The sequence below is a fragment of the Somniosus microcephalus genome, unplaced genomic scaffold (genome assembly GCF_052327205.1).
Source record: "Somniosus microcephalus isolate GS21.2 unplaced genomic scaffold, FLI_Smic_1.0 unresolved_chr7, whole genome shotgun sequence".
Taxonomy (NCBI): Eukaryota; Metazoa; Chordata; class Chondrichthyes; order Squaliformes; family Somniosidae; genus Somniosus; species Somniosus microcephalus.
This window is the reverse complement of record NW_028225185.1, coordinates 19,888,929-20,033,107: the sequence shown is the minus strand read 5'-3', so window position 1 is coordinate 20,033,107 and position 144,179 is coordinate 19,888,929. Positions and strand designations below refer to the sequence as shown.

The window sequence follows — 144,179 nt, the reverse complement described above, 5'->3', positions numbered from 1 at the left end:
GAGGGGCGGTACTGAGGGAGCGCCGCACTGTCGGAGGGGCGGTACTGAGAGAGTGCCGCACTGTCGGAGGCGCAGTACTGAGGGAGCGCCGCACTGTCGGCGGGGCAGTACTGAGGGAGCGCTGCACTGTCGGAGGGGCAGTACTGAGGGAGCGCCGCACTGTCGGAGGGGCAGTACTGAGGGAGCGCCGCACTGTCGGAGGGGCGGTACTGAAGGAGCGCCGCACTGTCGGAGGGGCGGTACTGAGGGAGCGCCGCACTGTCGGAGGGGCGGTACTGAGGGAGCGCCGCACTGTCGGAGGGGCAGTACTGAGGGAGCGCCGCACTGTCGGAGGGGCGGTACTGAGGGAGCGCCGCACTGTCGGAGGGGCAGTACTGAGGGAGCGCCGCACTGTCGGAGGGGCAGTACTGAGGGAGCGCCGTACTGTCGGAGGTGCCGTTTTTCAGATGAGACGTTAAACTGAGGCCCCGTCTGCCCTCTCAGGTGGATGTAAAAGATCGCTCGGCCACTATTGGAAGAAGAGCAGGGGGAGTTCTCCCCGGTGTCCTGGGGCCAATATTTATCCCTCAACCAACATCACTAAAAACAGATGATCTGGTCATTATCACATTGCTGTTTGTGGGAGCTTGCTGTGCGCAAATTGGCTGCCGCGTTTCCTACATTACAACAGTGACCACACTTCAAAAAGTACTTCATTGGCTGTAAAGCGCTTTGGGATGTCCTGAGGTGGTGAAAGGCGCTGGAGAAATGGGAGTTTGTTCTTTCTATCCTACTTCTTTCTATTTCCATTAGCCCACTCACCCTCTCCCCTCCTTTGGGCTAGTACCAGCGGGTTCCTTTGCTAGCACGCTCCAGGCCGACACTCCCATGGGATAGGAGATAAAGATTTTTTTTTAAAGACTTGCATTTCACAGCCAGTGAAGTACTTTTTGAAGTGGTAGCCACTGTTATAATGTAGGAAACACACAGCAAGCTCTCACAAACGGTAGACGGTGGGAGGGAGCAACATATATACTGAGGACGGGAGCAGGGGCTCTGCTGGGACGGGAGCAGGGGCTTCTGCTGGGGAGGAGGCAGGGGCTCTGCTGGGAGGGGAGCAGGGGCTCTGCTGGGAGGGGAGCACGGGCTTCTGCTGGGGAGGGGAGCAGGGGCTCTGCTGGGGAGGAGGCTGGGGCTCTGCTGGGAGGGGAGCCGGGGCTCTGCTGGGAGGGGAGCCGGGGCTTCTGGGAGGGGAGCAGGGGCTTCTGCTGGGAGGGGAGCAGGGGCTTCTGGTGGGAGGGGAGCGGGGGCTCTGCTGGGGAGGGGGGGCGCTGCTGGGAGGTGAGCGGGGGCTCTGCTGGGGAGGGGGGGCGCTGCTGGGAGGTGAGCGGGGGCTCTGCTGGGAGGGGAGCGGGGGCTCTGCTGGGAGGTGGCGGGGGCTGTGCTGGGAGGGGAGCAGGGGCTGTGCTGGGAAGGGAGCAGGGGCTCTGCTGGGAGGGGGGGCGGGGGCTCTGCTGGGAGGGGGGCGGGGGCTCTGCTGGGAGGGGAGCAGCAGAAATTCTGTGTTCTCCCCGCTTCCCGGCACAATTCTCACGTTCGAACCTTTTTTCCGTCTTGACTCCTCTGCAGACATCGAGCAGACGCAGAACATTCCCGAAGTTTCCAGTTCCGGTCAGCCCGACCCAGCAGGGGACAACCCGGCCCCCCATCCCCCGACGACCCAGCAGCCCGAAGAGGATGAGGACGACATGTATTACTGAACTCTGAACCCTCCCCTCCCACCTCCACACACACGCACACACTCGCGACGCTCCATTTAAAGGGACCCCGCCCGCTCAGTGTGAACCGTGTGTGTGTACGCGCGCGAGGGGCTTTGCTCGCCCCCACCCCACCCGTATCAGTGCGATATCCTTCGATCGCCGATCAGAATATCGCTTTATTTAAGTGTTTTCACAAGAAATGTTTTTCACACTGGATTTTAAAGCGCTGGCTAGCCTCCGATTGGAAACTGCGTTGTAATTTTGCATAAGGGCGATATTTATGAGACTGAATCATGTTATGTTTTTTTAAGTTCCCTGCAGTGCAGGGCCATGTTCTGCTGACCGTCCGTAGATGGGTGGGACGCCCATTCGATTCGGACCCCCGCTTCTTCCCCCCCCCGCCCCCCGGCTGTGTTTAGCGTAGCCACCGCTGGACGCTAGCGGAGATTCCGGGGCTTGGGCGGTCGGACGAGCCGACTCGCGCGCAGAGGGCGAATGGGGGCTGTCCCAGAGTGAGACGAGCTCCTCAAAATCCCACCCTGGGAGGGGCACAATCACAGGGTGGTGGGGGGGGGGGTTATACCCGGTGCTGGTGCGTGTACCTCACGGGTCAGGGAATCACGTCAGGAATTTTCCAGCTTTGTCTATTTTGCTGCGTGGCATTGGGATCAGGAACAAGTGGATGTTTCGGGGGGGTGGGGGGAGAGTTAGAGGACGGGGAGGGGGGGAGATAATTGATCCCAGGCACACGGATTTATTCCACTCCCCCATTCAAAATCAAACATTCTGTCCTTGTACTGTATAAATTCCCATGTCCCTATTTATAATGGGAATTCCGTATGTAAACCCGTCACGCTGCAATGCCACCCTCCCGCCACTGCAGCGCCACCACTGGCGGGAGGGCGGAATTACAGCGTGACGCGTTTACATAGCGAGCTCCCTATATAAATGTGGACGCAGAGGTTAGCGATGGGGATACGTCAGATTTTTTAATGCATTGCAGATTATTCATATTTCTTTTTAATGCCAAAGATGGGAAATGAAAGGCGGTGATGAGGGCGTCTAAGGGCGGGAATTCATGTAAACTAAAGCAATCGATTATAAGCTCTGGGGATGTCTGGAAACAGACCCCAACAAGTGGGAGAGAGGGGGAGCGATGCCCGCTTCCCGAGCGCAACTTGTTTTGCCCACGATGCCAAGCCGCGCACTGCCTCCTCGCTTGTCCGCTGCCCTCAGTAGTTGGGGGGGGGGGGCACTGGGGTTGGGGCGCGGTCGAGATGAAGGCTGAAGGAGAAACACGGCCTCAAACAAACACAACTGGTTTTTTGTACGTTTAAAATTGATTTTTTTTAAGCAGATGGAACTTTATTGAAACTGGGTTTTTTTTGATTGTCAAACAAAAATTGAATAAATTGCTGTAAGATTTGGAAAATGGAAAAACAATTTAATTTTTTTTTAAAACACGTTGGCCTAGGTGAGCCTTGTGGGTTCAATATTGCAAACCGCTCACTCCCCCCACTCTGCTCCTCAAGCCCATCTGATCCCCGTTCTCCCCTCTATAGCTTCCATTCATGGAATCGTGGCAGTTTACCGCACAGAGGAGGCCATTCAGCCCATCGTATCCATACCAGCTCTATAGTAGAACAACCCACTGCCCCGCTCTCTCTCCTTGCCCTGTATCAATCCCCAAACTAATCCCACTGCCCCGCTCTCTCCCCATAGCCCTGTATCAATCCCCAAACTAATCCCACTGCCCCGCTCTCTCCCCATAGCCCTGTATCAATCCTCAAACTAATCCCACTGCCCCGCTCTCTCCCCATAGCCCTGTATCAATCCCCAAACTAATCCCACTGCCCCGCTCTCTCCCCATAGCCCTGTATCAATCCTCAAACTAATCCCACTGCCCCGCTCTCTCCCCATAGCCCTGTATCAATCCCAAACTAATCCCACTGCCCCGCTCTCTCCACATAGCCCTGTATCAATCCCCAATCTAATCCCACTGCCCCGCTCTCTCCCCATAGCCCTGTATCAATCCCAAACTAATCCCACTGCCCCGCTCTCTCCACATAGCCCTGTATCAATCCCCAAACTAATCCCACTGCCCCGCTCTCTCCACATAGCCCTGTATCAATCCAAAACTAATCCCACTGCCCCGCTCTCTCCCCATAGCCCTGTATCAATCCCCAAACTTATCCCACTGCCCCGCTCTCTCCACATAGCCCTGTATCAATCCCCAAACTAATACCACTGCCCTGCTCTCTCCCCATAGCCCTGAATCAATCCAAAACTAATCCCACTGCCCCGCTCTCTCCCCATAGCCCTGCATCAATCCCAAACTAATCCCACTGCCCCACTCTCTCCACATAGCCCTGTATCAATCCCAAAGTAATCCCACTGTCCCATTCTCTCCCCATAGCCCTGTATCAATCACAAACTAATCCCACTGCCCCGCTCTCCCCCCATAGCCCTGTATCAATCCCCAAACTAATTCCACTGCCCTGCTCTCTCCACATAGCCCTGTATCAATCCCAAACTAATCCCACTGCCCTGCGCTCTCCCCATAGCCCTGTATCAATCCCCAAACTAATCCCACTGCCCCGCTCTCTCCCCATAGCCCTGTATCAATCCCCAAACTAATCCCACTGCCCTGCTCTCTCCCCATAGCCCTGTATCAATCCCCAAACTAATCCCACTGCCCCGCTCTCTCCACATAGCCCTGTATCAATCCCCAAACTAATCCCACTGCCCCGCTCTCTCCACATAGCCCTGTATCAATCCCCAAACTAATCCCACTGCCCCGCTCTCTCCCCACAGCTCTGTATGAATCCCAAACTAATCCCACTGCCCCACTTTCTCCCCACAGCCCTGTATCAATCCCAAACTAATTCCACTGCCCGCAGTGGCCTGAATGAAACTGGAAGCTGAACTAGCCCTCCCCCCAGCCCACTGGGCCTCCATTCTGGGCAGAGGCTGGGGTCAGGAGCGAAAGATTGGTTGATGCCCGGCACTCAGTCTTGTGCCAGCTCCTGACAGAGGGCACGGCTACCACCCTGCCAGTCGGTAAAATAAATCTCGCCGCCCGGCGTCCAGTGAGGGGTTCGGGCGTGAATGGTTGGTGAGCTTCCCCCCCTCGTGCGCCAACCACCGTCACCGTCCCAAACCCCCGCCTGGCCTTGGATGTGGCGCGGTCCTGCCACGGGATGCAGTGGTTTCAGCTGCGCGGTGTCCTCTGGCTCACGAGGCTGCCATGTGAGTGAACAGGAAGAGGAACAGGTTTAAATCCGGGAGGTTGGGGAGGGTTTGCAGTCCGGATAGGGCCAGCCTGCAGTCTCACCCTGGTTGTCTTTGGAATAAGGAACAGGCAAATTTTAGAGAATCCACCAGCCTGTCATTCCAGACAGTCCCAGGCACCAACACTCAGTGACACGCTCCCTGCTATAGAGAAGGTTAAGGGGTGATTTGAGCGAGGTTTTTAGGATTTCAAAAGATGTTGATGGGGCCGATAGAGTGAAACTATCTCCTCTGGTGGGGGGAGTCCAGAGCAAAGGGGCGTCACCTTAAAATTAGAGCCAGGCCGTTCACAAGTTAAGAAACATTTCTTCAGGCAAAGGTTGGTAGACGTGTGGAACTCCCACAAACAGCAGTAGATGCGCGCTCAATTGATCATTTTAAATTTGACCGGTAGATCAGAAGGTTGTGGGTTCAAGTCCCACTCGAGAGACTTGAGCACAAAAATCCAGGCTGGCACTCCCAGTGCCAGTACTGAGGGAGCGCCGCACTGTCGGAGGGGCAGTACTGAGGGAGCGCCGCACTGTCGGAGGGGCAGTACTGAGGGAGCACTACACTGTCGGACGGGCGGTACTGAGGGAGCGCCGCACTGTCGGAGGGGCAGTACTGAGGGAGCGCCGCACTGTCGGAGGGGCGGAACTGAGGGAGTGCCGCACTGTCGGAGGGGCGGTACTGAGGGAGCGCCGCACTGTCGGAGGGGCAGTACTGAGGGAGCGCCGCACTGTCGGAGGGGCAGTACTGAGGGAGCACTACACTGTCGGACGGGCGGTACTGAGGGAGCGCCGCACTGTCGGAGGGGCAGTACTGAGGGAGCGCCGCACTGTCGGAGGGGCGGAACTGAGGGAGTGCCGCACTGTCGGAGGGGCGGTACTGAGGGAGCGCCGCACTGTCGGAGGGGCAGTACTGAGGGAGCGCCGCACTGTCGGAGGGGCAGTACTGAGGGAGCGCTACACTGTCGGACGGGCGGTACTGAGGGAGCGCCGCACTGTCGGAGGGGCAGTACTGAGGGAGCGCCGCACTGTCGGAGGGTCGGTACTGAGGGAGCGCCGCACTGTCGGAGGGGCGGTACTGAGGGAGTGCCGCACTGTCGGAGGGGCGGTACTGAGGGAGCGCCACACTGTCGGAGGGGCAGTACTGAGGGAGCGCCGCACTGTCGGAGGCTCAGTACTGAGGGAGCGCCGCACTGTCGGAGGGGCAGTACTGAGGGAGCGCCGCACTGTCGGAGGCGCAGTACTGAGGGAGCGCCGCACTGTCGGAGGGGCAGTACTGAGGGAGCGCTGCACTGTCGGAGGGGCAGTACTGAGGGAGCGCCGCACTGTCGGAGGGGCAGTACTGAGGGAGCACTCCACTGTCGGACGGGCGGTACTGAGGGAGCGCCGCACTGTCAGAGGGGCAGTACTGAGGGAGCGCCGCACTGTCGGAGGGTCGGTACTGAGGGAGCGCTGCACTGTCGGAGGGGCGGTACTGAGGAAGAGCCGCACTGTCGGAGGGGCAGTACTGAGGGAGCGCCGCACTGTCGGAGGGGCAGTACTGAGGGAGCGCCGCACTGTCGGAGGGGCGGTACTGAGGGAGTGCCGCACTGTCGGAGGGGCGGTACTGAGGGAGCGCCACACTGTCGGGGAGGCAGTACTGAGGGAGCGCCGCACTGTCGGAGGCGCAGTACTGAGGGAGCGCCGCACTGTCGGAGGGGCAGTACGGAGGGAGCACCGCACTGTCAGAGGAGCAGTACTGAGGGAGAGCCGCACTGTCGGAGGGGCAGTACTGAGGGAGCGCCGCACTGTCGGAGGGGCAGTACTGAGGGAGCACCACACTGTCGGACGGGGGGTACTGAGAGAGCGCCGCACTGTTGGAGGGGCAGTACTGAGGGAGCGCCGCACTGTCGGAGGGTCGGTACTGAGGGAGCGCCGCACTGTCGGAGGGGCGGTACTGAGGGAGTGCCGCACTGTCGGAGGGGCAGTACTGAGGGAGCGCCGCAATGTCGGAGGGGCAGTACTGAGGGAGCGCCGCACTGTCGGAGGGGCAGTACTGAGGGAGCGCCGCACTGTGGGAGGGACAGTACTGAGGGAGCGCCGCACTGTCGGAGGCGCAGTACTGAGGGAGCGCCGCACTGTCGGAGGGGCAATACTGAGGGAGCCCCGCACTGTCGGAGGGGCAGTACTGAGGGAGCGCCGCACTGTCGGAGGGGCAGTACTGAGGGAGCACTGCACTGTCGGATGGGCGGTACTGAGGGAGCGCCGCACTGTCGGAGGGGCGGTACTGACGGAGCGCCGCACTGTCGGAGGGGCAGTACTGACGGAGCGCCGCACTGTCGGAGGGGCGGTGCTGAGGGAGCGCCGCACTGTCGGAGGGGCGGTACTGAAGGAGTGCCGCACTGTCGGAGGGGCAGTACTGAGGGAGCACCGCAATGTCGGAGGGGCAGTACTGAGGGAGCGCCGCACTGTCGGAGGGGCAGTACTGAGGGAGCACTACACTGTCGGACGGGCGGTACTGAGGGAGCGCCGCACTGTCGGAGGGGCGGTACTGAGGGAGTGCCGCACTGTTGGAGGGGCAGTACTGAGGGAGCACCGCAATGTCGGAGGGGCGGTACTGAGGGAGCGCCGCACTGTCGGAGGGGCAGTACTGAGGGAGCACCACTCTGTCGGAGGGACAGTACTGAGGGAGCGCCGCACTGTCGGAGGCGCAGTACTGAGGGAGCGCCGCACTGTCGGAGGGGCAGTACTGAGGGAGCGCCGCACTGTTGGAGGCGCAGTACTGAGGGAGCGTCGCACTGTCGGAGGGGCAGTACTGAGGGAGCGCCGCACTGTCGGAGTGGCAGTACTGAGGGAGCGCCGCACTGTCGGAGGGGCAGTACTGAGGGAGCGCAGTATTGAGGGAGCACCGCACTGTCGGAGGGGCAGTACTGAGGGAGCGCCGCACTGTCGGAGGGGCAGTACTGAGGGAGCACCGCACTGTCGGAGGGGCGGTACTGAGGGAGTGCCGCACTGTCGGAGGGGCAGTACTGAGGGAGCACCGCAATGTCGGAGGGGCAGTACTGAGGGAGCGCCGCACTGTCGGAGGGGCAGTACTGAGGGAGCACTACACTGTCGGACGGGCGGTACTGAGGGAGCGCCGCACTGTCGGAGGGGCAGTACTGAGGGAGCGCCGCACTGTCGGAGGGTCGGTACTGAGGGAGCGCCGCACTGTCGGAGGGGCGGCACTGAGGGAGTGCCGCACTGTTGGAGTGGCAGTACTGAGGGAGCACCGCAATGTCGGAGAGGCAGTACTGAGGGAGCGCCGCACTGTCGGAGGGGCAGTACTGAGGGAGCGCCGCACTGTCGGAGGGACAGTACTGAGGGAGCGCCGCACTGTTGGAGGCGCAGTACTGAGGGAGCGCAGTATTGAGGGAGCACCGCACTGTCGGAGGGGCAGTACTGAGGGAGCCCCGCACTGTCGGAGGGGCAGTACTGAGGGAGCGCCGCACTGTCGGAGGGGCAGTACTGAGGGAGCGCAGTATTGAGGGAGCACCGCACTGTCGGAGGGGCAGTACTGAGGGAGCGCCGCACTGTCGGAGAGTCGGTACTGAGGGAGCGCCGCATTGTCGGAGGGGCAGTACTGAGGGAACGCCGCACTGTCGGAGGGGCAGTACTGAGGGAGCGCCGCACTGTCGGAGGGGCAGCACTGAGGGAGCACTACACTGTCGGACGGGCGGTACTAAGGGAGCGCCGCACTCTCAGAGGGGCAGTACTGAGGGAGCGCCGCACTGTCGGAGGGTCGGTACTGAGGGAGCGCCGCACTGTCGGAGGGGCGGTACTGAGGGAGAGCCGCACTGTCGGAGGGGCGGTACTGAGGGAGCGCCGCACTGTCGGAGGGGCGGTACTGAGGGAGCGCCGCACTGTCGGAGGGGCGGTACTGAGGGAGCGCCGCACTGTCGGAGGGACAGTACTGAGGGAGCGCCGCACTGTCGGAGGCGCAGTACTGAGGGAGCGCCGCACTGTCGGAGGGGCGGTACTGAGGGAGCGCCGCACTGTCGGAGGGGCACTACTGAGGGAGAGCCGCACTGTCGGAGGGGCAGTACTGAGGGAGCGCCGCACTGTCGGAGGGACAGTACTGAGGGAGCGCCGCACTGTTGGAGGCGCAGTACTGAGGGAGCGCCGCACTGTCGGAGGGGCAGTACTGAGGGAGACCCGCACTGTCGGAGGGGCAGTACTGAGGGAGCGCCGCACTGTCGGAGGGGCAGTACTGAGGGAGCGCAGTATTGAGGGAGCACCGCACTGTCGGAGGGGCAGTACTGAGGGAGTGCCGCACTGTCGGAGGGGCAGTACTGAGGGAGCGCCGCACTGTCGGAGAGTCGGTACTGAGGGAGCGCCGCATTGTCGGAGGGGCAGTACTGAGGGAACGCCGCACTGTCGGAGGGGCAGTACTGAGGGAGCGCCGCACTGTCGGAGGGGCAGCACTGAGGGAGCACTACACTGTCGGACGGGCGGTACTGAGGGAGCGCCGCACTCTCAGAGGGGCAGTACTGAGGGAGCGCCGCACTGTCGGAGGGTCGGTACTGAGGGAGCGCCGCACTGTCGGAGGGGCGGTACTGAGGGAGAGCCGCACTGTTGGAGGGGCAGTACTGAGGGAGCGCCGCACTGTCAGAGGGGCAGTACTGAGGGAGCGCCGCACTGTCGGAGGGGCAGTACTGAGGGAGCGCCGCACTGTCGGAGGGACAGTACTGAGGGAGCGCTGCACTGTCGGAGGCGCAGTACTGAGGGAGCGCCGCACTGTCGGAGGAGCGGTACTGAGGGAGCGCCGCACTGTCGGAGGGGCAGTACTGAGGGAGAGCCGCACTGTCGGAGGGGCAGTACTGAGGGAGCGCCGCACTGTCGGGGCAGTACTGAGGGAGCACTACACTGTCGGACGGGCGGTACTGAGGGAGCGCCGCACTGTCGGATGGGCAGTACTGAGGGAGTGCCGCACTGCCGGAGGGGCGGTATTGAGGGTGTGCCGCACTGTCGGTGGGGCGGTACTGAGGGAGCGCCGCACTGTCGGAGGGGCAATACTGAGGGAGCGCCGCACTGTCGGAGGGGCAGTACTGACGGAGCGCCGCACCGTCGGAGAGGCAGTACTGAGGGAGCGCCGCACCGTCGGAGGGGCAGTACTGAAGGAGGGCTGCACTGTTGGAGGGGCGGTACTGAGGGAGCGCTGCACTGTCGGATGGGCGGTACTGAGGGAGCGCCGCACCGTCGGAGGGACGGCACTGAGGGAGCGCCGCACTGTCGGAGGTGCCGTCTTTCGGATGAGACGTTAAACCGAGGCCCTGTCTGCTCTCTCAGGTGGACGTAAAAGATCCCACGGCCACTATTGGAAGAAGAGCAGGGGGAGTTCTCCCCGGTGTCCTGGGGCCAATATTTATCCCTCAACCAACATCACTACAACAGATGATTTGGTCATTATCACATTGCTGTTTGTGGGAGCTTGCTGTGTGCAAATTGGCTACCTCGTTTCGTACATTTCAACAGTAACCACACTTGATTGGCTGTAAAACGCTTTGGGACATCCGGTGGTCGTGAAAGGCGCTATAGAAATGCAAGCCTTTTATTTTATTATTGCGAGCCAAGGGTAGAAAAGGATATGGAACCAAGGCGGGTCGATGGAGCTAAGATACAGATCAGCCATGATCTCATTGAATGGCAGAACAGGCTTGAGGGGCTGAATGGCCTCCTCCTGTTCCTGTGAAACCTTGTTTCAGTCGGTCATTGCACACTGCCCTTGCCCAGTCTGGGGTGGCACAGAGCGAGTCGAGACTGATCAGGTCCTCACACATTGGCCACACACTCCCGGGGGAGGGGGCGGTCAGCGGGCAAGGAGCAAGGACTTTGTGATCCCTTCTCTCCCTGAGGCCAAGGGGCACTGGGTGTGGCCCCCTCCCCCCCACCACCTCCGACTGCCCCTACCCTCTCCTCTACACCCTAACCCCCTCCTGATTAAAGGGGAAGAGGAGGGAGGGCGATTGTTTATTAAAAACATAAAAGGCAGGAGTAGGCCATTCGGCCCCTCGAGCCTGCTCCGCCATTTAATGAGATCATGGCTGATCGTCCAAATTCAGTACCCTGTCCCTGCTTTCTCCCCATATCCCTTGATCCCTTTAGCCTTAAGAAATATATCTAACTCCTTCTTGAATATATTTAATGAATTGGCCTCAACTGCCTTCTGTGGTAGAGAATTCCACAGGTTCACCACTCTCTGGGTGAAGAAATTCCTCCTCATCTCAGTCCTAAATGGCTTACCCCTTATCCTTAGACTGTGACCCCTGGTTCTGGACTCCCCCGCCATCGGGAACATCCTTCCTGCATCCAGTCTGTCTAGTCCTGTTAGAATTTAATAAGTTTCAATGAGATCCCCTCTCATTCTTCTAAACTCCAGCGAGTATAAACCCAATCGACCCAATCTCTCCTCATACGTCATTCCTGCCATCCCAGGTATCAGCCTGGTGAATCTTTGCTGCACTCCCTCCATGGCAAGAACATCCTTCCTCAGATAAGGCGACCAAAACTGCACACAATACTCAAGGTGTGGTCTCACCAAGGCCCTGTACAACTGCAGCAAGACTTCCTTGTTCCTGTACTCGAATCCTGTCGCTATGAAGGCCAAAGTACATCCCCTCTCAGTGAGACCAAATGATAGCAAAATTCTGCGGATGCTGGAAATCTGAAATAACAACAGAAAATGCTGGAAAAACTCAGCAGGCCAGGCAACATCCGTGGAGAGAGAAATAGTGTCAACGTTTCGAGTCAAACTCCACCATCTACAAGGCACCAGTCAGGAGTGTGATGGAATACTCTCCACTTGCCTGGGACTAGGGACAGGGTCACTGGTCAAGGCTTTGGAAGCTAAGCAGAGCCAGGCCTGGTTAGTACTTGGAGTGGGTGACCATCAGGGAAGACCAGGTGCAGAACGTCACGGAAGGAGCCCTGAGGAGGGGCGGTTGGTGAGAAGGTCACGGGAGGGGCGGCTGGTGAGCAGGCCCGGGCGTTGGGCTGAAGATTGTCGGACAGGAGGAATGGTGGAAATGGAATGGCGGCGCGCACAGACGCAGCGGCTTTGCTTCTCCCAGGACGGTGCTATTTACGTTTAATGTTAATGTTATTTGTACGGGACTCATGGGAGCTTGCAAGATCACATTTCGTTGTTCATGTACTTGTGCATTGTACAATGACAATAAAAGTTGAATTATTATTATTAAAGCTCCAACAACACTCAAGAAGCTCAACACCATCCAGGACAAAGCAGCCCGCTTGATCGGCAACCCCATCCACCACCTTAAACATTCACTCCCTCCACCACCGGCGCACCGTGGCTGCAGTGTGTACCATCTACAAGATGCACTGCAGCAACTCGCCAAGGCTTTTTCGGCAGCACCTCCCAAACCCGCGACCTCTTCCACCTGGAAGGACAAGGGCAGCAGGCGCATGGGAACACCACCACCTCCAAGTTCCCCTCCAAGTCACACACCATCCTGACTTGGAAATATATCGGCCGTTCCTTCATCGTCGCTGGGTCAAAATCCTGGAACTCCCTCCCTAACAGCACTGTGGGAGCACCTTCACCACACGGACTGCAGCGGTTCAAGAAGGCGGCTCACCACCACCTTCTCAAGGGGCAACTAGGGATGGGCAATAAATGCCGGCCTTGCCAGCGACACCCACATCCCGAGAATGATCTTTTGAAAAACGGAGTGTCTTTTGACATCACTGTGCCAGCCAATGAGTTGGAGGTGTTTGACAGCAAAATCAATGTAATGAGAGTCTCGACCAACTGCTAGAAGCGATTTACTTGTACTTCTCGCAATCTAGTATACTGTATTCGCTGCTCACGATGCGGTCTCCTCTACATTGGGGAGACCAAACGCAGATTGGGTGACCGCTTTGCGGAACACCTCCGTTCAGTCTGTAAGGGTGACCCCGAGCTTCCGGTCGCCTGTCACTTTAATTCACCGCTTCACTCCCACTCGGACCTCACCGTCCTTGGCCTCGTGCATTGTTCCACTGAAGCTGAACGTAAACTCGAGGAACAGCACCTCATCTTCCGATTAGGCACTTTACAGCCTTCCGGACTCAATATCGAGTTCAACAATTTCACATCATAACCTCGGCCCCTATTACATTTTTACTTATATTTATTCCACCCCTTTGTTTTGGGTTTTCCCTACCCCCCCTTTCCTTTTTTTTCTCTCTCCCACACGGCAACTGTCTCCCATCCTGCCAGTACACTTCACACCTAATCTTGCCGTCTTTTGTCTCCACTGTCCTATTACCATCTCGTCTGGTTTCAATACCTTTTAATGTCTCTTTAACTTCTTTTGTTCTATCCCAGCCCTGCCTTCGATCTATTTTATTTCCTTTCCAGCTTTGAAAAAGGGTTTCGACCCGAAACGTCGACTTTAATTTCTCTCCACGGATGCTGCCTGGCCTGCTGGGTTTTTCCAGCATTTTCTGTTGTTATTTCGGATTTCCAGCATCCGCAGTATTTTGCTGTCGTGCTAGAAACAGAGCTCATGTGAGTCCCGGTCCTGCCTCCCAGTGGCGCTGTGTACCAGCGAACACTGCCTGCTGCATTTCCCCAATACAACACCAGCTCGGACAGCAAGCTGTGAGGACGACGAGAAGAGCCTGCAAAGGGATATAGATAGACTAAGTGAGTGGGCAAGAAGGGGTCAGATGGAGTATAACGCGAGGAAGTGTGATGGAATCAGCTTCCATAGGAAATTTCAGAAGACAATTGGACATGAAGAGGACTGACCTGCAGGGTTACGGGGCAGGAGCTGGGGCGTGGGACTAGATTGGCCAGCTCTGTCGAAGAAAGACTTGCATTTCTCCAGCGCCTTTCACAACCTCAGGACGTCCCAAAGCGCTTTACAGCCAACGAAGTACTTTTTTTGAAGTGTAGTCACTGTTGTAATGTGAGAAACGCGGCAGCCTATTTGCGCACAGCAAGCTCCCGCAACCAGCAATGTGATAATGATGAGATCATCGTTTTTTTAGTGATGTTTCAGAGGTGGCAGTTGTGGCTCAGTAGGTAGCACACTCGCCTCTGAGTCAAAAGGTTGTGGGTTCAAGTCCCACTCCAGAGACTTGAACACATAAAGCTAGGCTGACACTCCCAGTGCAGTGCTGAGGGAGCGCCGCACTGTCAGAGGGGCGGTACTGAGGGAGCGCCGCACTGAGGGAGGGGCAGTACTGTGGGAGTGCCGCACTGTCAGAGGGGCGGTACTGAGGGAGCGCCGCACTGTCGGAGGGGCAGTACTGAGGGAGTGCCGCACTGTCGGAGGGGCGGTACTGAGGGAGCACCGCACTGTCAGAGGGGCGGTACTGAGGGAGCGCCGCACTGTCAGAGGGGCAGTACTGAGGGAGCGCCGCACTGTCAGAGGGGCAGTACTGAGGGAGCGCCGCACTGTCGGAGGGGCAGTACTGAGGGAGCGCCGCACTGTCGGAGGGGCGGTACTGAGGGAGAGCCGCACTGTCGGAGGGGCAGTACTGAGGGAGCGCCGCACTGTCGGAGGGGCGGTACTGAGGGAGAGCCGCACTGTCGGAGGGGCGGTACTGAGGGAGCGCCGCACTGTCGGAGGGGCGGTACTGAGGGAGCGCCTCACCGTCAGAGGGGTGTTACTGAGGGAGTGCCACACTGTCGGAGGGTCAGTACTGAGGATGCGCCGCACTGTCGGAGGTGCCGTCTTTCGGATGAAACATTAAACCGAGGCCCCATCTGCTCTCTCGGGTGGATGTGAAAGATCCCACGGCCACTATTGGAAGAAGAGCAGGGGGAGTTCTCCCCGGTGTCCTGGGGCCAATATTTATCCCTCAACCAACATCACTAAAGACAGATGATCTGGTCATTATCACATTGCTGTTTGTGGGAGCTTGCTGTGCGCAAATTGTCTGCCACGTTTCCTACATTACAACAGTGACCACACTTCAAAAAATGTACTTTATTGGCTGTAAAGCGCTTTGAGATGTCCGGTGGCCGTGAAAGGTGCTGGAGAAATGCAAGTCTTATTATTTATGCCGGTGTGTTGGGAGATTCTAACACTAAAGCGCCATCATGTGACAGCGTCGGGGAACTACAGCACAGCACTTCCCTACCAGTGCTTCCGACATGTCTTCCTTTTTCCTCAATCGAGGATTCCCGTCTACCATGGTGGACACGGCCTTCGACTGTGTCCATTCCATTCCCCTTCCCCTCCCTCCCGGAACCACGATAGGGTTCCCCTTGTCCTCACCTTTCACCCCACCAGCCTTCACATTCGACGGATCATCCTCCGCCATTTCCGCCACCTCCAACGTGATCCAACCACCAAACACATCTTCCCCTCATCTCCCCTTTCAACATTCCGTAGGGACCACTCCCTCCACGACACCCTGGTCCACTCCTCAATCACCCCCAACAGCCCTGCTCCTTCACCTGGCACCTTCCCGTGCAAACGCAGGAGATGCAACACCCGCCCTTTCACCTCCTCCCTTCCCACTGTCCAGGGCCCCAAACACCCCTTCCAGGTGAAACAGCGATTTACTTGCACTTCTTGCAATCTAGTATACTGTATTCGCTGCTCACGATGTGGTCTCCTCTACATTGGGGAGACCAAACGCAGACTGGGCGACCGCTTTGCGGAACACCTCCGTTCAGTCTGTAAGGGGGACCCCGAGCTTCCGGTGGCCTGTCACTTTAATTCTCCGCCCCACTCCCACTCGGACCTCACCGTCCTTGGCCTCTTGCATTGTTCCAACGAAGCTCAATGTAAGCTCGAGGAACAGCACCTCATCTTTCGATTAGGCACTTTACAGTCTGCCGGACTCAAAATCGAGTTCAACAATTTCAGACCATAACCTCGGCCCTTATTTTGTCAGATGGCAGCTGTTGATGATTCTGCCGTCACCATTTACACCTCCTCTAGACCCATCTTTTGATCCTTTACTTCTCCCATTACCATCTCCTTTCCCCTCGCACCATCACCCCTTTTGTCACTTAATCTCTCCTGCCCTCCACCCTATCACCGACCTTCCCTTTTGTTCTTTCCTCTCCTCCCCCCTTCCCTGCCCCCTACACTTGCTTAAACATCTGTTACATCTCCAACTTATTCCAGTTCTGACGAAGGGTCATCGACCTGAAACGTGAACTCTCTAGTTTCCCTCTAGTGACTCGTTCTACCGGTTTTCAGCTTTGCTGGTCGCGGGCCTGTGGTTTTACTTTTCCTCCACCGCTTTGATCCACGGTGATCTCCAACTTGCGTCAATTTTGCCATCATCTCTCTGCACCGCTACCGACGCTCATTCCTATGGCAACAACCTCCATCCTCGAACCCTCTCCCCTTCAAACAGCTTCTGGACTTCACTCGCCTGCTTTGGACAGCGGTTCATCGATGCTCCGTACCGGCCCCATCGTGCTCACCTCGGCTTTGTCCCTCCACGGGACCTCTGACTTTGACCCTGGTCTCCCGACTATTGTCTCCAACCGGTTCCCTGCCACCAGGAAATATGTATTCCATTAATTATTACATTTAAACAGTAGCACTATTTCAAAGCAGAGCAGGGGGAGTTCTCCCCGGAGTCCTGGGGCCAATATTTATCCCTCAACCAACATCACTAAAAACAGATGATCCGGTCATTATCACATTGCTGTTTTTGGGAGCTTGCTGTGCGAAAATTGGTTGCCGTGTTTCCTACATTACAACAGTGACCACACTTCAAAAAGTACTTCATTGGCTGTAAAGCGCTTTGGGACGTCCTGTGGTCGTGAAAGGCGCTATAGAAATGCAAGTCTTTCTTTCACTCCACGGATGCTGCCTGACCTTCTGAGAGGGATTGACAGGGTATAGAAACATAGAAGATAGGAGCAGGAGTAGGCCATTCGGCCCCTCGAGCCTGCTCCGCCATTCAATGAGATCATGGCTAATCATCCAAATTCGGTACCCGGTCCCTGCTTTCTCCCCATATCCCTTGATCCCTTTAGCCTTAAGAAATATATCCAACTCCTTCTTGAATATATTTAATGAATTGACCTTCACTGCCTTCTGTGGTAGAGAATTCCACAGGTTCACCACTCTCTGGGTGAAGAAATTCCTCCTCATCTCTGTCCTAAATGGCTTACCCCTTATCCTTAGATTGTGACCCCTGGTTCTGGACTCCCCCACCATCGGGAACATCCTTCCTGCATCTAGTCTGTCTAGTCCTGTTAGAATTTTAAAAGTTTCAATGAGATCCCCTCTCATTCTTCTAAACTCCAGCGAGTATAAGCCCAATCGACCCAATCTCTCCTCATACGTCATTCCTGCCATCCCAGGTATCAGTCTGGTGAATCTTCGCTGCACTCCCTCCATGGCAAGAACATCCTTCCACAGATAAGGCGACCAAAACTGCACACAATACTCAAGATGTGGTCTCACCTGTTAAGTATGTGTATTGTATTGAACAATTAACACAAAGACTTAAACGTATAACTCAAACAGGTCTTTACTGGTTGGAGGTAGGGACTATACGTAGGTCTTTACTTCATGCCCACAGGCGGGAACTGAGGGGAGATCAGTACCCACAGTACTATTTATACCCCTATGGCCAGGAGTGGTACTGCGTATCACTACGCCCTACAAGTAGTGCAGTCCTGTCCATAGGTTCAAAGTAGCACACATATTACATACACAACATTCCTCCCTTCTTAGCTTTACAGTCATCTCCCCATTTAACATAACGTAATAACATATATACATATATAACTTCAGGTTTACATAACAGAATAACATAGATACATAGATAACTTCATGTCAAAACAGATCACAGATTCAGTCTCTGCGGAAAACAGTTCACAGATTCAATCTCTGTGGTGTAGTCGGTTCACGTTGCTGGAGTGACTCATTCAATAGTCCTTCCATGGATTTAACAGTTTGAACTTCCGAACTGAATTGGCTCCGTTCGGAGGGACCACGTGTGTGATCTGGTAGAGGTGATAATGGTTCAGATGGGTCATCTTCTGTTTCGACTTTTCCTTTTCTGCTTCTTGGAGACTCTCTGGGCTCCACTGTCAGCTGCCAGCTGCATGCGCAGTTCCTCCTTCTCTTCCTCCTTTTTCCGTAGTAGAGCCACCTTCTCCCGATGTTCCGTAGAATTTCGGTGCTCCTCCATGATTTCTGTATGGTGGGAGTCGAAGTTACAAGTTGGGCAGGACAGGACATAGTAATATTCGGTGTCGTCCTGATCTAGGCCAGCGAGAGGGTCTTCTATTTCCTCCATACCCAGCTGGGCGTTAGCCAGCTTTTGTTCCAAGTCCAGACATCTTTCCTGAAGAGACTTCTTCATGCGTACCTCTTCATCCAGCTTTTTCTGGGCTTTCAGCAAGTCGTTTACTAATGACCTCATTTGAGATTTTACTACTTCAACTTCTTTTGGAGATTGATTGATCGGACTATTCAATCCCTCTACCGGAGCAGCTGTTTCAGCGGTCTGTTGTTCTACGTTGACGTGAGTCAGCGTACTTTTGGCATCCAAGGGCTGCTCTGTTGCAGTCATCTCAGTCTGTGTTGCCACCTCAGCTCTTCCAATAACCTTTGAGAGCTCCGAACCCCTTTCGTTTGAATATTGAAGTTCGTGTTCAAGTTTTTCCCATTTCAGAGTCCTGTCCTTCAGCATATGCAGGAGTTGGCTGACCGTTAACTCCTCTGACATCAGACGTTTTGTGTGCTCCTGCTCCATTTTCTCCATCAGCTGCTTCTGTTGTCTTTCCAGATTCTCCAACTCTATATCAAAGAACTCTTTCGTTGCATTCAACTCTTGCTCAAAACGGCGAAGCATTTGTTCTAATTGCTGTTGTAGTTTGAAATGGAGTTGAGTTCGAGCCCGGTGTCCCTCAGAAATGGGCACATCAGTAGACTTGCCAGACTCAGAATCCACAGTTAAACTATGTTGTTGTTGCTCAGTGGAATTCTGTGCTGAAACTTTGTCTTTTGCACCTGAGTTGGGCTTACCATCATCCGTTCCAGAGTCTGGGCCGACTATCTTCACCGAGTTCTCACTCGTTATTGTTTGTAGGAAATGCCAGTCCATATTCATTTTCCTAATCCACTCCCGTCCTAGTAGTGGAGAACCTCCTTCAGATATCACATATAAGTCCATTATTTGACTGTCTTCGCCCTTGTGGACCACTGCAACCTCTATTTTCTCGATGGGGTACACTCTTTGCCCCGTGTATGTTTTCAATATAATCCCCGTATCCTGTAGGGGAATATGTTGGAATAACTTTCCGTAATCTTTCTTATTTATGACCGTCAATGCCGATCCAGTGTCCAATTCCAGTTTTACTTGGACTCCTTCTATCTGAAGAGTGACCCAAATTGTCTGGAGGTCTGCACCCTTACCAGCGTTGAGTACTCTTAAGCTAGCCAGTTCATTACAGCTTAAGCTAGCCAGTTCATTACTGCTAGCGTCTGAATCGGACTCCTGTTCGGTCACCTTGTGTACCTTTGCGTATTTTCCTTGCGGTGACTTCTTGTTGCTGGTCTTCTTCCCTGACCTGCATGCTCTAGCTATATGTCCAAGCCTACCACAAGTTCTACATTCTTGGTTTTTAAACCAACACTGGTTCTGATCATGCGTTGTCTTTCCACAACGATAACATTTGCCAGAACTCACACCCAATTTGTGTGCACTGAGCTCCGGTGACCGTAGCTGCATTACTGCCGTGCCTCTCGCTGCGGCTTCGTGTGCTGCTGCCATAGTGACCGCCTTCTCAAGCGTCAGCTCATTCTCCTCGAGCAGTCGCTTTTGTGTATCCTGCTTAAATAAACCACACACAAATTTGTCTCGTAGTGCATCTGTCAGTCCCGTTCCAAACTGGCAATATTTCGCTAATTTACGCAATTCCAGCAAATATTCAGCATTGCTTTGATGCTGTAGCTGCCTTCTGTCGTAAAATTTAAATCGTTCCGCTAGCATCAGCGGCGTGGGGTTTAGATGATCTTTCAGGACAGTAACAATCTCATCGAACGTCTTATCCGCCGGTTCATCTGGTGATAACAGGTGTTTCAATTGCCCGTATGTCTTCGCACCCATTAAATTTAATAATGTTAGAGCTTTATCTTGGTCACGAATTTTATTGGCCTTACAATAATTTTTTACTCTTTCAACATATATGGCCCAATCTTCGAGGTCACTATCAAAGGTGCTAATATTCCCGTGTTTAGGCATTGTAGATTTGCAATTTCTCAGATTTTATTTTCTTTACTTGTTATCAAAGATGGCGGCTTCCCGCTCTTGCCGTCGTCCTCCGCCCACAAAATGGCGGTTTTCCCGCGCTTGGCGGTCTTCACCCGTCCCCCGACGCCGTCTCCCTTCAGCCCCCGAGTGCGGCCCTTATCTTCGCCGCGATCGCCCGAGTGCGGCCCTTATCAGCGGATGCGATCGCTGGATCGCGAAGTGGCTCCCGACCGAAGCGGCTCTTGCTCGCTCCCTCCCGGGCTCTGGCTTACCCGCTCGCGCGTTTCACCGCGGTTCTTATCAGGGATTGCGATCGCCCTTATCTTCTCCAACTTCCCCAGCCCTGTCTTTGCAGCCAACGCTGCACGGCTTACCCCACCACCTAGGTTGAACAAGGAAACTGCAGAAAGACTTCTGTCAGTCGCTGGAAGCTGTCAGGATGGCTGCTGCACTCCAGTGCTCAGTCGCTGATGGGGGCTTCAGAGTCCTAAAGCCTGTCGCTTCTAGTGGGGTGGTGATGTTTGAAACCTCTCTTCAACTGCCGCAGGGTAAGAACCTGACTCGTCGCCAGTGTTAAGCATGTGTATTGTATTGAACAATTAACACAAAGACTTAAACGTATAACTCAAACAGGTCTTTACTGGTTGGAGGTAGGGACTATACGTAGGTCTTTACTTCATGCCCACAGGCGGGAACTGAGGGGAGATCAGTACCCACAGTACTATTTATACCCCTATGGCCAGGAGTGGTACTGCGTATCACTACGCCCTACAAGTAGTGCAGTCCTGTCCATAGGTTCAAAGTAGCACACATATTACATACACAACATCACCGAGGCCCTGTACAACTGCAGCAAGACATCCTTGTTCCTGTACTCGAACCCTCTCGCTACGAAGACCAACATACCATGATGTTGAGAGGCTGTTTCCCCCTGGCTGGAGAGTCTAGAACCAGGGGTCACAGTCTCAGGATAAGGGGTCGGCCATTTAGGACTGAGATGAGGAGGAATTTCTTCACTCAGAGGGCGGTGAATCTTTGGAATTCTCTGCCCCAGAGGGCTGTGGAGGCTCAGTCGTTGAGTATATTCAAGGCTGAGATCGATAGATTTTTGGACTCTAGGGGAATCGAGGGATATGGGGATCGGGCGGGAAAGTGGAGTTGAGGTCGATGATCAGCCATGATCTTATTGAATGGCGGAGCGGGCTCGAGGGGCCGAATGGCCGACTCCTGCTCTTAATTCTTATGTTCTATTATAGCACAGCGCCACCGTGTGACAGGGCAGAAACCAGCTCCGGCTCCTCCAGACCCCACCAAGTTACGAACTGGGTCCCCACCTATGAGAACCTTCTCACCACCTCCTCAGGGCCACGAGGGGTGGGCAGTGAAGGTGACCTTGCCAGCCTCGCCCACCTCCTGAGAATGAATATTAATAGCAATCCCGTGACCTGCACATTCTTCAGAGCACAGCTGGAGTGACTGCCTGCATGGCCCTGAGCCCCAGTAAAGACCAGGAGGGCAAAAATTGGATCCTTTTAGCACAGTTTCTCTCTCCACTTTTAGCGCCCCGAAAAATTTAGCGCCCCCCCCCCCGCGCCCGAAATTCACTGGTAGCGCCCCGAGAGGGAGGCAGGGCGTTACTGGAAGCGCTCCCCCTCCCTCTTGGGGAAGCTCCCAGGGAATATCGCGGTGGTACGTGAAGGGGAGGGGCCTGGCGCAGCGCGACCCGGGGCCCAGCTGGGCCACCGGGGAGCGGGGTTCTGGCCAAAGAGCCCGGCACTCGAGAGGGGAGAGGGGGCAGGTGCTGGCAGGCGGCCGAAAAATAAAAACCCTCCCCTTTAAATATCTCCGCCCCGGCCGCAGCTACGCCCCCGCCCCCCCTGACCCGAGTCATAGAGTCCAGAGAGTCATACAGCACAGAAAGAGGCCCTTCGGCCCATTGTGTCTGCGCCGGCCATCAAGCCCTGTCTATTCTAATCCCATTTTCCAGCACTTGGTCCGTAGCCTTGTATGCTATGGCATTTCAAGTGCTCATCTAAATGCTTCTTGAATGTTGTGAGGTTTCCTGCCTCTACCACCCTTTCAGGCAGTGAGTTCCAGATTCCAACCACCCTCTGAGTGAAAAAGTTTTTCCTCAAATCCCCTCTAAACCTCCTGCCCCTTACCCTGAAACTATGCCCCCTGGTTATTGACCCCTCTACTAAGGGGAAAAGTTCCTTTCTATCTACCCTATCTATGCCCCTCATAATTTTGTACACCTCAATTAGGTCCCCCCTCAGCCTTCTCTGCTCTAAGGAAAACAACCCCAGCCTGTCCAGTCTTTCTTCACAGCTGAAACGCTCCAGCCCAGGTAACATCCTGGTGAATCTCCTCTGCACCCTCTCCAATGCAATCACATCCTTCCTATAGTGTGGCGACCAGAACTGCACACAGTATTCCAGCTGTGGCCTAACTCGCGTTTTGTACAGCTCCACCATAACCTCCCTGCTCTTATATTCATAGCTATAGACATGGCGTCTGGCTGTACGTCAGGGGGCGCGACCGAGGTATGCGGCCGGGGCACTGAATTTCGCGGGCGGCGTTAGCGCTAACGGGGCGCAAAGCAAGCGAATGTTGCCCCTAGGGCGTTACTTGGTGTCACCGAGCCCATTGTGCGTCAGAGGCCCGTGGAGACAGCCCTGGCGTAAGTTCATAGCAACCCTTCTCTGAAAAGGTATTAGCTGCCCGGAAACCGGTAGAGAAGAGGAAGGAGAGGGCCAGGAGCAGAGAGCATCGAGAGAACACTTAAAGGGATAGTTCAGGGCAAGTCCTCATTCTGAAGTTCCACAACCTGGAAAGACTGATTTAAGGTGTGTGCCAGTACGATGAGGACCAGCCTGGCATTGCAGTTCATTGACTGATGCACGAACCATTGAAACGTATAAAATTCTGACAGGGCTAGACAGACTGGATGCAGGGAGGATGTTTCCCCTGGCTGGGGTGGGGTCTAGAACGAGGGTTCACAGTCTCAGGATACGGGGTCGGCCATTTAGGACTGAGACGAGGAGAAATTTCTTCACTCAGAGGGTGGTGAACCTGTGGAATTCTCTACCACAGAAGGCTGTGGAGGACAAGTCATTGAATTGCCCAGAAATTCGGGTCGAGGGCCTCCCGCGGGTGTAAGCCTCCGACCTGCACTTACCTAGCGCGCCGGCCATTGTGCTGTGGGCCCGCGTGGGATTCCGATCCTGGGCCTCCTCCAACTGCTGGAGCGCAGTGCTTGCGTATCCCAGGGGCGCAGTTCGTTCGAAGCGTCCCACACAGGGTAGCTGCACCTCGTACACCCCGGCCCCGTCCTCTGTGCCACCTGTCCCAGCAACCTCTGCCGTGACTCCCTGGCCTTGTGAGGTGAAAGTTTCCCCGGACATTCACCGCGCCGTTACCTTTTGTTGTGTCTGAACATAAGACAGTAGGAGCAGGAGTCGGCCACTCGGCCCCTCGAGCCTGCTCCGCCATTCAATATGATCATGGCTGATCTGATCTTGGCCTCAACTCCACTCCCCTGCCCGCTCCCCATAACCCTTGACTCCCTTATCGTTCAAAAATCTGTCTCTCCACCTTGAATATATTCAATGACCCAGCCTCCACAGCTCTCTGGAAGAGAATTCCAAAGATTCACGACCCTCTGAGAGAAGAAATTCCTCCTCAGCTCAGTTCTAAAAGGGCGACCCTACTAATGCGAGGTTATCCACTTTGGTGTCAAAAACAGGAAGGCAGATTATTATCTGAACGGCAATAGATTGGGAGAAGGGGAAGTGCAACGAGACCTGGGTGCCCTTGTGCACCAGTCGCTGAAGGTAAGCATGCAGGTGCAGCAGGCGGTTAAGAAGGCAAATGGTATGTTGGCCTTCGTAGCGAGAGGGTTCGAGTACAGGAACAAGGATGTCTTGCTGCAGTTGTACAGGGCCTTGGCGAGACCACACCTTGAGTATTGTGTGCAGTTTTGGTCGCCTTATCTGAGGAAGGATGTTCTTGCCATGGAGGGAGTGCAGTGAAGATTCACCAGGCTGATACCTGGGATGGCAGGAATGACGTATGAGGAGAGATTGGGTCGATTGGGCTTATACTCGCTGGAGTTTAGAAGAATGAGAGGGGATCTCATTGAAACCTATAAAATTCTAACAGGACTAGACAGACTAGATGCAGGAAGGATGTTCCCAATGGCGGGGGAGTCCAGAACCAGGGGTCACAGTCTAAGGATAAGGGGTAAGCCATTTAGGACAGAGATGAGGAGGAATTTCTTCACCCAGAGAGTGGTGAACCTGTGGAATTCTCTACCACAGAAGGCAGTTGAGGCCAATTCATTAAATATATTCAAGAAGGAGTTAGATATATTTCTTAAGGCTAAAGGGATCAAGGGATATGGGGAGAAGGCAGGGACAGGGTACTGAATTTGGATGATCAGCCATGATCTCATTGAATGGCGGAGCAGGCTCGAGGGGCCGAATGGCCTACTCCTGCTCCTATCTTCTATGTTTCTATGTTACCCTGTCAAGCCCCCTCAGAATCTTATGTTTCAATAAGATCCCCTCTCATTCTTCTAAACTCCAATGAGTATAGGCCCAACCTGCTCAACCTTTCCTCATAAGTCAACCCCCTTCATCTCAAGAATCAACCGAGTGAAGCTTCTCTGAACTGCCTCCAATGCAAGTATATCCTTCCTTAAATTAGGAGACTAAAACTGTACGCAGTACTCCAGGTGCGGTCTCACCAATACCCTGTACAGTTGTAGCAGGACTTCCCTACTTTTATACTCCAACACCTTTGCAATAAAAGTCTGCAACTACCTTGTGAAGGCAATATGGCAGCATTGAACGCCAAGATATTGACGGAGCAATTGACACAAAGGCGCGGCCAAAAGCGGTGCCCACCGGAAGTGCGGTTTGTGGACAGGAACAGCACTCGCTGAACAATAGCTTTAATAATATATAGATAATGGTCTTGTCCTGTCTGATGGCAGATACCCCATTCTGCCCTCCCCCAATACTCAGCATATCTCCTATCAACGCATCTCTTTGCCTGACCCATTCTTTCCCTGAAACGCACACTTTTTATCTCCCTCAGTCTTCCTTCCACCCCCCGCCCCCCCATAATCTATTTTTACCTCCAGACTCCGACTATTCCGACGCTCTCCAGGCCCGGCCTCCCATCTCCCACCCTCCGCAAACTCCAGCTCATCCCAAACTCTGCCGCCCCGTGTCCTAACTCACACCGAGTCCCGTTCACCCATCACCCTCTGTGCTCGCTGACCTCCATTGGCTCCCGGTCCGGCAACGCCTCGATTTTAAAATTCTCGTCCTCGTGTTCAAATCCCTCCATCGCCTCGCCCCCTCCCTATCTCTGTAACCTCCTCCAGCCCCACAAACCCCCCGAGATCTCTGCGCTCCTCCAATTCCGGCCTCTTGCGCATCCCCCGATTTCCATCGCTCCACCATTGGCGGCCGTGCCTTCAGCCGCCTGGGCCCCGAGCTCTGGAATTCCCTCCCTAAACCTCTCCGCCTCTCTCTCCTCCTTTAAGACGCTCCTTAAAACCGAACTCTTTGACCAAGCTTTTGGTCACCTGTCCTAATATCTCCTCATGTGGCTCGGTGTCAAATTTTGTCTGATAATCGCTCCTGTGAAGCGCCTTGGGACGTTTTACTACATTAAAGGCGCTATATAAATGCCAGTTGCTGTTTCAAAGCCCATCACTGAAACACCGCCTCCTAATTGGCCGCCTCTCTTCCACCCGGCTCGCCAGTGCGGAGCAGCCCCTGCGTTCTCTGAGCGCACGTTCCCACCTGGAGACCTTCCCGCCGAGGCGCCCGGAGAGGGGGGAGGGGCGCGCCCATGTGGAGGGGCGGGTGGAACGCCCTGGGGCAGGAACGTGGTGAAACCCTCTGCCCGCCGCGAGGATGGGCCGGCTGGTCGGATTGCTTGGCTTGAAGCCTTTCCCGCAGTTTGAAGGACCCGTCTTTCGAGGGACGCGCGGCGCCCGCTGAGGCCGCTGCCATTGCTGAAGTTCCTGCCGCCCAACCTGGGAGCTCGGGAACTCCATCCCAGCCGGACCCTTTGGAGCGCTTCCCGTCTCGCGGCCGCTCAGCTGACGGCAGGATCTCGAGTATGGTTGCTGTGCGTCCTCCACTGGCATGATCTGCTTCACCTAGAACAGTGAGATCACTGTTACTGATGCTCGCTCACTCGCAACGCCCCATCGTGCCTGTGCCGGCTCTTTGAAAGAGCTCCCTGACATGAATCAGTCATTCATGAAAGAAAGACTTATGTAATAATACTGAGCGGCCTGCGGGTGGCGCTGTCCAGGGAGAGTATAAATACTCGGGCATGGGCCCAGCTTGCGCAGGACATTCTTAACAGGAACTAGTGAAGGGCACAACTAGACCTCCATGTTGTAAAACAGTTGATTAAAGCTTTGTTTAACGCTTAGACCAAGTGCCTATTGTTTTCTTACGTCACTCTCCAATTAGTCCCACTCCCCCCTGCTCTTTCCCCACAGCCCTGCAAATTTATCCCCTTCAAGTCTTTATCCAATTCCCTTTTGAAAGTCACTATTGAATCTGCTTCCACCGCCCTTTCAGGCAGCGCATTCCAGATCATCATAACTCGCTGCGTAAAAAAATAATTCTCCACGTCTCGCCTTGTTAACCCCCTTTCTACCCATGTCTCCTAGCACAAGGAGGCGGGCTTTAGAGGCTGTGGGGGGGAGGTTCCTAGGGTTCAGCAGTACAGCAGGTTGCACTGGGAAGGGGTAGTCCTCGGATTGATGGACGGCGCAGACACGATGGGCCGAAGGGCCTCTTTCTGTGCTGTAAAACTCTATGACTCTATGACTCTATGACTTTGGCAGCACGGGTCCTTACGGTGATCCGGCACTGAAGCCGTGGTCCCCGGTGTTTGCCATATAGCAGTGGGGGGGTGTTCGGTTTTGGCAGCTTTCGTAGAATCCTAGAAATTAATGGCACAGGAGACCGACAAAGAGCTAGCCAGCCCAAGCCCACTTTCCAGCTCTCGGTCCGTAGCCCTGGAGGTTACGGCACTTCAAGTGCACATCCGAGTACTTTTTAAATGTGATGAGGGTTTCTGCCTCTCCCACCCTTTCAGGCAGTGAGTTCCAGACCCCCACCACCCTCTGGGTGAAGAAAGTTCTCCTCAACTCCCCTCTAATCCTTCCACCAATTACTTTCAATCTCTGCCCCCTGGTTATTGACCCCTCTGCTAAGGGAAATAGATCCTTCCTGTCCACTCTATCCAGGCCCCTCATAATTTTATACACCTCAATTAAATCTCCCCTCAGCCGCCTCTGTTCCAAAGAAAACAACCCCAGCCTCTCCAATCTTTCCTCATCGCTAAAATTCTCCAGTCCCGGCAACATCCTGGTAAATCTCCTCTGTCCCCTCTCTAGTGCAATCACATAGAGTCATAACAGCACAGATGGAGGCCATTCGGCCCATCGAGTCCGTGACAGGAACTGTATGTTTTCGAGATGGTCCTCAGCATCTCCAGCAATGCCTTCTTCTCCAGTACCATTCCTCTGGAGTCCTCCAAGGCTCTGTCTACCTCTCTTCCTCATCTACACGCTGCCTTTTGGTCACACTATCCGTAGACATGGGGTCAGCTTCCACACGTACGCTGACGACACCCCAGCTCCACCTCTCCACCACCTCTCTCCACCCCTCCGCTGCCTCGGTGGGGGTCAGGCTGCTTGCCCGACATCCAGTCCTGGATGAGCGGCAGTTTCCTCCAGTTAATCATCGGGCAGACCAAACCTCGGTTGTCCCTTCCATCCCCCTACCCAGCCACTGTCTCAGGCCGAACCAGGCTGTTCAGCCCCATCCATTAGATGCTGAGAGGCTGTTTCCTCTGGCTGGTCTAGAACTAGGGGGCATAGTCACAGGATAAGGAGTCGGCCATTTACGACTGAGATGAGGAGAAATTTCTTCACCCAGAGGGCTGTGGATGCTGAGTCATTGAGTAGCTGAGGAAGGATGTTCTTGCCATGGAGGGAGTGCAGCGAAGGTTCACCAGACTGATACCTGGGATGGCAGGAATGACATATGAGGAGAGATTGGGTCGATTGGGCTTATACTCGCTGGAGTTTAGAAGAATGAGAGGGGATCTCATTGAAACTTATAAAATTCTAACAGGACTGGACAGACTAGATGCAGGAAGGATGTTCCCGATGGCGGGGGAGTCCAGAACCAGGGGTCACAGTCTAAGGATAAGGGGTAAGCCATTTAGGACAGAGATGAGGAGGAATTTCTTCACCCAGAGAGTGGTGAACCTGTGGAATTCTCTACCACAGAAGGCAGTTGAGGCCAATTCATTAAATATATTCAAGAAGGAGTTAGATATATTTCTTAAGGCTAAAGGGATCAAGGGATATGGGGAGAAAGCAGGGACCGGGCACTGAATTTGGATGATCAGCCATGATCTCACTAAATGGCGGAGCAGGCTCGAGGGGCCGAATGGCCTACTCCTGCTCCTATCTTCTATGTTTCTATGTATATCGATCCGCTCCGTCATCAAGACTGCCTAATTCCACCTCCATAACATCGCTCGGCTCGGACCCTGCCTCTGCTGAAACCCTCATTCACACCTCTGTCACCTCCAGACTCTGACTATTCCAACGCTCTCCTGGCCCAGCCTCCCATCTCCCACCCTCCGTAAACTTCAGCTCATCCCAAACTCTGCTGCCCCGTGTCCTAACTCGCACCGAGTCCCGTTCACCCATCACCCCCTGTGCTCACTGCCCCGTGTCCTAACTCACACCCAGTCCCGTTCACCCATCACCCCCTGTGCTCACTGCCCCGTGTCCTAACTCACACCCAGTCCCGTTCACCCATCACCCACTGTGCTCACTGCCCCGTGTCCTAACTCACACCCAGTCCCGTTCACCCATCACCCCCTGTGCTCACTGCCCCGTGTCCTAACTCACACCCAGTCCCGTTCACCCATCACCCCCTGTGCTCACTGCCCCGTGTCCTAACTCACACCCAGTCCCGTTCACCCATCACCCCCTGTGCTCACTGCCCCGTGCCCTAACTCACACCCAGTCCCGTTCACCCATCGCCCCCTGTGCTCACTGCCCCGTGTCCTAACTCACACCCAGTCCCGTTCACCCATCACACCCTGTGCTCACTGCCCCGTGTCCTAACTCACACCGAGTCCCGTTCACCCATCACCCCCTGTGCTCACTGCCCCGTGTCCTAACTTGCACCGAGTCCCGTTCACCCATCACCCCCTGTGCTCACTGGCCCGTGTCCTAACTCACACCGAGTCCCGTTCACCCATCACCCCCTGTGCTCACTGCCCCGTGCCCTAACTCGCACCGAGTCCCGTTCACCCATCACCCCCTGTGCTCACTGCCCCGTGTCCTAACTCACACCCAGTCCCGTTCACCCATCACCCCTGTGCTCACTGCCCCGTGTCCTAACTCGCACCGAGTCCCGTTCACCCATCACCCACTGTGCTCACTGCCCCGTGTCCTAACTCGCACCGAGTCCCATTCACCCATCACCCCCTGTGCTCACTGCCCCGTGCCCTAACTCGCACCGAGTCCCGTTCACCCATCACCCCCTGTGCTCACTGCCCCGTGTCCTAACTCGCACCGAGTCCCGTTCACCCATCACCCCCTGTGCTCACTGCCCCATGCCCTAACTCGCACCGAGTCCCGTTCACCCATCACCCCCTGTGCTCACTGCCCCGTGCCCTAACTCGCACCGAGTCCCGTTCACCCATCACCCCCTGTGCTCACTGCCCCGTGTCCTAACTCACACCCAGTCCCGTTCACCCATCACCCCTGTGCTCACTGCCCCGTGTCCTAACTCGCACCGAGTCCCGTTCACCCATCACCCCCTGTGCTCACTGCCCCGTGTCCTAACTCACACCCAGTCCCGTTCACCCATCACCCACTGTGCTCACTGCCCCGTGTCCTAACTCACACCAAGTCCCGTTCACCCATCACCCCCTGTGCTCACTGCCCTGTGTCCTAACTCGCACCGAGTCCCGTTCACCCATCACCCCCTGTGCTCACTGCCCTGTGTCCTAACTCGCACCGAGTCCCGTTCACCCATCACCCCCTGTGCTCGCTGACCTACATTGGCTCCCGGTCCGGCAACGCCTCGATTTAAAAATTCTCATCCTTGTCTTCAAATCCCTCCACGGCCTCGTCCCCCCCCCTCCCTATCTCTGTAATCTCCTCCAGCCCCACAACCCTCCAAGATCTCTGGGCTCCTTCAATTCCGGCCTCTTGAGCATCCCCCGATTTCCATCGCTCCACCATTGGCGGCCGTGCCTTCAGCCGCCTGGGCCCTAAGCTCTGGAATTCCCTTCCTAAACCTCTCCACCTCTCTCTCCTCCTTTAAGACGCTCCTTAAAACCGACCTCTTTGACCAAGCTTTTGGTCACCTGCCCTGATATCTCCTTACGTGGCTCGGTGTCAAATTTTTGTTTGATAATCGCTCCTGTGAAGCACCTTGGGACGTTTTACTACGTTAAAGGCGCTAGATAAATGGAAGTTGTTGTTGTGAAGACTGAGTTCGATAGGTGTTCGGGCAATAAGGGACACGGGGATCGGGGTGGGGGCAGAGTGGAGTTGTGGTCGGTGATCAGCCCAGCCACGATCGTTATTGAACGGCGGGGCAGGCTCGAGGGGGCCCTACGGCGAGCAGCCCGACAGGACGGTGGCCCGGTAGGGGTGGGGGTGGAAACGGAGCCGGCGGCGAGGGGGGCAAGGCAAGGGATGAAAGCGGCGAATTTTGGGGTCTTTCCCGCCGGGGATGAGGGCTGTACGAGACGGGAGCAGGAGCAGGGTTCCTCCCCTGCGAGCTGCTTAGCCTGGAGCTCTCTCGCTCTTTCTCTCTCTCTCTGCCCTCCCCACCCATGCTGGCCCCTGTGTTGGCCATTGACCAACAGGTGCTGCAGGTTTGGGGGGGCCATTGTGGGGAATAGGGGACTGGCAGCCGCGCTGGGAATTGTGGGTAAGGGCAGCCGCCATTAAGAGCCGCCTTGACACACTCCTCCCATTGGTTAAACATAAAACTCGGCTTTTAAGACGCTGGGAGAGGCCAGATTTCTTTTCCGCGGGTGGGTAACGATGGGAGGGAGGGGTGGCACTGCAGCGGGCGTGCTTTTTGTGCAGTAAAATCGGTGCGCGGGGTCTTATTTTGGCCTTTTGGCCGCCTGCTGCGTCTGCGCAGGCGCCGGTGCCGGCAGGGCCGGCCGCCGTTAGCAGCGCATGCGTGTGGCGCGGCGGACGTGACGTAAGTGCGGGGCAATCCCCGGCCCGCCCGCGGCCGGGTCGGTACCCCGCAGGAAGTCCCGCCCCCGCCGGCCGCCAGCTCCGGGGCGCTGATTGGCCGCGGCTCCGGCCGGCCAGCCGGGGTGGCGGCTGATTGGAGCGGCGCGGCTGTCAGTCAGCGGCCGGAGGCGGCTGGAGTGGGCGAGCGCCAGGTGAGCACCGGGGACAGAGGGAGAGAAGGAGGGAAAGAAGGGAAGGTTTCAGCAGCTTCGGGGCGGGATGGAGGGAAGCTTCGACAATGGCGGGCCCGCCTGGCGCCTTTTTTACTCTTTCTGTTTACCCCCATCTTGTCCTCGGCTGTCTGGCAGGCCGCAGGCCTCGCCTGTCTCCCACAGCAGGGCAGAGGGTGTGTGCACAGTAAGATCCCACACCAGGGTGGTCCATTCATTGTGTGTGTGCACAGTAAGATCCCACAGCAGGGTGGCCCATTCTTTGTGTGTGTGCACAGTAAGATCCCACAGCAGGGTGGTCCATTCATTGTGTGTGTGCACAGTAAGATCCCACAGCAGGGTGGCCCATTCTTTGTGTGTGTGCACAGTAAGATCCCACAGCAGGGTGGCCCATTCTTTGTGTGTGTGCACAGTAAGATCCCACAGCAGGGTGGCCCATTCTTTGTGTGTGTGCACAGTAAGATCCCACAGCAGGGTGACCCATTCTTTGTGTGTGTGCACAGTAAGATCCCACAGCAGGATGGCCCATTCTTCTGTGGGTGCACAGTAAGATCCCTCAGCAGGCTGGCCCATTCTTTGTGTGTGTGCAGAGTAAGATCCCACAGCAGGGTGGCCCATTCCTTTTGTGTGTGTGTGCACAGTAAGATCCCACAGCAGGGTGGCCCATTCTTTGTGTGTGTGCACAGTAAGATCCCACAGCAGGGTGGTCCATTCATTGTGTGTGTGCACAGTAAGATCCCACTGCAGGGTGGCCCATTCTTTGTGTGTGTGCACAGTAAGATCCCACAGCAGGGTGACCCATTCTTTGTGTGTGTGCACAGTAAGATCCCACAGCAGGATGGCCCATTCTTCTGTGGGTGCACAGTAAGATCCCTCAGCAGGCTGGCCCATTCTTTGTGTGTGTGCACAGTAAGATCCCACAGCAGGATGGCCCATTCTTCTGTGGGTGCACAGTAAGATCCCACAGCAGGGTGGCCATTCTTTGTGTGTGTGCACAGTAAGATCCCACAGCAGGGTGGCCCATTCCTTTTGCGTGTGTGCACAGTAAGATCCCACAGCAGGTTGGCCCATTATTTTGTGTGTGTATCTGTGCACAGTAAGATCCCACAACAGGATGGCCATTCTTCTGTGGGTGCACAGTAAGATCCCACAGCAGGATGGCCATTCTTTGTGTGTGCACAGCAAGATCCTGCAGCAGCTCTGCCCCTACCAACTACCGCGATAAACGACCAGATCATCGGTTTATTTTAATGAACTCCCCCCCCCCCCCCCCCCGGCTCTTCTTCCAGTAGCGGCCGTGGGATCTTTTATGCCCACCCAAGAGAGCAGACGGGGGCCTCGGTTTAAGTCCCTCAGTGCTGCACTGGGAGTGTCGGCCTGGATGATGGGCGTGGGGCTCGAATCCACGACCTTCTGACTCGGGCTGTTAATCGACAATCTGATGCCAATGCAAAGGCCAGGCGTGCGGTTATCTAGGTAGCTGTTTCTAGCCCTCTGCCGAGGGTGTAGGCTGTGTTGTGGAGTTAGCTTCCTCCCCTCAGTGCAGGGTGTAAGGACATTTTTTTTTAAAGAGTTTTATTTAAAGGTGTTACTATCATTTTGTCTAGACCTTGATGTCATTACAGTTTTATTTTAAATTGGCGGTTCTGTGGTCTGGTCCTGCACCAGTTCTGTTGCTGATGTGGAATCTCCCTACTTGGGGGCTAACATAGAAACATAGAAGATAGGAGCAGGAGTGGGCCATTCGGCCCCTCGAACCTGCTCCGCCATTCAATGAGATCATGGCTGATCATCCAAATTCAGTACCCTGTCCCTGCTTTCTCCCCACATCCCTTGATCCCTTTAGCCTTAAGAAATATATCTAACTCCTTCTTGAATATATTTAATGAATTGGCCTCCACTGCCTTCTGTGGTAGAGAATTCCACAGGTTCACCATTCTCTGGGTGAAGAAATTCCTCCTCATCTCTGTCCTAAATGGCTTATCCCTTATCCTTAGACTGTGACCCCTGGTTCTGGACTCCCCGGCCATCAGGAACATCCTTCCTGCATCTAGTCTGTCTAGTCCTGTTAGAATTTTATAAGTTTCAATGAGATCCCCTCTCATTCTTCTAAACTCCAGCAAGTACAAGCCCAATCGACCCAATCTCTCCTCATACGTCATTCCTGCCATCCCAGGTATCAGTCTGGTGAATCTTCGCTGCACTCCCTCCATGGCAAGAACATCCTTCCTCAGATAAGGCGACCAAAACTGCACACAATACTCAAGGTATGGTCTCACCAAGGCCCTGTACAACTGCAGCAAGACATCCTTGTTCCTGTACTCGAATCCTCTCGCTACGAAGGCCAACATTCCATTTGCCTTCTTAACCGCCTGCTGCACCTGCATGCTTACCTTCTAGGGTGATGCTAGTTACCAGGGAGTATCCGCATGTGGCAGCGGACCATATAAAGCTCTGGTCAGACCCCATCTGGAGTAACTGGGTTCAGTTCTGGGCCCCGCCCCTCAGGAAGGAGATCTTGTCCTCGGAGGGGAAGCAGCACAGATTCACCAGAATGATACCCGGGGGGCTAAAAGGGTTAAACTCCGAGGACAGGTTGCACAGACTGGGCTTGTATTCCCTCGAGTTTAGAAGATTCAGGGGCGATCTAATCGAGGTGTTGAAGATGATGTAAGGAGTTGATCGGGTCGAGAGAGAGAGAAACTATTTCCTCTGGTGGGGGGAGTCCAGAACAAGGGGGGGCGTCACCTTAAAATTAGAGCCAGGCCGTTCAGGGGTGATGTCAGGAAGCACTTCTTCACACAAAGCGGGGTGGAAATCTGGAACTCTCCCCACCAAAAAGCTGTTGAGGCTGGGGGTCAATTGAAAAATTGAAAACCGAGATCAATCGATCTTTGTTGGGCAAGGGTATCGAGGGATATGGAACCGAGGCGGGTCAATGGAGCTGAGATACAGATCGGCCATGATCTGATTGAATGGCGGGACAGGCTCGAGGGGCTGAATGGCCTCCTCCTGCTCCTATGATTTTGTGATGGGCTTGTCTCCCTCAGTGCGCCCTGTTTATTTTTGCCTGTAGTTTAGGGGTGGGTGTCTGTGAGGTTCCTGGGAGGTGTCTCCTTAGTGGAGAGAGAGAGATGGACACCTTCTCTCAAATACTGACACAGCGCGGTCTTCACTGTTTCAATGGCACTTTTTAATGTTTGCATTTGGTCGGAGCTGCGAGGCTGAGGCACGGCGGTTAAAAACCCAACCGGCTCACGCATGTCCCTTCTGGGGAAGGAAATCTGCCGTCCTTGCCCGGTCCAGGCCTGCACGTGACTCCCGTCCCGCACCCAACGTGGTGGTTGACTTAAATAAAAACAGAAAATTGCTGGAGATACTCAGCAGGTCAGGCAGCATCTGTGGAGAGAGAAACAGAGTTAACGTTTCAGGTCGACGACCTTTCGTCAGAACTGGAAACAAGCAGGAAATGGAACAGATTTGTAAGCAAGTTTAGGGCCTGGGAAATGGGGGAGGGTATGAAAGAACAAAGGAGGAAGGTCTGTGATGGGATAGAAGGCGAGACATTGAGAGACATTAAGAGATATTCAAGGCAAAAGGAGACGGTAATGGGACAGGTTAAGGAACAAAGGGGGGAAATTCAGTTGTTTGCGCCTCCTGTTAGCGCCTTACGAGGGCGCAAAGCCACTAGCGCCCGGGCACGGTGATGTTTGCGCCGCTCGCGAAATTAACTAGACATTTTGCGGCGGCGCTAAACACCACCGCCACGATCTCCTGCGCCGGCAGATCGTGACGTCAGTCGAGCGCGTAGCGCCCCGGACCGGATATTGAGTGTCGCCCCCTGCCTTACCGCCTGCCGCTAGCAACGACAGGTTGAGGGGAGCGTTTTGTGGTCGGGAAGGGACTGGGGGAGCGCTATTTAAAGACGACCGCTTCCTGACCTTTTTTTGTCGGTGACCTTTTTGCACCACGCATTCTGAGAGAGAGAGAGAGAGACTTCTGGAGAGATTCAACGCTGTGTGAAGGAGTTTTGGGGACTGAGCAGCACTTTGCAGGTTGGTTTTGATTTGCCCTTGCATCGATTTAGAAGAGACTGTGGGGGCTGCACTCTGAGCTCTTTCCCTGGGCCTCTCCCTTGTTCTTTCCAGCAGATTTGATGTACAGGTCTCTCCAGGCCGAGATTCAAGGCTGCAATGAGCAGGGTGTGGATGGAGAGCAAGATCGACCTGACCCTCTAAGAACTGGCTGGCGCCAGTGTGTCTGTGTTCCATCGCTGACTGACATCACATGAGCTTCGCCAGCGCTCTGAGGTAGCGCCTCGCTCCTCGGCATTAGCGCCTTAAGACAGGTGTGCAGCGCCTGATTTAACGCTTCAATCACCTCCAGGGGCGATAGAAGCCAAGTTTGCCGTCGGAGGCGATAATTAGCGGCAGGCGCTAAACTTTGCGCACGGCCGATAATGGCGCCCCAAATGGGGCGATAACGAATTTCTCCCCCAAAGGATGGCTCTAGATGAAGTGTAAATTGCGCTGGCAGAATGAAAGACAGCTGCCATGTGGGAGAGAGGAACAAAAAGTGTGGATAAAAAATATATATATAATAGGGGCCAGGTTATAGTCTGAAATTGTTGAACTCGATGTTGAGTCCGGAAGGCAGTAAAGTTCCTAATCGAAACATGAGGTGCTGTTCCTCGAGCTTGACTTAACTGCCCTCGGAAGTGGGCTTAGCGAGTTACAAACCGTTACTGTTACCAACTGGTGACGGTCAATAAATGCCAGCCTTGCTGGCAATGCCCACATCCCGAAAAATCCTGCTCCGCCGGCCTGGTATTCCAAGAAGAGACTGAACGGAAACGGTTCGGGCTGAGGAAGGAGGCAAGGCAAACTCGGGACTGGAAAGGGAGCGGCAGCTGTACGAATTTTTTAATTTTTTTTTAAACCTTGCAATTCTCGCGAACGGAAAGTCCTGCAGCAGAATGCAGTGGGATGGGAGCTATTGCAGATGAGAGGAATGAAGGAGAGGGGCGAAAAATCAGAGAATTTACCCCTGATTTTTCATCTAGTAAATTTGGACCAGCATCGCCACCATCTGTCTCTCGGCCCTGGATTCTCTTTCTCGCCTCTGATCCGACAACAGCTTTGGCCTTTTTCCCTTGAACCCCTCTTTCTTCAGTTATTTGGCTGGCTAGATATTGTGAGGCCCATTTCTTAATCGCTGTTACCTCCTCTTGAACGCTCTGATGTTGCTGACCAAGGCTTGTTAACTTCCGTGATCACTGCGTTCCTCCTGTTCCTAACTTCCCTCAGTAATCGTGGTCACCTGCTTGATTTGGGATACTTCAATTTGCTCTCGCACTGGGATTATATTCTAATTTGGTATTCTCATCCTTGTTTTCAAATCCGCTCCGTGGCCTCAGTACTGAGGGAGAGTCGCACTGTCGGAGGGGCAGTACTGAGGGAGCGCCGCACTGTCGGAGGGGCAGTACTGAGGGAGCGCCGCACTGTCGGAGGGGCGGTACTGAGGGAGCGTCGCACTGTCGGAGGGGCGGTACTGAGGGAGCGCCGCATTGTCGGAGGGGCGGTACTGAGGGAGCGCCGCCCTGTCGGAGGGGCAGTACTGAGGGAGCGCCGCACCGTCGGAGGGGCGGTACTGAGGGAGCGCCGCCCTGTCGGAGGGGCAGTACTGAGGGAGCGCTGCACTGTCGGAGGGGCAGTACTGAGGGAGCGCCGCACTGTCGGAGGGGCAGTACTGAGGGAGCGCCGCACCGTCGGAGGGGCAGTACTGAGGGAGCGCCGCACCGTCGGAGGGGCAGTACTGAGGGAGCGCCGCACTGTCGGAGGGGCAGTACTGAGGGAGCGCCGCACTGTCGGAGGGGCGGTACTGAGGGAACGCCGCACTGTCAGAGGGGCAGTACTGAGGGAGCGCCGCACTGTCGGAGGGGCGGTACTGAGGGAGCACCGCACTGTCGGAGGGGCAGTACTGAGGGAGCGCCGCACTGTCGGACGGGCAGTACTGAGGGAGCGCCGCACTGTCGGAGGGGCAGTACTGAGGGAGCGCCGCACTGTAGGAGGGGCGGTACTGAGGGAGCGCCGCACTGTCGGAGGGGCGGTACTGAGGGAGCGCCGCACTGTCGGAGGGGCGGTACTGAGGGAGCGCCGCACTGTCGGAGGGGCGGTACTGAGGGAGCGCCGCACTGTCGGAGGGGCGGTACTGAGGGAGCGCCGCACTGTCGGAGGGGCAGTACTGAGGGAGCGCCGCACTGTCGGAGGGGCGGTACTGAGGGAGCGCCGCACTGTCGGAGGGGCGGTACTGAGGGAACGCCGCATTGTCGGAGAGGCAGTACTGAGGGAGCGCCGCACTGTCGGAAGGGCAGTACTGAGGGAGCGCCGCATTGTCAGTTGGGCAGTACTGAGTGAGCGCTGCACTGTCGGAGGGGCAGTACTGAGGGAGGGCCGCACTGTCAGAGGGGCAGTACTGAGGGAGGACCGTACTGTCGGAGGGGCAGTACTGAGGGAGCGCCGCACTGTCGGACGGGCAGTACTGAGGGAGCGCCGCACTGTCGGACGGGCAGTACTGAGGGAGCGCCGCACTGTCGGAGGGGCAGTACTGAGGGAGCGCCGCACTGTCGGAGGGGCAGTACTGAGGGAGTGCCGCACTGTTGGAGGGGCAGTACTGAGGGAACGCCGCACTGTCGGAGGGGCAGTACTGAGGGAACGCCGCACTGTCGGAGGGGCGGTACTGAGGGAACGCCGCACTGTCGGAGGGGCGGTACTGAGGGAGCGCCGCACTGTCGGAGGGGCGGTACTGAGGGAGCGCCGCACTGTCGGAGGGGCAGTACTGAGGGAGCGCCGCACTGTCGGACGGGCAGTACTGAGGGAGCGCCGCACTGTGGAGGGGCAGTACTGAGGGAGCGCCGCACTGTCGGAGGGACAGTACTGAGGGAGCGCCGCACTGTCGGAGGGGCAGTACTCAGGGAGCGCCGCACTGTTGGAGGGGCAGTTCTGAGGGAGCACCGCACTGTCGGAGGGGCGGTACTGAGGGAGCACCGCACTGTCGGAGGGGCAGTACTGAGGGAGCGCCGCACTGTCAGACGGGCAGTACTGAGGGAGCGCCGCGCTGTGGAGGGGCAGTACTGAGGGAGCACCGCACTGTCAGAGGGACAGTACTGAGGGAGCGCCGCACTGTCGGAGGGGCGGTACTGAGGGAGCGCCGCACTGTCGGAGGGGCGGTACTGAGGGAGCGCCGCACTGTCGGAGGGGCAGTACTGAGGGAGCGCCGCACTGTCGGAGGGGCAGTATTGAGGGAGCGCCGCACTGTCGGAGGGGCAGTACTGAGGGAGCGCCGCACTGTCGGAGGGGCAGTACTCAGGGAGCGCCGCACTGTTGGAGGGGCAGTTCTGAGGGAGCACCGCACTGTCGGAGGGGCGGTACTGAGGGAGCACCGCACTGTCGGAGGGGCAGTACTGAGGGAGCGCCGCACTGTCAGACGGGCAGTACTGAGGGAGCGCCGCGCTGTGGAGGGGCAGTACTGAGGGAGCACCGCACTGTCAGAGGGACAGTACTGAGGGAGCGCCGCACTGTCGGAGGGGCGGTACTGAGGGAGCGCCGCACTGTCGGAGGGGCGGTACTGAGGGAGCGCCGCACTGTCGGAGGGGCAGTACTGAGGGAGCGCCGCACTGTCGGAGGGGCAGTATTGAGGGAGCGCCGCACTGTCGGAGGGGCAGTACTGAGGGAGCGCCGCACTGTCGGAGGGGCCGTCTTTCGGATGAGACGTTAAACCGAGGCCCCGTCTGCCCTCTCGGGTGGATGTAAAAGATCCCACGGCCACTATTGGAAGAAGAGCAGGGGGAGTTCTCCCCGGTGTCCTGGGGCCAATATTTATCCCTCAACCAACATCACTAAAACAGATGATCCGGTCATTATCACATTACTGTTTGTGGGAGCTTGCTGTGCGTAAATTGGCTGCTGCGTTTTCCACATGACAGCTTTCAAAGAAAGACTTGCATTTTCATCGCTACTTTCATGACCACAGAACGTCCCAAAGCGTTTTCAAAACTATTTCATCATCTGTGAAGCACTTTGGGAATCCTGAGATCGTAAAATAGGAGCAGACGAAGAAAGACTACGAAAAATTCAAAGATGGGTTTAGAATGCATGTACGTAAACGCACAAAGTGTGACGAATAAGGTTGGTGAGCGACAAGCACAATTAGCCGTGTGGCAATAACGGAAACATGGCTTAAAAACTGTGAGGACTGGGCACATAATATTCAAGGGTACAAGGTGTTCAGAAAAGATGGGGAAGGGAATAAGGGAGGTGGGGTGGCAGTGCTGATTAAGGAAGACATTGTAGTGTTGGAAAGGGAGGATGTCCTTGAGGGGACAAGCACAGAATCCATTTGGTTAGAGTTGAGGAGCTAAAAGGGTCTGATCACACTATTGGGGGTATTCTATAGGCCTCCAAATAGTGAGAGGGAGGGAGAGGAGCAAATCTGCAGGGAAATCGCAGAGATATGCAAGAGCTATAGAGTGGTGATATTGGGAGACTTTAATTACCCAAATATCGATTGGGATAATGCTAGGGTAAAGGGAAAGGAGGGGGAGGAATTTCTGAAATGTGTGCAGGAGAATTTCCTTGACCAATATGTTCTTGGCCCAACTAGGAAGGAGGCATTGCTGGATCTGGCGCTGGGGCATGAGGTGGGCCAGGTCGACCGAGTGTCTGTGGGAGAACACTTGGGTATGAGTGATCATCGTACCATAAGATTTAGATTAGCAATGGAGAGGAGCGAGGAACAATCTAGAGTGGAACTTCTAAACTGGAATAGGGCTAACTTCAATGGGATGTGACAGGATCCAGCACATCACGCTGTGGTACTGCAGGCCTCACTCCCCTGGGCCACCAGGGATCAGAGTGCCAGCAAAAGAGCCGGGCACTCAAGAGAAGTGCCGGGCTCACGGAAGGCAGCCGGCACCCCGCGGAGGGGGGGGGCTTCACAGGAGGCCGGGGACAGCAACGATTGGGAAATGACGAGCGCACTGCCTGCGATTGTCTGACCCACACTCACCCGTTACCGTGTCACGGACGAGCACACCGGGGGCGGTTGTTGGCCGGCGGCCAGCAACAAAAATGGCCGCCCGGCACCTCCCCTTTAATTTGCATCGCCCCGGCCGCACCTACTTCCCCCCCGACCCTGTCGGACATTGCGTCCGGCGGTAAGTCAGGGGTGTGACTGAAGATCACGCTGCGCATGGCGATGACGTCATGGTCGGAGGCGCAGCGCCGCGGGACGCTAACGGTTACTGCCACCGCTAACTGCCCGCTGAATTATTATCTGAATGGCAATAGATTGGGAGAAGGGGAAGTGCAACGAGACCTGGGTGTCCTTGTGCACCAGTCGCTGAAGGTAAGCATGCAGGTGCAGCAGGCGGTTAAGAAGGCAAATGGTATGTTGGCCTTCGTAGCGAGAGGATTCGAGTACAGGAACAAGGATGTCTTGCTGCAGTTGTACAGGGCCTTGGTGAGACCACACCTTGAGTATTGTGTGCAGTTTTGGTCGCCTTATCTGAGGAAAGATGTTCTTGCCATGGAGGGAGTGCAGCGAAGATTCACCAGACTGATACCTGGGATGGCAGGAATGACGTATGAGGAGAGATTGGGTCGATTGGGCTTATACTCGCTGGAGTTTAGAAGAATGAGAGGGGATCTCATTGAAACTTATAAAATTCTGACAGGACTGGACAGACTGGATGCAGGAAGGATGTTCCCGACGGTCGGGGAGTCCAGAACCAGGGGTCACAGTCTAAGGATAAGGGGTAAGCCATTTAGGACTGAGATGAGGAGGAATTTCTTCACCCAGAGAGTGGTGAACCTGTGGAATTCTCTACCACAGAAGGCAGTAGAGGCCAATTCATTAAATATGTTCAAGAGTTGGATATATTTCTTGAGGCTAAAGGGATCAAGGGATATGGGGAGAAAGCAGGGACCGGGTACTGAATGTGGATGATCAGCCATGATCGCATTGAATGGCGGAGCAGGCTCGAGGGGCCGAATGATCTACTCCTGCTCCTATCTTCTATGTTGCTATGAATTTCGCGGGAGGTGGTAGCAGCACTAACGGGAGGCACAAATCAACCGAATTCCACCCCCCCCCCCCCCATGACTATGAAAGGAGCTGTGGAAATGTAAGTTCTTTTGTTTTAGTAAGGGGTGTGGGAGGGAGGTGTAACTGCAGTCTTAACGTCTCTCTCTCTCTCTGTTCTAGGACTCGCTGCGGCCCCGATGGAAGATGAGCGTCAGCCGGGCTCTGCCCCTCAGCCGAAGGCGACGCTCCCGGGCGACGTCAAGCGCCCGGAGAGTCGGCCGAGCTCCGAAGACTGGGGCGACTGCTTCATCTGCTCCGAGTGCGGGAAGAGCTTCAGCCAGTACCCCCACCTGGAGCAGCACCTGCTGCTGCACACGGGGCGGCGGCCGTTCACATGCCCCGTCTGCGGGAAAGAGTTCGCCCAGCCGGCCCGCCTGGTGACCCACCAGCGCACGCACGCCGGGGAGCGCCCCTACCCGTGCCCGACCTGCCCGCAGAGGTTCAGCTGCCCCTCCCGCCTGGTGCGCCACCTGCGGGTCCACACTGGCGAGAGGCCCTACAAGTGCCCGGACTGCGAGCGCGAGTTCAGCCAGCCCTCCTCGCTGCTCAAGCACCAGCACGTCCACATGGCGGACTGGCCCCTGCAGTGCGGCGTGTGCGGCCGGGAGTTCAAGCAGAGGTCGGCGCTGGGCATCCACAAGCTCTTCCACCTGGCCGAGAAGAGGCGGAGAGAGAATGAGGTGAGTCGGGTTCGGGCGACAGGCCCCGGTTGGGTTTTAAGGAAGGATATACTTGCCTTGGAGGCGGTGCAACGAAGGTTCACTAGATTGATTCCTGGGATGAGAGGGTTGTTCTATGAGGAGAGATTGAGTAGAATGGGCCGATACTCTCTGGAGTTTAGAAGAATGAGAGGTGATCTCATTAAAACATTCTTAGAGCGATTGACAGGGTAGATGCTGAGAGGTTGTTTCCCCCTGGCTGGAGAGTCTAGAACCAGGGGTCACAGTCTCGAACCAGGGGTCACAGTCTCAGGATAAGGGGTCGGCCATTTAGGACTGAGATGAGGAGGAATTTCTTCACTCAGAGGGCGGTGAATCTTTGGAATTCTCTGCCCCAGAGGGCTGTGGAGGCTCAGTCCTTGAGTATATTCAAGACTGAGATCGATAGATTTTGGGACTACATAAGAACATAAGAAATAGGAGCAGGAGTAGGCCAATCGGCCCCTCGAGCCTGCTCCGCCATTCAATAAGATCATGGCTGATCTGATCCTAACCGCCAATCCACTATCACAGAACCATCTCCTGAATCTAACAGAATTAGACACACGAAACAGGAGCAGGATCAGGCTACACGGTCCCTGGGCCCGCTCCGCTACCCACAGGGCCATGACCGATCCGAACCTAGACTCATGTCCAAATTCCTGCCCGCTCCCCGTAACTCTTAATTCCCTTTACTTCTAGGAAACTGTCTATTTCTGTTTTAAATTTATGTAATGACTAGGGGAATCGAGGGATATGGGGATCGGGCGGGAAAGTGGAGTTGAGGTCAATGATCAGCCATGATCTTATTGAATGGCGGAGCAGGCTCGAGGGGCCGTATGGCCCACTCCTGTTTTGCCTTGGAGAGAGGGCAGCGTAGGTTTACCAGAACATTACCCGGACTCCAAGGGTTAAGTTACGAGGAGAGATTACACAAACTAGGGTTGTATTCCCTGGAATTTAGAAGGTTAAGGGGCGATCTGACAGAACTCTCCATATTAAGGGAACAGATAGGGTAGAGAGAGAGAAACTATTTCCGCTGGTTGGGGAGTCTAGGACTAGGGGGCAGAGTCTAAAAATTAGAGCCAGACCTTTCAGGAGTGAAGTTAGGAAACACTTCTACACACAAAGGGTGGTAGAAGTTTGGAACTCTCTTCCGCAAACGGCAATTGGTGCTGGGGATCAATTGTTAATTTTAAATCTGAGGTGGTTAGATATTTGTTAACCAAAGGTATTAAGGGAGATGGGCCAAAGGCGGGTAGATGGAGTTAGGTCACAGATCAACCATGATCTCATTGAATGACGGAACAGGCTCGAGGGGCTGAATGGCCTCCTCCTGCTCCTGTGTTCCCTGTTGATTGTGGGAGAAGTTCCAGAAGCTGAGCCATTCAAGGCGGAGATGGACAGATATTTGAGCTACAGGAGAGTCAAGGGTTATGGGGAGCGGGCAGGGAAGTGGAGTTGAGGCCAAGATCGGATCAGCCATGATCTCATTGAATGGCGGAGCAGGCTCGAGGGACCGAATGGCCTCCTCCTGCTCCTGTTTCTTATGTTCCTATGTTCTTTCCACACTTTTGAGGTCCAGAGGAAAGAATAGGAGCTGGAGCCATGAGTCTCTAACTTAACGGTGGGGATGTAGGGAGGCGGGAGAGTTTATAGGATGCAGTATTTCAAGCTTAGAAGGAACAAGATCTCTGGAGTACGGTGTATCGTTCTGGGCGCCGTACCCTAGAAAGGATATATTGGCTTTGGAAGGAATACAGCGCAGATTCACCAGAATGACACCAGGGCTCCAAGGGTTAGATTATGAGGAGAGATTACATAAACTGGGCTTGTATTCCCTGGAATATAGAAGGTTAACAGGCGATTTGATTGAGGTCTTTAGGATTTTGATAGGATAGATAGAGAGCAAGTTCTTCCGCTGGTGAAGGGAGTCTAGGACAAGGGGACATTACCTTAAAATCAGAGCCAGGCCATTGAGGAGAGAAGTTAGGAAACCTTTCTTCACACAAAGGCTGGTAGAAGTGTGGAACTCTCTCCCACAGCAAGCAGCAGATGCCCGCTCAGTTATTAATTTTAAAAATCTGAGATCGATAAAGCTTTGCCGGCCAACGGTATTGAGGGATATGGAGCCAAGGCAGGTGGATGGAGTTAGGCCACAGATCAGCCATGATCTCATCGAATGGCGGAACAGGCCCGAGGGGGGCTGAGTGGCCTCCTCCTGTTCCTATGTTGTGGGGCGAGACCGGAACTAGGGGCCATAAATCTAAGATAGTCACTAATAAATCCAATAAGGAATTGAGGAGAAACTCCTGTGCAGCGCCCTGGGACGTTTTACTATGTTAAAGGCACTATATAAATACAAGTTGTTGTTGTAATGTTTAATATACATACATATACAGGAAACTTTGTGCTATCCGGCACCCACGGGACCGAGCTGCTGCCGTTGCCTCAAAACTGCCGTACTCTCCAGAGTTAATGTTGAGAGATACGGAGATTCTTATCTCCGTATTTGACAACAAACACTGTTGCTTAGCAACAGCTTCTAAACACTCGGGTGTGGCCCTAAAGCTGTTGCTATAGCTACAGACCTTGCACAGCTTGACTGTTCAAACAAAGCAAAAAAAACAAACAAAAAGAATAAAAAACGGCTGCTGATTTTTGCCGGTGGCTCCAGATTGCCGGATAGCTCACCTCCGGATAGCACAAAGTTTCCTGTATATGTAGACTGCTCCTATTTGATGTACCTACTTCCATATTACTGTATATACAGAAAGGCATGAATATAAGAGAGTCACTAATAAATCCAATCGGGAATTCAGGAGAAACTTCTTTACCCAGAGAGTGGTGAGAATGTGGAACTCGCTACCACAGGGAGTGGTTGAGGCGAAGAGCAGAGATGCATTTAAGGGGAAGCTGGATAAACACATGAGGGAGAAAGGAATAGAAGGATAGGGTGATGGGGTGAGATGAAGAGGGGTGGGAGGAGGCTGGTGTGGAGCATAAACACCGGCACGGAGCAGTTGGGCCGAATGGCCTGTTTCTGTGCTGTACATTCGATGTAATTACAGTATCCAGTACACAAGGGAGTTTTCATTGATGGAAGCCCCATGCTGTCATGTGTCTAGCTATTGAGTTGTAAGGGTAAACTCCTGATCGTAAGGGACGTGGGGTCTGCTTATGGGAGAGAACAGTAATGCTAAACCTGAGACTATCTCGTGCAAAACTGAAACTTGGAACAGGGTACACCGTCGAGGCCCCATCTACAAGGGGAAGGCTCCTTAATGAGAGTAAAACTCTGGTTTTGAGGACTTTTGCAGTGTTCAGCCTGTACTCATGATGGGAGAGCTATGATTGGAGAATTACCCGAGGGGGGAGAGGGTGGGCACTCTGGCGCTGGGTGAGTTGGGCGAGAATGTACCACGGGCATCTTAAATTGCAATCAGACAGAAGAAAAGGTTAAGTAAAGTAAGCAAAAAAGACTTGCATTTCTGCAGTGCCTTTCACGACCACCGGCGTCCCAAAGCGCTTTACAGCCAATGAAGTACTTTTTGAAGTGTAGTCACTGTTGTAATGTAGGAAACGCGGCAGGCAATTTGGGCACAGCAAGCTCCCACAAACAGCAATGTGTTAATGACCAGATAATCTGTTTTAATTATGTTGATTGAGGGATAAATATTGGCCCCAGGACACCGGGGAGAACTCCCCCTGCTCTTCTTCCAATAGTGGCCGTGGGATCTTTTACATCCACCCGAGAGGGCAGACGGGGCCTCGGTTTAACATCTCATCCGAAAGACGGCACCTCCGACAGTGCGGCGCTCCCTCAGTACTGCCCCTCCGACAGTGCGGCACTCCCTCAGTACTGCCCCTCCGACAGTGCGGCGCTCCCTCAGTACTGCCCCTCCGACAGTGCGGCGCTCCCTCAGTACCGCCGCTCCCAAAGTGTGGCGCTCCCTCAGTACTGCCCCTCCGACAGTGCGGCGCTCCCTCAGTACTGCCCCTCCGACAGTGCGGCGCTCCCTCAGTACTGCCCCTCCGACAGTGCTGCGCTCCCTCAGTACTGCCCCTCCGACAGTGCTGCGCTCCCTCAGTACTGCCCCTCCGACAGTGCGGCGCTCCCTCAGTACTGCCCCTCCGACAGTGCGGCGCTCCCTCAGTACTGCCCCTCCGACAGTGCGGCACTCCCTCAGCACTGCCCCTCCGACAGTGAGGCGCTCCCTCAGCACTGCCCCTCCGACAGTGCGACACTCCCTCTGTACTGCCCCTCCAACAGTGTGGCGCTCCCTCAGTACTGCCCCTCCGACAGTGTGGCGCTCCCTCAGTACTGCCCCTCCGACAGTTCGGCGCTCCCTCAGTACTGCCCCTCCGGCAGTGCAGCGCTCCCTCAGTACTACCCCTCCGACAGTCCGACGCTCCCTCAGTATCGCCCCTCCAACAGTGCGGCACTCCCTCAGTACTGCCCCTCCGACAGTGCGGCGCTCCCTCAGTACCGCCCCTCCGACAGTGCGGCGCTCCCTCAGTACTGCCCCTCCGACAGTGCGGCGCTCCCTCAGTACCGCCCCTCCGACAGTGCGGCACTCCCTCAGTACCGCCCCTCCGACAGTGCGGCGCTCCCTCAGTACTACCCCTCCGACAGTGCGGCGCTCCCTCAGTACCGCCTCTCCGACGCTCCCTCAGTACCGCCCCTCCAACAGTGCGGCACTCCCTCAGTGCTGCCCCTCCGACAGTGCGGCGCTCCCTCAGTACTGCCCCTCCGACAGTGCGGCGCTCCCTCAGTACTGCCCCTCCGACAGTGCGGCGCTCCCTCAGTCCTGCACTGGGAGTGTCGGCCTGGATTTTTGTACTCAAGTCACTGGAGTGGGACTCGAACCTTCTGACTCAGAGGCGAGGTAAGAGAAAGAGCATCACTGTAAACTAACACTGTAATTTGTGATCTCTCCATTCTAGAGGTCAGCAGCCACCCCGATGCAGAATTTACAGCAACCGGACTCTCTCTTCCGATCAGCGGGGACGCCGCAGGACGGGGTCGCTTCCAAGGGGTCGGGATATTGCCAGGAGTTCCCAGATGGCCAGAAACGCTTCACCTGCTCAGAGTGCGGCAAGAGCTTTGACCGCCAGTCCCACCTCAAGCTGCACCTGCTCACCCACTCCGGCGAGAAGCCCCTGAAATGCCCGGTCTGCGGGAGGGGCTTCGTCGACCCCTCCAACTTCCGCAAGCACGAGCGCACCCACACCGGCGAGAAGCCCTTCGGGTGCCCGGCCTGCGGCAAGGGCTTCAGCCAGTCCTCGGCCCTGGCCATGCACCAGCTGACCCACACGGGGGAGAAGCCCTTCCCCTGCCCGGCCTGCGGCAAGCGCTTCAACAAGCAGTGCAACCTGCGCCGGCACGAGCGCACGCACGCCGGGGAGCGGCCCTTCGGCCTCCGCCGCCAGGCCTCGGGCGACCCGAGCGGCCTCCGCCAGCAGGCCCGGACCAACGCGCTCGAGAAGGCCCGACAGTGCAGCCTGCGTGGGAAGGACCTGGATCCGGAATCCGTCTTGCAGACACAGCGGCCGTTGCCAGCGGAGAACGGGAGCGATGAGGTAAATGGGTCGCTGCTTGTCTCAGAGCTTTAAGAGTGAGCCGGTGGAAACTCATACAAACATACGACTTAGGAGCAGGAGTAGGCCACTCGGCCCTTCGAGCCTGCTCCGCCATTCAATGCGATCAAGGCTGATCATCCAACTTCAGTACCCGGTCCCTGCCTTCTCTCCATATCCCTTGATCCCTTTAGCTTTAAGAAATATATCCAACTCCTTCTTGAATATATTTAATGAATTGGCCTCAACTGCCTTCTGTGGTAGAGAATTCCACAGGTTCACCACTCTCTGGGTGAAGAAATTCCTCTTCATCTCTGTCCTAGATGGCTTACCCCTTATCCTTAGACTGTGACCCCTGTTTCTGGACTCCCCCGCCATCGGGAACATCCTTCCTGCATCTAGTCTGTCTAGTCCTGTTAGAATTTTATACGTTTCAATTAGATCCCCTCTCATTCTTCTAAACTCCAGCGAGTATAAGCCCAATCGACCCAATCTCTCCTCATACGTCATTCCTGCCATCCCAGGTATCAGTCTGGTGAATCTTCGCTGCACTCCCTCCATGGCAAGAACATCCTTCCTCAGATAAGGCGACCAAAACTGCACACAATACTCAAGGTGTGGTCTCACCAAGGCCCTGTACAACTGCAGCAAGACATCCTTGTTCCTGTACTCGAACCCTCTCGCTACGAAGGCCAACATACCATTTGACTTCTTAACCGCCTGCTGCACCTGCATGCATACCTTCAGCGACTGGTGCACAAGGACACCCAGGTCTCGGTGCACTTCCCCTTTTCCCAATCTATTACCGTTCAGATAATAATCACCCCCTTGCTTACCAAGAATCGATCTACCTCTGCCTTAAAAATATTCAAAGACTCTGCTTCCACTGCCCTCTGAGGAAGAGAGTTCCAAAGACTCACGACCTTCTGTGAGAAAAAATTTCTCCTCATCTCTGTCTTAAATGGGCGACCCCTTATTTTTAAACTAGTTCTAGATTCTCCCGCAAGAGGAAACATCCTCCCCACATCCACCCTGTCCCGACCCCTCAGGATCTCCTATGTCCCTGTTAACTTGCCCACCAAAAATCCAGGCCCAGCTCCCCAGCAATGGTGGTGCCCATTACCCAGACTGCACGGCATGGCTGAAACCACCCTGGTCTCCTTAATGGCAGTGGCACCGGGTGGGCCTAGACGTGATGGAGCCAAGTAAAGATGGTACCTGGCGTGGGAAGCTGCCACTCGTGGTTACAGTTCCACCCACAAGAGCACCAGAGATGGAGAGAGAGAGGGGTTGGCTTTGGCGGGGGGGGGGATAGTCAGTACTGAGGAGGACTGCAACAAATTACAGGAGGACATTAATAAACTTGCAGAATGGGCATATAATTGGCAAATGAAGTTCAACACAGATAAATGTGAGGTATTACATTATGGTAGGAAGAATAGGGAGGTCACTTATCTCTTGGAGGGTGCGAGTCTGGGTGGGGTAGAGGAACAAAGGGATCTCGGAGTACAAATACACAAATCACTGAAAGCTGCGACACAGTTTAGCAAGGCCATAAAAAGCAAACCAAGCACTAGGGTTTATTTCGAGAGGGATAGAATTGAAAAGTAGGGAAGTTATGCTAAACCTGTATCGAACCTTGGTTAGACCACACTTGGAGCACTGTGTACAGTCCTGGTCGCCATATTATAAAAAGGATATAGAGGCACTGGAGAGGGTGCAGAGAAGATTTACAAGGATGATACCAGAAATGCGAGGGTATACATATCAGGAAAGGATGAACAGGCTTGTAAGGGGGGCATCTTTTAACTGATTTATGGTAATTTACCTGGCCAGCAGCCTTTGCTGCTGCACTCTAAACCAATTTACAAACAGCGGTTTCGACTCGCTACCCCTCCTTCAGTTCTGAATGGAGGAACTTATAATTAATGATATTAAAACGGACAAGTGGTTTGGATGAGAGAAAAATCAAGTTTATTACCTAAATAAACTACAATCAAAAGAATAAACTATACCACGCGAACACAGTAAATGCAGTAAAAGTGTATAACAAGGGGGTACAGACGGCAAAAACGAGGGATACAATGACTACAATGTTATTTAAACAATCTTAGCAATTCCCTTAAATCACCACCCCAAACTCCTTGCTAGGTTGTCTTGTTGAGGAGTCAGAACACCCTGCTCACCTGTGGTCCAGCGAAGTAAAAAGAGAGTGAAAGCTTCTCAGCAGCTATCTTTATACCTGGTGAGGCCCCTGCCGTTCTGCCTTGCAAGGGCTGTGTGCACAATTCCCCGCCCAAAGGGTCCAATACACAAGAGAAAGCTGTGATTGGCTAACTCAGAGTGGTTGGACTGGGTTAATGTGTCTTCCGGAGCTCCCTGGGCTGAAATAAAAGGGAAATACAACTCTATTGTCCAGAATGCTAGGTGATATAGACCCATTCAGTTCTTAAACGGATCCCATTCAAGATACAAAAGTCTCTTCTGCAGTTTAGATGTATCCACTCGATATACAAACAAATGCTAATAGCATTCAATTGCTTTGTAAACAAAGCATTGTCCTGTGGTAACGTTTTGTCTCCATTGAACCTTACTTCCAGACACAGAAAGCTGCTTTCCAAGCCCCTTTGTCTTCGGCCATGTGGTGACAGCCATTTTTATCCCTGGAAATTTAAAAGCACAACGCCCAGGGATTCTTTAATCAAAAAAATTAATCTTCAGAACTGTAAATTATTGCGAATTCTTACAGGCTGGGTCTCTTTTCTCTTGAAAAAAGAAGGCTGAGGGGTGACCTAATAGAGGTCTTTAAAATTATGAAAGGTTTTGATAGATTGGATACAGAGAGAGTGTTTCCACTTGTGGGGAAGAGCATAACTAGAGGCCATCAATATAAGAGAGTCACTAATAAATCCAATGGGGAATTCAGGAGAAACTTCTTTACCCAGAGAGTGGTGAGAATGTGGAACTCGCTACCACAGGGAGTGGTTGAGGCGAATAGTATCGATGCATTTAAGAGGAGGCTGGATAAACACATGAGGGAGAAGGGAATAGAGGGTTACGCTGATAGAGTTAGATGAGGAAAGACGGGAGGAGGCTCGAGTGGAGCATAAACGCCGGCATGGACTGGTTGGGCCGAATGGCCAGTTTCTGTGCCATATATCCGATGTAATAAAGGGTGAAGAGTGTGTGGGAAGGGGGGGGCAAACTCACTCCTTGAAATATCTTTTATTCTTCTGACCCCCCACAGTGCCAGGCTGAGGTGATGTCTGGGTGCCAAGCATGCTCCATAGCCGATCCTGGCACCCATAACCATCGGGGGAGGTGGTGCCACCTTTGGTGCCAAGTCCAGATCCGGAGTGAGGGCTGGGGGGTGGATGTGAAGGACTGTGGGCTGAGAGTTGGTCATGAATCATTAACCCCAGGAGCTGGTGTCTGCAGAATGAGACTCTGCGAAGCATCAGACCGTTGGGTACCTCTCGCGCTCCCACTCAAATCAGATGCGAGGCAACCTCGCCATCTTCTTGTGCAAGCCCAAGGACCCCGGGGGAGGGGGGAGGGGTGTGTGTCTTGTGTCTGGCCTGCTGTCTCCATGGCAAAAGTGCCAAGACGAGGAAGAGGAAGACCTGCTCCCTGGTACACAACTGCCAACGGGAAGGGGTGAAAGTATCTTAAAATGAGAGGTGGGGAGAACGCTGAGGAAAGCAGTGAGCTTGCGAGCTGGCCTTCTCTGTCAGTCTCCCCCTCTCCATAAATTCTTCCTCCACACATGCCTGGCCAACCCTCCATCTCATTAATAACATGCTATCGGGAACAGGCCAGCCTCCAGTCACTTCGTCTTCCACCCTTTCTGTCCCCATTTCAAATTAAAAAAACATAAACCCAACCCCCTCAAACTCCGAACATTCTCGTCCCTGGCCTCGCGCTCGGCCTTTAGTATTCTTCACCTGCTCAATTACTGCCTTTCCTTTCCTCTCCTGAAATGCCCCAATCCCCAGCACATCCCAATCACCGCTGGACTCCAGTACGTGGACTGTAGACTGGAGCATGTGATGCAAAACTGGCCTGGCTCTCCACTAGTTTGATTGAAACATACAGGAAACTTTTTTTTATCCGGCACGGACGGGACCGACGTGGTGCCGGTTCATCAAAAATTCCGGATAACCGAACGCTATAGTAAAAGATACGGAGCTCAGAGCTCCGTATAAAGCAACAAACCCTGTTGCAGCTTCAGAACAATGGGCACAAGTTCCAAGCGTCTCTGTAGCTTAGCAACAGCTGCAGCCACACCCTTGCACAGCAACAAATGGAGGAAGGCAAGTACAATATGAAGTAAAACTTACCTCAATCTACTCCTGAATTTTGCCGGTTAACCGAGATTTCCGGTTATTTAGGTGCCGGTAAATCGAAAGTTTCCTGTAGAAGATAGGAGCAGGAGTAGGCCATTCGGCCCCTCGAGCCCGCTCCGCCATTCAATGAGATCATGGCTGATCATCCAAATTCAGTACCCTGTCCCTGCTCAAGCAGTACTTCTCCGCAGCCATGACCTGTTGCTTTGGAGTACAGGGGAGTTGTCGATCCTCCCCTGTAACATTATATTCCTTCTCCAACCTCCCTTCCTGCACCATTCAACCGTGGCTCTCGAGCCTGCTCCGCCATTTAATGAGATCATGGCTGCATTTCCAAATTCAGTACCCTGTCCCTGCCTTCTCCCCATATCCCTTGATCCCTTTAGCCTTAAGAAATATATCTAACTCCTTCTTGAATATATTTAATGAATTGGCCTCAACTGCCTTCTGTGGTAGAGAATTCCACAGGTTCACCACTCTCTGGGTGAAGAAATTCCTCCTCATCTCTGTCCTAAATGGCTTACCCCTTATCCTTAGACTGTGACCCCTGGTTCTGGACTCCCCGGCCATCGGGAACATCCTGTCTAGTCCTGTTAGAAGAGCAGAGGGAGTTCTCCCCGGTGTCCTGGGGCCAATATTTATCCCTCAATCAACATCACTAAAAACAGATTATCTGGCCAGTATCACGTTGCTGTTTGTGGGAGCTTGCCATGCGCAAATTGGCTGCCGTGTTTCCTACATTACCACACTTCAAAAAAGTACAGGAAACTTTTGATTTACCGGCACCTAAATAACCGGAAATCGCGGTTAACCAGCAAAATTCAGGAGTAGGTTCAGGTAACTTTTATTACTTGCCTTCCTCCATTTGTTGCTGTGCAAGGGTGTGGCTGCAGCTGTTGCTAAGCTACAGAGATGCTTGCATATTGTGGCCATTGTTCTGAAGCTGTTGCTAAGCAACAGGGTTTGTTGCTTTATACGGAGCTCTCAGCTCTCCCTATCTTTTACTATTGCTTTCGGTTATCCGGAATTTTTGATGAACCGGCGTCGGTCCCGTCGGTGCCGGATAAAAAAAAGTTTCCTGTACTTAATTGGCTGTAAAGTGCTTTGGGACGTCCTGCGGTCATGAAAGGCGCCATAGAAATGCAAGTCTTTCCTTTGTCCCCGTGGATGTTTGTTGTGAGGAACTTGGGTCTCTTGTTGCCAAAATTGAGGCCACCAGCTCCGTTGCTTCTCCTCTGTGGCACCTTTCCCGTTTCAATCGAGTCACTGCCTCTCCTTCAATAGCTGCTAGATGGCCGTCCTCGGTGTCCCCACAGCTCATCTCCTCGTGTGTTCGTCTACATGCCACCCCGTGGCGACGTCATCCATAGAATCATAGAAAGTTCCAGCACGGAAGGAGGCCATTTCGGCCCATCGTGTCCACTCCGGCCAACAAAGAGCTCTCCAGCCTAATCCCACTTCCCAGCTCCTGGTCCGTAGCCCTGCAGGTTACAGCATCCCAAGTGCACATCCAAGTACTTTTTAAATGTGGTTAGGGTTCCTGCCTCTCCCACCCTTTCAGGCAGTGAGTTCCAGACCCCCACAACCCTCTGGGTGAAGAAATTTCCCCTCAAATCCCCTCTAAACCTTCCACCAATTACTTTAAATCTGTGCCCCCTGGTTTTTGACCCCTCTGCTAAGGGAAATAGGTCCTTTCTATCCACTTTATCTAGGCCCCTCATAATTTTATACACCTCAATAAGGTCTCCCCTCAGCCTCCTCTGTTCCAAGGAAAACAGACCCAGCCTATCCAGTCTTTCCTCACAGCTAAGATTCTCTACTCCCAGCAACATCATTGTAAATCTCCTCTGTACCCTCTCTAGTGCAGTCACATCTTTCCTGTAATCACAGAATCACAGAAACCCCACAGTGCAGATAGAGGCCATTTCGGCCCATCGAGCCTGCACCGACACATATCCCACCCGATCCCCGTAACCCCACGTATTTAATCCCCCCTAACACTAAGGGTCAATTTATCATAGCCAATCAACCTAACCCGCACATCTTTGGACTGTGGGAGGAAACCGGAGCACCCGGAGAAAACCCACGCAAACACGGGGAGAATGTGCAAACTCCACACAGACAGTCACCCGAGGCCGGATTCGAACCCGGGTCCCTGGCGCTGTGAGGCAACAGTGCTAACCCCGCAACTAGACCCCTCTACCGCCAGCATTGGTTGCTCCAGTATCTGAGTCTTGTCGGTATGGCATTCAAGCCTGGGTGAAGCCAAATTTCCTCCAGCACAATTGTGTCCACAAGAACATAAGAAAATAGGAGGAGTTGGCCATTCGGCCCCTCGAGCCTGCTCCGCCATTCAGTGAGATCATGGCTGATCTTCTGCCTCAACTCCATTCACCGGCCCTATCGCCATCTCCCTTGATGCCCTTACTAGTCAGAAATCTATCGACTTCGGTTTTGAATATACCCAATGACTGAGCCTCCACAGCCCTCTGGGGTAGAGAATTCCAAAGATTCACCACCCTCTGTGTGAAGACATTTCTTCTCATCTCAGTCCTGAATGGCCTACCCTTTATCCTGAGGCTGTGGCCCCTGGTTCTCGACTCCCCAGCCAAGGGAAACATTCTCCCAGCATCCACCCTATCAAGCCCTGTAATAATTTTGTATGCTTCAATGAGATCCCCTCTCATTCTTCTGAATTCAAGAGAATACAGGCCTAGTTTACTCAATCTCTTCTCATACGACAGTCCCGCCATCCCAGGAATCAATCTCATGAACCTTCGTTGCACTCCTTCTATGGCAAGTATATCCTTTCTTAGGTAAGGAGACCAAACTTGTACACAGTACTCCAAGTGTGGTCTCACCAAGGCCCTATATAATTGGAGTAAGACTTCTTTACTCCTGTACACAAATCCTCTTGTAATGAAGGCCAGCATACCATTTGCCTTCCTAATGGCTTGCTGCACCTCCACATTCACTTTCAGTGACTCGTGTACAAGGACACCCAGACTGAAAGCCACTTGTGTGTGCCTCTGGCTGCCTGCTTGGGCTGTATCTGTTGGTCTCCAACCGCAGTGTGTTTCTCTTTTGCACTATTTTATAGGCAGACTTGCATTTCTATAGCGCCTTTCACGACCTCAGGACGTCCCAAAGCGCTTCACAGCCAATTAAGTACTTTTTGAAGTGTAGTCACTGTTGAAATGTGGGAAACGCGGCAGCCAATTTGCGCACAGCCAGCTCCCAGAAACAGCAATGTGATAATGACCAGATCATCTGTTGTTCATGCTGATTGAGGGATAAATATTGGCCCAGAACACCGGGGAGAACTCCCCCTGCTCTTCTTCGAAAATAGTGGCCGTGGGATCTTTTCCGTCCACCTGAGAGGGCAGACGGGGCCTCGGTTTAACGTCTCATCCGAAAGACGGCACCTCCGACAGTGCGGTGCTCCCTCAGTACCGCCCCTCCGACAGTGCGGCGCTCCCTCAGTACTGTCCCTCCGACAGTGCGGCGCTCCCTCAGTACCGCCCCTCCGACAGTGCGACGCTCCCTCAGTACCGCCCCTCCGACAGTGCGGCACTCCCTCAGTACCGCCCCTCCGACAGTGCGGCACTCCCTCAGTACCGCCCCTCCGACAGTGCGGCACTCCCTCAGTACCGTCCCTCCGACAGTGCGGCGCTCCCTCAGTACCGCCCCTCCGACAGTGCGGCGCTCCCTCAGTACCGCCCCTCCGACAGTGCGGTGCTCCCTCAGTACTGCCCCTCCAACAGTGCGGCCCTCCCTCAGTACCGCCCCTCCGACAGTGCGGCCCTCCCTCAGTACCGCCCCTCCGACAGTGCGGCGTTCCCTCAATACCGCCCCTCCGACAGTGCGGCGCTCCCTCAGTACCGCCCCTCCGACAGTGCGGCGCTCCCTCAGTACCGCCCCTCCGACAGTGCGGCACTCCCTCGGTACTGCCCCTCCGACAGTGCGGCGCTCCCTCAGTACCGCCCCTCCGACAGTGCGGCACTCCCTCAGTACCGCCCCTCCGACAGTGCGGTGCTCCCTCAGTACTGACCCTCCGACAGTGCGGCGCTCCCTCAGTACCGCCCCTCCGACAGTGCGGCGCTCCCTCAGTACCGCCCCTCCGACAGTGCGGCGCTCCCTCAGTACCGCCCCTCCGACAGTGTGGCGCTCCCTCAGTACCGCCTCTCCGACAGTGCGCCGTTCCCTCAGTACCGCACCGGGAGCGTCAGCCGAGATTTTGTGCTCAAGTCTCCGGAGTGGGACTCAAACCTTCTGACTCGGAGGCGAGAGAGAGACAGCTGCCCACTGAGCCCCGGCTGACACCTAAACAAAGCTCTGCTCTGTCACCAAGTCCACTGCTAGCTTTTCCTTCCAGAACATCGGTTTCTTGTGCTGGTCAGCACCTACTGAGGACGTGAAAAGTGTTTGTATAAATGCAAGCTCGCTCGCACCCCGCCAGCCACTGGTGAATGTATCTGTGCCCTCCTCACCTCAAAGTTTAACTTAATCTTTTTCTCCCCCTACCTCTTCATGAGCTGTGGCTGATATAAAGCTCTTCAACTCTGTCCCTCTCCCTCCCGCCCATCACCTCCCCACTAAATCCATGTCCCAGTGAATTGACTTTAAGGTCCTCACAATTTTGGGGGTTTTTAATTCCCTCACTGCACCCCACCACGGAATTCTACTCCAGCCCGACATCCCAATCTGTGCGCTGTGTCCCTCTCAGCTTCCCCTCTACTCATTTCATCTCCCATGGATGTAAGAAAACTACTAGGCACTCGGTCTAAGCGTTAAACAAAGCTTTAATCAACTGTTTTACAACATGGAGGTCTAGTTGTGTCCTTCACTAGTTCCTGTTAAGAATGTCCCTGCGCAAGCTGGGCCCGTGCCCGAGTATTTATACTCTCCCTGGACAGCACCACCCGCAGGCCGCCCAGTATTAGTTCATAAGTCTTTCTTTCATGAATGACTGATTCATGTCCTGTGCTCTCTCCTCCCTTTTAAGACGTTGCTTAAAAACCTAACTCTTCGACCAAGCTTTCGATCACCTGTCCTAACATCTCCTCACGTGGCTCGGGGCCAAATAGTGTCTGATAATCGCTCCTGTGAAGCGCCTTGGGACGTTTTACTATGTTTAAGGCGCCGTGTCAATGCAGGTTGTTGTTGGAGGTTGAATAGGTCGAAACCCCCTGATATAAAAAGACTACTGAGGGAGTCTAAAACAAGGCTTTAATCAACTGTTTCACAACCATGAGATTCTAGTTGCATCACTAGTTCCTGGTTAGAGAAACGCCCTGAGCAAGCTGGGCCCACGCCCGAGTATTTATACTCCTTGGACGGCGCCACCAGCTGGCCGCCCAGTGTTATTTCATGAGTCATTTCTTCATGAATGATGAGATTCATGACACCCCCTTCTCCATTGGGCTTTGGAACTCTTTGAAAGCCCATTTTGTTTTTCTGCTTCTCGCTGCCCTCCGGAAGAGACCAACTCCTGTTTCTCCCACCCCCCTGAATACCTCCATACCTGCTCTAACTCTCTCTCCCTCTCGTCAGTCTGGTGTGTGTTGGAAGAGTTAAGTGTTGACCTTTCTGCTCCCAACAGGTGCTGCCGCCCCCAGCGACAGTCGTGTGCCCGCCGGACTCGGCCCGGCAGCCCGCCCAGCCGTCGCTCGGTGCCGCCGGCGACCCGCGGAGGCCGGAGCCTCGCCCAGACGCCCTGAAGCGCTTCGTCTGCCCCCAGTGCGGGAAGGGCTTCAACCGGAACTCCCGCCTGAAGATGCACCTGCTGGTCCACACGGGGGAGAAGCCACTGAAGTGCGCGGACTGCGGGAGGGGCTTCATCGACCCGTCCAACCTGCGCCAGCACGAGCGCACCCACACCGGGGAGAAGCCCTTCAAGTGCCGCGCCTGCGGCCGGGAGTTCAGCCAGTCGTCCACCCTGCTGGTCCACCAGCTGACCCACACGGGCGAGAAGCCCTACGGCTGCCCGGTCTGCGGGCGCAACTTCAACAAACAGTCCAACCTGCGGCGCCACGAGCGCACCCACCTGGGCGAGCGGCCCTGCAAGTGCCCCTCCTGCGGCAAGGGCTTCATCGACCCGCCCAGCCTCCGCCAGCACCAGCGCAAGCACGCCGCGCCCGGCCCGCCCTGGCGCCGCCCTGCCGCCGGCGGCGGCGAAGGCTTCCCGCGGGAAACGCACCCTCTGCCCCGCACGGGAGCGGCGAAAGAGGTAAACCGTGGCGGCGGGCGGGGAAAGGCGAGGTGCGTCGAGCGCGGGGGTTCAACAGCGCGGGAAAGGAGGAGTTAGGTCGGTCGGAGATGGCGCGTTCAACGCAGGGAGAACATTCGGACAGCTTTAGAGGAGTTTATAAAATAGAGAGGGGCGAGACTGGTTTCTCAAGGTGAATGTTGAAAGGGTTAAATTCCGAGGACAGGTTGCACAGACTGGGCTTGTATTCCCTCGAGTTTAGAAGATTAAGGGGTGATCTAATCGAGGTGTTGAAGATGATTAAAGGAGTTGATCGGGTCGAGAGAGAGAAACTATTTCCTCTGGTGGGGGGAGTCCAGAACAAGGAGGGGGCGTCACCTTAAAATTAGAGCCAGGCCGTTCAGGGGTGATGTCAGGAAGCACTTCTTCACACAAAGGGGGGTGGAAATCTGGAACTCTCTCCCCCAAAAAGCTGTGGAAGCTGGGGGTCAATTGGAAATTTCAAAACTGAGATTGATAGATTTTTGTTGGGTACGGTTACCAAGGGGTACGGAGCAAACCCGGCTAGCTGGAGCTGAGATACAGATCAGCCATGATCTCACTGAATGGCAGAACAGACTCGAGGGGCCGAGTTCCTAATGACTCAAGTCCAGTTCACAAGACTGACTGGAGCTTCATGCCCAATCCCAGGAGGTGGGGTTGGGGCGGGGTAAGGGAATAAAGGTGGCGGAGAGAGGGTGCCACAATGCTGCAGTAGATCCCGAGGCCTCAGCAGGTACAAGTGTTGCTCGGTGTAGTGGTCGGTGCAGGTAAGTTCCGCAGCTGCTCTGCGCCAAGTCAGTTGGCCTTGGCCAGGGACCTAGAGAGAGAGAGAGAGTAGGTGGACTGGTGAGGGCAAGATTGGGCTTGGCTGTGGTACCTCCCGTGATGAAATGGCCCATCAGCATTGTGCAGGGAGGAAGAACTGACCGATTGAGTGGGGTACCAAATGGCTTTCTCTGCCCGTGGGGCCATGCCCCATCAAACAACCACCTGCCTCTGAGCCACGTGGACTAGCAGTGACCTGGATTTGATTCCTGGTCTCTTGTTCGTCACTGGGGCTGGGCTCGGTTCCATACAGTTGGCTGCAGGGACACAGTTAGAAACATAGAAGATAGGAGCAGGAGTCGGCCATTCGGCCCCTCGAGCCTGCTCCGCCATTCAACGCGATCATGGCTGATCATCCACATTCAGTACCCTGTCCCTGCCTTCTCCCCATATCCCTTGATCCCTTTAGCCTTAAGAAATATATCGAACTCCTTCTTGAATATATTTAATGAATTGGCCTCAACTGCCTTTTGTGGTAGAGAATTCCACAGGTTCACCACTCTCTGGGTGAAGAAATTCCTCCTCATCTCTGTCCTAAATGGCTTACCCCTTATCTCTAGACTGTGACCCCTGGTTCTGGACTCCCCCGCCATCGGGAACATCTTTCCTGCATCTAGTCTGTCTTGTCCTGTCAGAATTTTATAAGTTTCAATGAGATCCCCTCTCATTCTTCTAACTCCATAAGCCCAATCGACCCAATCTCTCCTCATACGTCATTCCTGCCATCCCAGGTATCAGTCTGGTGAATCTTCGCTGCACTCCCTCCATGGCAAGAACATCCTTCCTCAGATAAGGTGACCAAATCTGTACACAATACTCAAGATGTGGTCTCACCAAGGCCCTGTACAACTGCAGCAAGACATCCTTGTTCTTGTACTCGAATCCTCTCGCTATGAAGGCCAACATACCATTTGCCTTCTTAACTGCCTGCTGCACCTGCATGCTTACCTTCAGCGACTGGTGCACAAGGACACCCAGGTCTCGTTGCACTTCCCCTTCTCCCAATCTATTGCCGTTCAGATAAGCTGCCTTCCTGTTTTTGCCACCAAAGTGGATAACCTCGCATTTATCCACATTATACTGCATCTGCCATGCTGCCCAATCACCCAACCTGTCCAAATCATACTGGAGTTTCTCGGCATCCTCCTCACAGCACACACGCCCACCCAGCTTTGTGTCGTCTGCAATCTTGGAAATATTACATCTAGTTCCCTCGTCTAGATCATTAATATATATTGTGAATAGCTGGAGTCCTAGGACCGATCCCTGCGGTACCCCACGAGTCACAGCCTGCCACTCAGAAAAAGACCCGTTTATTCCAACTCTTTGCTTCCTGTCTGCCAACCAGTTCTCTATCCAAGTCAGTACCTTGTCCCCAATCCCATGTGCTTTAACTTTACATGCTAATCTCTTATGCGGGACCTTATCGAAAGCCTTCTGAAAGTCCAAATACACCACATCCACTGGTTCTCCCTTATCTATTTTACCAGTTACATCCTCAAAAAAATTCCAGTAGATTAGTCAACCACGATTTACCTTTTGTAAATCCATGTTGACTTTGTCCGATCCTGTCACTGTTTTCCAAGTGCTCTGCTATTATTACATCTTTTATAATGGACTCTAGCATTTTCCCCACTACCGATGTCAGGCTTACCGGTCTGTAATTCCCCGTTTAGCGAGCGGGTAATTAGCTTTGGTGCCCACAGGCACTGAGCTCGGGATTGGCTTGCCTGGAGTATTGTGTCCAATTCTGGGCACCGCACTTCAGGAAAGACGTGAAGGGCTTTTGGAGAGGGTACAGAAGAGATCTACTAGAATGGTTCCAGGGATGAGGGATTACAGTTAAGTGGCTGAACTGGAGAAGCTGGGGTTGTTCTCCTTGGAGCAGAGACGGTTAAGAGGAGATTTGATAGAGGTGTTCAAAATCATGAAGGGTTTAGACAGAGTAAATAAAGAGAAACTGTTTCCAATGGCGGAAGGGTCGAGAACCAGAGGACACAGACTGAAGGCGATTGGCAAAAGAACCAGAGGCGACGTGAGGAAAAACTTTTTTACGCAGCGAGTGGTCAGGATTTGGAACGCGCTGCCTGATAGGGCGGAGGACACAGATTCAATAGTAACCTTCAAAAGGGAATTGGAAAATAGTCGAAGGAGAAAAAGTGTCAGGGATATGGGGAAAGAGCGGGGGAGTGGGACTAACGGGATTGCTCTTCGAAAGAGCCGGCCCAGACAGGATGGGCCGAATGGCCTCCTTCTGTGATGGACTGTTCTATGACTCGATGATTGTTGGACATCTTCCCCCAACGCTCATGTGGGATAATCGAAACAATCGGCACCGGAGGGTGCATGCTGCAAGTGGATTCTTCACCCCGTGAGGGAAGGGAGGAGAGAAACTCATGAAGGGCCAAGGTAGATGTCCCTGGATTGGTCAGTGTGCCGGCCTCACAGTCTTGGCCATCCGCTGACTATGGGTCCGTGCTTAGCCTTGCTCGGCTCCGGGAAGAGAATTTGAGCGAGGGCGAGCTGAAATAGCTCGATGCTGGACAAGAACCAGGGGGGGGGGGGGGTGAGTGGGAATGTAGAGTTAGAATATTAAGTGGTTATGACACGAGTTGTTAAAAATATTAAATGGCCATTCTGCGAAGTACTCACTAAGAAGGGTAACAGGAGCTCGAGGTTCAATGTTTAAAGTACAGGAATCCCGCCCCAACCCCGGTTTTGCCATACGCGGATTTCACGTATACACGGATTCCACTCTGACAATTTTTGCCAACCGCGGCAGTGAAATTCGCATGTCCGCGGTTTTTAATTTAGGAATAAGATAAATAACATGATTTTGATATTTTTGATTGTGTTTATACACATTTATACTGAATTTACTAACCACGGGGGTTTTCAGGGACGTATCCCCCGTGGTTCAGGAGGGATCCCTGTACATGCAGTGTCCTAGAGGATTCCAATCTCCCAGTGTCAGTAGTTATTTGATAAATTAGAGGTTTAAGGCCAGCGATCCCTGGCATATGTTCATGGGGGCCATGGGGGACAGGCCACAAACACATTACGGGAGACAGGCCACAGACACATTACGGGAGACAGGTCACAGACACATTACGGGAGACAGGCCACAAACACATTACGGGAGACAGGTCACAGACACATTACGGGAGACAGGTCACAGACACATTACGGGAGACAGGTCACAGACACACGGGAGACAGGCCACAAACACATTACGGGAGACAGGCCACAGACACATTACGGGAGACAGGCCACAGACACATTACGGGAGACAGGTCACAGACACATTACCGGAGACAGGTCACAGACACATTACGGGAGACAGGTCACAGACACATTACGGGAGACAGGTCACAGACACATTACGGGAGACAGGTCACAGACACATTACGGGAGACAGGCCACAGACACATTACGGGGGACAGGCCACAAACACATTACGGGAGACAGGCCACAGACACATTACGGGAGACAGGCCACAGACACATTACGGGAGACAGGCCACAGACACATTACGGGGGACAGGCCACAAACACATTACGGGAGACAGGTCACAGACACATTACGGGAGACAGGTCACAGACACATTACGGGAGACAGGCCACAAACACATTACGGGAGACAGGTCACAGACACATTACGGGAGACAGGCCACAGACACATTACGGGAGACAGGTCACAGACACATTACGGGAGACAGGTCACAGACACATTACGGGAGACAGGTCACAGACACACGGGAGACAGGCCACAAACACATTACGGGAGACAGGCCACAGACACATTACGGGAGACAGGCCACAGACACATTACGGGAGACAGGTCACAGACACATTACCGGAGACAGGCCACAGACACATTACGGGAGACAGGCCACAGACACATTACGGGAGACAGGCCACAGACACATTATGGGGGACAGGCCACAAACACATTACGGGAGACAGGTCACAGACACATTACGGGAGACAGGCCACAGACACATTATGGGGGACAGGCCACAAACACATTACCGGAGACAGGTCACAGACACATTACGGGAGACAGGCCACAGACACATTACGGGAGACAGGCCACAGACACATTACGGGAGACAGGTCACAGACACATTACGGGAGACAGGTCACAGACACGTTACGGGAGACAGGCCACAGACACATTACGGGAGACAGGCCACAGACACATTACGGGAGACAGGTCACAGACACATTACGGGAGACAGGTCACAGACACGTTACAGGAGACAGGTCACAGACACGTTACGGGAGACTGGTCACAGACACATTGCGGGAGCCATGTCACAGACACATTACGGGAGACAGGTCACAGACACATTACGGGAGACAGGTCACAGACACACGGGAGACAGGTCACAGACACATTACGGGAGACAGGTCACAGACACATTATGGGAGACAGGTCACAGACACACGGGAGACAGGTCACAGACACATTACAGGAGACAGGTCACAGACACATTACGGGAGACAGGCCACAGACACGTTACGGGAGACAGGTCACAGACACATTACGGGAGACAGGCCACAGACACATTACGGGAGACAGTCACAGACACATTACGGGAGACAGGTCACAGACACATTACGGGAGACAGGCCACAGACACATTACGGGAGACAGGCCACAGACACATTACGGGAGACAGGCCACAGACACATTACGGGAGACAGGCCACAGACACATTACGGGAGACAGGCCACAGACACATTACGGGAGACAGGTCACAGACACATTACAGGAGACAGGTCACAGACACATTACGGGAGACAGGCCACAGACACATTACAGGAGACAGGTCACAGACACATTACGGGAGACAGGTCACAGACACATTACGGGAGACAGGTCACAGACACATTACGGGAGACAGGTCACAGACACATTACGGGAGACAGGTCACAGACACATTACGGGAGACAGGTCACAGACACATTACGGGAGACAGGTCACAGACACGTTACGGGAGACAGGCCACAGACACATTACGGGAGACAGGCCACAGACACATTACGGGAGACAGGTCACAGACACATTACGGGAGACAGGTCACAGACACGTTACAGGAGACAGGTCACAGACACGTTACGGGAGACTGGTCACAGACACATTGCGGGAGCCATGTCACAGACACATTACGGGAGACAGGTCACAGACACATTACGGGAGACAGGTCACAGACACACGGGAGACAGGTCACAGACACATTACGGGAGACAGGTCACAGACACATTATGGGAGACAGGTCACAGACACACGGGAGACAGGTCACAGACACATTACAGGAGACAGGTCACAGACACATTACGGGAGACAGGCCACAGACACGTTACGGGAGACAGGTCACAGACACATTACGGGAGACAGGCCACAGACACATTACGGGAGACAGTCACAGACACATTACGGGAGACAGGTCACAGACACATTACGGGAGACAGGCCACAGACACATTACGGGAGACAGGCCACAGACACATTACGGGAGACAGGCCACAGACACATTACGGGAGACAGGCCACAGACACATTACGGGAGACAGGCCACAGACACATTACGGGAGACAGGTCACAGACACATTACGGGAGACAGGCCACAGACACATTACAGGAGACAGGTCACAGACACATTACGGGAGACAGGCCACAGACACATTACAGGAGACAGGTCACAGACACATTACGGGAGACAGGTCACAGACACATTACGGGAGACAGGTCACAGACACATTACGGGAGACAGGTCACAGACACATTACGGGAGACAGGTCACAGACACATTACGGGAGACAGGTCACAGACACATTACGGGAGACAGGTCACAGACACATTACGGGAGACAGGTCACAGACACATTACGGGAGACAGGTCACAGACACATTACGGGAGACAGGTCACAGACACATTACGGGAGACAGGTCACAGACACATTACGGGAGACAGGTCACAGACACATTACGGGAGACAGGTCACAGACACACGGGAGACAGGTCACAGACACATTACGGGAAACAGGCCACAGACACATTACGGGAAACAGGCCACAGACACATTACGGGAGACAGGTCACAGATACATTACGGGAGACAGGTCACAGACACATGGGAGACAGGCCACAGACACATTACGGGAGACAGGTCACAGATACATTCCGGGAGACAGGTCACAGACACACGGGAGACAGGTCACAGGCACATTACGGGAGACAGGTCACAGACACATTACAGGAGACAGGTCACAGACACATTACGGGAGACAGGTCACAGACACATTACAGGAGACAGGCCACAGACACATTACGGGAGACAGGTCACAGACACATTACGGGAGACAGGCCACAGACACATTACGGGAGACAGGCCACAGACACATTACGGGAGACAGGCCACAGACACATTACAGGAGACAGGTCACAGACACATTACGGGAGACAGGTCACAGACACATTACAGGAGACAGGTCACAGACTCATTACGGGAGACAGGTCACAGACACATTACGGGAGACAGGTCACAGACACATTACGGGAGACAGGTCACAGACACATTACGGGAGACTGGTCACAGACACATTACGGGAGACAGGTCACAGACACATTACGGGAGACAGGTCACAGACACATTACGGGAGACAGGTCACAGACACATTACGGGAGACAGGCCACAGACACATTACGGGAGACAGGCCACAGACACATTACGGGAGACAGGCCACAGACACATTACGGGAGACAGGTCACAGACTCATTACTGGAGACAGGTCACAGACACATTACGGGAGACAGGTCACAGACACATTACGGGAGACAGGTCACAGACACGTTACTGGAGACAGGTCACAGACACACGGGAGACAGGTCACAGACACATTACGGGAGACAGGTCACAGACACATTACGGGAGACAGGTCACAGACACGTTACTGGAGACAGGTCACAGACACACGGGAGACAGGTCACAGACACATTACGGGAGACAGGTCACAGACACATTACGGGAGACAGGTCACAGACACGTTACTGGAGACAGGCCACAGACACGTTACTGGAGACAGGTCACAGACACATTACGGGAGACAGGCCACAGACACATTACGGGAGACTGGTCACAGACAAATTACAGGAGACAGGCCACAGACACATTACTGGAGACAGGAGACAGGCCACAGACACATTACTGGAGACAGGTCACAGACACATTACGGGAGACAGGCCACAGACACATTACGGGAGACAGGCCATAGACACATTACGGGAGACAGGTCACAGACACATTACGGGAGACAGGTCACAGACATATTACAGGAGACAGGTCACAGACACATTACGGGAGACAGGTCACAGACACATTACGGGAGACAGGTCACAGACACATTACGGGAGACAGGCCACAGACACATTACGGGAGACAGGCCACAGACACATTACGGGAGACAGGTCACAGACACATTACAGGAGACAGGTCACAGACACATTACGGGAGACAGGCCACAGACACATTACGGGAGACAGGCCACAGACACATTACGGGAGACAGGTCACAGACAAATTACGGGAGACAGGTCACAGACACATTACGGGAGACAGGTCACAGACACATTACGGGAGACAGGTCACAGACACATTACGGGAGACAGGTCACAGACACATTACGGGAGACAGGTCACAGACACACGGGAGACAGACCACAGACACATTACGGGAGACAGGTCACAGACACATTACGGGACACAGGTCACAGACACATTACGGGAGACAGGCCACAGACACATTACGGGAGACAGGTCACAGACACATTACGGGAGACAGGTCACAGACACATTACGGGAGACAGGCCACAGACACATTACGGGAGACAGGCCACAGACACATTACGGGAGACAGGTCACAGACACATTACGGGAGACAGGTCACAGACACATTACGGGAGACAGGTCACAGACACATTACGGGAGACAGGTCACAGACACATTACGGGAGACAGGCCACAGACACATTACGGGAGACAGGCCACAGACACATTACGGGAGACAGGTCACAGACACATTACAGGAGACAGGTCACAGACACATTACGGGAGACAGGCCACAGACACATTACGGGAGACAGGCCACAGACACATTACGGGAGACTGGTCACAGACAAATTACAGGAGACAGGCCACAGACACATTACTGGAGACAGGAGACAGGCCACAGACACATTACTGGAGACAGGTCACAGACACATTACGGGAGACAGGCCACAGACACATTACGGGAGACAGGCCATAGACACATTACGGGAGACAGGTCACAGACACATTACGGGAGACAGGTCACAGACATATTACAGGAGACAGGTCACAGACACATTACGGGAGACAGGTCACAGACACATTACGGGAGACAGGTCACAGACACATTACGGGAGACAGGCCACAGACACATTACGGGAGACAGGCCACAGACACATTACGGGAGACAGGTCACAGACACATTACAGGAGACAGGTCACAGACACATTACGGGAGACAGGCCACAGACACATTACGGGAGACAGGCCACAGACACATTACGGGAGACAGGTCACAGACAAATTACGGGAGACAGGTCACAGACACATTACGGGAGACAGGTCACAGACACATTACGGGAGACAGGTCACAGACACATTACGGGAGACAGGTCACAGACACATTACGGGAGACAGGTCACAGACACACGGGAGACAGACCACAGACACATTACGGGAGACAGGTCACAGACACATTACGGGACACAGGTCACAGACACATTACGGGAGACAGGCCACAGACACATTACGGGAGACAGGTCACAGACACATTACGGGAGACAGGTCACAGACACATTACGGGAGACAGGCCACAGACACATTACGGGAGACAGGCCACAGACACATTACGGGAGACAGGTCACAGACACATTACGGGAGACAGGTCACAGACACATTACGGGAGACAGGTCACAGACACATTACGGGAGACAGGTCACAGACACATTACGGGAGACAGGTCACAGACACATTGTGGGAGACAGGTCACAGACACATTACGGGAGACAGGCCACAGACACATTATGGGAGACAGGTCACAGACAAATTACGGGAGACAGGTCACAGACACATTACGGGAGACAGGCCACAGACACATTACGGGAGACAGGCCACAGACACATTACGGGAGACAGGTCACAGACACATTACAGGAGACAGGTCACAGACACATTACGGGAGACAGGCCACAGACACATTACGGGAGACAGGCCACAGACACATTACGGGAGACAGGTCACAGACAAATTACGGGAGACAGGTCACAGACACATTACGGGAGACAGGTCACAGACACATTATGGGAGACAGGTCACAGACACATTACGGGAGACAGGTCACAGACACATTACGGGAGACAGGTCACAGACACACGGGAGACAGACCACAGACACATTACGGGAGACAGGTCACAGACACATTACGGGAGACAGGCCACAGACACATTACGGGAGACAGGTCACAGACACATTACGGGAGACAGGTCACAGACACATTACGGGAGACAGGTCACAGACACATTACGGGAGACAGGTCACAGACACATTGTGGGAGACAGGTCACAGACACATTACGGGAGACAGGTCACAGACACATTACGGGAGACAGGTCACAGACACATTACGGGAGACAGGTCACAGACACATTACGGGAGACAGGTCACAGACACATTACGGGAGACAGGTCACAGACACATTGTGGGAGACAGGTCACAGACACATTACGGGAGACAGGTCACAGACACATTACGGGAGACAGGCCACAGACACATTACGGGAGACAGGTCACAGACACATTACGGGAGACAGGTCACAGACACATTACGGGAGACAGGTCACAGACACATTACGGGAGACAGGTCACAGACACATTGTGGGAGACAGGTCACAGACACATTACGGGAGACAGGTCACAGACACATTACGGGAGACAGGTCACAGACACATTACGGGAGACAGGCCACAGACACATTACTGGAGACAGGTCACAGACACATTACGGGAGACAGGTCACAGACACACGGGAGACAGACCACAGACACATTACGGGAGACAGGCCACAGACACATTACGGGAGACAGGTCACAGACACATTACGGGAGACAGGTCACAGACACACGGGAGACAGACCACAGACACATTACGGGAGACAGGCCACAGACACATTACGGGAGACAGGTCACAGACACATTACGGGAGACAGGTCACAGACACATTACGGGAGACAGGCCACAGACACATTACGGGAGACAGGTCACAGACACATTACGGGAGACAGGTCACAGACACATTACGGGAGACAGGTCACAGACACACGGGAGACAGGTCACAGATACATTACGGGAGACAGGTCACAGACACATTACAGGAGACAGGTCACAGACACATTACTGGAGACAGGTCACAGACACATTACGGGAGACAGGTCACAGACACATTACGGGAGACAGGTCCCGACACACGGGAGACAGGTCACAGACACATTACGGGAGACAGGTCACAGACACATTACGGGAGACAGGCCACAGACACATTACGGGAGACAGGTCACAGACACATTACGGGAGACAGGTCACAGACACATTACGGGAGACAGGCCACAGACACATTACGGGAGACAGGTCACAGACACATTACTGGAGACAGGCCACAGACACATTACTGGAGACAGGCCACAGACACATTACGGGAGACAGGTCACAGACACATTACGGGAGACAGGTCACAGACACATTACGGGAGACAGGTCACAGACACATTACGGGAGACAGGTCACAGACACATTGTGGGAGACAGGTCACAGACACATTACGGGAGACAGGTCACAGACACATTACGGGAGACAGGCCACAGACACATTACTGGAGACAGGTCACAGACACATTACGGGAGACAGGTCACAGACACACGGGAGACAGACCACAGACACATTACGGGAGACAGGCCACAGACACATTACGGGAGACAGGTCACAGACACATTACGGGAGACAGGTCACGGACACACGGGAGACAGACCACAGACACATTACGGGAGACAGGCCACAGACACATTACGGGAGACAGGTCACAGACACATTACGGGAGACAGGTCACAGACACTTTATGGGAGACAGGTCACAGACACATTACGGGAGACAGGTCACAGACACATTACGGGAGACAGGTCACAGACACATTACTGGAGGCAGGTCACAGACACTTTACGGGAGACAGATCACAGACACTTTACGGGAGACAGGTCACAGACACATTGTGGGAGACAGGCCACAGACACATTACGGGAGACAGGTCACAGACACATTACGGGAGACAGGCCACAGACACACGGGAGACAGGCCACAAACACACGGGAGACAGGTCACAGACACATTGTGGGAGACAGGTCACAGACACATTGTGGGAGACAGGTCACAGACACATTGTGGGAGACAGGTCACAGACACATTACGGGAGAGAGGCCACAGACACATTACGGGAGACAGGCCACAGACACATTGTGGGAGACAGGCCACAGACACATTACGGGAGACAGGTCACAGACACATTACGGGAGACAGGTCACAGACACGTTACTGGAGACAGGCCACAGACACATTACGGGAGACAGGCCACAGACACATTGTGGGAGACAGGCCACAGACACATTACGGGAGACAGGTCACAGACACATTGTGGGAGACAGGTCACAGACACGTTACTGGAGACAGGCCACAGACACATTACGGGAGACAGGCCACAGACACACGGGAGACAGGCCACAGACACATTACGGGAGACAGGTCACAGACACATTGTGGGAGACAGGTCACAGACACATTGTGGGAGACAGGTCACAGACACATTGTGGGAGACAGGTCACAGACACACGGGAGACAGGCCACAGACACATTGTGGGAGACAGGTCACAGACACATTACGGGAGACAGGTCACAGACACATTACGGGAGACAGGCCACAAACACACGGGAGACAGGCCACAGACACTTTACGGGAGACAGGTCACAGACACATTACAGGAGACAGGTCACAGACACATTGTGGGAGACAGGCCGCAGATACATTACGGGAGACAGGTCACAGACACATTGTGGGAGACAGGTCACAGACACATTGTGGGAGACAGGTCACAGACACATTACAGGAGACAGGCCACAGACACATTGTGGGAGACAGGCCACAAACACACGGGAGACAGGTCACAGACACATTGTGGGAGACAGGTCACAGACACATTACAGGAGACAGGTCACAGACACATTACAGGAGACAGGCCACAGACACATTGTGGGAGACAGGTCACAGACACACGGGAGACAGGTCACAGACACATTACGGGAGACAGGTCACAGACACATTGTGGGAGACAGGTCACAGACACATTACGGGAGACAGGTCACAGACACATTGTGGGAGACAGGTCACAGACACATTACAGGAGACAGGTCACAGACACATTGTGGGAGACAGGCCACAGACACATTACAGGAGACAGGTCACAGACACATTACAGGAGACAGGCCACAGACACATTGTGGGAGACAGGTCACAGACACACGGGAGACAGGTCACAGACACATTACGGAAGACAGGTCACAGACACATTGTGGGAGACAGGCCACAGACACATTGTGGGAGACAGGCCACAGACACATTACGGGAGACAGGTCACAGACACATTGTGGGAGACAGGCCACAGACACATGGGAGACAGGTCACAGACACATTGTGGGAGACAGGTCACAGACACATTACGGGAGACAGGTCACAGACACATTACTGGAGACAGGTCACAGACACATTACGGGAGACAGGTCACAGACACATTGTGGGAGACAGGCCACAGACACATTGTGGGAGACAGGCCACAGACACATTGTGGGAGACAGGTCACAGACACATTGTGGGAGACAGGTCACAGACACATTACAGGAGACAGGTCACAGACACATTACGGGAGACAGGCCACAGACACATTGTGGGAGACAGGTCACAGACACATTGCAGGAGACAGGTCACAGACACATTACAGGAGACAGGTCACAGACACATTACGGGAGACAGGCCACAGACACATTGTGGGAGACAGGCCACAGACACATTACGGGAGACAGGCCACAGACACATTGTGGGAGACAGGCCACAGACACACGGGAGACAGACCACAGACACATTACAGGAGACAGGCCACAGACACATTGTGGGAGACAGGCCACAAACACACGGGAGACAGGCCACAGACACATTGCGGGAGACAGGCCACAGACACGTTACGGGAGACAGGCCACAGACACATTGTGGGAGACAGGCCACAGACACACGGGAGACAGGCCACAGACACATTACAGGAGACAGGCCACAGACACATTGTGGGAGACAGGCCACAGACACATTGCGGGAGACAGGTCACAGACACATTGTGGGAGACAGGTCACAGACACATTGTGGGAGACAGGTCACAGACACATTACGGGAGACAGGTCACAGACACATTACGGGAGACAGGTCACAGACACACGGGAGACAGGTCACAGACACACGGGAGACAGGCCACAGACACATTACGGGAGACAGGTCACAGACACATTACGGGAGACAGGTCACAGACACATTGTGGGAGACAGGTCACAGACACATTGTGGGAGACAGGCCACAGACACATTGTGGGAGACAGGTCACAGACACATTACGGGAGACAGGTCACAGACACATTACGGGAGACAGGTCACAGACACATTACGGGAGACAGGTCACAGACACATTGTGGGAGACAGGTCACAGACACATTGTGGGAGACAGGTCACAGACACATTACGGGAGACAGACCACAGACACATTACGGGAGACAGGTCACAGACACATTACGGGAGACAGGCCACAGACACATTACGGGAGACAGGTCACAGAACATTACGGGGGACAGGCCACAGACACATTACGGGAGACAGGTCACAGACACATTACGGGAGACAGGTCACAGACACATTACTGGAGACAGGCCACAGACACATTACGGGAGACAGGTCACAGACACATTACTGGAGACAGGTCACAGACACATTACGGGAGACAGGCCACAGACACATTACGGGAGACAGGTCACAGACACATTACGGGAGACAGACCACAGACACATTACGGGAGACAGGCCACAGACACATTACGGGAGACAGGTCACAGACACATTACAGGAGACAGGCCACAGACACATTACGGGAGACAGGTCACAGACACATTACTGGAGACAGGCCACAGACACATTACGGGAGACAGGTCACAGACACATTACGGGAGACAGGTCACAGACACACGGGAGACAGACCACAGACACATTACGGGAGACAGGTCACAGACACACGGGAGACAGGTCACAGACACATTGTGGGAGACAGACCACAGACACACGGGAGACAGACCACAGACACATTACGGGAGACAGGCCACAGACACATTACGGGAGACAGGTCACAGACACATTACGGGAGACAGACCACAGACACATTACGGGAGACAGGCCACAGACACATTACGGGAGACAGGTCCCAGACACATTACAGGAGACAGGCCACAGACACATTACGGGAGACAGGTCACAGACGCATTACTGGAGACAGGCCACAGACACATTACGGGAGACAGGTCACAGACACATTACGGGAGACAGGTCACAGACACACGGGAGACAGACCACAGACACATTACGGGAGACAGGTCACAGACACATTACGGAAGGTGTGGTTCCACAGGGCTGGAAATGACCAAACCGTCAGAAGCCCATCAGTCCAACCTCAATAATGGGGAGATGAAGGAAGCTGCTCCCGTGGGCCGTGCCCGTGCAGAAGCAGTCAAGCAGAATGCGATTAGGATTCACTCCCTTCCACCGTGCGACATTAATACGCGCCGCTGGTTTTCCCGGGCGCGCGTGGCTAATCGGAATCCTTTTCCAAATATCCAGCAGTGCCCTCTGCCTGTGCTCCATCGCACCAATACTTCCACCGCCTGACCGCCCTCCCTGGCCCCTCCTCTCTGAGGACGGTGCAGGCACCAGAACGCGGGGCGGACAGTCAGGAGGGGCTGCACGCCGCCCGACTGTGGGCACGCTTCTGGCCAGTGGAGCGGGGCTGAATCCGTTCGAATGGTGCAGTAGTGAGCGAGCCTTGAGCCTTTAGTCTGATCAAACTCCCTCATCTCGGCTGAGCTGAGCTCTGTTTTTTGCGCCAGTGCTGATTTCTGTGCACATTTCCTTCCAGTGTGTTAAAAGTGGGGAATTTCCAGCCTGCAGACCCGAGCCAGACGTCGGTTCCCGACTAGATAGAGCTGCGATTATTGGACCCTGAATACCAGCCAGCAGCGAACCTCTCTCTCTCTCTCTCCTTCAGAACACTGTCGAGACTAGGCAAGTACTAAGCAGTACTCACAGGAGAGAGGCGCCCCACTGCACGGACTGTGGGAAGAGATTCCCGGGACGTCCTCCCAACCTACGGTGCAGACACGCTCGCTGAGAAAGGAGGGGTTTAGTCAGCAGTCACAGCTGGGGCAACATCAACGCATCCAAAACAGACACCACTCGGTAATCCGGAGAACGCGAGTTGAAATCCCACCTGAGAATTTTAAAATTTATTTAACCAAAATCGGGAAATAAAAAGCTGGTCTCAGTAAAAGTGAGGCTGTCGGATTGCCGTAAAAACCCAACCGGTTCACGAATGTCCCGCTAGGGAAGGAAACCTGCCGTCCTTACCCGGTCTGGGCGTATAGGTGACTCCAGTCCCGCACCGACGTGGTTGACTCCTCACTGCCCTCCAAAGTGGGCCGAGTTTGAAACCCGCTCGCAAGGATAAAAGCAGGCCGACCACCCGACTCCCCTCCACGCGGACTGCAGCGGCTCAAGGAGACAGCCCGTCGCCACCTCGGGACGGCGAGAGGTGGCCAATTAGTTGCCAGCGATGCCCCGCACATCCCGAGAATGAATAAAGAGTCGTCGCTGTCGGAGGAGTTTTAACGAGCCGGGCTACCTGTTCCAGCCGTCACTCTTCGCGACTGAGAGCCTGTTTAAATTGGGGGGGGGAGTGGCTTCGTCGAGCCCTCTCGGCTAGTGAAGCGTTTCTGCCTTGGCACAAGAAGGGGTGTGCAAAGGACTTGGCCACACCTCCCCCACTCCTTATAGATACATTACAACATTCGCATCAGGAGAGACCGAACGTGTTCACTCCTCCTTTTCACCGACCGTCTGGCCCAGCAACGGACGGGTTCCTCACACCGGGGGGAACAACCGTCTTTAAGTATACCGGCTGGAAGGGTCGCGATGGCTCCAGCCCAGCTGGAGGTCGATCGGGCCTTCCACACCTGGGAGCTCCAGTTGAACACAGCAGCTCCCCAGCAGAGCAGCGTCATCATTCATCCAGTGCGGGAACCTCCCCCCCCCCACTCGACGCCGCTGCTGGTGTTTCTGTGTGGTTCCCTGGTCGGGCCAGCGCGCCGTGCCTGCCGCAAGATGGCTCCGAAACGTTTGAACAACTGGCAATAAAATGCAGCACCGAATGCGAGCATCAGAACTGGTTCAAGACTGAGCGAAATATTGTGGACACTTTTACAGATAGCAAAATACTGCAGATGCTGGAAATCCGAAATAACAACAGAAAATGCTTCCACACCAGTACTTCCGACATGTCTTCCTTTTTCCTCAACCGAGGATTCCCCTCTACCGTGGTTGACACGGCCCTCGACCGTGTCCATTCTATCTCCCGCACTTCTGCCCTCACCCCTGACCCTCCCTCTTAGAACCCCTTGGCCCCATCTTTCAACCCACCAGCCTCCACATTCAACGGATCATCCTCCGCCATTTCCGCCACCTCCAACGTGATCCCACCACCAAACGCATCTTCCCCTCCCCTCCCCTTTCAGCATTCTGTAGGGACCGCTCCCTCCGCGACACCCTGGTCCACTCCTCTATCACCCCTAGCACCCCATCCCCTTCGCCCGGCACCTTCCCGTGCAAGCGCAGGAGATGCAACACCTGCCCTTTTACCTCCTCCCTTCCCACTGTCCAGGGCCCCAAACACCCCTTCCAGGTGAAACAGCGATTTACTTGTACTTCTTGCAATCTAGTATACTGCATTCGCTGCTCACGATGCGGTCTCCTCTACATTGGGTGACCGCTTTGCGGAACACCTCCGTTCAGTCTGTAAGGGGGACCCCGAGCTTCCGGTCGCCTGTCACTTTAATTCACCGCCCCACTCCCACTCGGACCTCACCATCCTCGGCCTCTTGCATTGTTCCACGGAAGCTCAGCGTAAGCTCGAGGAACAGCACCTCATCTTCCGATTAGGCACTTTACAGCCTTCCGGACTCAACATAGAGTTCAACAATTTCAGATCATAACCTCGGCCCCCGTTACATTTACATTTTTACATATATTTTTTTATCCACCCCTTTGTTTTGGCCCCCCCCCCTTTTATTCTCTCCCACATGGCAGCTGTCTCCCATTCTGCCAGCGCATTTCACACCTAATCTAGAGCCGTCTTTTGTCTCCACTAGTCCGACCACCATCTCGTCTGGTTTTGAATACCTCTTAATGTCTCTTCACTTCTCTTTTGTTCTCTCCCAGCCTCTAAACTGACCTTTTAATCTGTTTCATGTCCTGTGCTTTTTCAGTCCTGACGAAGGGTTTCGACCCGAAACGTTAACTCTATTTCTCTCTCCACGGATGTTGCCTGGCCTGCTGAGTTTTTCCAGCATTTTCTGTTGTTACTGTGGACACTTTGCTGTGTAGAAGGATTTAACCTGTATTTAGTGATTAAAGAAACTGTGTAACCCTGGTCGGTGTGTTTGTTAATGTTTCCGCTCCTCGATTTGACAGTGCCATTCTAAGCTCTGCTGTCCCCGTGTCCTAACTCGCACCGAGTCCCGTTCGCCCTGTGCCCGCTGACCTACATTGGCTCCCGGTCCGGCAACGCCTCGATTTTAAAACCCTCACCCTTGTGTTCAGATCCTTCCATGGCCCTCGTCTCCCCCTCCCTATCTCTGTAAGCTTCCCCAGCCCCACAAACCCCTGCCCCCGAGGTCTCTGGCCTCTTGCTCGTCCCTGTGCTGGGACCACTGATACGCAACATATTCAGGAATGATTTGGATTCAGGAATTTCAGGTGTAGGGTTGAAATTTGCAGATGATACCAAATTGAGAGGTGTGGTTAATAATGTGGAGGACTGCACCAAGTTCCAGGGAGACTTAAACAGGCTTGCAGAGTGCGCGGATTAAAGGCAAATTAAATTTCATGTAACTAAGTGTGTGGAGGTTCATTTTGAAAAAGGAAACAAAGACTCATTTCTACAGCGCCTTTCACAATCACCGGACGTCCCAAAGCGCTTCACAGCCAATAAAGTACTTTTTTTGAAGTGTAGTCACTGTTGTAATGTAGGAAACGCGGCAGCCAATTTGCACACAGCAAGCTCCCACAAACAGCAATGTGATAATGACCAGATCATCTGCTTTTTAGTGATGTTAGTTGAGGGATAAATATTGGCCCAGGACACCAGGGAAAACATCCCTGTTCTTTGAAGTAGTGCCGTGGGATCTTGTACGTCCACCCAAGAGGGCAGACGGGGCTTCGGTTTAACGTCTCACCTGAAAGACAGCACCTGCGACAGTGCAGCGTTCCCTCAGTACTTCCTCTCCGACAGTGCGGCGCTCCCTCAGTACTTCCTCTCCGACAGCGCGGCGCTCCCTCAGTACTGCCTCTCCGACAGTGTGGCGCTCCCTCAGTGCTGCCCCTCCAACAGTGCAGCGCTCCCTCAGTACTGCCCCTCCGACAGTGCGGCGCTCCCTCAGTACTGCCTCTCCGACAGTGAGGCGCTCCCTCAGTACTGCCCCTCCGACAGTGCAGCACTCCCTCAGTACTGCCCCTCTGACAGTGCAGCGCTCCCTCAGTACTGCCCCAATGACAGTGCGGCGCTCCCTTAGTACTGCCCCTCCGACAGTGCGGCGCTCCCTCAGTACTGCCCCTCAGACAGTGCGGCGCTCCCTCAGTACTGCCACTCAGACAGTGCGGCGCTCCCTCAGTACTGCCCCTCAGACAGTGCGGCACTCCCTCAGTACTGCCCCTCAGACAGTGCGGCACTCCTTCAGTACTGCCCCTCCGACAGTGCGGCACTCCCTCAGTACTGCCCCTCCGACAGTGCGGCGCTCCCTCAGTACCGCCCCTCCGACAGTGCGGCGCTCCCTCAGTACCGCCCCTCCGACTGCGGCGCTCCCTCAGTACCGCCCCTCCAACAGTGCGGCGCTCCCTCAGTACTGCCCCTCCGACAGTGCGGCGCTCCCTCAGTACTGCCCCTCCGACAGTGCGGCGCTCCCTCAGTACCGCCCCTCCGACAGTGCGGCGCTCCCTCAGTACCACCCCTCAGACAGTGCGGCACTCCCTCAGTACTGCCCCTCCGACAGTGCGGCACTCCCTCAGTACTGCCCCTCCGACAGTGCGGCGCTCCCTCAATACCGCCCCTCCGACAGTGCGGCGCTCCCTCAGTACCGCCCCTCCGACTGCGGCGCTCCCTCAGTGGGCAGCACGGTGGCATAATGGTTAGCACTGTTGCCTCACAGCGCCAGGGACCCGGGTTCGAATCCGGCCTCGGGTGACTGTCTGTGTGGAGTTTGCACATTCTCCCCGTGTTTGCGTGGGTTTCCTCCGGGTGCTCCGGTTTCCTCCCACAGTCCAAAGATGAGCGGGTTAGGATGATTGGCTATGATAAAATTGACCCTTATTGTTAGGGGGATTAAATATGTGGGGTTACGGGGATAGGGTGGGATATGTGTCGGTGCAGGCTCGATGGGCCGAAATGGCCTCTATCTGCACTGTGGGGTTTCTGTGATTTCTGTGATACCGCCCCTCCAACAGTGCGGCGCTCCCTCAGTACCGCCCCTCCGACAGTGCGGCGCTCCCTCAGTACCGCCCCTCCGACAGTGCGGCGCTCCCTCAGTACCGCCCCTCCGACAGTGCGGCGCTCCCTCAGTACCGGCACTGGGAGTGTCAGCCTGGATTATGGGCTCAAGTCTCTGGAGTGGAACTCGAACCCACAACCACCTGACACAAAGGCGAGCGTGCTACCCTGCGACCCACTGAACCACAGTTTGGCAGGAGGAATAAGGAAGCCACTTAATCCTTAGAAGATAGGAAGCTAAATGGGGTAGAGCAGCAACAAGATCTGGGAATAGAGAAACATAAATTGTTAAAAGTAGCAATACAAGTTAACAAGGCCATAAAGAGTGCAAACAAAGCACTGGGTTTCATTTCTAGAGGAATAGAATTGAAAAGCAGGGAGGCAGTGTTAAATTTCTATAAAACCGTGGTCAGACTGCACTGTGTACAGTTTTGGCCTCTATTACAAATAGGATAGTGGAGAAAGTGCAGAAATATTTACAAGGATGTTACCAGAATGGAGGGGGTATAACTATCAGGGCCTTGAACAGGTTGGGGCTCTTTCCTCTGGAAAAGGGAAGACCTAAGAGGTGACCTGATAGATTAGAGAAGTGTGAGGTAACGCATTTGGGGAGAGCTAATAAGGCCAGGGAATACACAATGGCCCAGAAATTCGGGTCGGGGGCTTCCCGCGGGTGTAAGCCCCTGATCTGCACTTACCTAGCGTGCGCCGGCCGTTGAGCTGTGGGCTCCCGTGGAATTCCGATCCGGGGCCTGGTACAGCTCCCGGCGCGCAGTGCTTGCGTATCCCAGGGGCGCAGTTAGTTTGAAGCGTCCCCTGGGATCACGTGGGCCATGGGCAGCCAATCCGAGCAGGGAATGCTTCATTCATAAGTCTTGACAGGAAGTGCTGTCAAGACTTATAAATACTACGGCCCCAAAACATCACTAAATCTTCAAATACATTTTTTTTTAAATAAACTATAAATTACATGAAATAACTATTTTAAACAATTTAAATTTTTGAAAAAAATAATTTTATTTTCTAACGGGGCTAAAAATAAACTTACCTTGCTTTAAAGTATTTAAAAATAATAAACCTGTGGAAAAAATGTTTTAATTTTAATTAATTCACCACTTACCTTGTAAAAAGCAGGCCTTGCGACTGGTTTTTACATGTCTAACTTCTGGAGACTTACCCTCCCGGGAAAACCTGTAAAAAAAAACGAAGTTCGATGCGCACGCGCAGCCTCTCCCGCGCAAACATTCAACCTCTGAACCCCTGCTTTCAGGGGAATGGAAGTGCCGGTTTCCCGCGCATGCGCAGTGCATGCAGGAAACCGGCACTTCCATTGGGCCTACGGGTGAGTACCCAGCGCGTACTCGCCCGGGGAGACCCGAATTTCTGGGCCAATAAATGGTAGGACACTGAGAAGTGCAGAGGATCAGAGGGACCTTGGAGTGCAGGTCCACAGATCCCTGAAGGTAGCAGGACAGGTAGATAAGGTGGTTAAGAAGGCCTACGGGATACTTGCCTTTATTAGCCGAGGCATAGAATATAAGAGCAGGGGAGGTTATGCTTGAACTGAACTAGTCAGGCCGCAGCTAGAGTACTGCGTGCAGTTCTGGTCACCACATTACAGGAAGGATGTGATTGCACTAGAGAGGGTGCAGAGGAGATTTACCAGGATGTTGCCTGGGCTGGGGAATTTTAGCGATGAGGAAAGATTGGAGAGGCTGGGGTTGTTTTCTCTGGAACAGAGGAGGCCGAGGGGAGATCTAATTGAGGTGTATAAAATTATGAGGGGCCTGGATAGAGTGGATAGGAAGGACCGATTTCCCTTAGCAGAAGGGTCAATAACCAGGGGGCAGAGATTTAAAGTAATTGTTTGGAGGTTGAGAGGGGATTTGAGGAGAATTTTTTTCACCCAGAGGGTGGTGGGGGTCTGGAACTCACTGCCTGAAAGGGTGGGAGAGGCAGAGACCCTCATCACATTTAAAAAGTGCTTGGATATGCGCTTCAAGTGCCGTAACCTCCAGGGCTACGGACCGAGAGCTGGAAAGTGGGATTAGGCTGGAGAGCTCTTTGTCGGCCGGCACGGACACGATGGGCCGAATGGCCTTCTTCTGTGCTGTAAATGTCTCTGATTCTATGATTATGATTGGGTAAACGCAGCGAGAATATTTCCATTTGTGGGGGAGATCAAAACCAGGGGCCATAAATATAAGTCACTAACCGATCAAATAAAGAATTCAGAAGGAGTTTCTTTGCACGGAGAGAGGTGAGAATGTGGAACTCGCTGCCACAGCAGAGAGCATTGATCAGGGGTGGCTTAATGCACACATGAGGGAGAAGGGAATAGAGGGATACTTGAAGCAGGGTGGGAAGAGGCCATCAGAGTGGGAGGAGGCTTGTGTGGTATAGAGAAATAGGAGCAGGAGTAGGCCATTCGGCCCTTCGAGCCTGCTCCGCCATTCTATATGATCATGGCTGATCCTCTATCTCAATACCATATTCCCGCTCTCTCCCCATACCCCTTGATGCCTTTTGAGTCTAGAAATCTATCTATCTCCTTCTTAAATATATTCAGTGGCTTGGCCTCCACAGCCTTCTGTGGTAGAGAATTCCACAGGTTCACCACCCTCAGTGAAGAAATTCCTCCTCATCTCAGTCCCAAATGTCCTACCCCGTATCCTGAGACTGTGACCCCTTCGTTCTAGACCCACCCCCCCAGCCAGGGGAAACATCCTCCCTGTATCCAGTCTGTCTAGCCCTGCCAGAATTTTACACATTTCAATGCGATCCCCTCTCATTCTTCTAAACTCCAGTGAATACAGGCCTAGTCGGCCCAATCTCTGCTCATACGACAGTCCTGCCATCCCAGGAATCAGTCTGGTGAACCTTCGCTGCACTCCCTCTATGGCAAGTATGTCCTTCCTTAGGTAAGGAGACCAAAGCTGCACACAGTACTCCAGGTGTGGTCTCACCAAGGCCCTGTATAACTGTAGTAAGACATCCTTGCTCCTGTACTCAAATCCTCTTGCAATGAAGGCCAACATACCATTTGCCTTCCTAACTGCTTGCTGCACCTGCATGTTTGCTTTCAGTGACTGGTGTACAAAGACACCCAGGTCCCTCTGTACATCAACATTTCCCAATCTATCACCATTTAAATAATACTCTGCCTTTCTGTTTTTCCTACCTGAAATAAAGAATAGATTTGCCTTTCTAATCTAGGCTTTATTAACTTAAAAATCCTGTAGCACATCTTCAACACCCAGTCCCAACTAAAGGCTGGAAAGAACTGAATTTAAGATGGCCACCACTTATCACATGACATCAACTACCAATGAGATTACAGCATATATCCCAAGGCAGGAAACAAACAACCAATCACAATACTTCTTACTAAACATAAAGAATAATCACCACATTCACCCCTCCTTTTAAAATATACTCCAACCTAAATAACCTTTACAATTTATAATTAATTATTTACAACTAAAACTATGCACAGACAAAATAAAACTATTCAACATGACACAATACTAAGTGAGCAACAACAAATAGTAACATTGCACATAAGTATTAAGTATCTCTCAACTAAAACAATATAATATAATATTTCAACAATTTTAAAACATTACTATCAATTTAAAAGTCCATTTTCAATCGGTCGACCGGATATCTTGTTCGTGTCGACCTTCTTAACCTTGGTGAAATTCCTTGCCCTCCCACACCAGGAGACACAGAAGTATCTTCTGCAGGAAGGCTATCCATATCCCGATTTTCAACGGTTTCCGGATTAGAAATCCCATCAGGAGGTAAACTGGGACGGTCATGAACATCCATCGAGGGCTGACTAATAGAAATATAATTATCTGCAGTCGGATTGGAAATATTCGTAGTATCGGTAACAGCATCCACATTATCTGAATCATGACTATTGTTAATATCCTCAGAAGAGGGCTGGCCACCACAAGGAGCCAAGTCTTTAATTGAAACGGTACTTTCTTTCCCATCTTGGAATCGAATATGAGCATATTGGGAATTTGCCTCCAACAGCTCCACCTCCTCCACTAAAGGATCATATTTTGACAATCTAGCATGGCGTCGAAGCAGCACAGGTCCCTGCATAGTAAGCCATGAAGGTACCGAATATCCTGTAGTAGATCTCCGTGGATAGTTAAAGAGCCTTTCATGGGGGGTCACATTAGTAGCCATTGAAAGCAATGATCTAATGGAATGCAGGGCATCAGGCAGTACCATTTCCCACTGTGTATTCTTAAGGTTCCGGGATGTCAAAGCCAACATAACTGCCTTCCAGATCACCCCATTGTATCGTTCGCACTGCCCATTACCCTGGGGATTATACGGGGTAGTTCTACTAGTAGAAATTCCCCGACTCTGAAGGTATTCCTTCAACTGGGAAGACATAAAAGAACTTCCCTGATCCGATTGGATATACGCAGGCATCCCAAAGATGACAAAAAGTTGAGTCAGACATTTGATAACTGTAGCAGCTGATACATCTGCGCAAGGAAAAGCAAAAGGGAACCTTGAAAACTCATCCACAACAGTAAATATATATCGGTTTTGAGTAGTTGAAGGAAGAGGCCCCTTGAAATCGATGCTCAAACGTTCAAAAGGAGAAGTAGCCTTTATAAGATGAGCTCGTTGAGGCTTAAAGAAATTCGGTTTACACCGAGCACAGATAGAACATGATGAAGTCATCCGCTTGACGTCTTCAACTGAAAAGGGCAAATTCTTACTGTGTACGAAGTGTATCATCCTCGTAACCCCAGGATGGCATAAGGCATTGTGAAGATTAATAAGCGTATCTCCGTGAATCACAGAACAATAAGCCCTCGACAGCGCATCAGCAGCAACATTATCCTTCCCCGGACGATAAACTATATCAAAATGGTAACATGCCAACTCAATCCTCCACCTCATTATTTTATCATTCTTAATCTTTCCAAAATGTTTGACATCAAACATAAAGGACACAGACTTTTGATCAGCTACCAACGTAAAATGTCGCCCCGATAAATAATGTCTCCATTTACGCAGTGCTTCTACTATTGCATACGCCTCTTTATTGAAGAATGCCTTTTTTCACTATTGTTCAAGGTACGTGAGAAAAAGGCCACAGGTCTTCCATTTTGGTTCAGAGTAGCCCCAATTGCAAAATCAGAAGCGTCCGTCTCAATCACAAAAGGAACCTGCTCATCAATAGAATGCACAACTGCTCCCAGAATATCCTTTTTAAAATTATCAAAACACGTCCTGGCCTCCCATGATAGAGGATATGCCGTAACCCGAATAAGAGGCTGGATCTTCTGTGAAAAATTTGCAATCCAATTAGAATAGTAAGAAAACAGTCCAACAACTCGTTGCAAAGCCTTAGAATTAGTAGGACAAGGTAAATCAATCAATGGTCGCAGACGTTCTGGGTCTGGTTTAATCTTGTTTCCCGAGATAATGTACCCCAGTAGATTTACCTCAGTGGTCGAAAAGGTACACTTCTCTTTATTGAAAGTTAAACCAACTTTTTCCGCAGCTTGAAGGAATCTTTCTAAATTAGAATCATGCTCCACCCTTGATTTGCCACACACCGTGATGTCATCTAAGTATGAAAAGGTGTCAGAGAGAGAGTTATCACTTATAAAAGCATCCATTGCCCGTTGAAAACAAGCAACACCATTAGTAACACCAAATGGTATTCGGCAAAACTGATACAGCTTTCCACCAGCCTCAAAGGCCGTATATGGTTGATCCTTCTTAACAATAGGAATCTGATGATAAGCACTCTTTAGGTCAATAGTGCTAAAAACTTTATACTGAGATACTTTATTGATAAGCTCATCAATCTTAGGCAAAGGGTACACATCTAATTGAGTATACCTATTAATAGTTTGGGAATAGTCTATCACCATTCATTTCTTATGTCTCTCGTTAGTCGTGACAACTACCTGTGCCCGCCAAGGCGAACAACTAGGTTCAATGATTCCTTCCAATAAGAGACGTTGAACTTCAGAATTAATAAATTCTCTATCCTGACTGCTATACCTTCTTGACTTGGTAGCAATTGGCTTACAATCCGGCATCAAATTGGAAAAAAGTGATAATGGAGACATGGATAAAGAGGTTAATCCACAAATAGATAAAGGTGGCTTAGTCCCTTCAAATGAAAGACTGAGAGACTCGTGTAACTGAAGCACATCATGACGAATCAAAATATCCGCACAGAGATTAGGCAAAACAGATAGGCGTATATCAGTATACGTATTACCTAGAAGAATCAATTTCACAAGGCAACAACCAGCTACTTGTGAAGTGAGAGTCGTCTGAGCCATACACACCTGATAGGAAACAGGCGAAATTTTCAAATGCTTCTCCTTTGCAAACTGAAGACTTATAAAACTCTTGGTACTGCCCGTATCTATAAGGGCCTTCACTTCCAACCCATTAACTTGGGCCGTAACTATAGCTTTGTTTAGGCCATGAGCAAATGCAGCAGAAATTGATGCAATAAACGCCCTATCTAAAGGCTGAATAGTCAGAGAGGAGGTAATTGAACCTGATGATTTACACACACGTGCGTAATGACCTCTCTTGCCGCATTTACTACACACAGCCTCCCGAGCAGGACACTTCAGACGAGGGTGCCAGACGTTCCCACAAAAATAACACTTCTGAATCCTAGAGGCAACAGCCGCTGAAGTAGAAACTGTTTCAGAATCTAGTAAACCACTCCTATTAAGTCCACATAATTCCTTTTCATCCGGAACTGCCGAAACCACAGTCACAGGCCAATTAAAAAGAGCATAAGAATCCGAACTTCTCTGAGCCACATCCAATGTAGAAGCTTGCTCAAAAGCACTCTTAAGATCCAAAGTCTTATTTTCTAACAACCGCTGACGAATTGATCTAGACAGTAATCCATTAATAAAAGCATCCTGTACTGATTCTTCCTTATATTCTTCAGCCGTCACGGCCTTATAATTACAGTTAACACTAAGGCACCGAAGTGCTTGTAAATAAGTATCCAAAGATTCTCCCACCTGCTGCCTACGGGCAGATAGAAGGTGACGTGCAAATACCTCATTCTTTGGTTTAACAAAAATCTTTTCCAATGTAGAAATAGCCACTTCGTAAGTTTTACAGTCCAAAATATACTTATACACATCCGGAGCAATGTAGTTGATCAGCATATTCAGCTTATTTAGAGACTCTTGATCCAACACGCCGAAAAAGTTTTTAAATGTACAATACCAATGTTTCCATTTATCATCCACTCCTGCAGAATTAGGGTCAGCATTAAATCGTTCTGGTTGAAGATATCGCTCCATTCTGACATAAAGTTAATAAATTGAAATAAAGAATAGATTTGCCTTTCTAATCTAGGCTTTATTAACTTAAAAATCCTGTAGCACATCTTCAACACCCAGTCCCAACTAAAGGCTGGAAAGAACTGAATTTAAGATGGCCACCACAAATCACATGACATCAACTACCAATGAGATTACAGCATATATCCCAAGGCAGGAAACAAACAACCAATCACAATACTTCTTACTAAACATAAAGAATAATCACCACACTACCAAAGTGGATAACTTCACATTTATCCACGTTATACTGCATCTGCCATGTATTTGCCCACTCACTCAACTTGTCTAAATCGCCTTGAAGCCTCTTTGCATCCTCCTCACAACTCACAATCCCACACCGGCATAGACCGGTTAGGTCAAATGGCTGGTTTCTGTGCTGTAGATTCGATTTAATTTCCCAGCCTCTCGCACTCTGCCACCTCTGCACTCGACACTCTGAGAGTTTCTTGCTCATTCACTTCAGTGGGTTGCAAGTGGAAAATGTGCAGACCCTGGCCTCGGTTCCCTGCTTTTGAGCAACTTCACATCCGATTCCATCTTGTACCCTGGATCCCTGCGGAGTTACACAGCTGACATTGGTCCAGAAATTCGGGTCGTTGGCTTCCCACGGGTGCAAGCCCCCGACCTGCACTTACCTAGCGCGCCGGCCGTTGAGCTGTGGGCCCGCGTGGGATTCTGATCCTGGGCCTCCTCCAACTGCCGGCGCGCAGTGCTTGTGTATCCCAGGGGCGCAGTTAGTTCGAAGCGTCCCCTGGGATCACGTGGGCCACGGAGAGCCAATCGGGGCAGGGAATGCTCCATTCATAAGTTTGACAGGAAGAGCTGTCAAAACTTATAAATACTATAAGCCCCAAAACATCACTAAAACTTCAAATAAATTTTTAAAAAACATCACATTTTTTAAATAAACTATAAATTACATGAAATAACTTTTAAACAATTTAAATTTTTGAAAAAAAACAATTTTATTTTCTAACAGGGCTAAAAATAAACTTACCTTTCTTTAAAGTATTTAAAAATAATAAACCTGTGGGTTTTAATTTTAATTAATTCACCACTTACCTTGTAAAAAGCAGGCTTTGCGCCTGCTTTTTAAATGTGTAACTTCTGCAGACTTACCCTCCCGGGAAAACCTGCAAAACAAACTAAGTTCGATGCGCACGCACTGCCTCTCCTGCGCACGCGTTCGACCTGTGAACCCCTGCTTTCAGGGGAACGGAAGTGCTGGTTTCCCGCGCATTCGCAGTGCGTGCAGGAAACCGGCACTTCCATTGGGCTTACGGGCGAGTACCCAGCGCGTACTCACCCGGGGAGAGCCGAATTTCTGGGCCATTATTTGTAACTTTGTCAAAGGTTCATCAGGGATAATTATACACTCCTCAATCCTCACTGGCTGTTTCTCTTTACCCAACGAGAGGCAGCATAAATTAAATGGTACACTTTTAAAGTGGGCGCAGGAACGGAGAGACCTGGCTGGTGTACGTGCATAAGTCTTTGAACGTAGCAAGACTGCTGTTAAAAAAAACATATGGGATTCTGGGCTTCATAAATTCAAACACGTAAGAAAGTTTTGCGAAAGTTTTATAAATCACCAGTTAGGCCTCAGCTGGAGTATTGTGTCCAATGAAGGTCACCACACTTTAGGAAGGACATCCGGGCTTTGGAGAGGGTGCAGAGGAGATTTACCAGAATGGTTCCAGGGATGAGAGACTTCAGATACGTGGCAAGACCGCAGAAGCTGGGATTGTTCTCCTTAGAGCGGAGAAGCTTCAGGGGAAATTTATGCAGGGTTCTGATAGAGTAAATAAGGAAAACTGTTTCCAGTGGCAGGAGGGTCGGTAACCAGAGGACACAGATTGAAGATAATTGGCAAAAGAACCAGAGGGGGAGATGAGGAGAATGTTTTTTATGCAGCGAGTTGTGATCTGGAACGCGCTGCTTGAAAGGGCGGTGGAAGCAGATTCAATAGTGACTTTCAAAAGGGAATTGGAAAAATACTTGAAGCGGAAAAGTGTGCAGGGCTATGGGGAAAGAGCAGAGGGGAGTGGGATTAATTGGAGAGCTCTTTCAAAGAGCCGGCACAGGCATGATGGGCCGAATGGCCTCCTCCTGTGCAGTATGGTGCTGCACGAGGCTCAGGTGCCACTCCTGGGCACAGGTGAGACTCTCTCTGGGAGGAGGAGCTGATTCTGGGCCCAGGTGAGACTCTCTCTCTCTGGGAGGACAAATGTAAGAAGTCACACAACACCAGGTTATAGTCCAACAGCTTCATTTGAAATCACAAGCTTTCGGAGCGCTGCTCCTTCGTCAGGTGAAGTGGAGAGATGCATACAGGCACAGCATATATAGTCAGAGAATACGCCAGATGATTACAGGTAATCTTTCTAACTGCCCTTTATCACACCTCGGCAGAGAGATAATCACAGCAATCAAAGGTGTGAATGGTGTCCAAACAGGTCAGTCAGGAAACATTACATCAAAGAACAATGAGGTGGGGTCACAAGGGGTCAAATGTTGCAGATGCTGGGGTCTGTATGACTGACCTGTTTGGACACCATTCACACCTTTGATTATCTCTCTGCCGAGGTGTGATAAAGGGCAGTTAGAAAGATTACCTGTAATCATCTGGCAGTATTCTCTGACTATATTTGCTGTGCCTGTATACATCTCTCCGCTTCACCTGACGAAGGAGCAGCGCTCCGAAAGCTTGTGATTTCAAATAAAGCTGTTGGACTATAACCTGGTGTTGTGTGACTTCTTACATTTGTCCACCCCAGTCCAACACCGGCATCTCCACATCTCTGGGAGGAGGAGCTGATTCTGGGCCCAGGTGAGACTCTCTCTCTCTGGAAGGAGGAGCTGATTCTGGGGCCCAGGTGAGACTCTCTCTCTGGGAGGAGGAGCTGATTCTGGGGCCCAGGTGAGACTCTCTCTCCCTGGGAGGAGGAGCTGATTCTGGGCCCCAGGTGAGACTCTCTCTCTCTCTCTGGGAGGAGGAGCTGATTCTGGGGCCCAGGTGAGACTCTCTCTCTCTGGGAGGAGGAGCTGATTCTGGGGCCCAGGTGAAACATAGAAACATAGAAGATAGGAGCAGGATTAGGCCATTCGGCCCCTCGAGCCTGCTCCGCCATTCAATGAGATCATGGCTGATCGTCCAAATTCAGTACCCTGTCCCTGCCTTCTCCCCATATCCCTTGATCCCTTTAGCCTTAAGAAATATATCCAACTCCTTCTTGAATATATTTAATGAATTGGCCTCAACTGCCTTGTGTGGTAGGGAATTCCACAGGTTCTCTGGGTGAAGAAATTCCTCCTCATCTCTGTCCTAAATGGCTTACCCCTTATCCTTAGACTGTGACCCCTGGTTCTGGACTCCCCGACCATCGGGAACATCCTTCCTGCATCTAGTCCTGTTGGAATTTTATAAGTTTCAATGAGATCCCCTCTCAATCTTCTAAACTCCAGTGAGTATAAGCCCAATCGACACAATCTCTCCTCATACGTCATTCCTGCCATCCCAGGTATCAGCCTGGTGAATCTTCGCTGCACTCCTTCCATGGCAAGAACGTCCTTCCTCAGGTAAGGCGACCAAAACTGCACACAATACTCAAGGTGCGGTCTCACCAAGGCCCTGTACAACTGCAGCAAGACATCCTTGTTCCTGTACTCGAACCCTCTTGCTACGAAGGCCAACATACCATTTGCCTTCTTAACCGCCTGCTGCACCTGCATGCTTACCTTCAGCGACTGGTGCACAAGAAGGAATTGGATATATTTCTTAAGGCTAAAGGGATCAAGGGATATGGGGAGAAAGCAGGGACAGGGTACTGAATTTGGATGATCAGCCATGATCTCATTAAATGGCAGAGCAGGCTCGAGGGGCCGAATGGCCTACTCCTGCTCCTATCTTCTATGTTTCTATGTATGTTTCTGATTCTGGGGCCCAGGTGAGACTCTACCCAGAATGCACCGCTCCGCTTGCTTACCCCCGCTACTGCGCATGCGCCCCCGCTGCCGGGATAGAGCGCTTTCCCTGCCGCCCGGCACTCTGGGTAATGTAGCCGCCATTACCGCCCGCTGCCTGCAACGACCGGAGTTCACTCTCTCCCTCTCTCTGCATCCCTGTCAGTCAGCCCGGAGGGTGGGTGACCCTCTCCTCCCCTCACTCCCTCCAGTCAGGCGGTCGGAGTTTTTTTGTTGGATGGGGGGGCTGCTGTTTTCGGTACTTTTCTGTTACCGCCCCCCTCCATCTCCTTTTGATTTTAAAAGGTGCTCCGACATTTCGTGCCGGCCCTCACCCGAGCGCTGAATGGCCGGGGCCGCGTGCACGTGTGCGCCCCCCTGCCGATTGGTTGAGCCGGCTGATTGACAGTCGGCGTGGGCGGGATTAGCCCTTTCTTGCCCGCCTTGATTGGTCCAGCCTGATGATTGACAGCCCGCGCGGGCGGGAGCCTCCTGCCCACCACCCCACCCCCCCGCCAATGGGCTGAGGCAGATGAATGACAGCCGTTGTGGGCGGGAATGCCGTCAGCCGGCCGCCGATTGGTTGAGCCGGATGATTGACTTGCGGCGTGGGGCGGGGGGGTTGCCTTGGGCCAGCGCTGATTGGTCGAGACGCTTGATTGACAACCAGCGTGTGGGCGGGAGTGTCCGCCGCCTGCCTTCCGATTGGTCGAGGCGGATGATTGACAGTCGGCATAGGGCGGGGGAATGCCTCGGGCCAGCGTTGATTGGCCCAGGCGGATGATTGACAGTCGACGTGGGGCGGGAGCGTGCTGCACTGCGCCGATTGGCTGAGATCCATGATTGACAACTAGCGTATGGGCGGGCGTTCTCGTTGCTGCCTGCCGATTGGTCGAGGCGGATGATTGACAACCCGCGTGTGGGCGGGAGTGCCCGTTGCCGCCTACCGATTGGTCGAGACGCCTGATTGAGAACGAGCGTGTGGGCGGGAGTGTCGCCGCCTGCCTTTCGACTGGTCGAGGCGCATGATTGACAGTCGACGTGGGGCGGCAGCCTTCCGCCAGCGCCGATTGGCTGAGAGACATGATTGACAACCAGCAGGTGGGCGGGAGTGCCCGGTGCCGCCTGCCGATTGGTGGGGGCAGATGATTGACAGCCTGATCGCCGGCGGCTGATTGGTGGAGAATGGCGCGGCGGGCCGAGAGAGGCGGGCGGCTCTGAGGCTGTCCGTCGGTCGGTCCCTCAGCCCGAGTCAGTCAGTCAGTGAGGGAGGGGAGCGGGGCGGGTGTTGGTGGCGGCCGAGGTTTGTACCCGATTAATACACAAAATGGCGGTGGGTGGGGAGATAATCAGAATCAGATCCAACCGGGAATTGTCCGCACCGACCTGGATTTGTTCCCGGGGCAGGGAAGGGAGGGCGGCAGCGGCGAACGACCTCTACCCGACTCCCAGGCTCCAAGGCCTGGCAGGCCTCAGCCTCTCCTCACCCTCCTTCCCCGCCCCTGGATTGCTGACCTCTCTGCCCAGGGAAACCAGGCCCTTTCTCTCCACTCCAAATATCACAATTTAAACACACCTCAAATCAAAAATGTTTTCCCCCCTCTCTCCCTCAGCCTCCTCTCTGTCAAAGAAAACAAATCTTCATTCACCCCCTGAACTCCGCGCGGCTGAAATTCCCCAGCCCTAGGTGGGGACATCCTGGTAAATCTCTGCCCCCCGCCACGTGTTCACTGTCTGCAGGGGAGCAGTGACCCAGCAATGACCCTTGACCCCCGTCCGCCCCGCCGCCTTCACTCCCTCGTCCGCCCCGCCGCCTTCACCTCCCCGTCCGCCCCGCCGCCTTCACCCCCCCGTCCGCCCCGCCGCCTTCACCCCCCCGTCCGCCCCGCCGCCTTCACCCCCCCGTCCGCCCCGCCGCCTTCACCCCCCCGTCCGCCCCGCCGCCTTCACCCCCCCGTCCGCCCCGCCGCCTTCACCCCCCCGTCCGCCCCGCCGCCTTCACCCCCCCGTCCGCCCCGCCGCCTTCACCCCCCCGTCCGCCCCGCCGCCTTCACCTCCCCGTCCGCCCCGCCGCCTTCACCCCCCCGTCCGCCCCGCCGCCTTCAACCCCCGTCCGCCCCGCCGCCTTCACCCCCCCGTCCGCCCCGCCGCCTTCACCTCCCCGTCCGCCCCGCCGCCTTCACCTCCCCGTCCGCCCCGCCGCCTTCACCCCCCCGTCCGCCCCGCCGCCTTCACCTCCCCGTCCGCCCCGCCGCCTTCACCCCCTCGTCCGCCCCGCCGCCTTCACCCCCTCGTCCGCCCCGCCGCCTTCACCTCCCCGTCCGCCCAGCCGCCTTCACCCCCCCGTCCGCCCCGCCGCCTTCACCTCCCCGTCCGCCCCGCCGCCTTCACCCCCTCGTCCGCCCCGCCGCCTTCACCCCCTCGTCCGCCCCGCCGCCTTCACCTAACCGACCGCCCCGCCGCCTTCACCTACCCGACCGCCCCGCCGCCTTCACCCCCTCGTCCGTCCCGCCGCCTTCACCTCCCCGTCCGCCCCGCCGCCTTCACCCCCCCGTCCGCCCCGCCGCCTTCACCCCCCCGACCGCCCCGCCGCTTTCACCCCCACCGTCCGCCCCGCCGCCTTCACCTACCCGACCGCCCCGCCGCCTTCACCCCCTCGTCCGCCCCGCCGCCTTCACCTCCCCGTCCGCCCCGCCGCCTTCACTTCCCCGTCCGCCCCGCCGCCTTCACCCCCTCGTCCGCCCCGCCGCCTTCACCCCCTCGTCCGCCCCGCCGCCTTCACCCCCTCGTCCGCCCCGCCGCCTCCACCCCCCCCGTCCGCCCCGCCCCCTTCACCCCCCCGTCCGCCCCGCCCCCTTCACCCCCTCGTCCGCCCCGCCGCCTTCACCCCCTCGTCCACCCCGCCGCCTTCACCCCCTCGTCCGCCCCGCCGCCTTCACCTACTGGTCCGCCCCGCCCCCTTCACCCCCTCGTCCGCCCCGCCGCCTTCACCCCCTCGTCCGCCCCGCCGCCTTCACCCCCTCGTCCGCCCCGCCGCCTTCACCCCCTCGTCCGCCCCGCCGCCTTCACCTACGGGTCCGCCCCGCCGCCTTCACCCCCCCTCGTCCGCCCCGCCGCCTTCACCCCCCTGTCCGCCCCGCCGCCTTCACCCCCCCGTCCGCCCCGCCGCCTTCACCCCCCCGACCGCCCCGCCGCCTTCACCTCCCCGTCCGCCCCGCCTCCTTCACCGCCCCGCCGCCTTCACCCCCTCGTCCGCCCCGCCGCCTTCACCCCCCTGTCCGCCCCGCCGCCTTCACCCCCCCTCCGCCCCGCCGCCTTCACCCCCTCGTCCGCCCCGCCGCCTTCACCCCCCCGTCCGCCCCGCCGCCTTCACCCCCTCGTCCGCCCCGCCGCCTTCACCTACCGGTCCGCCCCGCCCCCTTCACACCCTCGTCCGCCCCGCCGCCTTCACCCCCTCGTCCGCCCCGCCGCCTTCACCCCCTCGTCCGCCCCGCTGCCTTCACCCCCTCGTCCGCCCCGCCGCCTTCACCTACCGGTCCGCCCCGCCGCCTTCACCCCCCCCGTCCGCCCCGCCGCCTTCACCCCCCTGTCCGCCCCGCCGCCTTCACCCCCCCGTCCGCCCCGCCGCCTTCACCCCCCCGTCCGCCCCGCCGCCTTCACCTCCCCGTCCGCCCCGCCGCCTTCACCCCCTCGTCCGCCCCGCCGCCTTCACCCCCTCGTCCGCCCCGCCGCCTTCACCTCCCCGTCCGCCCCGCCGCCTTCACCCCCCTGTCCGCCCCGCCGCCTTCACCTCCCCGCCGCCTTCACCTCCCCGTCCGCCCCGCCGCCTTCACCCCCTCGTCCGCCCCGCCGCCTTCGCCCCCCCCGTCCGCCCCGCCGCCTTCACCCCCCTGTCCGCCCCGCCGCCTTCACCCCCCCGTCCGCCCCGCCGCCTTCACCCCCCCGACCGCCCCGCCGCCTTCACCTCCCCGTCCGCCCCGCCGCCTTCACCCCCTCGTCCGCCCCGCCGCCTTCACCCCCTCGTCCGCCCCGCCGCCTTCACCCCCCCGACCGCCCCGCCGCCTTCACCTCCCCGTCCGCCCCGCCGCCTTCACCCCCTCGTCCGCCCCGCCGCCTTCACCCCCTCGTCCGCCCCGCCGCCTTCACCTCCCCGTCCGCCCCGCCGCCTTCACCTCCCCGTCCGCCCCGCCGCCTTCACCTCCTCGTCCGCCCCGCCGCCTTCACCTACCGGTCCGCCCCGCCGCCTTCACCCCCCCCCCCGCCCCGCCGCCTTCACCCCCTCGTCCGCCCCGCCGCCTTCACCCCCTCGTCCGCCCCGCCGCCTTCACCCCCTCGTCCGCCCCGCCGCCTTCACCCCCTCGTCCGCCCCGCCGCCTTCACCTACCGGTCCGCCCCGCCCCCTTCACCCCCTCGTCCGCCCCGCCGCCTTCACCCCCTCGTCCGCCCCGCCGCCTTCACCCCCTCGTCCGCCCCGCCGCCTTCACCTACCGGTCCGCCCCGCCACCTTCACCTCCCCGTCCGCCCCGCCGCCTTCACCCCCTCGTCCGCCCCGCCGCCTTCACCCCCTCGTCCGCCCCGCCGCCTTCACCTCCCCGTCCGCCCCGCCGCCTTCACCCCCTCGTCCGCCCCGCCGCCTTCACCCCCCTGTCCGCCCCGCCGCCTTCACCCCCTCGTCCGCCCCGCCGCCTTCACCCCCCTGTCCGCCCCGCCGCCTTCACCCCCCCCGTCCGCCCCGCCGCCTTCACCCCCCGGTCCGCCCCGCCGCCTTCACCCCCCCGTCCGCCCCGCCGCCTTCACCCCCCCTCCGCCCCGCCGCCTTCACCCCCTCGTCCGCCCCGCCGCCTTCACCCCCCTGTCCGCCCCGCCGCCTTCACCCCCCCTCCGCCCCGCCGACTTCACCCCCTCGTCCGCCCCGCCGCCTTCACCCCCTCGTCCGCCCCGCCGCCTTCACCCCCCTGTCCGCCCCGCCGCCTTCACCCCCTCGTCCGCCCCGCCGCCTTCACCCCCTCGTCCGCCCCGCCGCCTTCACCCCCTCGTCCGCCCCGCCGCCTTCACCCCCCCGTCCGCCCCGCCGCCTTCACCTCCTTGTCCGCCCCGCCGCCTTCACCTCCCCGTCCGCCCCGCCGCCTTCACCTCCCCGTCCGCCCCGCCTCCTTCACCTATCCGTCCGCCCCGCCCCCTTCACCTACCGGTCCGCCCCGCCACCTTCACCTATCCGTCCGCCCCGCCGCCTTCACCTACCGGTCCGCCCCGCCACCTTCACCTACCGGTCCGCCCCGCCACCTTCACCTATCCGTCCGCCCCGCCGCCTTCACCTACCGGTCCGCCCCGCCACCTTCACCTATCCATCCGCCCCGCCGCCTTCACCTACCGGTCCGCCCCGCCACCTTCACCTACCGGTCCGCCCCGCCACCTTCACCTATCCGTCCGCCCCGCCGCCTTCACCTACCGGTCCGCCCCGCCGCCTTCACCTCCCCGTCCGCCCCGCCGCCTTCACCTCCCCGCCACCTTCACCTACCAGTCCGCCCCGCCGCCTTCACCTCCCCGTCCGCCCCGCCGCCTTCACCTCCCCGCCACCTTCACCTACCGGTCCGCCCCGCCGCCTTCACCTACCGGTCGGCCCCACCGCCTTCACCTCCCCGCCACCTTCACCTACCGGTCCACCCCGCCGCCTTCACCTCCCCGTCCGCCCCGCCGCCTTCACCTCCCCGCCACCTTCACCTACCGGTCCGCCCCGCCGCCTTCACCTACCGGTCCGCCCCGCCCCCTTCACCTACCAGTCCGCCCCGCCCCCTTCAGGGATCCATGGACGTGCGTTCCTCTCCACTCCCCTCGGTTCCTCTCTCTCTTCCTCTCACCGCTCCCCTCCGTCCCCCTCTACACCTCCCCAGTGGGTACCCGACCATCTGTCCTGCCTTGTTCGGTTGGCAGGGGGCAGACTCGGTCGCGGCTTTCCAAAGGGAATTGGAGAAGTACCCGAAGGCAGAAGAAATGTTTTTTTCTGCAGGGCTACGGGGGGAGTGGCACCGGCTGAAGTGCTCCTGCAGTCGAGCTGGCATGGGCTCGACGGGCCGAAGGGCCTGCCTCCGTTACCGGCGCCAATTCTACGTTAGATTGTTATTATAGATTAGCTTCAGGGGTCTGTGGGCACATCTATAGAGCCAGTGCGAGATCCCCCCGTGTCACCTGTAACGGGCGCTAACTGTGATCTCTCTGTTGTAGGACAGACCGCGGACCACGATGGCGCAGGAGGCGGACCGCGCCCTGACGCCGGCGGAAGCGAGGGGTGCCAAGTGGCTGGAGTGCCGGCAGCGTCGCCCGTCCGACGGAGAGGACTGCTTCATCTGCTCCGAGTGCGGCAAGAGCTTCGAGCAGTACGGCCAGCTGGAGCTGCACCTGGCGTCCCACGGGGGCGAGCAGCCCCTGCAGTGCCCCGTGTGCGGCAAGCACTTCGGCTACTCCTCGCAGCTGGCCCGGCACCGGCGCCGCCACAGCGGCGAGCGGCCCTACCGCTGCCCCACCTGCGGCAAGGACTTCGCCGACACCTCCACCTTGTGCAAGCACCAGCGCACCCACAGCGGGGAGAAGCCCTACCCGTGCCCGTCCTGCGCCAAGCGCTTCAGCTGCTCCTCCCACCTGGCGCAGCACCAGCGCACCCACACGGGCGAGAAGCCTTTCCAGTGCCCGGCCTGCGGCCGCGGCTTCAGCCGCTCCGGCACCCTGCGCCGCCACGAGGTGACTCACACCGGCGCCAAGCCCTACAAGTGCCCCGACTGCGCCAAGGAGTTCAGCCACTCCTCCTCGCTGGTCAAGCACCAGCACCGGCACAAGGAAGACTGGCCCCTGCAGTGCGGCGTGTGCGGCCGGGAGTTCAAGCAGAGGTCGGCGCTGGGCATCCACAAGCTCTACCACCTGGCCGAGAAGAGGCGGAGAGAGGATGAGGTGAGTCGGGTTCGGGCGACGGGCCCCGGTGGGGTTTCAAATGCTTCTCGCTTATTTGCCACCCTCCATAAGCTTCAGCTCATCCAAAGCTCCCGCGTCCCGCTCACCCATCACCCCCTGTGCTCGCTGACTCCTGGTGCAGCAACGCCTCAATTTTAAAATTCTCACCCTTGTGTCCAATTCCCTCCGTGGCCTCCTCGCCCCCTCCCTATCTCTGTAACCTCCTCCTCCAGCCCTACAACCCTCCCAAGAGCTCTGCCCTCCTCCAATTCCGGCCTCTCGAGCATCCCCCCGATTTCCATTGCTCCACCATTGGCGGCCGTGCCTTCAGCCGCCTGGGCCCCGAGCTCTGGAATTCCCTCCCTAAACCTCTCCGCCTCTCTCTCCTCCTTTAAGACGCCCCTTAAATCTGACCTCTTTGACCAAGTTTTTCGTCACCTATCTTAATACCTCCTTATGTGGCTCGGTGTCAAATTTGTGTTTGGTTACGTTTGTGTAGCGCCTTGGGACGTTTTACTACATTACAGGCGCTATATAAATGTAAGTTGTTGAGGAAAAATAGAGGTGAGGTGAGGAGAATTTCAGGCCGCGTCTGTTATGAACTAAAACCTGCATCTTTATACCCTGTCGGGTACTGCTTGGCGAAGTCCTGATCTAACAATTGACTTCAAATTGCAGTAAATCACTTCTTGGAGAACAGATGGGATGCCTGCTATGTTCTCCCATTGTCTCTTTAAATACAACAATAAGACATCATTGGCCCAGAAATTCGGGTCGGAGGCTTCCCGCGGGTGCAAGCCCCCAGACCTGCACTTACCTAGCGCGCCGGCCGTTGAGCTGTGGGCCCGCGTGGGATTCCGATCCTGGGCCTCCTCCAACTGCCAGCGCGCAGTGCTTGCGTATCCCAGGGGCGCAGTTAGTTCGAAGCGTCCCCTGGGATCACGTGGGCCATGGAGAGCCAATCGGAGCAGGGAATGCTTCATTCATAAGTTTGACAAGAAGGGCTGTCAAAACTTATAAATACTACGGCCCCAAAACATCACTAAATCTTCAAATAAATTTTTTTTTAAATCACATTTTTAAAATAAACTATAAATTACATGAAATAACTATTTTAAACAATAATTTAAATTTTTGAAAATAAACTTACCTTGCTTTAAAGTATTTAAAAATAATAAACCTGTGGGAAAAAATGTTTTAATTTTAATTAATTCACCACTTACCTTGTAAAAAGCAGGCCTTGCGACTGCTTTTTACATGTCTAACTTCCCTCCCGGGAAAACCTGCAAAAAAAAAACGTAAGTTCGATGCGCACACGCAGCCTCTCCTGCGCACGCGGTCCACCTCTGAACCCCTTCTTTCAGGGGAACGGAAGTGCCGGTTTCCCGCGCATGCGCAGTGCGTGCAGGAAACCGGCACTTCCATTGGGCTTACGGGTGAGTACCCCGTGCGGACTCACCCGTGGAGACCCGAAGTTCTGGGCCACTAGCTCTCTGCATACAGGCTAAAACCTACTCATCCAGATTTATTTACAAATTAAAATATACAGAAGCAAACATTTCGTCAACGTACTCTTAGTCCGTTACTTAATGAGAATTAGAACTAGAATATATTTTTTGCCAAGTATCTTAAATCTGTGTCCTCTGGTTACTCACTCTCCTGCCAGTTTCTCCCGATCTGCACCTTCAAAACCCTTCATGATTTTGAACCCCTCGATCAAATCTCCCCTTAACCTTCTCTGCTCTAAGGAGAACAATCCCAGCTTCTCCCTGAAGTCCCTCATCCCTGGAACCATTCTGGTCAATCTCAGCACTCTCTCCAAGGCCTTGACATCCTTCCTAAAATGTGGTGCCCTGAACTGGACACAAGACTCCAGCTGAGGTCTTTTAGCATAACTTCCTTGCTTTTGTACTGTATGCCTCTATTTACAAAGCTCAGGATCCCACATGCTTTTTAACAGAAATAACAACAGAAAATGCTGGAAATACTCAGCCGGCCAGAGCAGCATCCGTGAAGGGTCCCAGACCTGAAACGTTAACTCTGTTTCTCCCTCCACGGATGCTGCCCGGCCTGCTGAGTTTTTCCAGCAGTTTTCTGTTGTTATTTCAGATTTCCAGCATCCGCAGTATTTTGCTTCTTAACAGTCTTCTCAACCTGTCCTGCCACCTTCAAAGTCTTGTGTACGTACACCCCCAGGTCTCTCTCTTCCTGCACCCCCTTTAAAATTGTACAACTTAGTTTATATTGCCTCTCCTCATTTCTCCTACCAGAATGCATCACTTCACACTGCGTAACATAACTTCTCCATCATCATGAAATCATTGAGTATGTTCAAGGCTGAGATCGCTAGATTTTTGGACTCTAGGGGAATCAAGGGATATGGGGATCAGGCGGGAAAATGGAGTTGAGGTAGAAGATCAGCCGCGATCTTATTGAATGGCGGAGTGGGCTCGAGGGGCAGAATGGCTGACTCCTGCTCCTAATTCTTATGTTCTTAATCGATAAAGAGGAGGTACTTGAAAGATTGGCAGTGCTCAAAGTAGAAAAGTCACCCGGTCCGGATGGGATGCATCCTAGGTTGCTGAGGGAAGTAAGGGTGGAAATTGCGGAGGCTCTGACCACAGTCTTCCACTCCTCCTTAGATATGGGAATGGTACCAGAGGACTGGAGGATTGCAAATATTACACCCCTGTTCAAAAAAGGGGAGAGGGATAAACCAGGTAACTGCAGGCCAGTCAGCCTAACGTCGGCGCTGGGGAAACTTCCAAGGACAAAATTAATTGTCACTTGGAAAAACATGGGCTAATCAATGAAAGCCAGCATGGATTTGTTAAAGGCAAATCGGAGTTGATTAACTTGTTCGAGTCTTTGAAGCAAGGGAGAGGGTGGATGAGGGTAGTGTGGTGGATGTTGTGTATATGGACTTTCAGAAAGCGTTTGATAAAGTGTCACATAATGGACTTGTTAGCAACATTAAAGCCTATGGGATTAAAGGGACAGTGGCAACATGGATGCAACATTGGCTAAGGGACAGAAAGCAGAGAGTAGTGGTGAACGGTTGTTTTTCAGACTGGAGGGAGGTACAGAGTGGTGTTCCCCAGGAGTCGGTGTTGGGACCACTGCTCTTTTTGATGTGTATTAATGACCTGGACTTGGGTGCACAGGGAACAATTTCAAAGCTGGCAGGTGGCACAAAACCGGGAAATGTAGTAAACAACGAGGAGGATAGTAACAGACATCAGGAGGACATCGACAGGCTGGTGAAATAGGCAAACACACGGCAGAGGAAATTTAACGCAGAGAAGTGTGAAGTGATGCATTTTGGAAGGAAGAATGAGGAGAGGCAATATTTTAAAAAAAAGGTACAGTTTAAAACAGGGTGCAGGAACAGAGACCTGGGAATGCACCCACACAAATTTGGAGTATTCCATCCAATTCTGGTCACAACACTTTAGGAAGGATGTCAAGGCCTTGGCGAGGGTGCAGAGGAGATTTACCAGAATGGTCCCAGGGATGAGGGACTTCAATTATATTGAGAGAGACTAGCACCATAGAATCACATCGCACAGAAGGAGGCCATTCGGCCCCTCGTGCCTGTGCCGGCTCTTTGAAAGAGCTCTCCAATTAGTCCCACTCCCCCCCTGCTCTTTCCCCACAGCCCTGCGAATTTCTCCCCTTCAAGTATTTATCCAATTCCCTTTTAAAAGTTATGATTAAATCTGTTTCCACCGCCCTTTCAGGCAGCGCATTCCAGATCATAACCACTCGTTGCTTATTTTTTTCCCCCTTATGTCGCCTCTGGTTCTTTTGACAATCGCCTTAAACCTGTGTCCTCTGGTTACTGACCCTCCTGCTACTGGAAACAGGTTCTCCCGATCTACTCGATCAGAACCCCTCATGATTTTGAACACCTCTATTAAATCTCCCCTTAACCTTGTCTGCTCTAAGGAGAACAATCCCAGCTTCTCCAGCCTCTCCACCGAACTGAAGTCCCTCATCCCCTGGAACAATTCTGGTAAATCTCCTCCGCACCCTCTCCAAGGCCTTGACATCCTTCCGAAATTGTCAGGCCCAAAAATTGACCACAAGACTCCAGCTGGGGCTGAACGAATGTTTTATAGATTTAGCAGGACATCCTGGCTCTTGCTCTTTATGGAGCCCAGGATCCCATATGCTTTATTAACTTGTCCAGCCACCTTCAAAGATTTCAAGATCGACTGCAACAGGACACAGAAAGGCTAGCAGAATGGGCAGACAAGTGGCAGATGGAATTTAATACAGAGAAGTGTGAGGTGATGCATTTTGGCAGAAGGAACAGGGAGAGGCAATATACACTTAATGGCACAGTTTTAAAGAGTGTGCAGGGACAGAGGCACCTGGGAGTTAATGTGCATAGGTCCCTGAAGGTGGCAGGACACATTGAGCGAGTGGTTAGCAAAGCATATGGGATCTTGGGCTTCATAAATAGAGGTATTGAGTACAAAAGCAGAGAAGTTATGCTGAACCTTTATAAAGCGCTGGTTAGGCCACAGCTGGAGTATTGCATCCAGTTCTGGCCACCGCACTTTAGGAATGATGTGAAGGCCCTCGAGAGGGTGCAGAGGAGATTTACCAGAATGGTTCCGGGGATGGGGGGATCTTAGCCACAAGGACAGGTTGGAGAAGCTGGATTTGTTTTCATTAGAGCAAAGAAGGTTGAGGGGTGATTTGATCGAGGTGTACAAGATTATGACGGGTTTGGACAGGCTAGACGGGGAAAGGCTGTTCCCACTAGTTGATGGTACAAGGACTAGGGGACACAGATTTAAGGATTTGGGCAAGAGATACAGGGGGGGACGTGAGGAAAAACTTTATTACGCAGCGAGTGGTGAGGACCTGGAACTCGCTGCCGACGGAAGTGGTGGAAGTGGAGACACTCAATGTTTTCAAGGGGAGGCTGGATAGGCACTTGAGGGAAATAAACTTGCAGGGCTATGGTTATATAGGGTGCCAATCAAGCGGGCTGCTTTGTCCTGGATGGTGTCGAGCTTCTTGAGTGTTGTTGGAGCTGCACTCATCCAGGCAAGTGGAGAGTATTCCATCACACTCCTGACTTGTGCCTTGTAGATGGTGGAAAGGCTTTGGGGAGTCAGGAGGTGAGACACTCGCCGCAGAATACCCAGCCTCTGACCTGCTCTTGTTGCCACAGTATTTTTGTATTAACTATGCCCCAAAATTTTGAAATTGTACTTCTGATTCCTGAGTCCAAGTCGTTAATATAAATGTGGAACAGCAGTGGTCCTGGTACTGATCCTTGTGGAACACCACTTCCCACCTTTTGCCAATTTTAGTTGGCACCTTCCGTGGTCTGCGCTTTGTGCAGATGCCCATTCGTGCCCCAGAGCCGTGACTCTGAAATAATTCCTTGGGACGACCCTCTTGCTGTCAAGTACGAACCTACAGTTGGCATCAAGAATTCATGAAAAGACCTTAATTACCTGAATAGTTAAATGTCTGCACCTTGCTGGATTCAGGAGAGTGTGGGAAACATAAGAACTTAAGAAATAGGAGCAGGAATAGGCCACTCAGCACCTCGAGCCTGCTCCGCCATTACATAAGAACATAAGAAGTAGGAGCAGAAGTAGGCCATACGGCCCCTCAGGACTGCTCCGCCATTCAATAGGATCATAGCTGATCCGAATCTAGACTCACGTCCACTTCCCTGCCCTCTCCCCGTAACCCCTAATTCCCTTGGTCTGCTAGGAAACTATCTATATCCGTTTTTAATTTATTTAATGTTGCAGCTTCCACAGCTCTCTGGGGTAGCAAATTCCATAGATTTACTACCCTCTGAGTGAAGAAGTGTCTCCTCATCTCAGTTTTGAAAGGGCAGCCCCTTATTCTAAGATTATGCCCCCTAGTTCTATTCAATAAGATCATGGCTGATCTTGGACTCAAAGCCACTTTCCTGCCCGCTGCTCCCTATAACCCTTCACTCCCTTATCTTGCAAAAATCTGTCTATCTCCACCTTAAATGTATTTAATGACCCAGCCTCCACGGCTCTCTGAGGCAGCGAATTCCACAGATTTACGACCCTCTGAGAGAAGAAATTCCTCCTCATCTCAGTTCGAAAAGGACGACCCTTTATTCTAAAACTGTGCCCCCGAGTTCTAGATTCCCCCACGAGGGGAAACATCTTCTCTGCATCGACCTTGTCGAGCCCCCTCAGTATCTTATATGTTTCAATAAGATCACCTCATTCTTCTAAATTCCAATGAGTATAGACCCAACCTGCTCAACCTTTCCTCATAAGTCAACCCCCTCATCTCTGGAATTAACCGAGTGAATCGTCTCTGAACTGCCTCCAATGCTCAAAAGCCAAAAGAGGTCAATAACCAGGGGGCAGAGATTTAAAGTAATTGGGAGAAGGATTAGAGGGGAGTTGAGAAGAACTGTTTTCGGTGGTGGGGGTCTGGAACTCACTGCCTGAAAGGGTGGTCGAGGCAGAAACCCTCATCGCATTTAAAAAGAACTTGGATATGCGCTTGAAGTGCCGTAACCTACTGGGCTACGGACCAAGAGCTGGAAAGTGGGATTAGGCTGGGTAGCTCTTTGTCGACCAGCACAGACACAGTGGGCCGAATGGCCTCCTTCTGTGCCGTAATTCTCTATGATTCTATGTGTATCACCCCTGCCATCTGTCCCAACTCTCTCAAGACCTGCCACCTGTCTCTCATTCTCGCTCTCTCATTTCTCATTCTTCGCTGTGAGGAAGCTCGTAGCCTCCGATCAAAATGAAGATGCGGCCAATCTGGGCAAGCTTACTGGGCGGAGGGGAAGAGAAGCAGAATGCTGTAGAGACTGTTGTGATACTGAATAGGCCAAACAGGCGGTGGGGGCGGGGGGGGGGGGGATGTATCTAGGAAAGGAATCGTGATCTTAATATAAGAGTTCCACAGTAACCTGCAACAGACTAAATGAGAGTCCCACTATAACCTGCGCGAGAACCTAACGTAAGAATTAGGAGCAGGAGTCGGCCATACGGCCCCTCGAGCCTGCTCCGCCATTCAATAAGATCGCGGCTGATCTTCGACCTCAACTCCACTTTCCCGCCCGATCCCTTGATTCACTTAGTGTCCGAAAATCTATCGATCTCAGCCTTGAATATACCCTGAAAAGTGTGAGGTGATGCATTTTGGGAGGACTAATACACAATGCAAGGTAGGACCCTAGGAAGGACAGAGGATCAGAGGGACCTTGGTGTGCATGTACATAGATCCCTGAAGGCAGCAGGACAGGTAAATAAGGTGGTTAAAAAGGCATATGGGATACTTGCCTTCATTAGCCGAGGCATAGAATATAAGAGCAGGGAGGTTATGATGGAGCTGTACAAAACGCTAGTTAGGCCACAGCTGGAATACTGTGTGCAGTTCTGGTCGCCACACTATAGGAGGGATGTGATTGCATTGGAGAGGGTGCAGAGGAGATTCACCAGGATGTTACCTGGGCTGGAGCGCTTCAGCTATGAAGAGAGACTGGACAGGCTGGGGTTGTTTTCCTTAGAGCAGAGAAGGCTGAGGGGGGACCTGATTGAGGTGTACAAAATTATGAGGGGCATAGAGAGGGTAGATAGAAAGGAACTTTTCCCCTTAGTAGAGGGGTCAATAACCAGAGGGCATAGTTTCAAGGTAAGGGGCAGGAGGTTTAGAGGGGATTTGAGGAAAAACTTTTTCACCCAGAGGGTGGTTGGAATCTGGAACTCACTGCCTGAAAGGGTGGTAGAGGCAGGAACCCTCACAACATTCAAGAAGCATTTAGACGAGCACTTGAAATGCCACAGCATACAAGGCTACGGACCAAGTGCTGGAAAATGGGATTAGAATAGACAGGGCTTGATGGCCGGCGCGGACACGATGGGCCGAAGGGCCTCTTTCTGTGCTGTATAACTCTATGACTCAACGACTGAGCATCCACAGCCCTCTGGGGTAGAGAATTCCAAAGATTCACCACCCTCTGAGTGAAGAAATTCCTCCGCATCTCAGACTTAAATGGCCGACCCCTTATCCTGAGACTGTGACCCCTGGTTCTCGACTCCCCAGCCAGGGGGAAACATCCTCCCTGCATCTACACTTTATATGTTTCAATGAGATCATCTCTCATTCCTCTAAACTCCAGAGAGTATATGCCCATTCTGCACAATCTCTCATCATAGGACAGCCCTCTCATCCCAGGAATCAATCCAGTGAACCTTCGTTCCACCCCCTGTAAGGTTCACTAGATTGATTCCTGAGATTCCCACTGTAACAGGCAGTAATGCATGCAGGTGGTTAAGAAGGCAAATGGTATGTTGGCCTTTGTAGCGAGAGGGTTTGAGTACAGGAACAAGGATGTCTTGCTGCAGTTGTACAGGGCCTTGGTGAGACCACACCTTGAGTACTGTGTGCAGTTTTGGCCGCCTTATCTGAGGAAGGATGTTCTTGCCATGGAGGGAGTGCAGCGAAGATTCACCAGGCTGATACCTGGGATGGCAGGAATGACGTATGAGGAGAGATTGGGTTGATTGGGCTTATACTCGCTGGAGTTTAGAAGAATGAGAGGGGATCTCATTGAAACTTACAAAATTCTAACAGGACTAGATGCAGGAAGGATGTTCCCGATGGTCGGGGAGTCCAGAACCAGGGGTCACAGTCTAAGGATAAGGGGTAAGCCATTTAGGACTGAGATGAGGAATTTCTTCACCCAGAGTGGTGAACCTGTGGAATTCTCTACCACAGAAGGCAGTTGAGGCCAATTCATTAAATATATTCAAGAAGGAGTTAGATATATTTCTTAAGGCTAAAGGGATCAAGGGGTATGGGGAGAAGGCAGGGACAGGGTACTGAATTTGGATGATCAGCCATGATCTCATTGAATGGCGGAGCAGGCTCGAGGGGCCGAATGGCCTACTCCTGCTCCTATCTTCTATGTTTCTATGTGCCAGTCCCACTGTAACTGTGACGTCTCTGTTGTAGGAGAGGCTGATGAATGGAGCGGCGAACTCTCAGGATCCAGACTCCGGCCTTCAATCCCCCCAGGTGTCCCAAGGCGGAGTGATGTCGAACCGTGCCCGGTGGTCGGACTATGCGGAGGCGCCGAAGCGCTTCAGCTGCCCGGAGTGCGGGAAGGGCTTCAACCAGAACTCCCGGCTGAAGCTGCACCTGCGGGTGCACACCGGCGAGCGACCCCTGACCTGCGCGGACTGCGGCAAAGGCTTCAGCAACTCCTCCAACCTGCGCAAGCACGAGCGCACCCACACCGGCGAGAAGCCCTTTCAGTGCCCCGTCTGCGGCAAGGAGTTCAGCCAGTCGTCCACGCTGGTAGCGCACCAGCGCACCCACACGGGCGAGAAACCGTTCCGCTGCTCCGCCTGCGGGATGGACTTCAACAAGCAGTGCAACCTGCGCAAGCACGAGCGCACCCACACCGGCGAGAAGCCCTTCGAGTGCCCGGTCTGCGGGAAGGGCTTCATCGACCCCTCCAGCCTCCGCAACCACAAGGGCACGCACATGGGCGAGAAACCTTTCCAGTGCCCCGCCTGCGGCAAGGGCTTCAGCAACCCGTCCAGCCTCCGCAAGCACAAGAGGATCCACGCGGGCGATGGCAGCAGGAGCGCAGATGGGGTAAGTGAGGCTTTGGTGGTTGTATGATGCCCGGGGTTAGATTGCGGGTGGGGAGCGGAGGTGAATAAAGCTCGCCAAGTTCTTCGGCGCCACCTCACCAAAGCCTTTCCACCATCTACAAGGCACAAGTCAGGAGTGTGTTGGAATACTCTCCACTTGCCTGGATGAGTGCAGCTCCAACAACACTCAAGAAGCTCGACACCATCCAGGACCAAGCAGCCCACTTGATTGGCACCCCATCCACCACCTTAAACATTCACTCCCTCCACCACCGGCGCACCGTGGCTGCAGTGTGTACCATCTACAAGATGCACTGCAGCAACTCGCCAAGGCTTCTTCGGCAGCACCTCCCAAACCCGCGACCTCTTCCACCTAGAAGGACAAGGGCAGCAGGTGCATGGGAACACCACCACCTCCCAAGTTCCCCTCCAAGTCACACACACACCATCCCAACTTGGACATGTATTGGCCGATCCTTCATCGTCGCTGGGTCAAAATCCCGGAACTCCCTCCCCAACAGCACTGTTGGGAGTACCTTCGCCACACGGACTGCAGTGGTTCAAGAAGGCGGCTCACCACCACCTCAAAAGGGCAGCTAGGAATGGGCAATAAATGCCGGTCTTGCCAGCGACGCCCACATCCCGAAATTGGGGAAAAGAACCTGATTAGAAAGTTCTTCAAGACAGATTTGGGATTGAGGGGGTTTGGAAAGGAGGCCCGTAGTCAAGAGAAAAGTTTCAGTCTAACCTCCATCATTGTCATGCACCAAAAGGATTCATTTTCTAGAGCTGTTGAGAATTGTACACGGGCGAAGAGATTTTGTTTGCCTGATTGAGGAATCCATCCTCTCCTGGTAGGGACAATACCCCCTTTTGCCCCAGCCCATTGGGCTTTGGTGCAGCTTAACAATAGCTGGGGCTGCTGGATTTAGCCGTGTATCGGCATCGAGCACTGAGATGCTTCGCTGCTTGTCCAGTTAGGCCCGGCCCTCCCCCGTGGGGGCCATCAGCTTGTGGGCTAATTTGGAGTTGGGTAGGGAGAATCACAGCCCACAGAGTGCGAGTCCAGCCCTCCAGCCTCTGCCCCTAGAGTGTTGCACACCTACCTGGTTGAGTCAAGAGATGACCAAGTCAATCACATAAGGTTGGCGCTACCTTCATTTTTGATTGCCCGCAGAGTTATCTCAAAGAGACTCTGCTTGCATCTCTTCCCACCGCTGGCCATACAGCCAATAATACCCCCAGAAGTTCCTCACGAGCAGGATGGCGAGCAGCTTAACTTGCCTTAAAATGTGCATTGACCACCCCTCCTCCCACCCCCATCCTCCTGAACACAGCATGGTCGCACATCATATCCCATAGATGAAGGTGTTGAGCTTGTTCAGCAGATGCTTGCCTCTCTTCAGTGCAGTCATAGAAGGGTCCTGAACCTCGGACAGACAGGTGCATTTTGTCATGTCAGCCTGCAGCAGCAATTGTCCCAAGTCTCAGAATCTTCAAGATATGTGACGGATGTGCCTTCAACCCGCTGGTGGAACACTGTGACCGGCCACCCACCTCGACATGCTAGATGTCCCAAGTCCATCGCTACAGTTGAGGCACCTGCTTAATTCAGGTCCTCGTGTGAGGGGGGGGAAGAACAGAAACTGGTGCCGGGAAGGAAAGCTTCTGCCTACGTCAGCCTCGCATTGTGTTGGCCATTCACAGAAAAGACAAATGTCTTGTTTGGTGCCACTCATAAAGATATCTGTAATGTATAGAATTTGGTATTGGGGTGGATCTTCCATTGACAGCTCCTATGGGAAACCTTATTATAAAAGTGTCTGCATTTTTTGCAATTATGTGTGACCCCCTGTAAGAGGTGCTGCAGAAGGACTTTGAGTGTTAAAGATGTGACATCATAACCTGTCACATAATGTCACCTGTCACCGAACACACACTGTTTCAGTGAATGTCTTTCCCCCACACTAATCACTCAAATTGCTTTATGGAAAAAAAATTGTACGCCATTTTTTCTCAGTAACTGTCATTTCTAATGTCCAAAATCAGGGTTTGAAAAAAAAATAATTACAAATACATATTTCAAAATAACATGATTAAATGTATCCATGGACTTGTTTTTTTTTTGTGTCTTTCAGTGCCTTCATTAAAGTTTTTACTTGAAGGCCTTAGCCGCTCCCAAAAGCCTGGGCTCCGACTTGATCAGTTTGCCCAGACCTGCGATGCTGTGATCTGAATTTGGGTTGTGCAATACGAGCATGTGCCGTGTATCCAATTTCCCAGGCTCTGTCAGTGCTATTTAGTTGCGTTGCTGGAATATTTTTCCTTGGCTTCTTGCAGTTTCTGTTCAGTTGTTCTTCGCAATTATTTTAAAGAAAAGCTCGAGGACAAATTCCAAAAACTTAATTCATGTAAAGCTTATATTTATTTATTTTTAAAAACAGAGGGCATGATTGAGAGGAGAAAATGACAGTGTGCTGATTACGCACTTGTAACTTTTGTGTTCTATAAACTTCAGAAAGTGTATTAAGCTGAGAAAGAGAATGTCTTCAAAAAGAAACACCAAGTGAATTTTAAAGACAATTTATTATCCCACTTGTGTTTTGTTGGTGTTTAGAAAAGGTAAATATCCTCATGGCTTTCATTTCACAGAATCACAGAAACCCCACAGTGCAGATAGAGGCCATTTCGGCCCATCGAGTCTGCACCGACACATAACCCACCCAATTCCCGTAACCCCTACACCAACACATATCCCACCCTATCCCCGTAACCCCACGTATTTAATCCCCCTAACACTAAGGGTCAATTTATCATAGCCAATCAACCTAACCCGCACATCTTTGGACTGTGGGAGGAAACCGGAGCACCCGGAGAAAACCCACGCAAACACGGGGAGAATGTGCAAACTCCACACAGACAGTCACCCGAGGCCGGATTCAAACCCGGGTCCCTGGCGCTGTGAGGCAACAGTGCTAACCACTATGCCACCGTGCTTTTGAGAGAGAGTTGCTAATTTATAATACCTGTTATAAAGAAAGAGTGAGAGAGGCAGACAGATAGTAGGTCTTCACTCATTCTAATTTGATTACTTTTTTTAACAAATGAATTGAATTTTGAAAGCAGGCCAAACCTCTGCAGGAAACAGATGGGAGGGGAGAGAATAATCAAATCTTTTGTCACCTGCCCTTGGAGGGAGGTGGGAGTGGGGGGAGTGGATGGAGGGTTAAGGGTGAAGTGAGAGTGGGTGGAGGACACAGCGGGTAATTCAAGGGCGAGGGAAGGGTGTAGCAATGGTTGTGAAGGCGAAGGGGTGGGCGATGCAAGGGGAACAGGAAGTAAATCGCTGATGCGCACATTTTCCCTGAAACCAGCACCCGCCCCACCTCACCCCACCCAAAATGCAGCCTACAGTCATTGGTGGCACCTTTCCCCACCGCACCACCCACTCGAAAGGAATGAATGAAAAAGACAAGGAAGAAACATAAAGGAAGTTAAGAGGCTAGAAGAGAGGAGAGATGCAGAAGTGGAGAGACCAAGAGAAACAGCAACACAAAAGACCTCAGACAGGTAAGAGAGAGATAGAGACTACATCTAGACTTAATGTATGCAATGGGCAATAGACTAGTATATTGATATATAAACTTGAGGTCATCCAAAACTCTGCTGCCCCGTGTCCTAACTAGCACTGAGTCCCGTTCGCCCATCACCCCCTGTGCTCACTGCCCCGTGTCCTAACTCACACCCAGTCCCGTTCGCCCATCACCCCCTGTGCTCACTGCCCCGTGTCCTAACTCACACCCAGTCCCGTTCGCCCATCACCCCCTGTGCTCACTGCCCCGTGTCCTAACTCACACCCAGTCCCGTTCGCCCATCACCCCCTGTGCCCGCTGACCTACATTGGCTCCCGGTCCGGCAACGCCTCGATTTTAAAATTCTCATCCTTGTCTTCAAATCCCTCCATGGCCTTCTCACCCCCCCTCCCTACCTCTCTAACCTTCTCCAGCCCTACAACCCTTCGAGATCTCAGCACTCCGCCTAGTCTGGCCTGTTGAACATCCCCCAATTTCCATCGCTCCACCATTGGTGGCCGTGCCTTCAGCCGCCTGGGCCCCGAGCTCTGAAATTTCCTCCCTAAACCTCTCCGCCTCTCTCTCCTCCTTTAGAACGCTCCTTAAAACCAACCTCTTTGACCAAGCTTTTGGTCATCTAGCCATAACATGTCCTTACATGGCTCGGTGGTTTTTACTGATAACATTCCCGCGAAGCGCCTTGGGGATGTTTTATTATGTTAAAGGCGCTATATAAATCTACGCTGTTGTTGCTGTAACCTCCGCCCTCCCTTCTTGCAGATTATACACACACACAATGAGTGAAGAAACATTCCAAAGCTCCAATCCCAGCAGAGCTACAATCCTGGCCACTTCACCCAGGACGCGCCGCACAGCCGAGACCGCAAGTGGCCAGCATCCGTTGAGGCGCGCCGAGCATTCCCGGGCTCGTGTGTTAACACCTCCGCCCAAAAGAAGCGCTTCGGGGTTGGCCAAAGGACAAGACGGACGGGGGGGGGTCACGTGTTTGACCCGACCAAACTCTTGAGGAAAAAAAATTGACCGTGGCATTCCGCTGTCTCGACCTGAGCCGCAGCGAGTCTGATGTTGGGAAAACGGCCAAATGAACCCATGGGCTTCCCCTGCGGTTACTGTGCTGTATGATATTGCATGGACCATTCAGTCGCTAAGAGCAGCCTAGTGTGGTTGATATATTCCAGGAGGTGCTCACACTCTAGCACAACTAATAGGTATGGTACCGTAGTGGTTATCTTACTGGACTAGTAATCTGGAGCTCAACGTAAGCTCGAGGAACAGCACCTCATCTTTCGATTTAGGCACTTTACAGCCTTCTGGACTCCATATTAGGCCAGAAATTCGGGTCGGGGGGCTTCCCGCGGGTGCAAGTCCCCCCCGACCTGCACTTACCTAGCGCGCCGGCCGTTGTGCTGTGGGCCCGCGTGGGATTCCGATCCTGGGCCTCCTCCAGCTGCCGGCACGCAGTGCTTGTGTATCCCAGGGGCGCAGTTAGTTCGAAGCGTCCCCTGGGATCACGTGGGCCATGGAGAGCCAATGGTAGCAGGGAATCTCTATTCATAGATTTGACAGGAAGTGCTGTCAAATCTATGAAATGGAGATCGGCCCCAAAACATCACTAAAACTTCAAATAAATTTAATAAAAACATCACATTTTTAAAATAACTATAAATTACATAAAATAACTATTTTAAACAATAATTTAAATTTTTGAAAAAATTAATTACACTTTCTAACGGGGCTAAAAATAAACTTACCTTTCTTTAAAGTATTTAAAAATAATAAACCTGTGGGAAAAAATGTTTTAATTTTACTTAATTCACCACTTACCTTGTTAAAAGCAGGCCCTGCGACTGCTTTTTAAAAGCGTAACTCCTGGAGACTTACCCTCCCGGAGAAAGCTGCCAAAAAAAAAAAAGGAAGTTCCAGGCGCACGCGCTACCTCTCCGGCGCACGCGTTCGACCTGTGAACCCCTTCCTTTAAGGGGAACAGAAGTTCCGGTCTTATGCGCAGTGCGTGCACGAAACCGGCACTTCCGTTGGGCCTACGCGTGAGTACCCAGCGCGGACTCACCCGTGGGGACCTGAATTTCTGGCCCATTGAGTTCAACAATTTCAGACTATAACCCCCCCCCCCCCACCCGCATTTTTTCAGGCGGCTGCTGTGTATGATTCTGCCATTCCCATTTGCAACATTTAACCGCTCCTGCCTTGCATTCTAGCACAGACCGTCCCTTAAGTTCCTTCCTCACCCCCGCCCCCCCCCCCCCCTTTCCCTACCTCTGCGCCTGCTTAAAATCCGCTACATTTCCAACTTTTACCAGTTTTGAAGAAGGGGTCCCAGACCTGAAACGTTAGCTCTGTTTCTCTCTCCCCGGATTTTCGGATTTCCAGCATCCGCAGTATTTTGCTATTGTGTTAGTACTGTAATCCGGAGTCATGAATTCAACTCCCGCCACGGCAACGTGTGAATTTGAATTCAGTTAATTAAATAAATCTGGAAATGAAAAGCTGGTGTCGGTAATGGTGACCGTGCCACTGTCGAATTGTCGTGAACCGGTTGGGCTTATACTAACGTCCTTGAGGGGAAGCAAACCTGCTGTCCTTGGGGACCAGACCCACAGGCCTAACATGAAATGGTTTCTATCAAACTGCTGCAAAAAAAATTGTGCGCGCACTGCAGCGGTTCAAGGCAGCTCACCACCACCACCTGCTCAAGGGCAATAAATGCTGGCCTTGCCAGTGACGCCCATATCTCCTGAATGAATAACAATAAAGAAACAACAAATTGCATTTAAACAGCGCCTTCAACGTAGTTAAAAAGTCCCAAGGTGCTTCACAGGAGCGTTACAATTTGACACCGAGCCACATTCAGGTGACCAAAAGCTTGGTCAGTGAAGTCGTTTTTAAGGAGCGTCTTAAAGGAGGAGAGAGAGGCGGAGAGGTTTAGGTAGGGAATTCCAGAGTTCGGGGCCCAGGGAGCTGAAGGCACGGCCGCCAATGGTGGAGCGATGGAAATCGGGGGATGCTCAAGAGGCCAGAATTGGAGGAGGGTGGAGATCTCGGAGAATTGTAGGCAATGCTCCCTCTTAACTTTTTTTTCCCCTTTTAAACTTGCTGCACAGTATCTCTTCCAGCGGGAGCGGCCTGCGCGGGACCTCGCGATCAGTGCGTGGCCATGCACCTTAGGGGAAACATTGGTTGTAGGTTACAAAAATAGGGAGGGGACGGAGGCCATTTAGGGATTTGAACACAAGGATGAGAATTTTTAAATTGAAGCGTTGCCGGACTGGGAGCCAATGTAGGTCAGCGAGCACAGCTGGGGGGGGTGATGGGTGAACGGGACTCGATGCGAGTTAGGCTGCGGGCAGCTTACTGTGATCGGGCCAAAGTGTGAGACCCAGGCAACACGAACTCTGTGCGTCTGGTTAAAAGAGGCAAGTTTCAGTCCGTAAGAGATGAAGCCTGCTCACAGAAACTGCGGTCAAGGAGTTGCACCAGGGAAAGACGATGGAAAAGGCGAGAACCGTAACAACAGCAAGCCCCTTTGAAGAAGTTGGACCTGTACAGAGTGCGACAGGGATACCTGCCACAGCCGACAGGGTGTGTGGATGCCAGATATGCTTCGTGCCTGGACAGTGAAACCACCTGTGCCAAAACCACATCCAGACGGGGATCGGGATCCTGGCTGAGCAGTTCGGGGAGTTGTTTTGCTGAAGATGAAAACTAAACAATAACCTTGTCACTTTTTGGGACTTCAACTTGTTTTAGCCTTTGAGAATTTTGAAGGCTGCAGAGATCATCTACCAGAGTGGCACCAGGGATGCGGGACTTCAGGTATGTGGAGAGACTGGAGAAGTTGGGACTGTTCTCCTTAGAGTAGAGAAAGGTTAAGGCAGGATTTAATAGGTGCTCAAAATTATGAGGGGTTTTGATAGAGTAAATAAAAAACTTTCCACTGGCAGGAGGGTCGGTAATCAGAGGACACAGATTGAAGATAATTGGCAAAAGAACCAGAGGGGGAGATGAGAACTTTATTTACACAGCGTGTTGTGATCTGGAATGCCCTGCATGAAAGGGCGGTGGGAGCAGATTCAATAGTAACTTTCAAAAGGCAATTGGATAAATACTTGAAGGGGAGAAATTTGCAGGACTGTGGGGAAAGAGCAGGGGGGAGTGGGACTAATTGGAGAGCTCTTGAAGAGCCGGCACAGGTGCGACGGGCCAAATGGCCTCTTTCTGTGCTGTGAGATTCTATGATTACATTATAGTAATGATAAACCCAGTTTACGGAGAATTATCTCCTAGAGCTACGCAAGCCTTTTGGCATGCTCCTGGGGTGAGGTACCAGACCGCCCAGCCAACACAGACATCAGGACCTTTACATTCACATCGTTTGAGATGATGGGGAGTTGTTAAAATACCTTCCATAGCAGTTGCCGCCCTGATGTGATAGTTTTGATTCAGTATTCTTGCAAGGGGGCTTAGCTGAACAAACAATACAGATGTCATGAGCTTCCACACGGTGTATTGGGGTTGGTTGAGGTATAACTTTGATTGGCAACTCAGTAGACCAATTGTTCTCGCACACAGTTGAGGGAGCGGTCGGGGGGGGGGGGTTCAGAGGGCAGTCTTTGTTTCTGTCTTTCCATCTCTCTGGCGACTGCGGCAGTCTGGAGCAGATCTTGCTCTCGAGGTGGGTGAATATGGGTCAGTCAGAAACACGCAGGCTCAGGCATGGCAGAGTGAACTCGTACTGCTTATAAGCAAAAGTTGGTGTCGGGGTCAGCTAACTTGAGTAAATTTAGCCTTTAACATGCAAGGTGCATAGTTTGCCACTCCTTTGGGATGAGTAGCAACAGGGAATTGCTTGAAACTCGCAGGGTACATGTATTTTGTTCATATATTCTATGTAAAGTTTGTTGGTTTACAGCCAGCCTTGTCTCAATGGAGTCTTTGGTCTGCCTTCCGTTATGTTCCATTTGGAGCAGAGGAGGCTGAGGGGAGATTTAATTGCAGTTTATAAAATTATGAGGGGACTGGATAAAAAGGACCTATTTCCCTTGGCAGAGAGGCCAATAACCAGGGGGCATAGGTTTAAAGTAATTGGGAGAAGGTTTAGAGGGGAGTTGAGGAGAACTTTTTCACCCAGAGGGTGGTGGGGGTCTGGAACTCACTGCCTGAAAGGGTGGTCGAGGCAGAGACCCTCATCGCATTTAAAAAGGACTTGGATATGTACTTGAAGTGCCGTAACCTACAGGGCTACGGACCAAGAGCTGGAAAGTGGGATTAGGCTGGATAGCTCTGTAGGCCGGCATAGACATGACGGGCCGAATGGCCTCCTTCGTGCTGTAAATTTCCATGATTCTATGACGGGAATAGGCCTTGGCATGTTGTACTACATTATAAATGCAAGTTGTTGTGTGACATCCTGGTATCCAGTACATGCAACAAGGGGTTTATTGTTACCGCCCCGAGGTCACACTGTTGTTTAACTAGATATTGGGCATTAAAGGGGGTAATGCTGATTGCAGGGCATATGAGATTCACTTATGGGAGTGACCGGAGATGCGGAACCCAAGACGTTATCCATTGTCGTCCCGTGAAAGATGTAACAAACATCAATCAATAATGCCTGCAGGACATGGAACATGGGAGAGCCGGGGGGAAGTTACTTTCACCTTTAAAAACCCCAGACGTTTGCCCAGTTTTCATTCTGAGCCTCTCAAAAACCAAGGAGAGGTAGCAGGTCAACCATTTGTTAGGAGATTGCACATGACCACTACGCAGGGCCTGAGACGGTAAGTGTGAGAGTCCCACTGTAACCTGCGACAGGCAGAGTTATGTGTTTGAGCAGCATCCGCTGGCTCCTATTGAGGTTGGAGTCCAACTGGACTCAGTCCAGTACAGATACGGTTAACATACTGGTTATGTTACTGGGCTGATGATCCAGAGACGTGAGTTTAAATCTCACCACGCCAGCTGGGGAATTTAAATTCAGTTAATTAAATAAATCCATAATTCTATATTCTCTGGAACAGTACCCATGGATTGGAGGGTAGCTAATGTAACCCCACTATTCAAAAAAGGTGGTAGAGAAAAAGCGGGGAATTATAGACCGGTAAACCTGACATCGGTAGTGGGGAAAATGCTAGAGTCCATTATAAAAGATGTAATAGCAGAGCATTTGGAAAACAGTGACAGGATCGGACAAAGTCAACATGGAATTACAAAAGGTAAATCATGCTTGACTAATCTACTGGAATTTTTTGAGGATGTAACTGGTAGAATAGATAAGGGAGAACCAGTGGATGTGGTGTATTTGGACTTTCAGAAGGCTTTCGATAAGGTCCCGCATAAGAGACTAGCGTGCAAAGTTAAAGCACATGGGATTGCGGGTAAGGTACTGACTTGGATAGAAAACTGGTTGGCAGACAGGAAGCAAAGAGTTGGAATAAACGGGTCTTTTTCCGAGTGGAAGGTAGTGACTTGTGGGGTACTGCAGGGATCGGTGCTAGGACCCCAGCTATTCACAATATATATTAATGACCTAGATGAGGGAACTAGATGTAATATCTTCAAGTTTGCAGACGACACAAAGCTGGGTGGGCGTGTGTGCTGTGAGGAGGATGCAGAGAAACTCCAGTACGATTTGGACAGGGGTGATATGGCAGATGCAGTATAATGTGGATAAATGCAAGGTTACCCACTTTGGTGGCAGAAACAGGAAGGCAGATTATTATCTGAACGGCAATAGATTGGGAAAAGGGGAAGTGCAACGAGACCTGGGTGTCCTTGTGCACCAGTCGCTGAAGGTAAGCATGCAGGTGCAGCAGGCGGTTAAGAAGGCAAACGGTATACTGGCCTTCATAGCAAGAGGATTCGAGTACAGGAACAAGGGTGTCTTGCTGCAGTTATACAGGGCCTTGGTGAGACCACACCTTGAGAATTGTGTGCAGTTTTGGTCGCCTTATCTGAGGAAGGATGTTCTTGCCATGGAGGGAGTGCAGCGAAGATTCACCAGACTGATACCTGGGATGGCAGGAATGACGTATGAGGAGAGATTGGATCGATTAGGCTTATATTCACTGGAGTTTAGAAGAATGAGAGGGGATCTCATTGAAACTTATAAAATTCTAACAGGACTAGACAGACTAGATGCAGGAAGGATGTTCCTGATGGCGGGGATTCCAGAACCAGGGGTCACAGTCTAAGGATAAGGGGTAAGCCATTTAGGACAGAGATGAGGAGGAATTTCTTCACCCAGAGAGTGGTGAACCTGTGGAATTCTCTACCACAAAAGGCAGTTGAGGCCAATTCAGTAAATATATTCAAGAAGGAGGTAGATATATTTCTTAAGGCTAAAGGGATCAAGGGATATGGGGAGAAAGCAGGGACAGGGTACTGAATTTGGATGATCAGCCATGATCTCATTGGATGGCGGAGCAGGCTCGAGGGGCCGAATGGCCTGCTCCTGCTCCTATCTTCTATGTGTGGTAAACCACTGTTGTTAGTATTGTTGTTCACTGTTAGTACTGTTGTTCACTCTTGCATATTGTTGTACTTGTCTGTGCATGCCTCAGCTGACTCCGCCCCTGGCTCCACCCTCATGGCTGGGTATAAAGGTCGCTGCTCAGAAGCCTCCGGCCCTTTTGGATACCAGGCAACCACAAGAGGCATGCTCTGTTCTTTGGTAATAAAAGCCTGTTTATTACTTTCTCAATCTCCAGTCTTTTGTAGCAATTGATAGTGCATCAATTTTATTACCAAAGTTAAATGTTGGCTGCGGATGCTGATCAACCGATGGCGCAAAACGCTGAGCAGCAGGCGCTGCTGCGAGCCCTCAGACCAACATGCCTGGACTTAGACCCCCAAGAAGCAGGTTCGTCGACTAAATTCGCACAATGGCTGCGTTGCTTTGAGGCGTATCTGGAAGCCTCGACCGTGACTCTTGATGAAAATAAACTGAAAATCCTGGCCTCGAAGGTGAGCCACCAAGTCTATACTTTAATCCAAGATGCGACGACCTACGCGGCGGCTATCGACCTACTGAAAGGGCAGTATGCACGCCCGGTTAACACGGTCTATGCCAGGCACCTTTTAAGATCTCGCAGACAGCAGCCCGGGGAATCGGTGGAAGCCTTCCTACGGGCACTGCGGGTACTCGGACGCGGCTGCGACTGCAAGGAAGTATCGGCCGCGGCACATGCGGAGGGACTGATACGAGACGCTTTCGTTGCGGGTCTAAGGTCCGACTACTCCCGGCAGAGGCTGCTGGAGAAGGGTGAAATAGACCTGACAAAGGCAGTGTCCCTCGCGCTCTCGCTCGACGCGGCCCACAGAAATATGGACGCTTTCTCCACTCATCGCCCCGCGCCGTGGACGCCGCAATCTTGGGCCATGGGACCGCCACCTCCGACTGCTGCAGCGATGTCCAAGGCACAAAAATGCTATTTTTGTGGCCAAGCTAAACACCCTAGAGCACGCTGCCCCGCGAAGAATGCTACCTGCTCCGGCTGCGGGAAGAAAGGTCACTACGTTAGCGCCTGCAAAGGGAAGACCGCTAACGCCAGCAGCGCTGCGTGCGAACCGTGGGCGCAGCCATCTTGTCCGCCATCTTGGGCTCCCCCAGCCGCGTGGGGATCGGGACCGTGGGCGCCGCCATTTTGTCCGCCATCTTGGACGCCTCCGACTTCAACCACGGGGGACCCGGACTCAACCACCGCCTCATCTGACGACCACATCGACTCGCTCGACCATACGCTGGCCTCCGTGACGCTGGACCAATCTCTCCCTCATCAACTGTCCAGGTCCATGATGGATATTACGGTAAACGGCCGCGCCACTACCTGCCTTTTTGACAGCGGGAGCACGGAGAGCTTTATCCACCCCGACACGGTGCGCAGTTACTCTCTCCCGGTCCTGCCGACGCGCCATCGGATCTCTTTGGCTTCCAAAGCCCAGTCAGCGGACGTCGGTGGCTACTGTGTAGTGACCCTTTCAGTAAGGGGCACAGAATACAAAAATTTTAAACTTCTGGTCCTGCCCCATCTCTGCGCTGCCGTTCTACTGGGGTTGGATTTTCAGTGCCACCTTAAGAGTGTCACATTAGCGTATGACGGACCCCTCCCCCCACTCACAGTCTGCAGCCAGCAGCTTTTAAATCGCCCGCCGTGCACCATTTGCAGCCTCTCCACCCTTAAAGTCCCCCCCCCCTCCTTGTTCGCTAACCTCACCCGCGACTGTAAGCCCATCGCTACCAAAAGCAGGCGTTACAGTGTTGGGGATAGGAGCTTCATTAAATCCGAGGTAGCGAGACTCCTGAAGGAAGGGATTATTGAAAGTAGCACCAGCCCATGGCGAGCACAAGTGGTGGTAGTGAAGACTGGCGAAAAACAGCGCCTAGTTATTGACTACAGCCAGACGATCAATCGCTACACCCAACTAGATGCATACCCACTCCCCCGCATATCTGACATGGTCAATCAGATAGCACAATACCGGGTGTTCTCGACGATTGATCTGAAGTCGGCATACCACCAGCTCCCCATCAGGGCTGAGGACCGCCAGTACACAGCTTTTGAAGCTGACGGTCGGCTCTATCACTTTCTCAGAGTTCCCTTCGGCGTCACCAACGGAGTTTCTGTCTTCCAACGGGAGATGGACCGGATGGTTGACCAGAACGCGCTCCAGGCCACTTTCCCATATCTAGACAACGTCACCATCTGCGGCCACGACCAGCAGGACCACGACGTTAATCTAGAGAAATTCCTCCGGACGGCCCAGCGGCTGAATCTCACATACAACAAAGACAAATGTATGTTTCGTACTACGCGCCTTGCTATTCTTGGCTGCGTAGTGGAGAACGGAGTCATCGGCCCAGACCCCGATAGAATGCGCCCCCTTATGGAGCTCCCCCTCCCCCACTGCCAGAAAGCACTGAAGAGATGCCTGGGGTTTTTCTCTTACTATGCTCAGTGGGTGCCCAACTATGCGGATAAAGCCCGACCCCTCATCAAGTCCGCCTCCTTCCCCCTGACAGCAGAGGCCTGTGCAGCCTTCACTCTCATAAAAGGAGACATTGCGAAGGCCACAATGCACGCTGTGGATGAGTCCCTTCCTTTTCAAGTGGAGAGCGACGCATCCGACTTTGCCCTAGCTGCAACCCTTAACCAGGCGGGGAGACCCGTGGCCTTTTTCTCAAGGACCCTCCAGGGCCCCGAGATTCGACACTCCTCTGTCGAAAAGGAGGCCCAGGCCATTGTGGAAGCCGTGCGACATTGGCGGCATTACCTGGCCGGAAAACGATTTACCCTGCTCACTGACCAGCGTTCAGTGGCTTTTATGTTTCATAATAAGCAGCGGGGCAAAATCAAGAATGACAAGATCTTAAGGTGGAGAATCGAACTCTCCACCTACAATTACGATATCTTGTACCGGCCCGGGAAACTCAATGAGCCCCCAGATGCCCTATCACGTGGTACGTGCGCCAACGCGCAGGTTGATAGGCTACAGACCCTCCACAATGACCTCTGCCACCCGGGGGTCACCAGGTTCTTCCATTTTATCAAATCCCGTAACCTGCCCTACTCCATCGAGGAGGTCAGGACCATGACCAGGAACTGCCAGATCTGTGCCGAGTGCAAGCCGCATTTTTATAGGCCAGACAGAGCGAGCCTGATCAAAGCCACGCGCCCCTTCGAGCGGCTGAGCATCGATTTTAAAGGGCCCCTCCCCTCCTCTGACCGCAATGTGTACTTCCTCAATATAATTGATGAGTACTCCCGTTTCCCGTTTGCCATCCCTTGCTCGGACATGACCAGTACCACGGTCATTAAATGTCTGAATGACCTCTTCGCCTTGTTCGGTTTCCCTAGCTATATCCATAGCGACAGGGGCTCATCTTTTATGAGCGACGAACTTCGGCAGTACCTGCTCGCGAGAGGCATTGCTACAAGCAGGACCACCAGCTACAACCCCCGGGGTAACGGCCAGGTGGAAAGGGAGAATGCGACAGTCTGGAAGGCAGTCCTTTTAAACTTAAAATCTAAGGGCCTTCCGACCTCCCGCTGGCAGGAGGTCCTCCCTGCGGCGCTCCATTCCATTCGGTCGCTGCTCTGTACACCCACCAATGCCACTCCTCACGAGAGAATGTTCTCCTTCCCCAGGAAGTCCACGTCGGGGATTTCGCTACCAACATGGCTGACTTCTCCAGGTCCCGTCCTACTGCGGAAGCACGTGAGGACCCATAAGGCGGACCCCCTGGTCGAGAGGGTGAGCCTCCTCCACGCCAACCCGCAGTATGCTTACGTGGTGTACCCGGACGGGCGGGAGGACACAGTCTCCATTCGAGACCTCGCACCTGCAGGTGCTCCTGAAACACCCTCTTCGCCACCCACCGCTACTCCTGCCTACCCCCAGGACACAGTCCCCGCACGAGACCTCGCACCTTCGGGTGCCTCTGAGAGACCACCATCGCTACCTCCCATTACCCATGCTCTGACCCCTGTAGACGGCATGCAGCAGCCCCAGGGTCCGCCACCTGCTACACCTCCTCTGAACGAGACACCGGGTTCACCGTTGGATGCTGCACCATCACCGCCGCTGCTGCGACGCTCAGGACGGCTTACAAGGCCTCCTGATAGACTTCAGTACACGAATTTTTAGTGCACTTCACCCCGCCGGACTCAATTCTAAACAAGGGGTGAATGTGGTAAACCACTGTTGTTAGTATTGTTGTTCACTGTTAGTACTGTTGTTCACTCTTGCATATTGTTGTACTTGTCTGTGCATGCCTCAGCTGACTCCGCCCCTGGCTCCACCCTCATGGCTGGGTATAAAGGTCGCTGCTCAGAAGCCTCCGGCCCTTTTGGATACCAGGCAACCACAAGAGGCATGCTCTGTTCTTTGGTAATAAAAGCCTGTTTATTACTTTCTCAATCTCCAGTCTTTTGTAGCAATTGATAGTGCATCACTATGTTTCTATGCTAAGGTGGTGGTGAGCTGCCTTATACAACTGAGTGGCTTGCTAGGCCATTTCAGAGGGCACTTAAGAGTCCAGACCCACAACAATGTGGTTGACTCTTAACTGCCCTCTGCAATGGCCTGGCAAGCCACTCGGATGTACCAAACCGCTATGAAAAAGATCTTCACCACACGGCTCACCACCGTCTTCTCAAGGGTAATTAGGGATGGCCTTGCCAGCGACGCTGCAGTGGGGAAAGAGTTAAACGGACATCGCTGGCAGTTTCACTGAATGGTGTAATAAAGACAATAATCTAATAGGTCTTTTGCAGTAGTAAGCTTTTTCTAAGTTGATAACATAGTCGGATGTGGAAACCATAAGAGGCCTAAGAGGATGTAAGTTCTGTTCTGGCAGGAAAGTAAAACAATGAAAGAGGCCCAGAGAGGCAGGAAAGGAGGACAATGAGTCAGAAGTACAATGTTGATGAGACCCCATCCGGCATAAACAAAGGTCATAGGTGCAACAACAGCTTGAGGGATAACGGCCGATAATAAAGGCGGTACTTTAATGTAACGCGGCATAGGCAACCAATCAGTGAAGGTGCGTGTGGGCCAAGGTCCAATCAGGTGGCAGGAATGAATTGTGCATGAGGTTGCCATGAGTATTGTAATGTATAAAAATGTAGTGTCTGCTGTACCAATTTGGAAAGGTCTGGCTAAAGACAGTGCAGGCTGTTTCCCCACCGGTGCAATAAAGACAACTTGACTATCGATCTAAAACCTTGTGTCGAGTGTTGGTTTAAAATACTCCACAACAGACGCCCGCATCCTGTGAATGAATTTTTAAAAGTTTTTCGGTCAACTGAGATGTTCCAAGATGGGTCACTTCTGACAAGGGGGTCGGAGATTCGCCGGGGTCCTCAAGGGTAGCCCGAGGCGATTCGTCTGTTCCGAGTGTAGAAAGAGCTGTGACCGGACTATTGCCTCAAGCTTCGCCTGATGCGTGGGGGGTGGGGGGAGAGTGTCTCAACTGCGGGACGGGATTTACCAGCCCCTCCAGCCGGCGCAATCACGAGCGCGCGCCCACGGTGGGGAAAAGAGCAGAGGGGATTGGGACTAACTGGATTGCTTTTCGAAAGAGCTGGTGCAGACTCGATGGGCCGAATGGCCTCCTCCTGTGCTGTACTATTCTATGCCGATCAGCTAAAGCCTCCAGTCAACTGATACAGTTCCTTACAGTTGGTGATTGCCACGTTTGGGTTGAAACACTGATGGAGTGTAATATTTAGCGATTTTTTAATTTTTTTTGCCTTTTTTTTCTCTTTTGGTTAAAAAGTTACTTTAACCGTTGTGTTTTAAAGCATAGTGCATTCATCTAAGGTAGAAGTAAAGGTGCCTGAGATCATGGGTAGGCAAGATGCTAATAAACTTTGGTGTCGATCTCCGCGCTCCTCCAATTCTGGCCTCTTGCGCATCCCCATTTTCATTGCTCCACCATTGGCGGCCGTGCCTTCAGCTGCCTGGGCCCCCGAGCTCTGGAATTCCCTCCCTAAACCTCTCTGCCTCTCCTCCTTTAAGACACTCCCTAAAACCTACCTCTTTGACCGAGCTTTTGGTCACCAGTCCTTGTATCTCCTTGTGTGGCTCGGTGTCAAATTTTGTTTGATACTGCTCCTGTGAAGCGTCTTGGAGTGTTTTACTACATTAAAGGTGCTATAGGGAGATTTGGGTGTCCTCGTGCAAGAAACACAGAAAGCTAGCGTGCAGGTACAGCAAGCAATAAGGAAAGCAAATGGCATGTTGGCCTTTATTGCAAGGGGGTTGGAGTATAAGAGTAAGGAAGTCTTGCTACAATTGTACAGGGCCTTGGTGAGACCACACCTGGAGTACTGTGCACTGTCATGGTCTCCTTATCAATGGAAGGATATACTTGCCTTGGAGGCGGTGCAACGAAGGTTCAGTAGATTGATTCCTGGGATGAGAGGGCTGTCCTATGATGAGAGATTGAGTAGAATGGGCCTATGCTCTCTGGAGTTTAGAAGAATGAGAGGTGATCTCATTGGAACATGCAAGATTCTGAGGGGGATTGACAGGGTAGATGCTGAGAGGCTGTTTCCCCCTGGCTGGGGAGTCTAGAACCAGGGGTCACAGTCTCAGGATAAGGGGTCGGCCATTTAAGACTGAGATGAGGAGGAATTTCTTCACTCAGACGGTTGTGAATCTTTGGAATTCTCTGCCCCAGAGGGCTGTGGATGCTCAGTCGTTGAGTATATTCAAGGCTGAGATCGATAGATTTTTGGATTCTAGAGGAATCGAGGGATATGGAGATCGGGCGGGAAAGTGGAGTTGAGGTCGAAGATCTGTCATGATCTTATTGAATGGCGGAGCAGGCTCGAGGGGCCGTATGGCCAACTCCTGCTCTTATTTCTTACGTTCTTATATAAATGCAAGTTGTTGCATCATAGACTATAAATAATTAGCTTGTCTCAGTAATCGATGAGCACTTCGCATCTGTTGTAGTGGGGGAGTTGCTGCCCCCAAGCGTTCGGCTAGAGGTCTGGCAGGCAAGCACGCACACACCGGCAGTTTGGAAACAGAATACTGCAAGGCAGTCAGGCGGCAAAAGGATGCAAGAAGGTTGGGGTAGAGGAGAATTTAGTTCAAAATGATCTGGCCAAGTTAGATGATCCACCGATGGGACGCATGGCGTGTTCTTTATTTTGTATCATTAAGCAAAGATAAGTTGTACTGTTTGATTTAAGTCGGTCTGTATGTTCACTTGCTGCAAAATAAAGTATCTTAACGACTCATATGATGCCTTGAGTGTTTTGGGGAGATTGAAGAAATACGTGTGCAAAAGACGTGGGTATCTGGTTCAGGGCACGATGGGGTACTGTTTTTGCACCTTCAGGTGACATTCGCTTGCAATTAGATATACAGCGTTGTGAGCCAGCTCTTATGTTGTTGTTTTTTCGTATGATGGTAAAGGTTTATGACGGGATGTCTAGTCCATTCGATGGCCTCCCGAGAGGCCGAGTGGAGAAATGAGGTGCCTCCCGCAGGTTGATGTGATATGTTCCACGGTCTGGGACTCACGGCCACAGTCACACCTCAGGTCGTCCCTCATCTTCCAGTTGTGGAGCGGGTGGCCGCATCGCCCCTTGCCCTGTGCGGATTGGGTTGAGCGCTGTCCACTGTCTTCAAGGGAGGTCGAAGCCAGGGACCTCTGCTGTTGGGTCAGTGCTGGAGGTGTTGGTTCTTTATGTTGCGTGCGTACCACAATTTCGTCCATCTGGATAGTGGGCCGATACCAGCTGCATGAATATTAGCCGCGGTTTCCCAGAATAGCAACTCCTGTAAGGGAGTCCCACTGTAACAGATAGTGACTGCGATCTCTCTCTGTTCTAGGGGATGCCAATGACCTCAATGGCGGAGGTGCAGCAACCGGACTCCGTCCTTCTCTCAGTGGAGATGCTCCCGGATGGAATGACCTTGGCCGATCCGAAGAGGTCGGAGATTGGACGGGTTTCCCCGGCCGGGCCGAGGCGTTTCAGCTGCTCCGAGTGTGGGAAGGGCTTCAACCAAAACTACCGGCTGAAGCTGCACCTGCTGGTCCACACGGGGGAGAAGCCCTTGACGTGTCCGGACTGCGGGAGGGGATTCATCGACCCCTCCAATCTCCGCAAGCACCGGCGCACGCACGCGGGAGGGAGAAGTAGACCAGAGGACGAGGTAATTGACCCGGTGGTCCGGTGACGCCAAGCTTGGCTTCTTAAAGGCCTCGCCTGTGGGAGGAAGGGAATGGGCGGAGTTGTTCAGTCTCAGATCCCGAACGAGTACGAGTACGGCACTGTAGTGTAGCGGTTATGTTCCTGGACTAATAATCTGGAAGACAAGAGCTCAAAATTTGAATTCGCTTTTTAAAAAGCCCGTAACCATCTCGGATTGCCGTAAAAACCCAACTGGTTCACTGATGTCCTTTTTAGGGAAGAATACCTGCCGTCCTCACCCGGACTGGGCCTATATGTGACTCCAGTCCCACAGCCAATGTGGTTGACTCTTTAAAAAGGCGGCCTAGCGAGCCACTCGGTTGTCTCAAGACTGCTATCGCCACCTCTGGGCAACTAGGGGATCTGCAATGAATGCCAGCCTTGCCCGCGGCGCCCAAGTCCTGAGAATGAACTAAAAAGAAGACGGCGTAATGAGTCTTGGTTCTGTCGATGCGGCAAAGGGAAATGATGCGTAAGGACGGAGGAGTTGGCACTTGTGACGGGAAATGGGAGAGAGGGAGGTTCAGCGGGGTGACGACTACAGTCGGGTCCACGTAATAGAGGGAGCCGGCAAATGTTGCGGACATCGTACGGGTCGAAAGACCGCCTCTTGTGTGCGATCACTGACCGGGATCCCAGGGCTGAGTGGTCACGGGCAAGGTCAGGATTGGGCTCAGCCCGGCCCAATAACCTGTTGGTATTCATCATCCAGGCTTGCGCCTGAAGAATTGCCACTGGCAGAGGCAGAACTGGTAGAACGGTGGGGAGTCGCGTTCGGCGGGTGAATCCTGCCTTCCACAGATAAATATGGTGTGAAAGCTACTGAAGTGGGCCAGATTGGGGCGTGATGAGGAGGGATGAAATCAGCGGGGAAATAATGTTCTGATGCTACAGTTAGTTGCTTTGATTCAGCTCTGTTGATGTGTTCGGTCTGGTACTGTGCCCTCCAGAGTAGGGAGGGCCGGTCCCGCAGGCTGGGTGGAGTTAGCCGATCTGACTGTACAGCGACCTCCACCACCTAGAAAGACGAGGGCAGTAGGTGCATGGGAGCACCATCACCTCCAAGCTCCCCTCCAAGTCACACACCATCCTGACTTGGACATGTATCGGCCGTTCCTTCGTCGTCGCTGGGTCAAAATCCTGGATCGCCCTCCCTAACAGCACTGGGAGCACCTTCACCGCACGGACTGCAGCGGTTCAAGAAGATGGCTCACCACCACCTTCTCGAGGGCAGTTAGGGATGGGCAATAAATGCTGGCCTTGCCAGCGACGCCCACAACCCTGGAACGAATTGAAATTTTTTTTTGGTTCAGTTGGACCCTGCACTCCTGTTCGGGTAAGGGGGTCGGAGTCGGGGGTCAGTTTTGGGGTGAGAGATCGGAATCTGAGTAAGGGTCACACTGACGAGTAGACAGAAGGGGAGTTCCTAGCTAGGAGCAGGATATACACAGCCATTTTATGGGGGGGGGGAAAACGCACAATGCGTGATTGTGGGGAAACAGGGAGAAAGGAGAAAATAGCTTAAAATGAGGGGGTGATCCACTCAAAGTAAAAACTCTTGGGGGGTGAAAATGCAGCACATGTGCCTGAGCCTAACCTTGCTGAATCGTAGGCTTGTACTGACGGTGAGAGACTCCCACTGAAGATTCACCAGGCTGATACCTGGGATGGCAGGAAAGACATATGAGGAGAGATTGGGTCGATTGGGCTTATACTCGCTGGAGTTTAGAAGAATGAGAGGGGATCTCATTGAAACTTATAAAATTCTAACAGGACTAGACAGACTAGATGCAGGAAGGATGTTCCCGATGGCGGGGGAGTCCAGAACCAGGGGTCACAGTCTAAGGATAAGAGGTAAGCCATTTAGGACAGAGATGAGGAGGAATTTCTTCACCCAGAGAGTGGTGAACCTGTGGAATTCTCCACCACAGAAGGCAGTTGAGGCCAATTCATTAAATATATTCAAGAAGGAGTTGGATATATTTCTTAAGGCTAAAGGGATCAAGGGATATGGGGAGAAAGCAGGGACAGGGTACTGAATTTGGATGATCAGCCATGATCGCATTGAATGGCGGAGCAGGCTCGAGGGGCCGAATGGCCTACTCCTGCTCCTATCTTCTATGTTTCTATGTAACCTGTAACAGGCAGTGACTGTGATCTCTCTCTGTTCTAGGAGATGCCAATGGAGGAGGTGCAGCAACCTGACTCCGTCCTTCCCTCGGTGGAGATGTTCCCGGATGGAATGACCTTGGCCGATCCGAAGGGGTCGGGGCTTGGACGGGTGTCCCCGGACGGGCCGAGGCGTTTCAGCTGCTCCGAGTGTGGGAAGGGCTTCAACCGAAACTACCGGCTGAAGCTGCACCTGCTGGTCCACACGGGGGAGAAGCCCTTGACGTGCCCGGACTGCGGGAGGGGATTCATCGACCCCTCCAACCTCCGCAAGCACCGGCGCACGCACGCGGGGTGGGGGAGAAGTAGGCCAGAGGACGAGGTAATTTGACCCGGTGGTCCGGTGACACCAAGCTTGGCTTTTTAAAGGCCTCGACTGTGGGAGGAAGGGAATGGGCAGAGTTGTTCAGTCTGAGATCCTGGAAAAGAAAGAGATAGAGTAGGAGGCGGCGCGATGAGTCTTCATTGCAACACGGTGAGGAGGCGGGAGACAGTAGCGTGTAGGACGGGGGAATTTGAAGCTGAGAAGGAGCTGGAGAAGGACGTTCAGAGGGAGCACTGATGATGAGAATGATGAGCGGGATGGGAAAGTTAGTGAAGGGATGAGAATTTGGCTTCTGTTTCGAGAGACACAGCTGATGACTACAGTTCTGGTCGCCATATTATTAAAAGGACATAGAGGCACTGGAGCGGGTGCAAAATAGATTTACTGGGATGATACCAGAAGTGCGAGGTTATACCTATCGGGAAAGGATGAACAGGCTGTGTCGTCTTCTCTTGAAAAGAGAAGGCTGAGGGGGTGACCTAATAGAGGTCTTTAAAATGATGAAAGGTTTTGACAGAGTGGATACAGAGAGAATGTTTCCACTTGCGGGGAAGAGCAGAACTAGAGGACATCAATATATGCCGGATGGGACGGGACCCGGAGAAAAAACGTCCCCGTGGTGTTGGAGGCAGATCCATGCCGCGCAAAGTGCATGTACTGCACCTACGCAGGGTCTTTGCCTGGTAGACCTGCAATGACATCCTCGTCAACCCAAACTGATGATGGGGAGAAGAGACTCTATACATCTTTCTACGTGCCCTATTGGCAGTATATTCCAATAACCAGTGCAGTGGGAATATCAAGTCCATTAGGCGAAGATAAGGATGTAGAGGAGGAAGTAGAAGAACCCACCAGAGTAGGTAGGGTGCTCCTTCCGAGAATACAGACCCAAATTTTTTACGGAAAAGGCTTTTGCACGCACCAGGGAGCGGAGATAGATGCAGGTGACGAAGACCTAGAGCCAGAGGGAGAAGATCTAGCGGGAGAAGATCTAGAGCCAGATCCAGAGAAGTCATCCACTAACACAAACTATGAAGTTGTTAGTATAGAGCCTGTAGACGATCGTAACAGCAAGGCCCCAATAACGATTAACTACCCCGTAGATGGTCTGTTCTGCATTGAGTGCAACGAAGTATATCAAACGGTCAGCTCATTTAGGAAACATCTGTTGAATAAACATCAACTCAAGTCATTTACCACCAAATTTTCCAAATGTGATAAAACGGGAAAATACAGATCTATTGCCTGCCATTACGCAAAATGTAAAGGAAAGAAAGTGTTAGTGTCAGAAGACCTATTTTTGTGTGTGGCTTGTGAGGCCAGGTTTACGACGCGAAGTGGCCTCAGCCAACAAGAAAGACATCAGCATCCAACACTCAGGAATGAGGCAAGGATAAAGCTGCTCATGTCTAAGCAGAGAAGCGGAAGACGGGATTATGTTTGGTCTGTCGAGGAAGTACAGCGCCTGTTAGAGCTTGAAAATTAGTTCCAGGGCTGTAAAGATATTAATATAAGAATTAGTGACATTTTAACAACTAAGACAAACAAACAAATCTCAGATAAGAGAAGAATCATTCAGAAAGAAGAGGCTAGAATGGAAGCAGCAGATACCGGTGTGGCAGAGCAGGAACATAAATCTGATTCCACTGAGAGGGTAGATGACCCAGTACAACAAGGTAGGGACAAGAGAATACGGCATGATGCTGGCAGTATTCCGAGTCACAGAGAGCTCGAGGCGCAACTCTGCAGAGCGGAAGACCTACTGCGTACTATGAAAGGCAGGGAGTACAAGGCCCAGAGTTTAGGGCTGGTTGAGAGCATTACTGAGTTAGTGCTCAAAAAAGTAAAACCCCGGAAGTCCAGACGCGTTCAGGTGCCCAAAGGAGGTAGGGAGAGGAGGATGAAAGGAACTGCTCAAAACTCTGGAGCCACAAAAAGAAGGGCGATTAAAAAGGCAGAATACAAAAGAATGCAGATATTGTACCAAAAGGACAAGAAAAGATTGGGTAGACAGATAATGGGCACACCTAATATGTCAAACTGCCCGTTGGATACAGATCAGTTAGGAAAGAACTTCATAGAAAAACTTTCCGTTGCTAACAATAAGGCCAATATCAATACATTTCCGGTTTATACAGGCAGAAAAAAACTAAGGAGAATTAATGGCAGCCATTTGTAAAGAGGAGATAGAGCAGGCCATGGCAGGAATAGAGGAAAATACAGCAGCCGGGCCGGACGGGATGACTAAAGATCAGATTTCAGAACTCATAGTTGAGGATGAAACAACACTCCCACGCCTCTTTACACTTTGGATTAATACAGCATCCATCCCAGTAATTCTAAAGAAAAGCAGAACGGTTCTTATACCTAAAACGGACAAGGCTGAGTCATTAACCAATATAGACAATTGGCGGCCAATTACCATCGGGCCAATATTGCTCAGACTATTTAATAAAATAATGGCGAGAAGATTAGGAGAGGTGGTAGAGTTGAATCCTCGCCAAAAAGGATTCATTACAGCTACATCAGGTTGCAATGAGAACATTGCGATCCTGAAAAATATCATCGAGGGATCGAAAACAAATAGAAAAGAGCTAGCGGTTGTCTTTATTGATTTGGCTAAAGCCTTTGATACAGTTGGACATAAAATGATCTCCAAATCTCTTGGAAGGATGGGTATGCCCAAAACATTCATTCAACTGATTCAGGATTTATACACTAATACTTCAACTGTAGTCGAGGGGGACAGATTCAGTACCGATTCAATACAAATTCACAGAGGAGTCAACCAGGGAGATCCACTCTCGCCAATGCTATTTAATATAACAATGGACCCTCTCCTTTGCGCGCTCGAACAAGCTAAGATGGGGGTGAATATGAAATACAATAGGAAGATAAGTATCATGCTCATCATTGCATTTGCGGACGATATAGCTGTCCTCAGTGATTCATATAGCGGAATGGCAAAGAACATCAAAATTATTCAGGCCTTCTGTGAAAACACTGGATTAACAATTAACATGAGGAAGACAGCAGGATTCCATTTTATAAATAAAGCTAAGACCTTTATTTACAACCACATTGATAACTGGTGGTTGAATGGTTTTCCAATAAGATATATCCCACCTGGAGAAACGGAAAGCTACCTGGGTGCACAAATAGATCCGTGGTCCGGTATTGCATAGGATGGATGGGCTGACAAACTGGAGGGGTGGATAACGAGTCTTGGGCAGGCCAAACTTAAGCCCACCCAAAAGTTTGAGATACTTAAGACGTTCATTATTCCGAGATTATATTATCATCTCACCTTTTCAGAGGCGTCCCAGAACACCCTGACTCAGCTTGATCAAACAATCAAAAGGGGAGTTAAGGATAGCCTACATTTACCTGCAGACATAACTGATGGTGTCCTATACTCAGCTAGGAGGGACGGTGGTTTATGCCTGCCTAAGTTAGAAGTCCTAATACCATCCGCCATCATTAGGAAACTCGAATCGATGGAGAATTCTAATGACTTAGTAATCAGGGCCTCCTTCGAGTTCTGTGGCGAGAGCAGCACCGATTCCATATCGAGGTTAAGGGAGATCAAAGTGCTCAAGGAAATCGAGGAATTCGTAAAAAAGGGAGCAAACTCAGCCACTGTAGGCAGTGACTCTCCCACCGTACCAGAGTCAGCGATTGAGCTGAGGGGGGCACCTGTGCAACTCCAAACTAAAAGAACAAAATCTAGGAATAGATATGAAAAATGGAGGTTGCGGGAATTCGAGAGGTGGGCGGATCTCCCAGTCCAGGGAAATGGAATAACATACTTTAGGAATGACAGAATATCCAATGGTTGGATTAACCCATTTCATAATATGAAACAGTCATGCTTCATAGAAGGAATTCTGCTCAGGTGTAATCTGTACCCAACAAGATATACTCTCATATGGTAGACCCAATGCAATAAAAACTTGCAGGAGATGTAATAACGCTAACGAGACTTTGGCGCATATTTCAGGCCGATGTTATGCAGTGAAGAATATAAGAATAAAAAGACACAATAAGATAGTGGAGAGGTTGAAAGATCATGTGTCGAAATACGCCTGGATAACATTCGTGGAGCCCAGGTTAATTGACAATGAGGGGAAAATATGGAAGCCTGATCTGATCTTGAAGAAAGGATCGGTAGTTGGTGTGGTAGATGTTACCGTTAGATGGGAGGATAACAGCATGTCGTTAGAAAAAGCCTGGAGTGAAAAGTGCGATAAATATAGTCATCTACAAGAAGAAGTTCTTGGCTTAACAAAAAGAACATCTGTTAGCTTCTTCGGTTTTGTCATAGGCGCTAGAGGTAAATGGTTTAACAAGAATAACTCATTGATGGAATTTCTACAGATAGAGAAATATATAACATTTGCTAAGGATATCTGTAGGCTTACGGTACTATTAACCCTCGAAATTCTACAGATTTTCCAATGACGTGATTTGATATAGGATCTGCATTCCAGAAAATTCACAGGACTTCGATTGGCATAATATGTATATGGTGGCTATGCGATAAAACAGGACGGATCCAGTAGAAGGAGAAGGTTTCCCTGGCGTGTTCAATGGATCCGATTACTGTTTTAACTTTTTGTTTTTAAATATTAATGTCAGCAAGAGTCAACTGTATGACCTGTATATCACTGGTTGTGGTGTAGTTTGGATGGCCCTTTCCCCGTGGACGAGCCATGTTAATACTCGAAATATACATTCGACAATGGACCTTCGGGCCCTGAATGTTACAAATAATCACCAAGAAATCCAGTCGGGAATTCAGAAGAAACTTCTTTACCCAGAGAGTGGTGAGAATGTGGAACTCGCTGCCACAGGGAGTGGTTAAGAAGTAGGAGCAGGAGTAGGCCATACGGCCCCTCGGGCCTGCTCCGCCATTCAATAGGATCATGGCTGATCCGAGCCTAGACTCAAGTCCACTTCCCTGCCCTCTCCCCATAACCCCTAATTCCCTTATCTGCTAGGAAACTGTCTACGTTTTAAATTTATTTAATGTCGCAGCTTCCACAGCTCTCTCGGGTAGCAAATTCCATAGATTTACTACCCTCTGAGTGAAGAAGTTTCTCCTCATCTCAGTTTTGAAAGGGCAGCCCCTTATTCTAAGATTATGCCCCCTAGTTCTAGTCTCACCCATCAGTGGAAACATCCTCACCCGATCAAGCCCCCTCACAATCTTATATGTTTCGATAAGATCGCCTCTCATTCTTCTGAACTCCAATGAGTAGAGGCCCAACCTACTCAACCTTTCCTCATACGTCAACCCCCTCATCTCCGGAATCAACCGAGTGAACCTTCTCTGAACCGCCTTGAGAGCAAGTATATCTTTTCTTAAATATGGAAACCAAAACTGCATGCAGTATTCCAGGTGTGGCCTCACCAATACCCTGTATAACTGAAGCAAGACTTCCCTGTTTTTATACTCCATCCCCCTTGCAATAAAAGCCAAGATTCCATTGGCCTTCCTGATCACCTGCTGCACCTGCATACTAACTTTTTGTGTTTCATGCACCAGGACCCCCAGATCCCTTTGTACTGTAGCACTTTGCAGTTTCTCTCCATTTAGATAATAACTTGCTCTTTGATTTTTTCTGCGAAGTGCATAACCTCACACTTTCCAGTATTATATTCCATCTGCCAAGTCTCTGCCCACTCACTTAGCCTGTCTATGTCCTTTTGCAGGTTTTTTATGTCCTCCTCACTCACTGCTTTCCCTCCCATCTTTGTATCGTCGGCAAACTTGGATATGTTGCACTCGGTCCTTTCCTCCAAATCATTTATATAGATGAGGCGAATAGTATAGATGCCATTTAAAGGGAGGCTAGATAAACATACTAGGGGGAAAGGAATAGAGGGTTATGCTGATAGATTTAGATGAGGAAAGACGGGAGAAGGCTCGAGTGGAGCATAAACACCGGCATGGGCTGGTTGGGCCGAATGGCCTGTTTCTGTGCTGTATATCCTATGTATGTAATCCTAAGATTCATCATGTCACAGTTGGGGGTGGGAGTGAAACCTGCAGACACAAGGGGCTGAACGTTGAGGCCTCAGCGCCCAGACCTCAAGATCGCGGCCGTGGACATCCCGGAGTGCTGCCCCTTGTGGTTCTCTGGGTAGGTGCTCCACACGGCGCTGTACCTGGGCCCTATAGACCCGGACTGTTGAGTCACAGCATTAGGAGGTTGAGGATAGGATTGGTTTCGGCTGTGATGGTCCTTGTGGGTGAAGAGTCTAGGTTTGCGGCTGAAGCGTTGAGGGCGGGGGAGCTGTCATTGCCTGCAGTAGAAAAAATTAGGGTGATCCTTTACCCCACCCCCAGAAATACTGACTGACTCACTGACTGACTGTGGCTTGCATTGACGAGGTGGACTGAAATGGTGAGACCCGCTGGTCCCCGGTCTCATTCAGGGTGAGGCCAGCACAAGAGAAGAGCAGAACTCACCTCCCCTCCACAGGTGGGCCCTCCAAATACCTCGTCACCAAATGACAGTGGGACCAGCTCACACCCTCGGCCGGGGGACGGTGTATGGAATGCTTGCTGGGGAGGTGGAATAGGGGAATCGGCCCGTTCCAAGGGGCGGGCAAGGAGGGAAAACTTCAAAAGTGGAACGCCACAGACGTGTGGTGTATTAGTCCCTGCTTAACATGGGCATCCACCGTAAAGGCAATCGTTTGGGACGCTCAGTGAAGATTGAAGATATGGCTGTCTCCCAATGTTTCAGAGATGAAGTCTCCATTCTGAGCTACAGAGACTGGGGCAGGTTTGGACCCCCGTCCCGTGCTGAGGTAGCTGGTGTCATCCAAGGCTCAATCACTAGGCCAAGTTGGGATACAACAATGATAGATCAGGGGAGTGGGACTAATTGGACAGCTCTTTCAAAGAGACAGCGCGGGCATGGTGGCCCGAATGGCCTCCTTCTGTGGTGTCTAGTTTAAAAGAAGTAGAGCTACAAATCGGCACCATTGAAGATGGCTCCTTCAGGGTGCGAGGTCAGACTGAAGAGATCGTCTTGAGTAATCAGCTCACGAAGACCCCAACAAAACCCAATCTTCAGAGTCGAGGGAGCGACGGGGAGCCGAGTCACGGTCGTCGCCTTCAACCGAGCGGTCCTCATCAAACAGCCGACCTGGTAACCAAGGGAGCATCTATTGGGGTCAAGAAGCGGTCCTGGGGGAGCGCTGGAGCAATCGGCAGGGCACATGAAGAGCACCCACAGGATCCTGAGCAAAGCAGTTGAATTCTGTAAAGGAACCGCTGTGAGGAAACCATGAGGTGAAGGAATGAGAGACTTGCATTTCTATCGCACCTTTCACAACCTAAGGATGTCCCAAAACGCTTTACAGCCAATTAAGTACTTTTTTGAAGTCACTGTTGTAATGTGGGAAATGTGGCAGCCAATTTGCGCACAGCAAGCTCCCACAAACAGCAGCGTGATAATGACCAGATGTTGGTTACGGGATAAATATTGGCCCCAGGACGCCGGGGAGAACTCCCCCCTGCTCTTCTTCTAATAGTGGCCGAGGGATCTTTTACGTACACCTGAGAGGGCAGACTCATCCGAAAGACGGCACCTCCGACAGTGCAGCGCTCCCTCAGTACGCCACTGGGAGTGTCAGCCTGGATTATGGGCTCAAGTCTCTGAAGTGGGGCTTGAACCCATGACCTTCTGACCCAGAGGCGAGAGAGAGTGCTACCCACTGAGTCACGGTTCAGTTCCGAGTGTCGGGCGTGGCTGTACGTTGACATTGAGAGCATCTCTTGCACCTCACTTGTACGCTGAACACTTCCTCCAAGCAAAGGCTGCCACGCGAGACCTCTAAAGCCTGCTGCCCACACCGGCTCAGCTCATGTCCCCTAAATTATGAGGACTGATTGCATAGACTAGGCTTGTATTCTCCAGTATAGATAATTAAGGGGTGATCTAATCAAGGTGATTAAAGGAGTTGATAGGGTAGAGAGAGTGAAACTATTTCCTCTGCTGGGGGAGTCCAGAACAATGGGCATAACTTTAAAATTAGAGCCAGGCCGTTCAGGGGTACATACGAACAATGACAGACAGGTAAAGACAGGCAGTTCAGAGACGATTCACTCGGTTAATTCCAGAGATGAGGGGGTTGACTTATGAAGAAAGGTTGAGCAGGTTGGGCGTATACTCATTGGAATTTAGAAGAATGAGAGGTGATCTTATTGAAACATATACGATACTGAGGGGGCTCGACAAGGTAGATGCAGAGAGGATGTTTCCCCTCGTGGGGAAATCTAGAACTCGGGGGCACAGTTTCAGAATAAAGGGTCGCCCTTTTAGAACTGAGATGAGGGGGAATTTCTTCTCTCAGAGGGTCGTAAATCTGTGGAATTCTCTGCCCCGGAGAGCCGCGGAGGCTGGGTCATTAAGGTGGAGATAGACAGATTTTTGCAAGATAAGGGAGTGAAGGGTTATGGGGAGCGGGCAGGGACGTGGTTTTGAGCCCAAGATCAGCCACGATCTTATTGAATGGCGGAGCAGGCTCGAGGGGCCGAGTGGCCTATTCCTGCTCCTATTTCTTATGTTCGTATAGACCCTCTGGCCCATCGAGCCTGTCCCACACAATCGCAATACCTTGTGTATCACAATATACACACTCTCCACCCCACCCGAAACTATGTGATCTCTTGGGAGAACAAAAAAGCAGATAAAAACCAGGTAAAAAAATCTGGGAAATTCCTCTCCGACCCATCTAGGCGATGGAAACGAGTCCAGGAGCTCACTCTGGCGCTGAAATCCCTGCAGTATCTACCTTCTGTACGAGCTGATATCCGCCCCATCCCACTCTTGTTTGAAGGAATTCCGCGAATCAGCATCCACCGCACAAGACGGCCGCCTGTTCCAGAGGTCCACCGTTCTCTGGGAGAAGAACCACCTCCTGACATCTAACCTAGATCTGGCCTCGTACAACTTAAATTTGTGACCCTTGGCCCTCTCTAACCTATTTAGGGTAATACCTCTTTTAACCCCCCCACCACCCTTGCCCGGCATCCCCAAAGAATACCGTGAAATGCTGCAAACCTGTCTTGGGTTAGAAGCCAGGAAGAGAATGCAGAAGTTTGAAACTCCTGATTGAAAGGTTGAGCAGGTTGGGCCTATACTCATTGGAGTTTAGAAGAATGAGAGGGGATCTTCTTGAAACGTATAAGATTCTGATGGGTAGATGCTGAGAGGATGTTTCCCCCTCGTGGGGGAATCTAGAACTAGGGGGCATAGTTTCAGAATAAGGGGGCACCCATTTAAAACGGAAATGAGAAGGAATTTCTTCTCTGAGGGTCGTGAATCTTTGGAATTCTCTTCCCCAGAGAGCTGTGGAGGCTGGGTCATTGAATATATTTAAGGTGGAGATAGACAGATTTTTGAAAGGTAAGGGAGTCGAGGGTTATGGGGAGCGGGCAGGGAAGTGAGTTGAGGCCAAGATCAGATCAGCCGTGATCTTATTGAATGGCGGAGCAGGCTCGAGGGGCCGAATGGCCGACTCCTGCTCCTACGTCTTGTTCTTTACTATGCTGTTTCCGAGTTGGACAGAATTGTCATGTCCTCTGCCATGATCTGATTGAATGGGTTTGAGGGGCTGAATGGCCGACAGTACCTGTTCCCTCACCCCAACCCACGCCACCTCACCGTCCGGGCGGGACGTGGCTGCACTCTTGGATCCGTGCAGGGAGGAGCAGGCCTTGCCACGATGCTAAAAGAGCTGCCCAAAATCCCGACCCCCCCCCCCCCCATTTCACACATTCCCAACCCCCACAGACCCGACTCCATCTTAAAACGCTGCTGCACCCCGCAATCGCAACTCCTCAGGATCAATCCTGCTGTCCGACCGCCCACCGCACCGCAGGTAGCCCTTCCTCCCGCACAGGACCCAGTACTGGAGTCTCCCTCCCCCTCCTCAGGATTCCCCCCCACCACCCCGACCTCCTTCATGTGCCTTGACCCACTAGCAGAGGTTTTAAATAGTATCCCGAGGCAGTGTTTTAAATTTGGCCGCATGGTCCCTTTAACAGGCTGCGCGGCCCATTCAAAGTTTTGCGCATGTGCGAAATTTTACATTGAAAAACCTGGTCCCGCAGACAGCGCGGCCACGCAGCTTAGAGGGAACGTTGCCCCATGGTATTCCCAACACCCTACTCTTTCACCATGCCCTGTTATATAATTCTAGAAAGATACAGCAAAGAAGGCGGCCATTCAGCCCATCGTGCCTGTGCCAGCTCTTTGAACGAGCTCTCCAATTAGTCCCACTCCCCCCTGCTCTTTCCCCACAGCCCTGCAAATTTTTCCTTTTCAAGTATTTATCCAATTCCCCTTTTGAAAGTTACTATTGAATCTGCTTCCACCGCCCTTTCAGGCAGCGCATTCCAGATCACAACAACTCGCTGCGTAAAGAACGTTCTCCTCATCTCCCCCTCTGGTTCTTTTGCTAATTGCCTTAAATCTGTGTCCTCTGGTTACCGACCCTCCTGCCACTGGAATCAGTTTCTCCCCATCCACTCGATCAAAACTCTTCTCGGTTACACCTGCTCAGGACAACTCAGGGTGAACAATAACTGCAGCCTCTCCAGCAACGCCCTCATCCCGAGAACAAAATAATTCAAAGGAAAAATGGTAATTCAAAAATGAGCATTTAGAGTGGCAGGGACAGAGCGCAGGGGGGGTAGTGATTGCGTCTTGAAGACTTTGGCGTCTGTTGCTGGTGGAGTTTGTGGGTATGGGTGGCATCGCTGTGTAGCGTTAGGTACAAGTTGAAACGCTGGAGTGTGTGCAAGTGATGACGCTTCTTGACGTTAAGTGTAAAGTAAAGTAGGATGGGCTGTTAGGTTCTCACTTGAGGCTTCAGAGCAGTTCAGAAAGGGCTCTCGAGTGGGTTACAAGAAACTCCCGACGTGAAGCTGAACATCTCACCAAGAGGCAGAAGAAGTCTGGTCCGTCACTGAGAACTTTCTCCGTGTCCCCTAGAGATTTTTTAACCGCTGGAGGAGGACTACAGGAAGCCCTGACCAACTGTATCTCATTGATCCTTGTTGTTTTTCTACCTTGGTGTTGGTCTGATCCATTGTATTCCATAACCCCCGCCTAACATTATAAATAAACCTCATTCGTTTTACTCCGTCCAATCTCTGATTTGTGTACTTCTTTTCCCATTTCTCTGAAGTGAGCGTGGGAGTGTCGCATGGGCGGTTAACGCTGCGCCGTCATTTGCGATTTGCCAATCCGCGGTCCGTGCGCCCTGCAAGGCACCGAAAGCGACGAGGCGCGGTTTGCTGGCATTGGGTCGAAGAAGGACACTGCGCAGAAGAAGCCAACATTGGGACTCCCTCTGGTATTACTGCCTCATCTCGCACCCGAGCGACGTGGCTGGATGGCCGGGGGAGCGACGTGGCTGGAGGGCCGCCGAGCAACTTAATCACCTGTCTCCGCCCCGCCTCGGCTTCATCTGTTAAAACCTACATCTGTGCCTTTGTTACCTCCGACTGGTCCAAAGCTTTCCTGGCCAGCTTCTCATGCCAGAGAGGCAGAGAAGTAGACAGGGAGAGGGCTGCACTCGACAGCCCTCTGGACTCAACATAGAGTTCAACAATTTCAGATCATAACCTCGGCCCCTATCACATATATATACAGGAAACTCTTTGGTATATGGGACCGGCGTGTTGCTGGTTGCTTAAAAATTCCGGATGACGGAGAGGGTTATCTACCGAGGCTATTTTTAAGAAAGAAAATTTTTTTCAAAATCAAGAAATGTGCAGTATACAGTAATTGGGTACTCACCTACAGAATGTTGTGTTAAATGGATGGTGGAAGACGCTTGATTAAGTACAGTACTGCCAATTGAGGGTAATCCATAACTCTTTAATGACTTCCGACAGCGCCAAGAAGCCGAGTAGTGGCAGTTTGGAGAACTACCCCCACTGACTAACTCGGCCACTGCGGGGGACTTGGACTCGGCAGCATTATCGGTTATTGAGGTGTTGTTTTTGGAGTATGAATTTTGCCGGTTAATAGAGAATTTCGGATATTTAGGTGCCATTTAAACGAGAGTTTCCTGTACATATATATATTTTCTCTTTCTTTTTTTAATCCACACTTTCGTCTGGGCTGTTCTCTTCCCTCCCACAGGACAGCTGTCCTTCATTCTGCCAGGGCCATTCACACTTTCATCTAGAGCGATCCTTTGTTTCGTGAATATCTCTCGATGTCTCTTAACCTCTCCTGCTTTCTATCCTATCTCTGACCTTCCCTTTTGTTCTTTCATCCCCTTCCCCTTTTCCCAGTCCCCGCTTGTTTTAAAATCTATTCCCTTTTCCTGCTTTTTTCCCCCAGTTCTGACGACGGGTCTTCGACCTGAAACGTTGACTCCGTTTCTCTCTCCACGGATGCTGCCCTGGCCTGCTGAGTTTTTCCAGCGTTTCCTGTTGTTGTTTCTCATGCCGCATGCTCCATAGGCTTCAGATCATCCGAAACTCTGCTGCCTGGATCCTAACTCGCACCCATTCACCCATCATGCCAGTGCTCGCTGAGGTACATTGGCTCCTATTCCGCCAAAGCCTCTGATTGAAAATGATCTTCGTGTTTAAATCCCTCTAGGCCCTCCCCCCAATTTTACGCTTCTCCAATTCTGGCCTCTCGTGCATCTCCTTCCTTCGCCCCACCATTGACTACTGTGCCTTCAGCCATCTAGGTCCCATGCTGTTTGGAATCCTCTCCCTCTCGACTTCTCTGCCTCTCCTTTTCAGACCCTCCTTAAAACCTCAAAACCCAGCTTTTGGTCACCGCTCCTAATATCAACCTTCGCTTTGCCATCCATTTGTTTTGAATACGCTTCTGTGAAGTGTCAATATTAAAGGAGTTAAGTGTAACTGTTGATGTACTGGACACTCCCGTTACTCATGAACCTGTACTCAACGCCTTCTGGAGAAGAGAGTGTAAAGCGACGCGTGAAAGCCATCTCTTCTAAGAGTTAACTGTGGCTCAAGGATGGGTGTCAGCCCGTGGCTCAGTGGGTAGCACTCTCTAGGTGGGAGGGGCTAGGAGTGAGCCAGGTGTTACTAGTTGCCTAATTGCAGCTGGGTGTTGGAGGGAGTTTTGTAAAAAGTTGGTGGTGGGTTTTGGGGTGTTGTTTTCAGGTTTTAGGGCCTTTTTGGCCGATAAAAAACAGCCAGATGGCTGCTGAGGGGTCCGGAGTGCCGGGCCCCTCAGAGGACAATATTCCCGAGAGGAATTTAATTTGGGAAGAAACTGGTGGGAAGGGGGAAAAAGGCCCAAAGATTTGGGCCGGGACCTCAGGAGGTTTGGTAAAGAAAATACAGTGGTGGTGCAATGTGAGGATAAGAAGATTCGAGCCTGGGATATAATCCAGGCGGTTCATGAGGACTGTGGCGAGGGCAGCTGCTTTGCCTGCCGACCAAAGCCGAATGTGGGATTTGAGGTGACGGTCAGTGGCCGTGAGGAGGTGGAAAACTGCTACTCAGTCTGAAAGTTGGTGAGAAATTCTTGGAGGTGACTCTGCTATATTCAGAGGAGGTGGTGGTTTCATTTTTGAACTTGCCAGTGTACATTGAGGACGACGTGCTGAACAAAAAGTTGGAGTCGTGGGACATTAAAATCTGTTCTGAAATAAAGAGGAGGTACTATCCGGGAACACGGGTAGCAGATGGAACCCGGTATGTAAAGGTGCGGTTCCCAGAGGGGGTGAGGTCTTTGCCGTACAGTATGAAGTTCAAGACACTGGAAGGAGTGCAGTACTTTTGTGTGCTGCACGATAACCAAGTAAAGGTGTGCTACTATTGTCTGGGACATGACCATCTCGTAAGCAACTGTCCAGATTTGTATTGTTACAATTGCGGTGAGTCGGGACATATCGCTCGGAGCTACAAGGCGGAGAGCTGTGGGGTGTGTCACAAAGGCCCCACCCGCTGTGAGTGTGTGGCAGAAGGGAGCGATATGAGTGATGAGGAGATGGGAGAAGGAGAAGGAGATGAGAGTGGAACAGCCGGAGGAGCGGTGCAGTCGGAGGACACAGCCGGTAAAATGAAGGAGAAAGGAGCACAGGAAGAGGCAGAGGATGGCGGAGTGGAGGACGGGATTGAGATGGCGGAAAACACACCGAGTGCTGTGGAGGGGAACAAAGACAGCAGCGGGCAGCGAGGGTTGAGTACAGACTCGAGCCTTAGTGCGGTTCGGCTCCCCCTGGGGAGTCTGGTGGCTGCGGGGGGGGGAGAGGAGGTGGGAGCAGGGTGTGTGGTGAATGTGGGTGCTCCGGGGAGAGGCGGGGATTCGGATATCTTGGTGAGCGGGAGGTGTAGGGGTTCGCAAAAAATCCCCTCAGCCCCGAAGATACTGGAGGTATTAATCTACATCATGGACGGAGACTGTGCGTGACTTTAAATTGCCTCTGGGTTGGACAATGTTTTAAAACGCGCCCAGAACCGCAAAAGGCTGCATTGCGGCGCGTGGACAACACCAGAATTGAGGAACTTCGTGGAAAAATTCGCACACTTTAAGACAGTACATTTTATTAATAAAATTGTTTCCTGGAGCTTGGTAATTGCAAAGGGGTTTAAAAAATGGCCGTCAGAAAAGCATGGCAGAGACAATGGGGCTTGGAAAGCAGCTCGTAGATGTCTGTGAAAAGTGGGAGGGTCAAGCAGTGGCAGCCAGATTCTGTCAATCAAAAACGGGAGTTTCTCTTCCCTGCTGACAGAGGCACTGTTTGTTTACAAGAAACTGCAGGATGTTGACATAAGGGATTAAACCACTTGAGACTGACTGCAGGACAAAGGGCTTCTGTTTACCTAGTAATCCAACCCATT

At 53.0% G+C, this 144,179-nt stretch overlaps 2 protein-coding genes across 2 annotated transcripts in view; both read left to right on the top strand.

The window, feature by feature from the left end:
* LOC147086615 (uncharacterized) overlaps positions 1-3,171 on the top strand; it is a 7,982-nt gene extending 4,811 nt beyond the window's left edge. Inside the window, exon 5 of the mRNA XM_085978761.1 lies at positions 1,609-3,171. Coding sequence (XP_085834887.1) covers positions 1,609-1,739 — 131 coding nt within the window. The 3' untranslated portion in view covers positions 1,740-3,171. The remainder of the gene's footprint in view (positions 1-1,608) is intronic.
* Positions 3,172-39,520: 36,349 nt separating this feature from the next.
* Positions 39,521-140,481, top strand: LOC147086614 (uncharacterized). The gene is made up of 9 exons (XM_085978283.1): positions 39,521-39,884; positions 41,993-42,552; positions 47,518-48,153; positions 58,099-58,725; positions 97,141-97,860; positions 106,852-107,499; positions 126,458-126,781; positions 128,993-129,310; positions 133,763-140,481. Exons 2-9 carry the CDS (start codon positions 42,010-42,012, stop codon positions 133,772-133,774), a joined length of 3,828 nt encoding a protein of 1,275 aa, XP_085834409.1. The 5' UTR covers positions 39,521-39,884; positions 41,993-42,009; the 3' UTR covers positions 133,775-140,481.
* The last annotated feature ends 3,698 nt before the right edge of the window (positions 140,482-144,179 follow it).

Excerpts from the sequence above, each read along its gene's own strand:
- LOC147086614 (XM_085978283.1), top strand. The coding sequence starts at position 42,010 with ATGGAAGATGAGCGTCAGCCGGGCTCTGCCCCTCAGCCGAAGGCGACG. Across the intron at positions 58,726-97,140 it reads GCACGGGAGCGGCGAAAGAG|GACAGACCGCGGACCACGAT; the intron begins GTAAACCGTGGC and ends TCTCTGTTGTAG. Across the intron at positions 97,861-106,851 it reads AGAGGCGGAGAGAGGATGAG|GAGAGGCTGATGAATGGAGC; the intron begins GTGAGTCGGGTT and ends TCTCTGTTGTAG.